Genomic DNA, 109,020 nt, shown 5'->3' on the forward strand with positions numbered 1-109,020 from the left:
CTAGACCAAAAATACATTTTACTAACAAGCATTAATATATTTTACATAAATATAATGAATGGGGCAAGCTTGGCATCTGCTGGTATGGGAAAGGGAAGGCAGTCCAAGGAATTGCCTGGTTCCCTCTGCGCAAGCTGCTTTTCATGCTCCCTTTAGTGACAAGTATCCCAGAAGTGTCCAAGGCAGAGAAAGAGGACATAAGATATAGCTGTTTTGCTTCTACATGGAGACATTTTAGCAGGACCGAACACACAGACATTTGCTGGTGTTGTGACAGGTCGTCCCCTCACAGCTGAAGATTAATTCCCTATTTATGTGAAAGCTCTAGTCCAAGTATAAATGCGATTGCCACCCAAAACAATGGATCTTAACAGCCCAAAAGTTGACAGTCTGCAGCATAAAGTAATAAATAGCCAGTGGTTGTCTCCTCTCACACAGCTGTTAAGGCCATTTCTAATTGAAGTGTTGTTGCACACATTTCAGCGAGACATTTGGAATCACTCGCCGGGATTTATTTGCTCTTGAGGTTCCTGAGGTTCCTGAGGTTAGCAGTTCCCACCCCTACCTGACATTTGGGTTTGAGTCAAGTCAGCGGAAAAATGAGAGTGTCAAAAAGAGACTCTGATCTGAGAGAGGGCAAAAGAAACCCTTAGATGCCTGTGAGGAAGCTCAGCACCGAGTCTGCAATTTGCTTAGGAGATTTTCTGAGTCTTTCCTCTGTAAGAGAAAATGTGAGCAATTATATACTGCAGAACAGAATACATTAAGGCTAAATTTGAATAATCAGCCATTCTTGTTCGAAAGACTGTGTTAGAATGCTGGGAAAAGACCAATGACGATTTTTTCCATGTTCCTCTGCAATTCAACACTTGGTTAAAAATAGACTGCTCACAACATGAAGGTGAACTGGAAATAAATAATCCACTTTCAGAAAGTGATATATGAAATTGCATAACAAAGAATGAATTTCTAGAGCATGCAAAAGTAAAGAGTCATCACATGCTCTAATAGTAAAGTTCCAGTAAATGAAAACAACAAAAACGAACAAGCATATGGTATTTGTGAGAGAAGAGGTCTAAACACCAGTTACAGATTTGAAATAAATGTAAATCAAATTATTTTCAGTATATAGTAAAGACACTTTAAAAATTATTCCTCCAAGCCTCTTCCCTTAGTTTGTCACACTGACTAAAAAGAGGCATGAGAAAAGTATCAAATTTAAAGCTCTCTTCATTAGTCTCTTGGATTTTGAAATATATGTTTTGCTTTTTCAAACTTACCTCCAAAATTGTGAGGGCTAGAAAAGCTGTTCCCAGCAAAGGCTGAGTCTGGTGCAGTAACCCAGCTGCAGAGTCTTAGATTTAAGAAAGCGTCAGGACCTACAGCCTAATCACTGCATTATCTTTTGTTTCAAGAAACAATCTCTAAAATGCAGAAATAACAATTCATAGTTTTTATATTGATTTACGTTTTCTTGTGATTCTTTTTAGAAGTGTCTCGCTTTGAGGAGTGTTCACTGTTTCTTCTAGACTCAGAAGTTACATGCAAGTTTTTAGCGAGGAATGAAGTTTTCTGTCCAGCCACCACACTCGAGAGCTGCGCCCTGGAAATGAGGACCAAACCGGCTCCAAAGACAAGACTAGCAAGTACAGATTTGAGCAGAGGAATAGATGTGGTCATTTTGGGGGATTTCGGAAAGCACAGACTTTGCTTGAGAAAGCTACCCAAACCCCCTCGCACAAAGCAGAGCAGATGCCATGCCCTCTGCTACGGCAATGTCGCTTTGACAAGAGCAAGACAATGGCTGTGCTGAGTGCCTTTATCTCCTGAACTTTTCCTCAAATGCCACAAATGCTTCTCGGAAGTCGTTCAGACTCATGTTGTAGGGCACCAGGGATAACTCGGAAGACATGGAGTGACTTTCAAAATACTGCACTGGGTCTACAGAAGGGGCTGGTTTTGCCTTGTGTCCTCCATTGAGTCACTAATTCTCAGAAGCATCAAGACGGTTCATTTTATTGCAGATGCAGCCCTTTATTATCCCACCAGCATGAAGGTTATTTTTTCCCAAATACTGTGATCTCACAGTGTGTTGCAAACAGATTTTCATTTAGCCAACAGAGGTACAAAATGCAACAGCAAAAGGTCATTGTGACTTTTTCTGATAAGCTGGAATAATGATTAAACTACAATGCAGAGGATCCGTAAGAGAGATTTATCTGAAGTGTAGAAGTTTCACTAATCAGCAGGCTATCTGTCTAAGGGGCATGTTTTTGTCCTGGATGTACATTCTACCGTTCAGTCTTTATTGTTTATGCCAAACATGTTTGCTTTTTCATGTCTCTGGTACACAGCGTCTTAATAGGGCAGGCAACCTTGTCTTTAAAGGGCGCCACAGCTTCTTAGAAATGGAAACAAATACAAAAGCCTGCTGAGGCCCATAAGAATATTTTCTTAAAAATCAGAACACATTTTAGGGTAATTGCTGTGAAATCCAGAAATAGCACACGTTCCTTATGGTAGTCCTCTGAAAGGGTGTACTGTGTTACAGTATTAAAAAGGTGGCTACTCTCTGAAGCTTGTTCCCTGCAAACTGACTCTTATTGCTGGCATGCTATACATACGGTACATCCTACATTTTGTAGCTAGAGTATTTTCAATGTCGCTCCTCCGCAGCGATAGTAGTAGAGCTCTGTGTTGTCAGATTTGGCCGGAAATCATGAGGCCACCTTAACTGTTTAATACTGCCTTTTTCTCAATCTTCTGTTTGTTCTGCCTGTTATTTTTCCAAGTATATGTGGCTCTTGGCAATCATGTATTTTGAGTATGTAGTGCCTAACTCTTGGAAACCAGCTGCAGGGTGTTTGAAGAAAATATCCTTCCAGAACTATGGTAAGTGTGGAAAATGACAGCATTGAGCTGCAGATATCAAAGGAGATAGCCACAGCTGGAAAGACTATTTCACTGTTAAACGCTCTGCCAACTCTGAAATCCAAAGATCTGGAGAGAGCAAAGGCGGAGACACAGGTGGGATAAGCCACAAGAAAGCTTGAAAGCAGCAGCAGCAGCTCCGGAGGTCAAAGTCTGCAAAGATGTCTATGCACTGACAGCGTCTCCTCGAAAAGAGGTGCTCACGCCCTGAGCAGCATGGGTCTGGCAGAAAGGAACAGGAGAACAGTCTCCGTGGCACAGTTGCATCTAAATAGTCGTAACTAAAAGTGCGAATCTTGATGTAATTAAATCCAGGGCAGCTTCTTGCCAGGTAAGTATGGAGGTGGGAATTGCGGTAGCACAGGCAGAAGGCGGCAGGAGAACAGCCTTGGCAGGTTATGCTAGTGAATGTATTAAACTGGGATTCAGATAAGAAGCAAAACATAATCTAATGAAAAAGGCCCTGCACAGTTAAGAGAGCCAGGTGCTATAGTAAACACAGTTAAATTAGGAACATAAATACTAGAGCAGCTAAAGATAGCAGTTTGCCAAGTATTTGTGTTAAACCTTTAAGATATGTACTGGGTGGCAAGTTACATTGATAAATTATGTATTTGGCACCTTGCAAAGTCAATCCATATAAGTGCCTCTCATGTGGAAAGTTAGTCAAGTCTTGACAGATAATTTAAACAACAATTAGATTACATCTGACATTTCCGCTTAAAGTTTAATTAAAGCTAAACATTTAAGTTTAAAAATTCAGTCTTCGGTGATGTTTACTTTCTTTAGCCAATCCCCACAGGTGGTACCAGCTGCACAGACAGCATAACCATAGCAAAAGGTGAGCGATGGGGGCATCTGGGAAACTATGTGGGGCAAAATTTGAGAACATCTATAGCGTGCAGGAAGAGGACTGGTTTTCTGAGTGAGCAGAGGGGGCGGAAGGGGAGGGAGCGAGACTGTGTGTGAGCAAGAGAGGGAGACCTGTACTCTAACTCATGATGTCTGTAATCCCCATCACCAAACACTCATTTGGTTATCAGAAACATTTCAGAGCCCTTGAGATTAATGGCTGGTGCCATGTAAACAGAGCCTTATATTGGGAAGAAGGAGGCACCAGCAGACCAGTGCACAACAGGAGACAGCCAGGGAGGGCCCCCTGTCCCTTGCAGCCCCAGGGATTTCTGAACAAAGAAACTTCCAGGATGGGCAATAGTCTGAAGGCGATTGTTGCTTTTGTGCCTTCCAACAAGTGCCAGAAGTACCTCCTGGAAGACCTAAAAGAGATGCCCGTGGATAAAATGGTGGATCTGAGCGGCAGGCAGCTGAGAAGGCTACCTCTGCACATTTGCTCTTTTAGAGAACTGGTCAAGCTATACCTGAGTGACAACAACCTGAACCATTTGCCCCCCGAGCTGGAGCAGTTGCAAAACCTACAGATCCTGGCGCTGGACTTCAACAACTTCAAAGCGCTGCCCCTGGTTGTGTGCACGCTGAAGCAGCTGTGCATCCTCTACTTGGGCAACAACAAGCTCTGCAACCTGCCCTTCGAGCTCCGGCTCTTGCAGAACCTCAAGACCCTCTGGATCGAGTCCAACTGCCTGCAGTACCTGCCTGAGGTGGTGTGCGAGCTCAGCCTCCTCAAGACCCTCCATGCCGGCTCCAACGCGCTGCGCGCGCTCCCCAGCCAGCTGCGGTGCCTGCAGGAGCTGCGCACCATCTGGCTCTCGGGCAACCTGCTGTCCGAGTTCCCCCCCGTGCTCCTGCACATGCCTTTTCTGGAGGTGATCGACGTGGACCGCAACACCATCCGGTACTTCCCCAGCCTGGCTCACCTCCCCAGCCTGAAGCTGGTGATCTATGACCACAACCCCTGTCGGAACGCACCCAAAGTGGCCAAAGGGGTGCGCAGGGTGGGGAGGTGGTCAGAAGAGAGCCCTGAGCCTCGCAAGCGGTCTGGGGCATTGGTAGACATCACGCCCGAAGACATGCCGCTGCCGCCTCCCACCAACAAGCCCGAGCTGGAGGCAGAGCCTTGCTAACGCTGTTGGCAAAGGGGGCAACGCACCCACAACGCCGCCCAAACTACTGCTCCCTCGCTTGCTTGTATCTAGAGAGCAATATGCCACCTGGCTAGTCTTCAGGGTAGGTGCAACGGTTTAGAGCTAGGTAACAGCAAAACTCTCTTTTACAGACACCCCCTTATGGCACAGCACCCAGCACTCTTTCTCTAGAGCCAAGACTTACTCCCTTTGCCCCCTTCTGCCATGTGGGGACCACTAAGAGCTTGCAGTAGAGATGAAGACCCCATTTCGATACTTCCCAGTGTTTTGGATGGACTGTACAGACCCCATCCAGACTTGCTTTTCTTCACCAGAAGTAGCCCATGGACTCGCTCTTCCTCCTCCACCTTGCTGAGGTGCCCAAGCCCAGCTGGAAGCCACTGTCGAAGGCGATTACAAGGCGCAGAACTCACTGCTGAGGCGCAGCTTTAACCCACAGCATGCATCTCAAGTGACTTCAATTTGAAAAGCAGCAGCAGAAATAACTGCATGAAAGTTTCCCTTCCTATGGCGTGGGAAATGCTTGTGGAGCCCTGGCTGCACTATCCAGAGAACAGCACGTACCAGCAAGCTCTCTTCTTACAGCTGCTATCTTCTTTCTGGAAAACGTGTGATCGGTATCGTTTCATTATCACCAAGTAATATTTAAAATGATTATGAGGAAAGCTAGAGGCTTTTTTGCTAGTATTTTTATAACCACTAACACTGCCTGTAAAGACAGCTATACATGCCAAACTTTCATACAGTAGCAAAGAAGAAAATCAAAAGCTGACTAAAATGGAAAAACTGCAAGAGCTGCAAAGGTAAACTTGCATGAATAACACCTAAGACTGGGAGCCTGCTCTTACAAACTTGCATGGAAGAGGAAGTTCAGCCAATCTTTACTGAGTTGACTTCAGCAGGGCATTTCTCTAGCTTACAAAACTGAGATGTGTTTGGATTTCCTTGGAGATGCACAGAGCATGTTTATACCCTTTAAAAAAAAAAAAAAAAAGGCTATATTGGAGTAATACAGAATAGTAATCTAGCTCAAAATGACTTGACATTTTTAGGTTTTCATTCCATAGCACTGAGCATTCAGCTTAGTAAAAGACAGCTTTTTTAAAAAGGGTAGGTAGCCCTGAGTGGAGCAGAACAGCCACTTTTCCCTTTCCCTCATTTGGCAGGGCGAACTTTCTTACCACCACAGCATGCAAAAGTGACAGCTGACTTCCCATAAAAGGTTTGATTCAGTGCGTTTGTGACTGCTTAATGTCATTTACATTCTTTGAAAAATTATCTTGAAATACATAAACTCTGTTAGCACTTGTCTTGTTAAGTGAAATCTGAATTTGGATCTGGCTGGCACCCATGTGATGTACTTACTATTCATTAAATTAAGTAAATTGTACTAGTCTTGCTGAGTTTAACCATCTTTCTTTGGGATTTACCAATTTACCTCTTTTCAGATTCTTTACCTAATCCTGTTCCAACAAACTATTTCTTTCAACAAAGGAAAATTATTCAACAGGATAAGAGTTTTGCTTTTTTGTTTGTTTTTTAAACATCAAAATTCAATGTTTCATTTCCTAAAGGACATGGTACTCTTACTTATCTTGGAGGTGAGGAAAGAATGTGCTTTCACCTGCTTTTTAATAATTTATATTTAATGCAGTACTCTTAAAGACAGTATTGTCATTTTTGGTAGTTTGAAGAGAGCCTATTTTGAGAGTTCGGAAGCTGATTCTCTTCATTTCAGGAAGCCTAAGGGAAAAAATTTTTACAAAGATACTTTCTTGATGTGAAATTAATCTTCCTGCTTTGGCGGCCTTCCCGCTATTCATCAAGGTGCTGCTTTACACTTGGAACAGCCAGACGGGTCATATTGCCCAGTTAGCCCCTCTCTACATGTTACCATACAGACAGGGGCACCTCCACTTGTTGCTGCTTACAACTATCATTGAGAATCTAAATGAAAACTGCAGCAGAAATCATGGGCCTCCTGATGATCCGAGTATAAAGAAATTAGTCCAGTTAAAAGACATGTTGCCTTTGCAGCAGCTACTGGAATGAGAATATAAAGACAGGTCACAACAGACACGGAAAACCATCAATACCAGGATATGTTTGATGAGAGACAAAAAAAAAAAAAAAAAGAAAAGAGGGATGGGGGAGATGCAGTGCAGCCTAGTACAATTTCCACTAACTGCCATTCTATCATAATAATAGATTTTTGTAAAGACAGCTAGTCTGAGTGCAATATCTAGTAGACTGCACTGAAAACAAACACGTGGACTCCTTAGTTCAACCCAGGACACTGGTATTTTTCCCCAAGCTGTATCTTCCTCTCAAAACTCCCCAGCAGAACTCTTGTCTCCTTAAACATACTAATTCATGATGCAGAAAGCTTTAAAATCACTTGAGTTGTAGTTCTGGACATTGACTAATGTCCGTCTTTAGCTTTTTATCTTCCTTTCATCATCAAAAAAGGAGTAATACTTCAGTATCACCACAAAGGATAACATATAACTTACTAGAGCCTATTTCTAGGATCCCAGCTCAAAACCCATACAGTCAGGACTGGAACATGTTGCAGATACAAAATGAACCAAGTTAACATAAAATAGGCAACTACAAAAGCATGTACTTTAACTTGAGAAGACATCATTTGCACTGACTTGCCTGATCACAGTTTGAAATATCTCAAGACTGAGGATATGCACTGTCACTTCTCCAATGAAATTACACTTTTACACAAAGACAAAGACGACTGATGAATCTGTTGTTTTTTTTTTAATTTCAGTTCATTTTAAGTGGAACCCAGAAAGGAACAGAAGAAACAGGGTGGTATAAACCCATGTTTTATTTGAAAGTGAATCCTCCCCACAACACAAACTGAAATAATTTAAAATCAACAGAAAACTGTCACTTCATGCTACTGATGGAGATGCTCATCTTAAGCTTCTGTTCCATAGCCTCACAAGAACTAGATCATTTTAAAAAAATTACTAGGCGAGATCTGGTCCACACATCATCAGGCATTGAAGAAAATTTAACATGGGCGATGGTCTGGCACACGTTTTCTAGGGAGAAAAAGAAAAATCAGAATGTTTTCCTCCCACTGATGTCCACCTGTCATTCTCTCCCACTAATTTTTTTTTTTTTAGTTCATATTTTACATTCAATGCTAGGTTTATTTCACATCACAAAAGGCAGTATTCTCTCAAAGCTATACACCAGCTCTGACCACGTTAAAAAAAAAAAAAAGATTTAAACAGTGAAAACTATCTCGTAGCAGGCACACATGGAGCACACATAACCTGCTCACAAGTGGAATTTCTTCACAAACCTAATTTATAACAAATGGATTTTTGTTTTAGCCACAGATTCACTTCAGAAGCAGCTGGGCATTTAACTACCACCACCCCCCACTTTAAAAAGAAAAAAAAGGACCAAAAAAAAAAAAAAAAAAAAAAAAGCGCCACCTTACATTTTGCTCAGCCAGAATTCACTTTGGCAGATACTTGGGTACTACCTATGGCACATGAGTAGCTGGTGACTGAAGATTAACTAGGCATGGCTTGGGCATGCTAATTTAAACATGCTACTGGCTCTGAAAGTCTGTTCATACTGTTAATGCATAACGCAAAACAATTATAAAATGAATGTTAGCATGTTAGAGATGAGTATTCATTTCAAATAAAGTATTTTTAAACAAGACTTTTCTGCACAGTTACTTTTTCACAGAAGGTCATTCTAATAGAATTATAATTGACTAATATAGATACTCTAGTAATACCTGGGTGCTGCTTTAATAATGTCATCTACGCGAAGAATCATTTCTGCTGCTTCAGCTGCGCTCAGCAAAACTTGTCTCTTGACTTGGAAACTTTCTGTTACTCCCAAGACTGCCATGTCTCCAATGACACCCTCTTTCATATCTTTAAAGAGAGAGAGACATTATGGGGTTTTTGTGTGTGTTTGTTTTTAAGAAAATTTAAAAAACTTGACAGTATGATAGCTTTCCTGCTCAAATGAACCATATTGATAGTAGGGGGAAAATTAAACAAGGTCTAAATACCTTTCACCTGAAGGTTAATGATTTAAGCTTATCTTGTTGCAATTGCATACAAAGATTTAATGTCAAAAACTTCATAACCCTGGGAAGAAGAGAGAAGATCCCAACAGGACTCTCAGCACTGTTTCTTTAGGTATAGCCACTCCCCCCAACTTTTTCCTGAAGGTTATTTTTCAATCAATGCCTTTCTTTTTGAACTCCATATAACTAGACTCAAAGTAATTAAAGCAATTGGTTTCACAGGTGGAAATCTTCCTCTTCAAAAACGATAAAGGAATATAACAGTTTGGATGGTTACATTCTATGCAAAGCAAACAGAACTAACATAAATGTCTGCATCACCACATTGTTACACAAGCAAGCAAAAGTGACTGAATACAACCTGAAACTTCTGTTCAATATGAAACACATCTACCACTTAAGCTCTTTAGGCCTCATGTAATATATGAACTTGAGGTAGTAAATTCTTTACCATAACAGTTCCTTTCAAGCATTTATTGCTATTTCAAGCAATAAATTACAAAGTTATTGACTACAGCAACAGAAATTTCCAGTTTATACAAATAGTTCATCTTCTTTTTACCATCACTTTCTGACATTATTTGATCTTGTTCACCAGAGTAGTAATTGAATCACAGCACTGACATAAGGCCAAAATTGTTTCAAGGAAGAAATTTAACTTATATGCAAAGATTTCTATTTCCCAGAAAACAAAATGAATTAAAGAAAAAAAAAAAGACTCAGAGTAATGGGAGTGCCACTGGATAATATAGACTTTAAAAGAACACAGAAGAAAGTCTGCACTGCAGCATTAATGTATTCAGTTCTTCCAGCTGAATGCATCAATGAAACAGATGTGACAAAGTTTAAGGAGCCTAATCCACACCAAATACCAATCCAATCCAAGTAATATCAAGCTACTTACCAAGTCCGTAAGTCATTTTCCCTTCACTGTGAGCAGCTCTGAGCTGAGCAACCAGATCTGCACTGTCATAGCCAGCATTATCAGCTATGATTGTCGGGATCTAAGGGGATAAATACATTTATTAATTACTATGCCTTACTACTTACTATCCCTGCATGAAACATGAAATATATACTTTGCTATTACTAGTTTACTATTCACTTTTAAGAACAGTAAGTTTCAAAAACATGGCAGATGATCTGTTACAGTGATCAGAAGTTAGAAAAACCTATCAAACTGCCTTTCTAAGCATGTTATTCCCTTTTGTTTAAGGCATAGTTACACTGTAGCTGAGGACAAAAGCACATGAGCAGATTTGTCACTCAGTTTTACATGGGCAGAAAGAAAAGTGTCTCTTCATTTATCATTTCAGACTAGAAATGAAGAACTTGTTTCATTTTAAGAACATTACCTTGCTGGCAAGTATTAACCACCAGATCATTCTGCTCACTGTCTAGGCGACACCTGTGCAAACTGCATATGCAAATTGCACACACTGACTGAAGAGGTAATAATTCCCTATGAAATTTTCCTATGCACTTTCATTTCCTAAGAAAGGTTTTCTCTAATTTAAACAGGAAAACTGAATGGCAATTTTTCTTCAAATTGGCAGTCTGTTAGCACACTATAAGCATTTTTTTTTCTTGCAATACTTTATTTCCAACTAAGATGCAATCATCAATTCAAGTCTAGAAACTTCTAGATAGTATTAGAGCATGAATACAATCAAATAGTACTAGAGTATCAATACAAGAACATGAGTAAAAATCAAAGGGTTGCTCTTTTCTCCCTAAGTCAGTAGTCAAATACATCAGCAGTCAAGTAAATCAGCTGAGATTTGTATGTGCTATTTCTGCTGCTCTTTTGACTGTGCACACAGAGAAGTAGAAGAGGGCTAACAAGTAAACATTGAGAATTCTATAATATACTTAATTATTAAAATACCACTCTTTTTCTTTAAAAAGAGGCAATTTTTTCCCATTCCTCACCCAAGATATATTGCTAAATTTTACTTACTAGAAAACCAGAAGTTTGAAAGCGAAGCAACTATTTGATGCCAGAAGTTAGTAAATAATCAGCTCTTGAAACTTTATGTCTGTTCTTTCAGCAGTTTGATTAAAACAAACTTACCATTCTCAAAGCCTTTGCAAAAGACTCCATTGCAACAGATTCTTTGCCAGGTGTTCTGATGGCAAGTTCTGCAACAGCATTAGCCATCAGCATCTCAGAACAACCTATTCATTGAAGACACACCAGTGTTTTATATCTGACTTGAACAGTAATACAAAACATATAACATGTACAAAGTATAAAGTATGTTAATATTCACCTCCACCATAAACAGTTCTAGTGTCCTTCACGGTCTGGGCAAGAACACAGAGAGCATCATGCAAAGATCTCTCTGCTTCATCTAGAATCTGTTGTGTTGCTCCACGCAGAACTATGGTGCAAGCTTCACCTAAAAAAGTCCAGTGCAAAAAGATTTTTAAAAATTACTTCAACAAAGACGGACCAAGAGTTTGACGAGACACAGAAAGAGGCTATCGCAAAGCATTTGTTTTACTATCACTGCAGTCAAGTTTTATGTAGACAGATAAATCTGGGGAAAAAAAAGCATGATGACATTTCGCAGGGAGAAAGAAACAACTTACACTACACTACTGTTTATATCAATGAACTGCTGCAGAATACCTTCTTTAATAGAAAATGAAAATGTTATCTCAAAGCAAACCCCTGGAAACTTACAGTATTGTCACATACCAGAACAACAAGCTATGAAATTCTTAAGTATGACAGGTTGCTACTTTTCCTGCCAATTTAATCTAACAAGACAAACGTGAAGAACAGAAATTTTGGATACTATCCTTACAAATGTTTATGCATAAGTATAATGTTATGTAAATGAAAAAAATTAACTAAGAACATACATCTTTGCAGGATTAATGTTTTATTACAGAGTAAGGCTTTAATAAGAATGATTATATGAATCATTACAAATTTCTTAAGTCAACTTGGTAACTGAACAGTGTAAATGTAGGGTAACACAAATGTTGCAATGTGCCATTAATGGTAAGACACTTACCCATAGCCACTCCAGAGAAATGAATGAGTTTATCTTCTCCAATCATGACTTCTTCAATAAGCTTGCAACTTCCTAGTTTTACTAGCTCAGGATGATCAAAGGTGGATGCGATTTCACCACCTACAAATGTAACATCATACTATAGTCAATAAGCTCAAGATGAAAGCATCCACTGAGGCAGGGACTAACCAAAAAACCAAAATCTAATGAAAATAAAATCATCTGCGTAATTGCCTAAAAATAAATTTAAAGGTAACGATACTGATAAGCCAAGTTTTTCCAATGTCAGCATAAGACACTAGTAACATACTGTTGTTTACAAGTCCTTAAAATGTCAGTGTTTTGTTTTATGTCATAAAAACTACAAAAGCTATAATGCTGTTGAGGTCTCTCTGGATAAGAGATTGTGTTGATATTTACCAATACTGAAATGTAAATGAACAAGATCTGTTTAAACTTTTAACAGTATATACAGTTGAAGTACTTATAAAATACTAAATTAAACTTGCATGTTTTTAAACTTAGGTTTGTGCCAGCATTCATTTTGTTTGCTCGACTATGTGGCTGAAAAAGACTGTCCTGAATCAAGAGTCCGGTGGCATGTTATAGCAGCCCCACTGCATGCTATTCATAAATTGATCAACTCCCATATTGTAAACAAAGAGGATATTAGAAAGAGCAAACTGTCTCTGAATGGAATATTGTTCTAATACTTCACTCTCCCCATTAGAAGACCACTTACATGAATTAATTCCCAGTCTACATACATTCATTCCACATTAGCTTGCAGTATTCCTGTAGTTGTAGTGGTCTAAGGCAAGACAATATTTGCAGGTAGAGAGAGAATTTGTGCTTAAAAGCTTGTCCGATTTTTTTCAACTATACTACGCGATCCAATACAGTCCACCTGCTCTGCCTATAAAATGTTTTGAACTGTTTGAGCATAAGCAATGTTCCTCTCACTGAAGCATTTCCCTGTGTCAATTTGCCTACAGACAGTTACACAAAACCGCAACTTTAATTTTGCTAAGCTAAGCTAGCCAGTATCTTTTTCTTTCTCCCTACAAAGCAAATTCTCTATTCTTGTGATTACAGTAGTAATCAGGTTTTGATTATGTTCCAGTTAACTACTGCAAAGTAACTTAGGCAACTAGAATCACTTGCAGCCTTCCAGAAGACATTTCATTTTCACTAGCTACTAGAGTCACATTAACACTGACCACTACTAAAAATATCCTACAATCACCCATGTTATTTGAAGTCTACCTCAAACTTTTAACACAGGATGACTCTTTAGTCTTCTCTATTGTTACAATCCAACAACCTGCATTTATATCAAAATGGTATTAATGAACCTGTAGATGTGTTAACTTACATTTCCTAAGTTTCATCTTATCCCCTAGAAAGCAAACATTTTTGTAGTTTATCAAGCAGGGATTTATCTGAAAATAAGTATTTTCAAAATGAACATTTCAAATGTAAAGTATAATACTGAAGACAGAAAATGAGCTAACTGCTGCTGAAGTAGTACTGAAATTTATATAATAGCTGTTAAATCAACAAAATAATTTCAGTTACTCTCGGTCAGCTTCATAGGGTCTTCTATTTATGTCTGTACTTCAAAGTTCTGTAAAGTAAAGCTCATTCTAAGCCCTTTTCACATTCACAGATTTGCTTAACTGTTAAAAGAAAGTACAAACTAGTCAATCAAGCATTAATATTTACTAGAGATCAACAAATAACATGACTTCTCCAATTTTGTACTACAACATAGTCTCCATACCTGTAACAAGAGCCAGACGTTCTACACCAGCAAAGTCTGCATGTTCAATAGCCATAACGCCAGCAGCCCCAAAGAGCTGTTCAGGGTAGTTGTAAATCAGCTGTCTACAATTAAAACATAGGCACATGTTCACGTTACACAAAGAACAAACCTTTTAAAATACCACCGTAACAAAGGATATCTACCTAATTCTCAGAAACATATCCCTTGTCAGACTTCTAGAAGTGACAGAAGCAGTCAACATGCGAGGCACCTGCCACGCAGAAAAAGTCACTCTACACAGAAACAAACAGCAGTGACAGGAAAACATATTAAACTAAAAAACAGCTATTGTTCTTTGAAATACACTGCCCCTGAAGACACTCTGCCACTACACATGGACCCATATGCTTTAAAATCCAAGTCCTTTGATCATAAGTGCCTAGCGGGCACTTAGTTGCCTATTCTAACCAGGTGCACTACAATGTGAAAAGCAACATCTGTAATTCCTTCACCAATACGAAATCCAAACAGTACAGACTACAGGAACAACAAATTCCAGTCTTGGAATATATACAGACAGCAGATCATAGAGAGTGTGTGCTTCTCTATTTATATATCAAAATATATCTTTATTAATATGTATTGCACTCTCTCTAGCACAAAGTAGCCACCCAAAGCAGGGTCAATAGCCATTTAGAAGGAATATGCCAAATTATTTTTTCCTTTCCAAATTAGAGATTGAGAGTGTTGTGGAGACTCAGTGGGAGCTGAGAAATATCACCTCTCAAAAAAAAGATGCTTTCGATCTATCTTCAAAGGAGACAACTGGGATTGCTGGGTAAAAACAGTGAAGATTCTTCCTAATATGGATCCACAGGCTTGACTGCCATCAAGCATCTCATCAATGGTATTTAACTGGCTAACACTTACAGTATCAGATCCAGAGCTGGATCTAGAGTACGCCTAGAAGCAGAGGTCAATTTATCTGTAAACAAATGACTAAATCTGAAAGTCAGAGTCAACCTAATTGGACTGCTACCAGCCTCGCTACAATAACTGACTGCTACTCTATTTTCCTTAGGACAACCACCTGTATTGCAAGCACACTAGATGACAGGGAGGGAGCTACAATTTTTTTTGCCTGTCTCAAAGGATTCTTCCATCTGTTTAACTATAGGACTACTGACTCCTTTATATTTGCACCATGTCCACTGGATGGATACTGGTTTTACCTACACTTGAAGGAAACGTATGTGAAACATGACACGGAGGGATTATAAGATCCAGAAGTGAGTAGTAGTTCTCACAAATATTTAACACAGATTTTGAAGATGGGTTATAAGATACACTATGTCCTGAAAAAGTAAATCTTTGCTACTGTGGAAAACAATGCTATTCTTACAATTCCTATATCCTTTGGTATGGTGCTAGCTAATCAGCTTCCTAGTAGACTACACACTTGAACCACCAAGCGTCAAAGCTGCCCGTATGTATGGTAGTTTTCATTCAGATGCAAATTACTGAAAGGCAGAAGTATTTCTCACATCATTAAATAACCAAAGGCTTTTTTGCACTGTGATATTTTAATAGAGAAGTATACTGCTGATAAAAATAGACCACTTGGATTTTGACATTTCTTGTGAGCTGAAAGAATCCTTAAAATGGTTATCTTCCATACTTCCAAAGTAGTCTGGAGAAGGTTCATGGCAGGAAGCACAGAGGCCTCTGAAACCCTCTGGAATTTGGAGCAGTACTCCAGCACCAGCATTTTAATGCAGCATAAAACATAGCAGGATCAATCTGAACTAAGTGCATTCAGCAGCACAGACTCTTTCGGTATCAATTTCCCTCCTAAAAGGGAGGTGTGGGTAATGCTGCTGGTATTTATAACTGAATAAATAAGTTAGCATAAAAGCATGGTGACATTGCTTCCTTTACACTGAGCTTTCAGCTGGGTTAAGCACAGACCCCTAATTAACTAATACCATTAGAAAAAAAAGGGGGAAGTGGGGGTTATGGGAAGCACAGAAAGAAATACCGGCCTCACCGAAGTGAATCAATCATTACTCGTTACATAGGACACCATTTTAGAGATACAGGAATAAAAAATGTTCTTCACACTCACACAACATTAAAATCTTGCTACTTTGTAACTGCATTATAAACTCTACCCCCTTTCCAAGGAAATGCATACCTGTTAATAAAACAGTTTATTCCATGCTTAAGAATACGCTCTACCTTCTCCTTCATTTTTTCTTTTTCTGCCTGTTCTATTTCTGCTACCTTTGCTGTAGAGTCCACTCTAACCCGAGAGCCAAAAATCTAAATTGAAGAAAACAAAGAGTTTAGTCTAAAAATTAAATTCCTTTTACAAAAAGTTGTTTCAAAATAGTGATTCCATCACACACCTTAATCTTATCTGTATCCATACCAGTATTTGCAATAAGAATCTTTGCATTTTCAATTCTTTTTGGTTGATTTACACCAATCTTCTTGTCAAGTAAAAAGCCTGTAGTAGTAGAAAGATCTTATAAGACTTCAAATTAAAGAAGAATAGTTCATCTAAATTATTACAAAAACTCATATTGATTATTCAACTTAATAATAATGTAGCAACATTTCCTGAAAAAATTTGTATACAGATGTGTAACTGTTTCATTTTTAAAGTGCGCTATTAGCCAACATAAAAAGACTTACCTTCATCTAAGTAAGAATCAGCCAAACTTCCACCAAGTTTCTTGATAACATGGATAGCTTCCAAATTACCAGAACCTTTCAACCTAAGAACAGCTTCTACAGCTAGCTTGACAAAGTGATCTTTATGATGAGTAAGTAATTTTGAGGAAAGAGTAGTTCCTGCAATGTTCATCAAATCTTCACGGAATTTCACTTCATCATCACTAAAATAAAGTGAGAACAATTAAACTGGAAACTCTTAAAGCCTTAGCTACCATTAATCTATCACTGTGAAATCTCCCTCTGCTTTTTCTAAGCTACATCTATCTGTATCATAATCCACTTTGAGGAATGATATAGAGAATTCCCCCAGTGTCTCAGAACATAAGCTACTATTTGAGATATGAGTTCAATTAGAAGTTCCTTGTGAAAAGAGGTTTATTTCCTGCTAGTTAAAAGTCATATATAAGCATATGTATATAGTTAATGGATGACATTTTGACATCTGCATTTCTCATGCATATGAGTCAAAGTTATTTACACTGACTAGTTTAACATAATTTCAAACACTTTGCAAAAGTAACATCCATACTCATTTTGAAGCTGGAGAAGTCACAGATGGAATATTTTTTGAAATTTGTTTTATATTTTAACCTGTTTTTGTCAAAATAATATGTCATTAAAACAATGACAAGTAACAACAAATAGTAACAATTTAGTCTTGCAATGACTTTGGAAAATGTACCTGATTTTTGCCAGTTTGGTCAAATACCATGATAAATTCTATCATCAACTTGTATGTCAAGATGTCATCAACTTGTATGTCAAGATGTCATCAACTTGTATGTCAAGATGTCATCAACTTGTATGTCAAGATGTCATCAACTTGTATGTCAAGATGACTACGAAATGTGGTAGCACATTTAAATCTATTCTGCTCATGGATAGAACAAGAAATTGCACAGCTCACTAAGTCAAATATCAGGAACTGTTTCTTCCCAGGTTCTTGCGAATACATAACATAGTATAGAAGTACCACCAATTTCTAGCCAAGACTTCCAGAAAATCTCTCACTTCAAAGTACATTCTACCATTTGCATTGGACTACTGAATTGGTATCTGTGGTGGATAATTTTAATAAGAAAGTAGTTTTACTGTTTTAAGAATAAAACCTTTGCACTCAGCTTTAAAGAGCTTTCAAGGCATCTGCATAAAGAAAATAAGCACATTTAAAATCAGAGTATGAAATACAAATTAACAGCTCAGATTTTTATTCTGGGGAGCAAGTCATTGTTTGTATGTTTCTGTACATCAGAAGTAATTTTAAGTAATTTCATAACACTTCTGCAGTCCATCTAAGAAAAAAAGCCATTTTTTCTTTAACTTTTCTCATCATATATTCAGCCTTTATACTATTTAAAGCAACACCAGGAATTTCCCAATGTTATATAATTCTCTCCAGTGTTTTAATCTTGAACAGTTTACATAGAGAGCTATTGCAAATGTATATTACTAACCCATGATCCACAGCAGCTTTCAAAAGAGCCTCTCTTGAAGCTTTTGTAGCTGCTCTCCAACCTGCAATAATGGTCTGAGGATGAATCTTCTTCGAAATCAGTAATTCTGCCTCCTATTTAAATAAAATTTATAATTATTTTATTTCCATCATATACTTAGAGTAATTAGGAAAGACACTTCAGAGAAATCAGAAAATTCTGAATGTAAACAGAAGCCAGACAGCTATAACAATCCAATTAAAGTAAAAAGCTAAAAGGAAGGGGGAATATTCTAGTCACCGTATTGCCTGTTTTTCCAATCTAGGCAAATATGATCTGCCCTTGGAATATCTTCTAGAAATTTTGATTAAAAAAATCTTAACTGTCATATGAATAGCAACCAGACACGTATTTATAAACAGTTATCTTTCACTTCATGTTTAAGAGCAATTTCCTGTTCATTTATACCTGCAACTCAAGGGGCAGTTGGAAAAAGTCTTCAGACTCCCTTTCTGCAAGGAACTCATCAAGTTGAACAATCACTTCTTAGATGCTCTTGATCTCGATTCAGGAAGTGTGGCCACTAAATTTACTGTCAGAGCTATGTTAATAAGAATCCCTCACTTTCAAAGTCTCTTTCCTAGTATTTTCAAATTTAGAGTTCGGCAGTGTTCAGCATGCACTGTTTAAATAAACAACATGAATTCATGTCTCATGCACACAGGAGCAGCATTTAACACGCATTTTTTTCCTCCTTAACTTTGTGGAAAAGGATTTTAAATGACTGAACATCAAAACTAAGCAGTGCTGCATGCTGCTCAGTGCAAATTCAAGAAGTAAGCTGTGACAGAGTGATACTTTTGTATTTCACTTCCATAATGAAGAGAAAATAATTTTCAAAAAGGTACCAAGTTAAAATAAGTTGTGAAGTTATAAATAATAAAGCAAGGAATGTAGTTTAAAATACCAAAAAGATGAAAAAGGCAATATTTAAGGTTTTTTTTCCTCTCAATTTGAATGGCACTGTAAAAAGTCTTGCTATGTTCTTAGAACTTTCTTCATAAACTTCAATTAATGATATTGCCTCTTATTGATATCTCAGGACTACATTGCCAAACACAGAAATATCTGAAAAATTGTAATACATCACCCTCAGTAACTCAGCTGCCAACACAGTAACAGATGTAGTTCCATCACCAACCTCATCATCTTGAACTTTTGACATATCTTAAAAAAACAAAAAACAAAAAAACTCTATTCACGTTTTGATTCAAAATACCATGCTCAACAGTACCAGCTTTAAGTACAAATATTTTTATCTCGCATCAGCTTAGGAACAAGCTTCTTTTTTCTTCTCTATCTAGTTTAAAGAGGCTGTCAAGTTATAGCCACCCAACAACTAGAGATACAAAATCAAATTCAGCATCCTTCAAATTACTGCTCTTCATTTGCAACCTAGGCATCAGTTTTGGCCTGCCATCAATCAGAAGTTACTCTCTCCCCATTCCTAAGGAAGGTCATCCAAAGGAACTAAGGCCAGACAGAAGCTCTGAGGTATACAAACAGGATCACAGAATATGATAACCACATATGCCGCATAAACTGTTGACAAACAAGAACTCAGCAAACACAAAATCAGTAAGAAGCTTGAGAGTGAACTGCTCAGGGTGCTGCTCATCATTAGAACTGGACTGTTTGCACATTAAGACAGCTGATCACAAGGGTAAACTCTGTCCAGAGAACAGTGTAAATTAGGTAATAAGAAGAGATTTAAATTGGGGAGAACCAGAGAGAACCTCTGCACCTCAGTACATTTTTGCTCCTGTTTTCCTAGTGAAGGAAGCTGGGCATAAAGCTGCCTTTGTACCTTCTGACTCCTAAGACAAATGAGGGTTGAGGGAAAACAATGTCACTACGTCAGAATAGTTCTGCAAGAGCAGCATATACCTCAATTTTATTCTTGCAGAGTTCTGAAACTCTTGCAACATTTTGGTATCCTTACTTCAGGAATTCTTCTCCCCCTTCCTTCAATTTCTCACACTATTTGAAGAATCCTATTCTAAGGACAACTACCAAAAAAAAAAAAAAAAAAACAACAACCTGCCAATGGAGAAATCCAAAATACAGCAATGACAAGCAGTTAGAAACTCACCAACCAAGACCTTTGCAGCTGGGTTGTCAACTCCAATAGCTTTCAGGATGGTTGCACCATCATTGGTCACTGTTACTGTACTATCTCTTCCAGTGCTTAAAAGAATCTTGTCCTACAAGACGCAAGATTTAGATTAGTGCTTGAAAAACAACCTGTAACTATTAATACTATATTTACATATGACATCTGAGAACTTGCAACTATCTTACCATGCCTTTAGGCCCCAGAGTGCTCTTGACCAGGTCACCAATAGCAATAGCACCAACAAAGGATGACTGAAATGAAAACAAGTATACCTTAGAAAAAGATTTATTTCTACTTTAAGACAAGAAGTAAATGCCAGACTATCACTTTGAAGGGGATATCTTAAGCCAACCCTCCCACAGCCACACTCCTTTCAGCAGAGTATGGTTCCAAGTTTTTTAATCGCTACATTTTGATAACTAGACCAAACATAATTATCTTCACAGATATCATAAAAGCACATCTCATGACCCAAAGAAAAGCCTTCCAATGAATGTCAAGCTTCTGATCAAACCTATAGGTTACTTCATTTCTTAACCCTTACAAGTTTTCCTAATTGTCAGTATAAACAAAACATTCCTCCTACTTCTGCTATCTCCTGCTCAGAGGCATGTAGCAAGACCAACAGCAGACAGATGAAGTTCCACATCACCATAAATTGAAAACACTTAATAGTAGAAAACATCAAGCTTAATTACCCAAAGTTTTGCCAGCTTCTTAGAGAATTGAACTTACCAACCGAGCAGTCTCTGCCTTTTCTTCATCTGCACCTGCCTTGAAAATATTCACAGGAGCAAGAGAAATGGATGCCTAAAACAAAAGAGTTAACATCAGAATACTTTTCAGCTTTAATAAAACATTGCATTTTTAAAACACATCATAAGCACTAACAATCTAGAAAATATTTTCATTATTAAAATGATTTATTCCTGTATTCCTCCATTTGGTTTTGATAAAAAGTATACTCAATATAAATTGGCCTTGACTCTTTCTAAAAATCTATCTTGCAATCTCTTAAAGTAGAAAAGACAAAATCAGGATTGTGATAGCAACAGAGGATCTAAATAGATCTCCAATTCTGCTGAAGGACCTACAACACAATAAAGGACTTTCCTGCCAGCACTTGTCCTACATTGCTCAGGTAGCAAGTAATTGGCGAGATCTGACTACCTGAGAGCTCTCTTAAGTTTTCTGCTGCAGATGCTACGTGATGATAATATCTACAAGCCTCAAAGGCTTTTACCAGTATCTTACCTTATAGCAATCTCTGCATTGCTTATTCTGTGTGGCTCAACATCAGAGCCAGACAAAGCAAAGGTACTAAAAATCAGTGGAATTGAAGAAATCTGGTTACTGAGCACATGAGTGCATTAATATTTGTGTCAAAACCTGATTTTTTTTTATTTTTTCATCTCCATGCAAATTTTATTAAAGCAGTAACGAATATATGCCTCTAAAATAAAAACTAGTACTTATTTAGCACCTTGAGATCTTTCTAAGTTAGGAAACCCCAAAAGAGTGAACGCCCAGCCCCCTTAATACAGTTCAGGAGCCTTTTACTTTGCTGTGTGACCGGCACCCGATTTTCGCTACAGGCTTCACGTCTGTTACATCACCATCTTAACAAATTAATTAAATAAATAAATAACCGGCTATCAAGGGTGCGGTGGGAGACTCCGCACAGCGTGATGGCAGCTCTCAGCACATCAGAGGCCTTTAAGAGCACGCTTGGGCACACGGCGCTGCCTCTCCCGGTCTTCCTGGAGCAGCGGGGAGTAAAGAAACGGCCTCCCGCCCGCCTCCAAGTCAGCCATGCTGCGGACGCCCAGCACGGGCGGCCCGAGGGAGCCTCTCCTGCGGGCGGCCGCGGGCCCCGGGAGCCTCCCCGCGGTAGGTCCCCCCCCAACGGGCCCCCCAAGCCCGCCTGGCCCTGCCCGGCCGCGCCCTAACGGACGCTCCGCGCGCGCTCTAGAACCTTCCAGGCCTAACGGCCACCCCCGCGCGAGCGCCGCGACCGCCCCGAACAAAGCGCGGCCAGGGAGGGAGAGGGTCCGCGGAGCGGAGCTGCCCTGCCGCCCCGGGACTCACCATGGTGCCGCTGACGCCGCCGCCACCGCCGGGGCCCCGCCAACCGTCTCCCACCCGAGAAGCGCAGCGCGCGCCCGCAGCCCCAGAGCCCAGCCCACGAGCCGCTCCCGGAAGTTGCGACAGAGGAGCGGCCGCTTCCTCCCGCGGCGGCAGCGCGCGGCCTTCTGGGAGCCGTCGGCGGCCGTTGGGGAGGCCGTTAGCCCGCTCCGGCGCGGCAGGCAGACGCCCCCAGCCTCGATCCTTTCCAAGCTGGTCGGCAAGAAAAGTGTGAGCCGCCCCTCCGGGATCCCCGCGTCCCTGTTGCTGGGCCCTAGCGCTGCTCTTCCCTGGGCACGGCTTTCTTGCAGCGCTGGGCACGCAGCTGCCACACCTGTCTGGCGCAGAAACATTATTTTAATTAATTAGGGGTTTGCAGGCCCTTTACCTCCTTTCCCATTCTAGGTAGTGCCTTCATTTTTTTACAGCATCACCTCACTGACTTGCGTTCTCCCTGCAGTCCACCACAGCACGCCCCTCCTTCTCCAAAGAGCTGGGACCTGCCAACAATTCCCCAGCATATTTCCTAGAGAAATCTTCCTTCGACCTAAGCAAAGGAGCTTGCAGTTGCTTCAATTAATTTCTGCATTTTTTGGAGGTCAAAAACATTTTAAATCCTGCTCCTAGCCTCTAAGTGTACTTGACAGACAATTCCTGATTTTTGCTCTCTATTCTATCATCTAAAAATAGTGAACAAAATTAGATACAAATCTTTGTTTTGATATTAAAGCACTGATAACTGTTCTCGTTTTGCAGATGTGCAAGATCACATCAAGACACCGTATTCAATCACTGCTTTTTCCACACAAAAAGCTTGTTACCTGGTCATACAAAAAAATTGAATTGGTTTTATATGACTTTTTATTCAAAAATTTGCTCCATCTGTTATTCCTTTTCCCAGCTGCTTAAAAATACCCTGTATATGTATTTGTTCTAGAAATTGAAGTTGCACTACTTATAATTTCCTACTTACCCTTTTTAGGTTTGAAGACCAAACCCTTTAGCGAAGGCATGTCTACCAAGCATAAAAATCTCTTGAGAGGTATTGAAAACTGTTTGTTGTAGATTCAGATTGGCCAGATACAGATAACTATCCCCATGGAGACAGCAAAAGGACACGATTAAAACGCTGCCAAATTCACATCTATCTTTGGTCTTAAGTTTGTCAATACCAGGCTAGGATTTTTCTACCAAAGTTGCTTGGGCTTTTTGTTGTGTTTTCCTCACAGGGTTAGATACGCTTCCCCCTAATCTTGTTCTGAAAACTAGAGTACTAATTAAATTGTAGCATCTTCATTTTTCCTTGTAGTTATGGAGAAAAGTTTTAGCTAAGGCTGATAACCAGACTGAAGCTTCAGCTATTTTTGTCCAGAAATACAGCATTCATAAAGATTTGCACTGAATAAACAATTGGTTTTAATTCATGTTTTCTGCTACTATGGTGTAAGCTAGGGTGTAAATCATGGCCCTATGTTTTTCTGGGAAAAGATATCTTAAAGTGAGCTTGGACAATTAACCCAAGTTTTGTGCCTCAAATTGTCCTGTAAAATAACCAGAGATGAAACAACTAACAGCCTTTAACTAGGAAGATTATTTGCACTTAAGTATTAAAGCAATGGCAAATAATTCCAGCATCAAAGCTGTATGCACTATCTTAGCTCTGCCCATTGGACAGTTACAGCCTTTAGAAGATCAAATACTCAGAAAAACTCACTACACAGAATTTGCAAGTTTGGTTAATACTAAGCTATACGTAGTAAAATTATGATTCATGAAGTGTAAAGTAATGATACCATCACAGGAGGAGCTAAAGAAGCGGCATTAGCCAAAAGAGTTGCTACCTCTCACCTCCAGCTGCTCAGTGAACTTGCCTCAGTTATGCTGACAATTCACACTGTGAATAAACTGTGAATAAACAAAGTGACCCAAGGTATAAGTGCCCCATTTTAATATTTTCACAAAAGCAGGAACTCCTTAAACAGATGCTAATGCTCAACTCCTCATATTGTGGAATTGCTGCTTAACAGCAAAATATACTTTGTAAATTACCTCATCTCCTTCCAGCTGAAGTAACAGCATCTCAGTCCCAAAGACCATTGGACATACCCAACAGCTCAGGGGCGGTTGCTCAGAGAGGAATTCTGATTAAGAGCTCCATGTCCTCCGGACCTACTGATAGTGTGTAATAAAGATTCAGCCCTTATGCTTACTGTTGAGCTATTAACAATGTAGGAGTAACAGAACAGCACCGTTTCCTATTTTCTCCAGGACTAGTAATTCTGACACTGATCACAGAAACTAGTTTGAGGCTTATTTCAATCATTTCAGCCATTTAAACCTTTAGGCAGATAAAAATTTGTGGAAGGAAGAAAAATAGACACTCTCCACCAACTCCGATTCCCAACTGAAAATTTGCAGATATATTAACTGTGATTTATGTATAATGATTTTAACAGGGCAGCTTATATCATTATTGGAAATGCTAATACCGTACACATGCAGTTAGAAGGTTAAGCCTTGGATCCTTAATACCATCTACTCTGAGCAAACTTCAAAATTTTATTGCATAACAAAGCATCATTAGGTCAAGAATGTGAGGTATGTACCTATTTTAATTGAAATTACTGACTGTTTCAATTGCATGATGTTTTAGTTGCAATCATATTGCTAACATTTAATTTTGTAACTGCAAACACTTTACCTACTGTCACACCATAACTGTTACATTAAGCTTTTTGACCAAATGTTACTGGAAAGCTTTCCTGCCATTTGAAATGAAGATATAAAGAAGTAAAGTTCCTACTGAACTCTGAAATCTTGCTAGTATGGAAATAAGCGTGAAAGATTTAGACAGACTCTTAAGCAGCTATTCAGGTTTGGAAGCTGCAAGCTGTTGGCCAGATACAAAAAACTTCTTAAGAACTGAGTTTTCAGACTTCTAAGTTATCTAACCAACATTTTCCAAGAACCACAATGTTGTTTCTTAAGAGGTTCTGAAAACAAAGTATTTCCTGAAATTTCTAAGGTTTTGTTCATTTGTTGCCTAGAAACATCATCTTTATTGAAATTATGCTTTAAAACAGGGACTTAGGAGCGAGAGAGGAAAAAATACTGAATTTTGATAAATCACCACTGTATTCTATAGTCTCCAGAAGAAAATGAAAAGGACTTTTGGAGAGGGCTTCACCTTATTTTCTTACTGCTTTCTTTCTGAATTTATTAATATACTAAAAATTAGAGTTTTGTGAAATCTCTCTTAGTCATTTAATCAACTAAAAAAGGAGTACATTCAATATGACGGCATATAATTCACTAGCCAGTAATCAATAGCAACAGTACACAGAAAAAAAAAAATTCCAACAGTCTATGTACATGAGAAAGATAAGAACAGAACACTGGTAAAAACAAAACAAAAGCTGTGAGAAAGACTTCCAAACGCCAAGTCATCACATTCTATTTCCTTACCACTAATAAAACATCAGTGGCATACAAGGGGAAACAAACAAACAAAACGAAAAATCACACAGAGCTAGATACCCAGAAAAAATGATTTAAGAAAAGCAAAAGGTTTTTTACTAACAAAGTACAATACAGCAACATTGACAATGAACATCCTTCCCATTAGTAAACACTGAAGTAACCCACACGCTATTTTCAATGTAAAATCAATAGTTTATTGCCATGCTACAATTTTTTCTTTTTTTCAAATGAAGTTGGCACTGGTAAAGGGGACAATGTTGTCATAATACATAATACATTTTTTTTAAATGCACATTTGGTAAGCTTTCTCAATAATGAAAGTTTAAAACAAGTGAAATTAATTTTTTTAAGGTTGATTTGGAACAGCATAAAAATACACTCTCTGCATAGCACAGTATCACTTTTGTCATAAAAGAAACAAGGAATGTTTGTAAAAACAAATTAATTCAACAGGGCAAGTTAACTGAAACTTTATAAACAATTTGGCAATGGTACTCCCACTGTTTAGACTTTTTTTTTATATAAAAGAAATAAAAATCTAGAAAGCTACCTTTATACAAAGTTGCTATATTTATGCCTTTAAGTAGGAAAAAACATTTTATAATGCAAATTAGGACATACAATAATCTTACAATATCATACAATGTAATGACAAGAAAGGAACATACAACATAAGATTTTGGCCTTTGTAGAAATGTGTATTTCTGCATTTAATAAATGCATTTGTGGCACACTGGTGACTATTGTATTCTTACTACTATCAGTCAGCTTTCATGCTAGGACTGTATTCCGCTGTCCTGTAATGGCAGGTCTGCAGTTCAGTTAAAAACACAGACAAATGCTTCAGGAGACACAAGGTGATGCTGCAACGGAAGGAGATGTAACATGCAAAAAAGGCAACATGCCTGCTGGTTGAGACATTCTGCATTGTGGGATACCATACACCACTATTTTCTTTCATACTAGAGCACTTCTTATACATTCAGTCATTAAGTACCAAAGTCTTACAAGTGAGAACATCTGCGTTCGGGATTTGGCAAGTTTCCGTGAAAATACAAAGTTAGTACCAAATATATAATATATATAAAATGTGGGTGTATGATATACACATATTCTAATGCAAAAAACTGCATTAATATGGAGTTAAATTTGCCGAGATCCATTCCTAAATAACATAACCATTAAAAATACAGGTGTAATCCTGATCTTTCACACACTTCAGAATCACTTCCTCTTTCATACATAATAGTTAAAGCAATATATATGCAAGTATGACTAAGAAATCAAAATTCACATAGTAATCTGAACTCTGACCACAACAAATAGGATTTTTTCAGTACATGTAATTAAATATATTTATATTTTTACAGTATTTTTAGATCATTCCTGAAGAACTTGACCAACCAGGTCCTCAGGTGTAACAGAGCTGTTATGTCAGCAGAACTCCATCGTGTAGGAACACATCCAATGGCCACTGAAGTCAACGCATACAATTCATTTGGCTTCAAAGGATGCTGCATGAGGCCCAGACAAGCTCTGGAAGGATCGCCCTACTAACAAGAAAGATTCCCTAATGACAAAGCTCCTACCTCAGACTTCCTTTCCTACCACCCAAGGGAAGGATGGGAGCAAGGGACACGCTGGCTCAGGGCAATCTGGGATGTTTGCAGGTGGCGTTGGGAGCAGCTGTGTGCAGCACAGCCCTGGCAGCAGGGAGCGGCAAGGCGAGCTTCACGGCACCTTCATACTAAGGCTTCTCTTCGAAAGCAGAGGAACTGGCCCTCCAAATTCATCGCTCCATCATTCACTCACCACAGGTCTCAGACTGGGACCCCAAGGCATTAAGTACTTTGCAGACACAGAGGAAGACAGTCCCTGTTCTGAAGGGCTCAAGCCTATTTCTTAATCATATATTTTTTTTTACATAATCTCCTTTATATATACACATATTTGCTACATAAAATAGAATTACACCAAAGTAATGGATATATCAGAAGACATCGTCACAATATATGTATATTACCACACTAAATAATTACTAAAACTGCAAGAAAAATTTCAAATGCCCTTTGTAATATATAAAAATATAGACATGTCCAACACTTGTTTCATGAACTTTAAAGGTAACTTTTTATCTTATATTCTATTTCTATCTGTACACCTACATACTTCCAAACAAAATACTGCGTTAATCTGGAGTAAACACCACGTTAGGATAATATCCTAACAAAACATCTGACAGACTTAGTTATACCTTACAGCACAATATTAGAAGGAATAATGCATACATGGTCAGAGTTACAGCTGCTACGGTTTTTTTTTCCTTATTCACTTATCTTGTCCAAAAGAGGAATTGCTAAAGATTGTGAAAGCACCTTAACTCAAGACTTCCTGTCTTTTTAGTATTTATTATGTAAGAAGGACATCAGCAACCCTGACTCCAACTTAACGCAGTTTTTTGTGGTGGAGTTTCTTCTGGATTTTTTTTTTGAATGTATATGGATTTAAAATAAAGTTATCATAAATGAACTTACGTTATATTATGTAAATACTGTTGAATATAAATGCCTGAATTGCTACCTCTAGGGAAGGATGGCAAAGATCTTATAATTAAATTCCAGAAATACCTAGTTCTATCCATCAAACTGGATGACCAAGCTTATTTTGGGTTCTTGCAGGGGAGACTGGGAAACTTCAGATTTAAGTCCACTATTAGCTCCTAGTCAATCACTTTTATCTTATTTGCAGCCATAAATAAATTCTAGTACAGTGCAGAAATGCCATTTCATCACTGATTCCACCTTACATGAAGAAGAAAATACTGCTAAGAAATAAGAGATCCAAATCAGACCCAACATTATATGCTCAAAGTAGTAACTGAAATTAATCAGAACTTGCATTTTTTACTTCACCAACAGTGAATATAGACAATCTGCTCTTTCCTGATTCTGTCTCTTTGTGAACACAGTTACATATAAAACTAAGACAAGTATAGCCAGATTTCGAGCCAATACACACTGGCATAAATCCAACAAAATCAACTGTTGGTCTGTCACCTGCAAAAGAGTAGCCATGTTTTGGACTTTGTACAGCTCAGACCTTCCTGTGGACCTTGTTGCATCCAAATCCTAGTCAGAGGTTTAAACACACAAATATCTAGAAGAAAAAAATCTTAGAAAAAAAAAAAGCATTTTATGATATGAAACGTCTATTTAAACATGTAAGCTTTTCAACCAGGTTTTGTAGACTTAAATAGGACAGGAATAGGGTTTGAATGCACGCCATTACATTCAACACCTATCTTATGCAAAATGTACTGATCAATATACCTGTATAGTTGACATTTTAAAAAAATTACTTGAACAAGAGTGCTCTAAGGACAGTTAAAGTTTTCAGAATGGTCTTTTTTATATTGTTTTATGAAGTCACCGAGAAACACAACAAAATTAAAATTGTACCTCCTCGTGATATCAATTTGAGAAGGAAAATAACACTTTCCTGATATAACTAATGGATTACATTCTCGCCAACAGTATTTCCGATGCAGTTTTTATTATGTACTTTTGGCCACTGCTTCATCTTTATTATTTCTATAAATTGAAAATGAATTTTCTTGTTTAAATGATACTCTAATTTATGTTATATTTATTTTCACAAATCACTGCATTGAAGGAGTATCTACAGTTTAAGGCTTTCCCTCATCTTATGTGCTTGAAGAGTACCAGTCAATTGCATGTTATGGATGAAAAGTGGAACTGAAGGAGATGTTGCCATTTTTGCAGGACACAGTTTATGTAAAATTAACATGTCTCAATTATTAAAGAAAACTGTTACATATTTGTAGCTTTTCACTCTGTACACTTGTGAGCCCAAAATAAATATGATCTAAATACTGTGGAGAGATTTCAGCTGAAAACTGAACCCTAAATCTATAGACAGTAAATCTAACATCACAACCTTTAAAGAGACTGAACTGCAAAAATATTTACCAAGTCTCCAAGGGTAAAGTGCATTGCAACTACATCTACTTCAAGCGGCAGAAAATAAGGAAATGAAAATAACATTAAAGACAGGGAACAGGGACTATGCAGTATTTTTCCAGCTTACACAAAATGAGAAAGCATTATCCCACCTGTAGAATGAAAGAGGGTAAAAAGATATTCCTAGAAAATATGGTGTCAGACTGGTTAACATAATTAAGGCTATAGAAGGTTTTCCCTTAAATTCTGCCTGATGTATTTTCTATTTAGGATACTAACAAAATGCCAGGACTAAGCACTCGGAAATCACAGAAGTTGACATTTCAGTTAGTCCTCAATTCTAGGCACCAGAGTGAGGAAAACACCCCCCTATACACAAAGTATTGTGACTTGCAAACTTGCAACAACATAAAAAAATTACTCAGACCATCCTTTGTATCTGAGACTATTCAGTATAAATGCATAGGACAATGTACTAGAACTAAGGAGGAATATGTTTGTTTGCTGGAATTTCAGCAGGTCACTTACAATCTACCTAAAGTCTCTTCCTCTATTTGTCAATTAAGAATATTACTTCCTGCCTCACAGGTATGTTTTAAGGATCAAATTAACCAATATTTCTGAGACATCCATGCTATACAGATGAGGACCAAATATTTCTAGGCAGCTAGCTAGATCAAACAGTTTTGCCTCAAAACACGTGCTGAAGTGTTAGTATGGCTCACAAATTTAAGTGAGCTATAAACTAGGAACAAGAATCACACCAGTATCATTAATCCACTACATATTTCACAACACTTAGTAATCTCTCTTCAGTAGAGACCAAGACTGGTCTACAGCATAGGATGAGGCAATGGCAAAGATGTGAAGGAGCATTAACACCGCAGACCTGCAAAATGTCTAGCTGTAGCTAGTCTTTACCTTCTTGAGCACCAAGTTCTCCCCAGACGTCAACAAGCCTATCACAATACTATGCATAGGCCAACAGTGAAATCATTGATGAACAGGTTTTTTTATCTCTTAAATTTCTCATAATGGTCTCAATGACTCCCATCTTTTACTCCTGCAAATTGTTCTTTGTGCATCTGGTATTTCAGTACCGTATAGTCTGTAAAGAATAATGAAAAACTTTCAGAGTGAAAAGGTTGCCTGATATTATCCCTTAAAGATGTGACAAGGAACATGTATTTCAGGTGCTGTCACTGTTGCCACTACTAAACTGAGAGAAGACCAAAAAAAAAGTTAACAAGGGAACAGGAATACACTCCAATTTCAAAGACTGGAAATAGTTTTGTTTTTAATAAAACTTCAATTCAAATATTGCATGAAGACCCTTAATTCTTTTTCAGATCCTCCAATGGCTTTTCTTGCACATGTTTTCCTTACACACAGTTCAAGTTTTCTTTTTCTTTCTTTTTTTTTTTTTTTTTTAAATCACACCAGTTCATACAAGTGTCAGTTCCTTTGCAATCACTGGCTCAAGAGTAATCTCTGCTGCTGCTAATAGCCAGGTGCACTGGAAATACTGCCAGAATTCTAAAATTATTCAGAATTTAAAAAAACACAAACAAAAAAAACAACAGCTAAGGGTGCATCTGGCATATTCAACAAATGCATGATACCTGGATGTACCTGTAACACTGAGCAGCTATTATTGTAACCAACTTCACCAACTGCAAAAGGAAAAGAAGTATGCTCATAGCTAATACTACCTTCAGATAATTTACTACATATTCTTCCTAAATTAAAGTATACTATCAACTATGAATGCACATTGTTAGAATGTACGATTTGCTATAAAGAACTATCAAGTCCAGTACCCTGCCTCCCGTGTAATCTGTGTCTGATGCTTCAGAGGAAGACAACAAATGCATAATTAATCCTTCCAGTTGTGCAATACTGCGTGCTGCTGGAGAGCTGGGATATTTCTGTCAGGCATAAAAAAGCAGACCACTGGACAAAGACAACCATTTGACCTTCAAGAGTCTTTCTTTGTCAAATGCAGAGAATAAGACAAACACACAAACAACCCTGAACAATAATTAAAGCTATGTACAAAATTTGACGCTTAAAACAAGACATTATAGGACAGGTAAAAAGAAACATACAACTGCAAAGAAAAGGCAGCACACCAAACTAAGAAACGACGAAAGAGCCTTAATTCATACAGCCAACCTGTGAATTCCTTCACAAAAGACTAATGAGATCAACATTTTGTCAGATTTCACAGGGAACTTGATACACCACTTGAAACTCTCTTCTAGCAAAAGCGACTTAAGGCTGGTTTCAGATGCATTTACAGTTCTGATCAAGCAAGCTTTGATATGACCTCTCAGATATCACACAAGCTAAGAAAACTATTGGGAATTTGAGGCCTTCTTGCCCATGTGGTCTTAAAAAAAACCCCAACAACAACAACAACAACGTGTGGTGTTTACATCCCTTGAGATGAACCAAGATATCTTGTGTAAGTCAAACTGAGTGAATTAATGAATTACATACATTTCATTCTGGAGGAGCCATTTGAATGAAGACTGAATGTAAAGATATGTACCTTGAAAGATTAGGTTTACCTGCTAATAATGCACATATCAAGAGGCTTTTAAAAGTGTTATAAATGCCATTAATGACTACAGGCACCAGACCAGAATATTTATAAATTCAAAACTGGCATGTCACTCAGACTCTAATCAATTTAAAGAGGCACTGTGAAAGGTGGCGATGCTGCTATGCAGTAATTACTACTACCGTAGAATGAAATAGTGTTATTTAAATGAATACTTGCTCTACATTAATTCCCTTTAGTTAGACAAGTACATGAAGTATGCAGAAAAAGTTCTATCAGTCTATAAAAGGCGTTAGTGTTAAGAAATGCAAAGTACTTGCATCTTCAATTTTATAAACTTCACAAAAGGTGCAAATGATTTAATGCTTTCCGGGCTCACATAGGCAGGTCAGTACTGTTATGTCTAGTTTTCCTAGAAGTACCATCATCTCGGGGCAGTGCTTTTTGCAAGCTTGACATAGCAGCAGTTCTTTCAATGTCTATCACAGCATACAGCTCTGTGCGCCTGGTTGGAGTTTGTGGAAGTGGAGTGGTGGGGGTTTTTGGAGTCTGAGGGTTGTCAGAGTCACTACCACCTTCCAAGTCAACCTGTATATAGTTGAGCTGCCTGTGTTCTAAACTTGGACGCCTAATGTCAAAGTTGAAGACCGTTGGGGTACAGTCCCGACGTCGTGTGAATTCTACTTTATGAGCACTTGCTGGTACTGTTACATTCTCTGTATTGACATAATTATGCATGGGATCTAGGTTATTGTGGTAGCCATTCAGAGATGGGGTCTTTGGTCCTAAACTGTCATCTTCATCTCTACTCAGCTTGCGGGCTTCCCAAACAGGAGGCAATGATGGCAAGTTCTCATAGTTCAACAACGCAGTTCTCCTTTGAGCAGAGTTGTTAATGTTCTGGGTATCTGAGGTACTGGTTGATGTCAAACGACCTCTCCTGACCCCTGAGGCACTAGGGATTGATAACCTATTTACATTTTCATATACCAGTTTATTACCAGACAGTGTTTCTCTACGTTCATCACTGTCGTACCCAGTGTCCCATTCAGTGTTGTTTGTGCTGCTGCCGCTAACTTGGTCTCTCCCAAGTTGCTCCAGTTTCTCTCTTTCCATTAACTGCCTTTGAACAGGTGTTGGTCCTAAAACAAACTTGACTCCTTCAGGCTCTAGGAGAACCTGAGCATCTCTGTCATCAGTACACATCTGATCTTCTTTCACTTTATTTGTTTCAGCGTTTGAAAGCTTTGATTCCAGTGGCACATGCACACTTGATCGATTTTTTCTTTCCTCTTGTACCCCAGTAGTGTTGACATAAGTGTGCACCTGAAAGAAGAGGAAAAGAAAAAAAAGGAAATTCAGATGCTAGTTGCATTTCCTTTTTTCTTTTTTTTTAAATTTCATTCCTTCTTACCCCCCCCCCCTTTTTTTTTAAAGGCAGCTAAGAGGCAATTCAATTGCTGTTTTTGACTACTTAATAGATGGTTAAAGAGAAGACAGAACTAGACCCTTTTGAATTTGTCCAGCAAAAGGATAAGGGGCAATGGACGCAAGTTGGAACAGGAAAAAATCTGACTACATATTAGGGAAAAAAGGTTTCCTAGACAAGAGTGGTCAAACACTGGAACACACATCCAGAGACATTACAAAATCTCCTTGCTTGGAGTATTCAGAGCTTGACTGGACAAGGCTCTGAGCAGCCTGCTCTAACTTCAAAATTGGACCCGAGTTTGGTTTTGCTTTGCCAAGGGGCTCTAGAGGTCCCTTCTGACCTAAATTATTCTATAAGTCTACTAATAGAAAGCTTATTTGCAAAGAAGCTTTTTGACTAGGATCTTTAATCATAAAATACAGTTTGTGTGTTTAAAATATAGTTACTGTAATAAAAAGCATTTACATAAATACATAAATATATATTTTATATATAATTTATTTTTATTTTATATGTAAAGAACTTAAAATAGTTACTCCTTCCCAGCAAATTATCCTACAAAGTATAATTTTAAAGTGGCAACGCAAACCCTTTTCTGAGGTAATTAACATACGGAAAAAATACATTACACCTGATACTGAAAAACACAAATGAAAACACAAGCACACAGAACCAGCATAAAAATCTGAACCAATGCTGAACATAAATTACATGAAAGGAAAAAGAAAAATACCCACTTGTTCCTCTGCTACAAGTAAAGGATGCGTTGATTCTTCACCAACAGAGGGGAGGCGTGCACTTCCGACAGAAGGATGCCTGCTGGAAGGATGTGATGAAGCATCTCCAAAAGATGGATATCTGGGATAGCCGTTAGGTAGGCTTTGTGCATTGAACCCAGGAGCTGATTCAAAGAGAAAAGAAGCAAAACCATATTAAAATAGAAACATTTTACTGTATACGAGTAAGATGCTTTATATCATCATCCTCAATTTTCAAAAGAGAAATCAAAATATGTAAAACAGTATTAAATAGTCACAAGGTTCAACTTTGCTGGAGGGAAGGAAAGGCAAGAGCAAACTTCAGAGTAGCCATCCCAGTATTTACTGGGAAACATGTCTGAAGCAACCACTGAAATGTACACGTGTTACAAACCACAGTTTTCCCTATAAACTCCCCATCCGACTTCTTTTTCCACCATTAACGTTTCCCTAAAAAAACGGAACTTATTTACTGAAACTTCTATTTCTCTGAAGTCATCAGTGACCTGGAATTCCAATTGTCAGATATCAAGCCACATCCCTAGGATTACCTGAAATCCCCCAGGAGTTTTGAAGGATTTCATTCTACCTATCCATCTATGCATAGCAAAAGAAGGATGCCAAACCCACTGTAGATGTGGGATGACCATTACATTTTTCGTAACAAAAAGATTGGAGCACTGCCTAACATCATTTCTGAATATTACTAAAATAAAAGTATGGTGATATTTTATAAAGCAATTGAATAAGTATACACTTAAGCAGTGTTCATACGCAAAAACTAAGGTCCCAAAGCTTAGTTTTTAAAGCTGAAGAATTTGACTACAGCAGTTTTTCTCCCAAGATTTCAGATTCTGGAAAGAGAATCCTCAGAAAGTATCTCAAGAGAATGCATTACTGGCAGTAACCCCCCCAGCTGAAAATAGCATTTAATTTGTATTAATTAAGTAATTTAAAAAATCTAATTTAAAACTAACTACCACATTACATTCAGGTATGCCATTTGACAGTAAAACCATACTTACTGGTAGGTGTTCGAGGGGTCCTTGGAGCTTCCAACTCAGTTTGATGATTATTCCTTTCTACTACTGGTTCTTCTACCACATTTATGCTATTATTCTGCATTATCTCTTGCAACATATTAAATAGCTCTTCTGCACGGGCACATTTAAAGGCAAAGATTCCTATAAATACACCAGGAAAAAAAAAATCAAAATCCTTTTAAGAAGAAAAGTGCCTCACAATGTAACTAATTTTTAAAGAACAGAACCGGAATCCACATAATGAATACCTGTTAAAGAAGGAAAACATTAACAAATTTTTTTTGCACCAAAATGCACAAAAATATAGTGAGACCCTTTTAAGTGTTTAGCTGATAGAAGAATAAACTTCCCATGCACCAGAGGTTAAGTTGGAACAGAAAAATTGATTCAGTTATAAAGCAAGCCTTAAATTTGAGTGCTAAATGAGGGGGTAAAAGAAAAAAAGGCAAGATTTTTTTTTTTAAGAGTTGATAAAAAGGAGGCCTGTTAAATTAAAAAAAAAAAAAAACACTAAACAAAACAACTTTGGTGCTACAAGATCATATTCTTAAATCAGATTTCTATTAGATTACCATAAAAGTAAGATACCTGCACATCAGGAAAGAAGGATTTAAACACTGGGTAAGAGCTTAGTTTCTGTAAGAAGATTAAAATGAAAAGCTAGTAAGACAAACTGTGTGAAACAGACAGTAACAAACCAATTGTTTTAGGCTACAGGATAGACACAGAACACAAAGTTAGCAGCAATACCGTGTATTTTGCTTGCGTATTGTGCCACTTTGCCTTGAACAGCAGAGAGCGCCCCAACTTACCCTCACCAGCAAAGTCGCAGCTTTGGATTATTCTTCCATTGAAAGCATTAAGTTAAAGTTGACATGCTTGTTAAACACGGGTGCAGGTGCTCGTTTTTTAAAATGCATATTACAATCTTAAAATACTCTTTAATAAAAACTACCTACCTCTATAACTATTTCTGTAAGTTAATTTGTTAATAGACAGTGACGGCCAGCAATTTTTTTTTAAGGACGCAGAACAGTGAGAGATCAGAACTACCAGAAATGCTCCACACGGCAAAATTTCACAAAAACCAAGCTGGGAACACACCAAGCGGGCAAGAAAGAGGGTTGATGCCCAGCCATGAACATTCATCTGGGACAGTGATTAAGCTTTGCACTCGCAGTGTGGCAGCTGCAGAGCTTTTACTCCTTTCCTCCAACCCACGATCCAGCTGAGTGCAGTAATACTCCAGTTCTAATTCTGCCTGGGTCCAGAATTCACACTGGATATTTAAACTTTAAGGGACAAAATAACTGCACCACCACCAACAAAAACATCCAGGTTTACTAGTTTTAAAAAGCTCCCAATTTGCTTCTGAGAAGTTCAGCTGGCTTTGCACCCTTTGTTAAAAATAAATAAATACATTTAAGAAAGAGCTGTGCTGCCAGATTGCTAATTCCTTAAAATATGAGGTTAATTGAATTAGCAGTGAGAGTGTAAGCAAAAATACCTTGATGAAATCTTGACTTTTTCTTAATTACACTCACATTAAAATCAATACGATCTGTGACTTAGAAAATATGGCAACACAGAGAACCTGGAGGAGTTGCTATGTTGAATTATGTTATCTGTGCTCCCAAAACATGTCCTTAAGGATTTCAAAACCTAGCACAACATTAATATTGTGCCATCAGTGCATTTTGTATCATATGTATTTGAGAGAAAACATGCAACACAAACAAGAATATTGACTAAAGTAAATCAGTAAAAGCTGCTGGGTGACACTCAGTGTATTCTTGAATGAAAAACTGCTCAGTCGTCTCACCAACTAAAGATGAAGCTTTGCGACTGTGGCCACAAGACCTAGCACAGGTCTCGGGAGCAATGCTCCCTTGCAAAACGCAGCAGAGACAACATTTTCTGCCACATTTCTTTTCCCTTTTCTCAATATTCACAGTACTTAATATTACGTAAGGAAAGTGAGAAACAGAAGAGGGAGGAAAGGGTTGCTGCTCACACAGCCTGCTTAATCTTCTCTATTAAAAAAAAAAAAGGCGAGGCAGAGAAGTCAATCAGATTCAATGGAAAATTCTGCATGCTTGCTAATAGGCCAAGAGCAAGAACCTTCAAAATAGTATTTTCAGTTGAATTTCAATAGTTTCTATTTTACACATCTAAAAGAAACATGAATTAAACTTGAAAAATCAATTAAAGTACATTTTCTTTAAAACAGAGTTCATGATTTTCTCTCTAAAAATCCAAAAATTTAATTAGGTATGGAGTATACTGCAAAATTTGAACAGATCTCTCTTTCTCATTGCAGCCATCCCACTAAAATGTGGGGAACACTACGGATGCAGGAGCTGAACCAAGAATGCCTTTCAGACTCTTACTGCCTGCCCTCCCCTCAGCTTGGACAAGGAAGATGACCAAGGTGTGTTTACGGCCAAGTTCTTTCGTGCTTGTGGAGGGTCATGACAGGGTTAAACTGGTGGAAGTTGCAAGTAGCAAGCAACAGGAGCCTCAGACAAACACACCCAAGGACACGGGTGCAGCTGGGAATGACACATCCTGAGAAAGTACAGATAAACCATCAGAAGCCAGTGGGAACCAAGGTTAAGAACAAGACAGCTTTTCTCCACCTAGGAAGCAAACAGCAAAGTACAAGGCACGATCGCTGCGTGCGTGATCAGTGTAATGACTGGCTACCTGTGACATAATCTGCATGATGACTGACTTAGCAAAGTGTATCTGTAAAACCGCTGAGGCAGCTAACTTTTTAGTATAAATATGCTCAGAAATAAACAATAAATGTCTCAGGATGCAAAACCTCCTGAGTCCGTGCATTCATCCGCTACACATGCTCTCGATTTTTTACAGTGAAGTTAAAATACACTGTTAGCATTTACTAGTATTTTTATCAGTAACAAACATTTCGCAGTTGATAAATGTTAACAAACTAAAAATACAGCTTAATTTCACAAAGCATCACTACCTAAGAACTCCTGCTAGACACCACAGCCGCACTGTGACAGGAAGACACAGACTGAGGGCAGCAAGTTACTTTGCTCACACCTCAACCAATACCGCTGTTTCCTCACCGACTGTCGCAGTGAAGAGGGATTAAGAACAACTACATCTTTTCACTAGGAACCAGCCTTGGCCAAGACCAGCCATGATCTGGGAACTGGAAAGGCAACCATCTTTTTCTGATTAACACCACACAGAAAATAACTGAGCATAGCTGGAGCCTGAACATTTCATGCAAAATATGTCAAAATTTAAGTATGATGTTGCCAACATAAGTGAAAATAGTGCTTCTTGCAGGAAAAGGACGACACACAGATGTTACTGAAGACAGTAACAGGGTAGGAATATCGAGGCCATAACAGGGCTCCAGGCTCTCCGGATTCCAAGAATTCTCTATTCTTAGTTTTCTGAGAAGATTCCTCCACACTCCCACGGCTCCATCCAACTCCCCGGTTACACTGTCCCTTCCACCACCCTTCCCCGAAAGCCCAGGAGACTTTTCCTGTCAAAACCACCTTCAAAGTTGACCAGAAGTATTACTATATACAAGCATGAAGTGCTCCAGACCTACAGTGCCAGAAACAGTAAGTCATTCAAATCCTCATTTTATCATAAGAGCAATCCGCTCTTGGACCCTACTCCTAACGCCAGCCGCTCACCAGGACACCATCTGCCCCTCATGGGCTAACTTACTTTTTTCCAAAAACTACACTTATATGAAACTACATCCTTTAAACCCTTGCCAAAGGAAAGGTGAATATTCTCTTTTTTAACTTGTCCTCCAACATCAGGACACTTTTTAAAATGCTTTCTATACAGAAATTCTACATACCTTGTCCAGTTTGACACCTTCGACCACTTTCAAAAGAGAAAAGGTTTGAGTCGTAACCATAGCGACGGAGACAGAGGTAGTGCCATTTTACAGAATCCCTTTTACGGGTGTACAAAATTAGTTCTGTATCCGTAAGTTCCATTATGCCAGAACCCAGTTCATTACCATCATCATCCACGTTAATAACCTATAAAACAGACGTTAAATAGCATTAGATAAGCATTCTTTTGAGCACCAGTACTGCTAATATGATATAGCAGATGGAGTGCATCAATGAAACATTAAGATTATATGAGTTACAATTCATGGGGTAAAAGCTTAAAAAAAAACTCACCAAACCTTCTCCTCCGCTCCTCCCAACCCAGAACTAAAATAATATATATTAAAAGCAGTATGAATAAGACTACAAAATACTATTGCAAAATCTGAGGTGAAATTCAAAGTAAAAAGGATTCATAAATTTAATAAGTATTTTTTAAATAGACTTTATGTACGTATTCTAGCATTTCTGCATGGATGACATACACCTCAAATTATATATTCTTTCAGAGACCTGTTTCTTAAAAATTATTTGCTTTGTCATATAACCCCACTTACAGTTGGGTAAACAAATGAAAAAGGAGAAGGGGCTCCAAGATAAAACTTCCCTCACATACCTGCATAGCCTTGCACTGTGCTGAATTCACCAGACCGTTTTAGATTTTTTTCTGCCTTTTTAACGTCAACAAATAATTCAAATACCTCATGGTTATTTTGTGCAAAATGCATGATGTGTATGAAGTTTAAACTCTTTGTCCTTTTGCTCTTCCACCAGTTGGAGGTCTTCTGCATCCTTTATGGAATTTGGACAATATATATTTTCCCCCATATGTATTTTATCTCACAATCCTGCTTTTAGTGGGTTTCTTCCTTACTCAAAAGAAAGGCTACAAAAATCTTCCTTATGGTATTAATTAATTTTACTCCTTAAAGAGACATTTTCAACTTGAAATCTAGTCAATTAAAAAGAATTAGGAATAGTTTAATCTGCCACTGAAGCCTATGCCAGTTCTCCTCATTTTACAAATTACATGCTTTCATCTTCTCCCCCCTGCTGCTAAATCAGAGACCTGCACAAACAATAGAGAAATTCTACAAGAAGAAAAGTAGGAATTAGCTGCAAGAAGTGATGTCAAATGCATAAAAAACAAGAAAATAGAAAATTATTTTATCCGTCAGCTTTTTATACTGATAGTATTAAACATTTTGAGAAATTCCCATGGTTGGTTTTAAAGCTTAATTGAGCATTCACCCAAGGCAAGGCACGAGTCATTTTTCACTATGGAAGCATTACATTCCTTTGCCAATTCACGGAGACAGTTTGGAGCACAGAAGCAAATCTGATTTGTGTGACTATGCAAAGGTATGTTTCCTTAAAGTCACTAACTTCAGCAGCTCCATGTTAAGCACATGAACAAGTGTTCACAAGCTTGTAAATTTCAAGGATAGATTGTACAGAAGCACATTCATGCACAAAACTCTTTCAAGTAAAGAAATAAGTCCTCAAAATGCTATTATCAATAGTGATCTTCAGGTAAAATCAGCACTTCAAATTTTTCCACTGATGACCCCACTTCCAGGTTCGCTGTCACACTTCTGCAATGGCTTTTCCACCATGCTTGTGACTCCCCTTGTGAGTTCCACCACCTCTCAGAGGTGACGACACGTAATTGGGCCCTAGCAATTGAAATGGAGTTAGCCTGAAAACACAGGGCTTTTTTTTCCCTCCCTGAAGATCAAAATGGCCATAACAAATGTAACTTGTCTAAAGAACACCTGTCACTGATAGTATGAAAAGCTTCTTGAAGGGGCAAGAGAAGCCTATAATACAGACATCTGTAAGTCTCCAACTTTTTAACTGTTAGGTAATTCTAACACTACTTTCATTTAAATTTTTTCAATCACCGACTTACTCTGCAAACAAGCAACAAAATTTACAGCATACAAAGTCAGTCACTTACCTTAAACTTGTTTCGATGGTTATCTGGGACAGTTTCTTTATCTGGACAGCTACAACAGCTACCCATGACTTCTTTAGAAGACCATGTGATCTCTAGAGGCAAAAACAAACAAAAAGAGCGATCATTTAGTTGGAGAAAAAAAAAAAAAAGGGAGTATCATCAAATGAACAGCCCAACACAAATTACTCTTTGAAATTACAATAATTACAATTCTTCATGACAAATTTGTAGAATCATAACTATTACAAACATTTTTTTTTAATTTAAGTTAGATTTGGCTTTGAGGAGTGGCTATACTAAGCTGTTAAAAGTCCTACCAATAATTAAACTTGAGATTACTACCAAACTGATCCACTTGATTTGTCACCTTAATTCCCATGGTAACACTTGAGAAAAAACAATTCTCGGGTGCAATTCTCATTCCCTAAACCAGGGCCCGTACACAAGACACCTACCTGCGTTCCAGTTCCAGCCAGATGAGCACTCCCCAGCTTAGACACTGCTGAAGACAACCGTGGTGACTCCCATAAAAGCCCTCCATGGCAGGAGGTTACTAGGCACAGGCAGCACAAAGGGCCCACGTGGCAATCCTGAAGAGCTGCCTGGGGCTTAGACAGCTCCGGGGCTAACTTACAGTAGAGGGTGGAGGCACTGCAGGCCTGCAGGCAGCCCCTATGCTGGCCGTAGTGGAATGAAGTTTTGCACTTCCACTTTTAAATACTTCCCATATAGCAATGTACACAAAACAATTATTTTAAAACTTTTTTTTTTTTAATTTTCTATTAAGTTCTCTTTGGATTAAATTGTGCTATACAGTCTACTCCATTTACTATAAAACAATAAAATATTTGATAACACAGAACAGCATGGCCAAACTAAGGAAACCAAAAATAAGTATTTGATATTCTTGATATTTAAAGATTTGTGTATGTATGGTAAAACTTTCATAGAACAAAGACTCACAGTTCAATGCACCTCCCTCTATCATCCCACTATAGATCAGTCTTAAATATAAGAAAGCCATAAAAAGAAAATCCATTTACATTAACTTTATATTGGAAGAGAACTAAAATTTTCACTAAACAAATGAAAAGTGGGGCAAAATCTTGGAAGAGAGCTAATAAGTCAACAAGAGATATAACACTGAGGGCGAGGAAGAATCAAGACAAAACTAGTCATTTCCTTTTTCCTGACTTAAGGGGAAAATCAGATGCCACCTTAAGAAAACCAGGCCTTGCTTTCTACCCAGGCATTTGTATTAGCAGGTAACAATAGTATCTGAGTAACATTTCAGCCTGCTGAAAAACAAGGTGCAAGGAAAAGGATGAAGTGCAGCTAACTCAAAATAGATACAGCTACCCCAGAGACTGTATAAACCTCTCAGTGGCCACCAAAACCTTGCCAGAGGTCAAATGGAGAACTTACCAGAAAGGCTAACAACAACACTTTGGATTAGGCTAGTAACAAAGAGGCAACCAGGCATGTAGTCAAAATCATGGCATTTCTCTGATGTCACTAGTGACCATAACATGAAAACATGCATTAACTCAGAGTCCATTTCTTGACCCAGAATGGAACTGGGGGGTTTGCTTGCTTGCTTCTACTGCTGTAGAGAGAAGCTATCCTACACACAACTGTTTTTCGCATGGTGAAGAGAAGCCCTGGATTTTCTTAAACGGGGCAATCAATCTCTCAAGTACAGGCTACCTTCAACAGTCTTCACACATATATCCCATTGTTATTTTAATGACTCAATTTTTTGCTGAATGTTTCTGTCTGTTTTGTTTAGAAAAGGAAATATAGTTAAGAACATCTTCTATGATTAACTTGCTGCCTTGGCACCCCATAATGCCTCATCACAGCAAGGTTCAGATGTTGGTCTTGCTAGCCAAGACCATTCGTGCTAGCCATTCGTGCTACCTTATTTATTCTGGAAATACACTGCTAAAAAGAGCAACGTGTGAAAACAGCTTCAGTGCAGATTAACAATGAATATAATATAAACTTGTACCAAAGGTTTTCAAGCTGTGATCCATAGAGCACACAGTTGCAAAACAGATGCTTCTAACAGTTTTCAAGCAAAGCTGCTTATACTTAATAAAGCCCAGTCTTAGGCCACCAGAAACCTTTTGACAAACTGGAAATAGAACTAGACTGCAGCATACTGTGATACTATCATGACTTCTTTTCATTCCTTATAAAGATAACAGCGATCAAAACTGTCGGAGGGAGGTGCCAGCAAACTCAAAGGACCATAAAAAAACCCAAAAAACTGCAAAGTAATTTAAAATATTGCTAGAATTGCAAATGAAATGATGTAGTATACAAAGATGTATGAAGTCTAGCCACCACATCTCAAGAGACAAAGAAAGGGGATGCAATCAATAATATGAACTTGTCATTTTGTTTCCAAAATACTGTAATATTAATACTTCAGAAAATCAAGAACTGTAAGGCTGCTTCAAAGGAGAGATGTGAACCAAGGCTATGAGGAAAGAAAGCCGCACATCTGAAACAGCTAGGGAACTGGTAGAGCTAAAATCACTCACCTAGATTTGGCCATTAATATTCCCAGCCTCTGCTGCCGCATCAGGACTTCTGTCATACTTCAAAGTGTCATGCTGTCTTGTCACAGAAGTAATCATTTGATCTAAAACTACAAAAGTACATAAAAATGTAATTTATCTTAAAACTCCAATTACTAAACTAAAAGACATACAACTTTTTATTTTGGAGGCATTATGTCTAGTGAAGTCTTCATGGCTAGGCCGTGTCTTCCAGAGGTGTCTCACACAGAGACTAATCTCTTAGAGCTTCCCCAGCATTCTAGTGCCCATCTGATCTTGGAAGAAAATAATCTGGTATCCCCTTCTGCAGAGCAGCCTGTCATATGGGCAACTCCACTCGTTCTCCACTCACTGCTTAACCAACTGAGCCCAGAAAAGGGACAGATGCACAGCTTCCGTTATCCTCAGCACATACCGAACCAAACCAGGGCAGACAGAGGAACACGTGTAACTCCGCTTAAGTCCCTCTTGCTTATCCTATTGAACATACAAATGCTGACTTGTACGGCTAACACATCACCTTCTCTTTGCATCCCTCTCATGATTCTCACTCCACGACACTAATCATAAAAGTTTTTTATAAATTTTTCCTTAATTATTCTCATATTCCATCTTCTCACGTTTAACACTGAAAGGTCAACTCCTGCTTCCAGCAGGCTAACAGTTGGCAGCCTCCATTATCTGCTTGTAAAATTGCCAAACAAGCCTTTCATGTTTTCTTTGACACTGCTTCTCAAAATCAAAAGAAAGGCTAAATACTTAAAAAACTGTTATTAGCCTCTTTCTTATCAGCCTTTCAGGATGTCTATGCAAACCTGAGACCAATGCAATCCTGTTCATCAGGAAGACTCCCACAATCCTCTGTATTCATCTGCTGTCCTTTGCCTTATACCTGGATTAAAGCATTTTTGGAACCCAAAGCACTCTTGCTTTTTGCACAGCGTCAAGTGTAACGTAGTCCCAAGCTTATCATGGGTCCTAGGCATCATGGTAGCAGTTGCAGAAGGCTCTTGCTACGGAGTGACTCAAGCAACAGGACAGCAGAAATTCAATACTGATAAATGCAATGCAATGCATGTAGCAGAGGAGCTCTACTTATTAGGAAAGACCAGTCATGACCATAGTTCAATGAAAACATTAGCTCAATAGCTATCAAAAAGCAAATGAAACAGCATTGTTTGGAAAGAACTGAAGAGCCAAAATAAAAACACCATTCTATTGTATAAATCCACAGTGCACCTAAATATTAAGTAACATATGCAATCATGACTCCCCATCTCAAAAAGGATATAGTTAAAGAGATGCTAAGAGTAACATGGATAATCAAAGGCATGGAATTGCTTCTGTACAAGGATTGTGACCAGGATTCCTCAGCCTGGAAAAAGGGGCAGCACAGGGGAAGTGATATGGAGAGAATTAATTAAGCACAACTATGTTCTAAATGCAAGCGCTAGGGAGCAGCAGATGACATTACCAATTGGCAGGTTCCAAAAACAAATAACCAGGAAGAGCTTTTAAACTCAAGGATGACACTTCTAGCTCAAAAAGGCCCTGGGCTGCAGATATTTAGAAGGGTATTAGAGAAAGATCACAGAATGTTCCCCCTTCTTATTCCTTTCCCTATATATTTACTATTGGCTATTGTCAGAAGCAGGACACAGGACCAACTGAAACTTCAGCCTGACCCAATAAAGCCACTCCTATTTAACATAAAAGGATGATATGGACTGAGCACAGATTTTTTTGAATGCATTGTCTTAAAACATCAAATTACACAATTAACCACCTGTATTTAACTTGAAAGTAAAACTGGATTTCACATAGGTACAGATGGACAACCTTATAGAACTGTTCTACGGATATGTAGATTTGCACACATACACAGTGAAAGGAAAACACCCGTCACAGTTAACACAAAGATCCTCTCCTGTCCCCAAGCAATATTTAGTATCAGGAACTTGCAACAAGTCACCTACCCTTAATATAATTTATTTGCCCTTTAGCCATAAGCTTTCTGGATCTTAGACAAACGTGTACCCAGCTGTATTCAAGACCTATCCCTCTACAACACACAGGCTCTGGTTCCATTACAGCCCAACCCAATCTAACTATTAAAATATTCCTTTTTTTTTTTTTCCTTTGTCTGGGGTCAGATTAGCTTTTTGCTGGCTTAGTACACACCAAACCAGCTCAGCACAGAGTCCAGTAAGCGCCAGACTCACAGCCTCCGTCACCTCTGCCCAGTTTTCAGCAAATCTAGCCCCTTTGATAGGCACCAGGCTTTACCGACCTTCAGACTCCCTGCCGTGGCCTTCAGCAAGGGAGCAGGGACGGAGGCAGCAGAAAGCTTCACCCACCCTCTCTGCACAACATGTTCAGCTGCAGCATCTTACCAGTGATCATTACAAAAAAAAAATTTCCACATATGAACTACTCTAAAGCAGGTGTTTGCACTGGTATTTACCCTGATATTTTCCCTAGCAAAGTTTTAAGGCCTTCACACCGTTTGCCTACCTAATGTACGCTAGCCTGTTTCAGTTACCTAAGAATATTCCTTAAATGATTTAAGCACACCTTTAACAGATAAAAAAAAAAGCATCTAATTCCTATTTCTTTTATCTGTGAAGCAGTAACAATTCTCCAACAAGTTGTTTTCAATTACAAGTTCAAGGGTGGTTTTTTTGTTTGTTAAGAGCTATTTACTCTGTTTGGAATTTTCTTATGTTTTCCCAGATTGCAAAATATTTACACAAACTTAAACATGCATGGAGAAGTAGACATTTTCATAGATACAACCCTAAAAGTTAGTCTTTTCAGTTATGTCCACAATGACAAATTTAGGAGTGGTAATTTCCCGTTCATGAAGCATCAGCAGTGGTTAGGTACAGGTCACACAAGGAGGCGAAGGGACAGGAGAGTATTTTCTGCTTCTCCCTAACACGTTAATGCATTGCAAGGTAAAAAATCCCAGAAAAGACAAAAAAAGACCAGCACTTATCTTAACAGAAGTAAAAATTAGGAGCTGCCATAACTTCAGTAAGATTACTTAGACCAAAAAAAGTGGTTTTTTTGTGACCACAGCCTCTCAGCTGGTACTACCAGTGCATTTGCACTGGCAACAAGTTATGCTCATCTCTCAAAAGTCAAGGAAGACAAAGGCGCTAGTGCAAACACAGTAGATAATTTTTTAAATCATACTATCATCAAAAAATTAAAAAAAAAAATTTAATTACATTTGCAATTCTGCGATCTGCCCTGGGTTGGGAATGGGCTGAACAGCATGTGTATTCCCCTCATGAAGGACAGGCCACATGGACAAACTGCAATCTTACTCTTCCTTCTGCTCAAGGTATCTGGTAGCCCCATTTCAGCCTGACCACAGTTGCACAGCTGATCTAAAAACTGGCAATAACCGAATCCTGCATGCTTTGGTTGCAGGCTCAAGCATTAACTTTCAGAGATATTTTCCATACGCAATCATTGCTAGTGTATATCTTTTAAAAAATCAGGGAAGAAAAAAAAACAAAACAAACCACAGCACATTTGTGAAGAGGCAGGGAGAAGCAAAAGTGCCTTGTCAGTAAACCCATCTTTCACACACACTTTCTTCAAAAGGAAGAGTCACCACACCACCCCTCAAACCCAGCATTGCCGGATCCTTTACGTCTTGCTCCCCGACCTCAAAGTAGAGAGTAGCTAGTGTAACTAACGTGCCATCGCTTTACCGTGAACATACTTTTAAGTTTTTTATACCACAGAACTGGGAGGTGGGAGGAAAGGGAGGGGAGAGAGATGGAAAAAGATGACAAAGACTGGGCTTCTTCCTTCTCCAAAATTTTAATATCTAGAAAGTCCAATGGAGTAGCTGGAGAAAGCGGCCTGTGGTGGATTGATAGCACTCAGGCATGCACTTGATAATACTGTGATTGCAGCTGTTATATATACTTACACTATCATTTTTGCCTACAACATTCTAAATCCCACAATTTGGAAGACCACACCACTTTTCAAACCTTAAAATTAAAGTTTCAGCATCCATCATTTTCAAAGACTAGTTTTTGCTTCACCTACACTATTTAAAACAAAATTTTTAAAAAGGACTTAACTCCAAACACTAGAACACAGAATTCCTTTGTGCTTTTATTTCCTAATCTTATTTAAGATATTTGTTTAAAAAGATAGACTAAAAAAAAAAAAAGAATTATCAAAAGCTCTATATTAACATCATTTTCTCTGGAGCTAATCTGGTTATGACAAAAACAAACCAAGAAAAATGCTGTAAGTTTTGGAGGTATTTTAAAATTGCAAACTCATTGACAGATGGGTGAATCAAAACCAGAGGAGTATTTCACCTATTTTATTCACTTCTTTAAACAATCCCATCTAGCATACTGAAGAGAATAATATTTTCCAAATCATTAATTAGTTTTAAAATTTGAAGCCTCACATAAATTGATGCTAGCATGTTTAGCACTTTATATTTCTTTTGTTGGCAATAACAATTGAAACCCTTATAGCTTCAACTTTGCCAGTCCCTAAAATACATTTTTCAAAATATGTTCCATAACCACTGTAAAGAGTTAGTCATGGTTTACCTAAACTTGAAACAAGTCAGCCAATAATGAATACAATGCTTTGTACCAACACTGAGATAAAGTATTTACAATGCAGAAAGCTGAAAAGTTCTGTCCTACAGTTAAGACATTTTTCAGCTGTACCAGTACTATAATACTTGAAAGTTTGAAAACTACAAAACTGGGTTCTCACAGCTCTTTACTATCAAAGATGGAACAAAAAGACTATATTCAAATTGAACGCGCTCTTCATATACAAGATAAATGAATGGTTTCAACACCTGCTTCTTTCTCAACTTCGTAATTGATGCTCTGATCAACCAAGTAAACAAAAAAAAAAGGAAATTAGTTGTACCTGACAGCTTCACAAGAAACCCTTATGTTTCTGAAAAAGAAAAATTCAATACTTGGGAAGGGAGAGGAGAGAACACACAGTGTAATGGTCATCATCTGTCCTGAGCCTAGGAAGGTTTCAATTTCCTAGCTGCCTTCTGTGAAGTAAATTCAAGTTATTGCCGGGGGACAGCCAGAACAAACTGATTAAAAAATATATATATATATATATTTTGAAGGGAATTTTGAATTCTCTTTGACTTTTAAAAGTTAAATTTATTGGGAAACATCAGATATATGTATGAAATGAAGGCAGTAACTTAACAAGAATTTTGCTGAAAACAGTGTTGCAGGAGGAAGAAAATTTAAAACAATGGCCATCACTCTTTCTTCCTAAGTTCTTAAAATGCGGAGAGAATGCTCTATAAGCTATTTCAAACTCATATTGTGCCATGTTTCAATTTACATGTGCCATGCAAAAGACACTTTACCACAAAAGGAAAAATTTAACTTACATGTGACTTTCCATCCTAGGGTCATCAACATCAGACACTTTGCACCATGAAGCATTTTCATCTCGAGAGCAACTGGCAACAGACCACACAACAGAAATACAGAAATCTACTTGAAGTCCCATGGAAATGGTGTCTTTCACAGATACAGTGACCTTGTAGATAAGTAACTTGTGTAAAGCAGAAAATGCTTGGTGGCTCCCTGAGCCACCCCAACGTAGTGGCTGAAAGCCAAAATTCTTCTTTCTGGTTGATGTGAGGAACAGCGGTAGGGAACCAGACCTTCCACAAAATTGAGAAGGCTCCTGTGAAGCTTTCCTGAAGCCTCCTCAATTGTCTTGTTGTGGACTTAAGCCGCATGCCAGAGTGGAGCCGAATTTTCCTGCAGCACAGCTGAATTTCTCCACAAACTGTACCATGGGCAAGCTATGAGCAGGGATCCTTCTTGCCACCTGCTGAGTCAGCCGATCGGAAATGGGAGAGGTGAAGGGTGACCCTTCTAGTCTCCCCTCATTCTAAAGGGGAAAAAAAAAAAAAAAAAAAACTAAAGCAGCAAACGGGAGACAGCTAATCCATTTCTTTCTGAAAACCCATGAAGCGCCCACTAGGAGAGGTAAGAAATCTGTTGTATCTGCAGCTTAAAGGTAGAATTAGCTCCTCATGAAGGGTCACCCCAGGCCCATAAAAGGCTCACTCTCCTGATACAAGTGTTCATATCTGTGTAAAAATATGCACAAACTACTAAGAAAATTCCCCCCTTCTCGCCTGCTCCAAGCATATTAGTATAGCACCTCTTATAAAACTCCTTAAAAATAAACACTGTTCTCAGAACTATCAAAGACGCTTAACACAAAATACTTTCTGCAGGAAGAAACACATTATATTTCTAACTTTTGCCTCTAACACACCTGTTTAAGGATTTACCTCACACAGCTGAGAAAAACAACTTCTTTACCTCAGGTAAAAAAGCACAGAAAAAAAATCTAGGGAGTGTGGAGGAAAGGATACTTCTCCCTTCTTTTCTATATGTGTATGACAGGATTCATCCTGTATTTTAGGTAGCTAACCTGAATGCTGTTAATAGATGCCATCAGCACAGACAGGCTGACCTTATTCCTTTTAGTGGGTAAAAGAGTCCAGATTTTGGTCATCCAAATTGCATCTACACTAGATGCTAGGAGCAGACATCACAAATATTTTGCTAGACAACTAAACACATCGAAATGGGAAAATTAACTTCAATAATCTCCTCTTAAAGTTCAAAATTTGCAGTCCCCACGTGTTTGGATGTTTACATTTAACCAGTGATTTATGTAAGAAGCATCTCCAGTTCAGAGTGGGTATTACAGCCACCATCAATACACCTGCCCGGCACATACTGCCAGTCTGGGGCTTAGACAACAGAGCACTTGGTGAGAGAGGTAACCTGTTTAAAACAAGAAATCTAATTTCATCACACTTGGATGACTAGCTTCCTACAGGAAATGTATAGATGTCTCAACATCGATTTCTTTTTCAAAAGAAGTTAAATTGTTTTAAATTTTTGTCATAACCTTTAGTATAGGGAAACAAAATCATTGCCAAACATTTACAGATACAAACCACTACTAGCTCTGCTCTGTAACTTACTTTTTGTCTCTTTTCCTGCCCCCCACTTCTTTTTTACTTTAATGATGTATTACATACAACATTTTTCTTTTAAAAACTCTTTACAGAATGTTACTAAATATATATTGATTTATTTCAGATTTAACATCCTTCCTGCTTTATCATTTCCATCCTTGCATATCATGTTAAAGATTGCTTGATATTTAATTACATCTGGTGTATTTAGGTTTGTTTAACAGTGAATTCTCACACTGCAAAAATATAACCAGCAAGGATGGAATGCAATTCTTAAAGTTATCTTATTTTTCTAGAACCTTTATAAAAAATACTGAGTTCTGGATTAGGACAAAGAGGGAAAACATGTTTTAAGAGTACTTCATGAGCTGTGGACTAAATCCTTTAAAACATTCACACCAAACAGTGGCAAAATTTGCCATTTTATTTGCCCAAAATCTTCTTAGGACAGAATTGGAAGCTGACATACTCAGTTCCTTTGAAAGCCAACAACTCCTCTGAACTTCTATTTTCAGTAAAATAGAAGTTTTCCCTAGGATGAGCTATACAGCATAGATCCTGCCCCTCCCTAAAGCTCATTCCAGTACATCTTTCCCTCCTTTCAAACTCTCACAGCTGGAACTATTTGAAGAAAACACAGCCAAATGTCTACAGGTGCATCATGATAAGGAATTTTCTCAGCTCAGACTAAGAGTCTTTGTACAGTGTTGACACTGAAGGTTATTCTACAGCATGGAGCAATCCCACCAGGATACTGTCGCCTCAAAGACCATGTACAAACAGTACAAACCTGAGTATCTCAGGTAATACGTATACAGTTTATAAGTAAACCAAGGCATCTGCTGATCATTAACTGGAGATGTCACTACAGCAAAGCTTAAGCTTTTCTGCACAAAACACATTTTTGATCAAAGTGAAGGCCCTACAGACATCTGAGACAGCAAACAAGCTAACGAACAGAGAAATCAACTTAACACGTAGGGAAAATGCTATTGGAGTAAGATAACAAATATTTTATTGCCATTTTATTCCTCCCAGAAGATAGGCAAAGAAGCCTGAAATGGTACTACAGTCATTCCTCCGAGTTTTGCTGATGACTACTTACTTGCTGATATCCGGAGACTGCCCATCTTACAACCAGTCAATACATGAAATTAAATGGATAACAGGTTTTATCTGATGTGGCAATCCTGGGTCTTCAGAGTCTTGATGTAATCCACGGTGGCAAATTCTATATGATTTAAGAATCCTGGTATCCTACTTAAGACTTAAAATAGCCCATACTTTGACCTTCTGTTTATTTTGGCTAGGATATGTTCGCTACTATGAAGCCAAGTTCTTTCAATAGGAAAACAAAACTCAGGTTTCTGGAACACGGGACTCCCACGTACCAGACTTCACATGCATATGAGAGATGTTGCATCAAAATAAAGCATTTGCTCTAAACTAGTAACTACTGATTGTGGTCAGTTCCAAGAGACTTGTTCCCTCAATGGTCGCAGAATGGACCTCTTCACTTTATAATTATTTGGGGGGGGGGGGTAGATTTCTGCAAAGACTGACTAATTCACTTTAATGTCTGGAGACAGAACAGAGGAAAGAGGTGCCAGAGCTGGAATGTTCTCCCATGGAAACATAGCTGTTTAAAGGGATACGGGAGGATTCAGCAGAACAGGGAAAAAAGCTCCAAGAAATACTGCAAAAGCAGCATGAAACACTCCCCTTGCCTCCCCCCACATGCTGCCATCCTGCAAATTAAGTGTTTTTCTTTCAAATGTCCTGCCAGGTCCTTGCCTTGCATAGTCTTACAAAAAAATGCCATAACAACAATCGACCCCCAAACTGGGGACATATTTCAGAGAGATGGACATATCTGAGTAACGCAAGCTGAACTATGGCCAGACATAATTCTTGCCCTTCATCCATTTGGCAATGATAATTACAAAATTAATATTGAAGGTATGTAAGTACTACAAGGATGAAAAGGTAACAGCACTAGAAGTACTGGAAGGATGAAAAGGTAGCAGTGCTAACAAACCATAATAGAGTTAAAACTACAACGAAGGAGATCCAAGAAGAAACTAAACATGCTGAGAAATAGTTTAGTGCCACTGGCTGCAATTATGAAAAAGCAAACTATGAATGGTAGAGGTGAAGCTGCAGAATCTCGTTTATAACTTCATTTATGCTAACAGGTGGAGTTTTACCTCATGATTTTCATTAAATGAGCATGCTGTCAGACTTATGATTGAAATATAGCATTAAATGTATGCTCCTTTTCTCCCTTTAGCCCTTTCCAAAATAAAAACCTGGCAAAAATCAAGCTGAACGGTAAGCCTTCTGGCTCCTACAAAAACAAAATTACTGCAGCTGCACACAAGCTTCGGCACACAAGCGGGTAGCTGGCGCACACTGCCCTCAGAGCCTCTTTGAACGTGTGCTTAGGAGGGCTGATGCACGATGGCACCAAATCCCTCCGCGCTGTTCACACATCCAGAACTTGCCCTCTCAGCAGCAGCATCCCTCCCCGCCAAGAGCCCATGACCGGAGCGACCCGCCGCTCCAGATGGGCCCGCTGGCCAGCTGGAGGGCAGCCCCGGAGCTGGCACCTGCCTGTTCCTCAAACGCAGGAGTGGGCTTCCCTGCCCCCCCCCCTTTTTAATTCCCAATTTTCTGTATAGGTGGATTTCAACTCTTCAAAACGCAATCAATACTTTTGCTCTGCAGCACAGCTTTGTGTAGTTTTTTCAGTACAGTTGAGTTCAAACCGATCAGCAGATTTTTATTTCTCTTCCTCCCCCCCCCCCATGACTAGTTGGTCCTATATAAAACAATGACGAAGCATTTAAAAACCTGAAAAAACATGAAAGGAAAACAAATTAGGAGTCATGTATTTGTGTTTTTTAAATTAAGGAAATGTTTCTAAATATTTTTGCCATGAAAGCAAACTGCTAGTTGCTCTTGAAGAGTCACTGTATAAATTTTTAAATTGCATATTAATTTTTTTTAGAAATCCTTTCAGTTCTTCTTAAAAGTGATTATTTTAGCAAAATGCTCAAATTTACGTAAGTTACTTCAATATTTGTTGGAACACTATTCATCAATGATCTCTTATAGATACATACTCATTCCGACAGAAAAGCTCTTGTATTCACCCCAATTACAGTAAAAAATCAAGATTAAAAGACCAACTCCAATAGTTACATTAGGACTGCAGCAGCTAACAGTCCCATGTTAATCTTTAAATACTTTGTGATATTTAAGACTATGACTTATGCACCACTGATCATACTGCATGGTAAGTCCCTTCCTAAGAGCTCTCTCACATGTTCACCTCCAGACCTCTCCGCTTAGTTCTAGTATGACGTTTTAAGACCCACCCTCCCTTATCCTGAGATATGGCACCCCATATTCTGGCCTATCCTGATGTGATATAGAAGGTAACAACACACTTTGTCTAGGTTGGTATCAACTATTCTATTCAATAGCTACATAGAAATACACTACATTAAATGGAGTTTCTAATCTTCACCTTAGCACGTTTCAAGAACGCTGTTCAAGATGCACCCCATATTCATCAAAGGCCAAGGAGCACGCAAGCCATCTACTCCAGCAGCCCCATTAATCCTCTTGTGGATGCGGGACAACATTCCTTGTTACCTTCTTTAATTGCTCTCAGAAAAATGATCCTCTTACTCTAAACTTCCAGAGAAACAGATTTAAGTTTTACTTGGTATCATTTTTAAAATGACTTATACACATGCAAACACTTTTGCCAGAACATCAAACTCCAAACCACATTAGGTTAAGCAAGCAGGCACTGCTAAGTTATTTTATTCTTGGAAATTCTAAACCCCTTACAAAACATCCTCTGATGAACAGCATATGCAAAAAACATGTTTTTTATGAAACAACAAAACAGCAGAACAGGAATTCAAGTTGTGAGCATCACTGCTACAGAGAAGCTTTTTGGGTACAGGATCAAGGAGAAGGGCAAGGAGAAGGGAAAATAAAGTAGAAGGCTACAGCAAATAAGTCAAGCGATGGGGCCTAAGAAGAGAGAATCAAGCTTAATTCTTGAAAAGGATGCCTGGCTTGAAACTGTTTAAATAGTGAGTCAGCCCTCCAATATTTAACCACAAATGCCTTCTAAAACTTGAGGCCCACAGCTCCTGCCAATTCTTCAAAGCCAGCTAAGTGCCAAAACTAGTAATTAAGTAAGTGGCACTGAGTTTATTTTTTGTAGTATTTTAATCTCTGAAATTTTGTTCATTCAAGCATTTTAGGAAAGGTTAAGTTTTGCCTTAATATTTTGATACATTCTGCACACAGTCTTGTAATACATTAACAGAAATAACATTAAAAAACCTGCAAACTTTTTTTACTAGAAGGTTAAGCAGATGTAATAAGATTTATCAAAACTCAGGCCATGCCACTATGTTTTATAGAAAACTACAGTATCAGTTTATATTCTCAACATATGCCTTTCTCGTTCATCCATCCACTGATTCTTATTTCTCCATCAGCCAGTTCCTCCCAGCACTTGGATACAAGTAAACTGGCCTTACCTAAACATCTAGCTTTTGTAGCTGTTGTTGTTGGTTTTTTTTTTTTTTTTTTGGGGGGGGGGTTGCCCCTTGATACTAAAACGGAAATTCCATTCTCACAAGATACTATTAAATCTGGGTTCTTTTTGAAATAATTTGTCTTCTGTATTTACCACTTCTCACATTTCTGCATAGAACTCCTTCACATTTAAAAGACTTGATTTTCTTAGCTCTGTTTGCTCTACATGACTCTTCTTGTGCTTCTTGTACATTTTTTCTCCCTCTTTAAGGATCAGTTCTAACAATTACTTAACTTCATCTACCCTACCACCCCAATTTGTTGTATAAAAGGGGAAGATTAACAATAGCCATCTACATCTGCCCTCTAAACAAGGTCTGTATAGACTCTTCACTGGTAGCTGATGAGAAGTAAAATCCATGATCTTAGGACACCTTTTGTCACCACTGAACCACATCTGTTGAAAAGGAGACAGGTTAAATTTTTTTCTTTGCATTTGCAATAAATAAGAGCACATACATATACATTTAGTTAACGTGGTGATTTGTTAAGTCATGGAAACTTGACTGTGTAGATGCCTGTCCATGCTTTGGGCTGTAGCAAGTGATTAAAATTCTGATTATGAGGGTCTTCCCAGCAGATTTAAGTAAAATCCAACTGTAATCATAATTTTGCTCCCAAGCAACCATTTTCCTTTGTTCACCGCTGAATCTTAGTGTTAACTTATATGCACTTAAATAATTCGTCACTCCCTGATATATCTTCATCAATATTGAATACTGTTTTGTTAGGGTTTTAACATGCTCCCAATTAATCCAGTTGATCCATGCCCTAAAAGATTCTTCTCCTATTTGAGATGGAAGTTATCAAAAACTGTAATCTTCTCTCCACTATACAGGTAGATCAAAGTCCCATTAAACTAAAAATCTTTATTTCTTAGTGTCTTATAAGTAATACAGGTAAGTGGTCCATTTCTTTAATATTATATTTTCAGTTTTTAAATAAGCTCCACTTTGGGTCTTAAAAAAATGTTTCCTTCATGAGCCCTGCTGAACATTGAACAGAAATGTCTATAGACCTGAATCTCTCAGTGCAGAGCCCTATAAATCTTCATTTTATTATATGACTACTATACTACATTTGACAACTGCTGCCCAATGTTAACATCATGCAGCATTTTCATTCAGCAGAAAATAAACATACCCTCTTACAGAATCCATAATGACTTAACTCTCCTCTAAATATTATAAAAATTTGTAAAAGTAATATTAGACTGGTATGACATGGAATGTTGTGAGTGAGTGTGTAAGTGTAAAAAATGGAAGAAACAGCAAAACAAGGGTTAAAAGAATAAAAGCTGATAAGTCTTAAAGGATATAACAAATCGGTCAAAAACTATTTTGTTACCACCAAACAAGAGGAACCACAGAGGTGTCATGAGGACTGGATTGGCCCTTTTCACTAGTCCTGTGCTGCTGAAAAGGCATCCTGGCCAGACCACCTGGCCACACATTCTGGTGCTTGTGGAATATGTGAGTGTGAGAGTGCAAGTGAATGAAATTTTTCAGAGAATGAGTGTCAACTTATTTAGAGATTAGATGAATAAATATCACCTCCCCCTTCTTTAGGATCTTGCACTGAATTTTGTCCAACAATTCTCCTTAGAATATAACCAAATTTTTCTTTAATTATTATTTTAATATAACATATCATATCTACTGGTTTTATTATAAAATTAATTTGAGTAACCATTTGCTCTCTTCTACTCTCCAAAATAACATTCCAACGTAAGAATGCATGCTTTTCTCACAAATTCAGGAATTTTAAAATTCCTCAATGCCACTGGTCGTAGACCTCATGATTTGCTATTATTTGCATCTTATTTTTATTGTTTTTCTTTTTCCCCAGCGTCACCTTTCTAAATCTCAATCAACAACCTATCATTACTACCTGAAAAAGCATATCTGGGGTGAGATGATCAGAAGTGGAGAAAAATGAAAAAGCCTGATTTTATTCTTTGTGTAAGAATTAATTCTCCCTAAGACATTAGTGAAAGCTATTCCTCAGGCACTCCATTTTCCCAGGTTTGTAGATTTAAAAACTGCTTGTATAGCAAAGGTGCTGCCTTTGAAGAATGGGCGTCAAAAAAGTCAAATATGCTTTTATTTAAAGAAATCTTTCCATAAGAACCCTTTCATCAACAAGTTTGACCAGGTATCTTCTAGAAAATCATTTCTGTAGAAGTTTTTCGGGTTTAAACTGTCAGAGTGCATGACACAGAACTTTTATATTCTGGTATCTTCTACTGGACAGAAAATTCATAATTCTTTAAATTAAGAATAAAAGTCATATTCAGTTTTGGGTACAGGAATTATCATCTTTATCTCAAGTGGAAAATAATCTTTCAGGAAAAGAATGAACCTTTCTGAATTCTGGTCTCCATAGCACATGCATGTTTTCTAAGAACTACAATGCCTGAATGTGTGCAGCACATGGATTTCTAACACAGTAGTCATTCCTCTTCCTTTAGTGTCGCACAAAGACATTTTACAACCAGCTCCCATCTGCCTGTTGCTTCTCCAGCCCTCTTTGGTGCATCATTTAGAGCAAGATCAGCATTCATAAGTGCATCTGAAGATTCAGCTATCTCTTTGAATGAGCAAAGTGAGTGATGCAGCTCAGTAAAAAAAAAAAAGATTTAGGAAGTGAAAGGTGCAAGAAGTGCATTGAACTCTCCTGGTGATGGGACAGGAGCCTTAAGTTTCAGAAGTCTCAACCAAACCACACGTACCTCCATCCCCCCGGGCTATGGGGAATTCTTCAAGTACTGTACACAGTGTCAAATGTTACCCTCAAAGTCTTATTATTTCTTTCTCCACCAACAGCATTCAGTGCTTTATGTGCAAGTTCACACTGACTTTGTGATTCTGTATTATTTTATGAAAAAATCTTACGTGCTGTAAACTTCTGCAACTTCTAGATATTAAGAATGAGGTCAATGGAATTTAAAGTACCACACTAAACTTCAAACACTCTCATATACGGAAAACAAGCTGATTTGGTTTACAGCTAGCATGAACAGGCTTGTCCTTGCCCATTCATTTGGCTAATATCTGATACCTATACTGAGTGCCTATTTTCATTTGTAAAGGATTAATTCTAGAGACTGCTGAAGATGCCAAGTCTTTACTACCATTACCACGCACGACTAGGTCAAAGCAGCACACTTTGAACATGGTAGCAATTCCACAACACAATCTTGTCTTTACTTGGCACTAAAGCCCCAAAACGTACCCTCATTGGAAAACGCATGCATTAAAGTTAAAAAAGAGGGAGGAAGAGAGAGAGAGAAGGAAAAATCCAGCATGTGTGCTCCTCTAATACACTGCATTAAGTCTTCAAGTATTATACTCTTTAGTTAATAATACTACCCAAATAGATCACTGTTCTGTGCCAGCTGTGCTATTTATGTGATATTGAAGTAGCACCACTTGGTAGAGTACATTAGCTTAAAAGGTACAAACAGTAGCTCTTCTGTTATACTTCTCATTATTAAACTTCAGAAATGCCTTCAAGCACGAAACTGAAATAAATGTACTACTACGAAAGCCCTGCAGAACTCCACAGAAGTCAGTGATTCTGAAGTATTATTTGAAGTTAACTTCTCCAGGGGCTAAAGCAGACAAGTTGTCTCCATTAAGAAGAGAGTCCCTATTCATACTCCACCCACCAAATCTATTAAAGCAGCATTCCTCAAACAGAAGTTCCCAAGCTCGGGGCTCGTCTAACTTTCCAATTGCAATGGAGAATTGCAAGGGTGCTGCTGGAGAAGAGGGGAGAGGTGATGGCTGAAAGCAGGCAGGAGTAATGCAGTGGTAGTGCAGAGGGACTGCAGGCGGTGCACAGAGCAGGAGTATGAGGACTCCCAGGCCGCTGGGAAACACACAGCCACCTTTCAGAACATCAAGCGCCTGGCCTCAGGAGGCCTCACAGCAACCCAAGTCAGAGGAAGAGTGATGTGAACAGCAGTGTGCTCCCCTGCCCACTCCCAGCCACAGGTGAGCACTAGCTCTCATCAGTCTCCATGGTGAGCTGCTCCATGGAGCATGGCCAGCAGAAAATATATTTTTGGAAGGTTATGTTTCAGCCAGTTGAGCTTCCTGAACTGCCTCCCCACTGGCCTAGTGACAGAGCTGGCAAAACAGAGAGAGAAGGCAGGAACATGCAGTGCAGGTGGTGAGAGCAAGGCTACCTCTCCCAGCTGCAGCTGCTTCCTGCTTAGCTCAGCTGCAGCTTCAAGCCATACCCAAAACACCATCACAGCTCCATCTGCACAACTTGACCCGAGATAAATCGACTTTTATGTCCCTCCTCCAGCTAATATGTACAATATCTCAGCCTACATATAAGTAGAACATCACTTACTGCCGCTGAGAAATAAAATACAAAGAACTGATAAAAACCCATATCCACCTGCATTTCAGCTGTCTCAGGCTGCACTTTCTAGAAATGCTTTTTTAGTTACCCATCCCTCCCATGCACCAATACTTCATTCATAACTGATTTGGATTGAAAATAATCATTATTTTCCTTGGTGGGTTATTTTTAATCTGGACCAGCTTCCTAATCAGGTTCACCACACAAGCACACAAACCCAAGGAAGGGGGTGGGCACTGTTTACAACCAACAGCAGCGCAAAGAGAAACGCCTGTGAAACTACACCCACACGCACCCCTCTGTAGTTACTCTGTTCTGTGCTGCAATTAAATAATCAGTCATACCTTCATGTCAACGAAAACGCACACAAAACTTGAAAGAACGGAAAGAACAGATGAACACAGATTTAAGCAACAAGAGCATTAAAAAAGTTCAGAGTCTGACCCATCTGCGGGACTTTGGGGAATGAATGCACCAGATAAAACATCTGTTCTATTATTAAACTCCAATTTTCTGATAAAGCCTGGAAGAATCTGAATAATGGGGCAGGCAAAACGTTAGAAAATACAGCAAAGTACAAACTGGTCAGAAAAAAATACTTGGAATGTTCATACTTAATTCAAAGAACAACAAATTATATTGCTTTTAAGTGGTCGCAAATGAATACACATACCAAAATTGTAGTTAAGTATATTCAAACATGATTTCAACAGTAAGACCAAAGAATCCTCCAGTAGTCTCATGCTTAAGAAAATCATGTTTATTAGCTCATCTTGATAAGATTTATAATCAGAAAGAGTTACGTATTTATTAGTGTTAAACTCTCCTTATGAAAGCTGACAATTCATTAATTTGCTTCTTCGAATCTTATCTTGTGCTTCAGATTCAAGATTCTCACTTTCATTATGCCAATCCCGAAAGACTGAAGAAATTCAGATCTAGTCCCCTGGGGAAAAAAAAAAATCTGAAACTATTTCAATTTACTGTTTGGTTTTAGACCTTTTAATCAAGAAAGCTTTTAAGTTTCTCTTCAGGCTGGAAGACTAGAAGTTTTCCTTATAAGCATAAACTAAACAATCTCATGCAATTACTCAATTCCAGAAGCTGGAGTTTCAAGAAAACACCAAGTATTTTTAGAAATCACATCTCAATACTTCACTTTCAAATCTTTGAGCACCCATTCTTCCTCCTTCGATAGCCAGGTACCTTGTAACGATGTAAGGCTGCTGCCACCAAGACTATCACACATAAAGTACAACTCAAATACACTTCACCTTTTACAGAGCCCTTTCATTTTTAGAGCTTTAAGCTAACCGCAACAAGCACCCATCCAACAGTTTTCTAGAAGATGACAAGTGACTTCTTGCTGTTTCAATTATGCAACCCATTTGCTCTTTCAGGGATAAGTTGAAGTCTGTCCAAAGTATGATGCAAAAAACAATCGTTCACAAATTCTACAACTATAGCAATGTGATTTTGTGGCTGAAAACTCAAGAGGTCTTTAAAGAAAGACATACAGCATGGTTTGTTTAAAAACACAGGATGTAACATGTTTTGGCATAAAAACCTTTAAATAACAATCCCATAAAGCTTGATGGCACTTTGACAACGATGGAAGGAAAACACTGTCAACAAAAATCTATTCCAATTCACTCAATTCTGAGAACTATATTTGTATTTTAAATTTAATACTAGATTTGCTCGACTCAATATCTTAAAATAGACTTCATCTACAGACCAATGCAAACAAAAATAATTCCAATTCAAACAGATATTTCAGTTGACTTACTAACTTCCTTCTGGATTTACTATTCCATGTGAAAACTCAAAGCAGTAAAAACACCTGTATGAAGCACTAGCTTCCCTTGTTATTTTTTTCTACTCCAGGTCATTAGCATCTCTGCAGTAAAACTATACATTTTAACAAATTTTATTTCAACTAAGAGAAATTACTTGTTAACATTTAAAAAAAATATATATATACAGGATCTTCTCACTCCCCACAACACATTTCAGCTGCTCAGGAAAGCTCACAGACTGAAATGCAAACAAATGGGGGTTGGGGGGAAAGACTTTTCTTTGGTGCACTTTGTTGGCTTTCTGTAAGCAAGGTACAGGGGAAAAGATTGCATCTGGAGTCAGAAACGAAACACACTGCTGTGCTAGTTAGAGTACAGAAATGCATCTTTTAAAAAAAATCCTTTTCTCTTAAGAAAGGTCCACAGAGTGACAACTCTGGAGGCAAATCCAGACCCACAGTCTACCCAGAAGAGGGCTAAGTATCCTCAAAGACCAACTTTCAAAGACAATGTACTAAACTTTGCAACGGATTAATAATGTAACTATATAGAACAGAACTAGCTGATTTAGTTATAAATGCAGAACTGGGCTAGACAGACTGAAAGTCTCTGAACTGCAGATCAGAGCAGCTTAGAAGCGATATACAAATCGTATACTAACAATTTCCATCTACAACTGACAGACACATAAATCAGGTGCTCCACATGCTAGGAAAAAAAAATTTTTTTTTTTAATACTTTTTCAGCACACTAGAATTCAAAAGTTCTAAGCCAGCTACATTGAAACAGCACTGTCCACAACAGAGGGTATTTTTTATTAGTTATCATAATTAAATACTGTAATTTAATAAAATACATGTTCCTCAGGATTTACTATTAGCTGAACACTGACACCTGCACCCCGTGTGTTGTTTTCTTCCATGAAGAAATGAATTAATGACTTTTGATGTGTTGAAGAGAGATGTGGGATTTTGCCAGATACCTGAGCTGTTCTGTCCTGAACAAATAAGCTCTTTAAAAATGGATTATGATGAGATTTCTGGCTTTAGAAGTTCCAGTTTAATAAATACTTGCACTCAAAAAGCATTGGTCCAATGGAGGAAAAAAAAAAACAAAACTGTTTACACTTCAGGATGAGCTAACCTGATAGAATCTTTGAGAATAAAAAAAATCTGTTTTTAAAGACTATTATTAAGTATAAAAAACACCAAATAATTAAGTATACAATAGAGACATGATAATTAATGTCTGTAATAAACTGACAAGAAAACTGGTGAAGCATTGATTTCTTGAATGGCTCTGAAATCAAGGTCAGATACCTTCTGGGAATACATTTAGGTAGAAAGTTAACTGGTCTCAATTCAACAGTAAATGGGTGAGATGTAGTATCTTATCACAACAAAAAGGAGTCAGTAAGTTATTCCAACTCTAGCCTTAAGCAACTTAAGGCTAAGAAACAATGTTGACATTAAAAAAAACCCTCCAATATTTAAAAAAATTTTAAAGCAGTTTTAGAATAAAAACTACATTTGAACTTGGTGTTATAATATATTCCTTCCATAGAGCACATTTTAGTATATCATGCTATTACATATTAGACTGATCAAATTACAGAACTGATTACTGAGTATCTTAAAACATGGAACAGTGGAAATAGCATCTATGAATGCATACGGTTTGAAAACGTGTGCATCTTCGGATAGAAAAAAATCAAAATATTTGCTATGCAACAAAGCTATGAAGTTTGAAGTGTAAACTCTAAGGTTTCATTAACATAACTGGTATTTTCGTTCTAGTATCTTTGATAATGAGTATCACCTGCACAATAAAGAAATAAAAAAATCACTATACTTGCTTATAAGAGGAAGTTTTCCAGAGCAGACAGTCCAGATGATAATATCCTATGCCTATCCTAAGGCATGATTACAGAGAGCGATCTTTCTTCCTCTTCTGCCTATTTTAAGTTCATTTTTCTTCTGACTTTCCTATACCATCCTGTCTCCTGACACAGGGACTTCTAACGGGCAATACCCTGAAAACAGCACCTGGCCCTTCTGTAGCAAATTTGGGGTTTAGTGAATCAGTGTGGTGATCAGTATCATCATCCACTGCAGTGAAGAAAGCCAGAAAGTCAGACGAAGCCTGACAACCGCTCCAGATAACAGGACCAGAGGCAGCCACAGCAAGGACTTGTGGGTTCCAGGACTTTTGGAAACTCTCTGTACACCACACTGGACTTTCTTTCCTACACTGACTTGACCTCTCCTTTCTCTTACAGTCTTCATTTCACCTCCTCTCACCACACTACATCTCCATTATCTACTTCCCATTCCATTTTCTTTGTTTAGCTTTTCCCCATCTACAAACCGATCTAGCAACCTGTTAGGAATGCTTGTTCCCACCACTTCAGTCAGCCTGCTTATGTAATACATGCATTTTTTCTTATTTTGTGTCCATCTTATCCATTTAGACTGTAAACTCTAAAAAATAAAATAGTAGGCAACCCCTGTCCTGCAGATATTTATTCTGCAGCTAACACAAGAGAGACTTAATTTCAGTTGACCATTACACACACTAACAAACATGAAAACTTTATGCCCAGTCAAAATTCCTTGGTAGTAACTTCTCTATCAATCCGAAATGGCACCCCCACCTTTTACGACACAGCTATCTTGTTGGTTTTGTCTGTCCCCAGTCCAGTGAAGACGTGCTCTGTCCAAGAACTGGCAATGAACAGACTCATTTCAACTATTTTAAAACAGTGTTACGCTTACTGTACAATTTAAGTTACTTGCAGTTCACCCTTAATTTGAGTATAAGCAGTTATGAGTTTTTACATGTAACTCTGTACTTCAACAGAGGTATTAAGTGATATTGTACTACATACAACCATTCAAAACCGCAACTGTAAAGACATCAAACATATAGCTGATGGGTACAGACTTGGGGAGGGAAAAGACTGTACAACTACAGTCAGAAAACTTGACTTAGACAAAGCTTCCTAGGGAACTGCAACTATATCTTACTTACAGCCAATACACAGTGATTAGAAGGGGTTTGGGGGTTTTTTGTTTGTTTTGTTTTTTAAAAAACCTTTAACATAAATGAACTGCAAGAATACAAGGGACAATGGAAGAAAAGGTAATAGCTTTTGACCTTGAAATAAAGACAATCAAGACATACAGTGCCAAAAGTAGCTTACTTGTCCTATAACAACTATATTCTTAGAGACAATACAACTAGCAAGTCCAAAGGTCCATCTACTAGTCTCAATTATGTGAGATTAAAATCTTTTCCATAACTGTTTTTAGAGTCGCGCTAACATAGTAAGGTAAAAAGGGCATCTTGTCTACAAGCCTCCCGCAGTCCCCTCACCATATGAAGTCTATATTAGGGAAAGTTTCTGCAGCAAGAAGAGAAAACAGATCAGGAGAGCATGCACCCAACAAACATTTCAAGAAACAGTTATTGCACAGTAAACAAAGTTGAGCATACGTCAGCATGGATTGCACTGTAAATGACCAGCAAGAACTTCAATGAATGGTCATCAGGATGGTGCAACTCATTTCTATCAAATACACAAAAATTATCACATCAGTCTTCCCTAGTGGCCCAACAGGCTTGTCATCTTGTAAATTGGGCATGTTTGGAAACAGATTAAAGAGCATGCTTGACTGGTTAAGCGAACTTTGGTCATCAGTTGTATTGAAACATTAATTAGCTGGTCCTAGAATGCACAGAATTACCCTATTTAAGTTTAATGAAGGAAAAAAAAAAAAAGAAAAGGTGAATCTTTACCAAAGTTGCACACAATAAACAGACAGAAGGACATGATCTTTTGTACCCATCAGTATGGTAATGCAGACACTGACACTTCTAGAGCATGCCATTTTTCCTTTCCAAAGCTCTCCTGCACACAGAAAGAAGCCAGGTAATACAACTGATTTAAAGCAGAATGAATTTTACATGTGGTCTCATCACATACAAATATACTATTGATCCGCTAACTCTGAAATAGGCTTCTAGCCTTCATTTCATAAAAAGAAATAATCTCTTTGAGCTTTCTAAAAACCTTAAGGCACCAACTTCCAGCCTGTGCCTCTGTCTCTTCACTGCTATTGCTAGATGTGCAAGCAAGACAAACAAATATTATGTTAGTAATAAACACAGGTTCTCAAAAAAAAAAAAAAAAAAAAATCCATATGATCTCTCCTCCTTTCTGCCATGGTGGAGGAGGCTTGCAAGAGGGCTCAAGTACCAGTCGCAACACATCTGTGAGGAATATCATGATGAAGATTATCTTTTCATGTGAGTTTAGACAAAAAAAAATTAACAAACATGGTCAAACAATTTAACAATAGCACAGGCATGTATACCATAGTCTGTGCAAGCTTTTCCATACAAATTGACCTAAATATATTAAGGCTATTTATTAAAATGTCAAACAGTATCAAAATAAATATAAACCATTAAAGTTTGACATTTAATGGCAACTAATATAAATCTTAATGTAATTCAGATTTATATGCATTTTCCAAGTCATTCCTTAAAAGCCACATCTTCAGTTATAAGAAACTGATGTTTTCAAATTAAAAATATTTATCTTTAGTTTTTCTTGCTTATTTATTCGATCAATGAAAAAGACAGCAATAGGAATAGCAAAAACAGATGTTATAATATGTGACTGATATCACAAGCTTGCTGCTGGCTCAGTGCAAAGTGTGGGTTCTCAGTTGTCTTCAAGCAGCAGGGACAGACAGGACTTTTCTGGAGAAAACAAAAAAATTCCTGTGAACGGTTGTGTCCAAGATCATCCCTTACAGTTAGTAAAGCTACAAGTTAGTATTAAGAATTTAAGTTTTGTGTAATAAACATTCCATCACTCCAAACTTTACAGTGAGGAGAGATTTCAAATAATTTGGCATCTTAATTTAGTCTGCATATCAAAACAACATTACTAATCCAGGCAGACAGAACAAGGGCAGGCTGCACACAACCAAAAGCACACTTATTTTTATCAGTAGTAACAAGTATTCATACCGAAAAAAGAAACATTAAGGTTAAAGAAAAATGGTGCTCTTTCTTTTCTTACAAACACACACCCGTGTTAATAAGGTGCTCACACATTTTATGCCCTTCAGAAAAAAAATTAACATTACAGGCAGACATCTTTCAAAACAGTTGGAATTAGGAAAGTTCTTTTTACCATATATTCAAAATTACAGACAAGCTTTTAAAAGGTTTTTCTTAATATTCGATTTCACAATTAACAAAGCTGCACGACCTTAATCACATCCCAGTAGCCACTCATAAGCATGTGTGGTGTTTGAATGACTTGAGGGGTGGGGACGGAAAGGAAAGGAGATGATGAAAAAATCCAGTTTACAAAGGATATTCAGTTGTGTGTATATATATCTATACACACATATATATCTCAATTCCATTGTGATTAGTAGCTATGCACTTTAACCAGAGCAGTTGACATTTACTCCATAAGAGGAACAAGTAAGATCTCTGCACAATACCATTTGTTTAAACAAGCCAAAACAGAATGAATATCCAGAATCACTGAAGACCATTCTAAATACTGCAGATTAAAGATTGGGCTATCGCATAAAGTTTTACACTGCCAATCCCTGCTTGCATCCCTGAAAAAATTTTAAATAATTTCTCTTATAACTGTTGTGAAATGACAAAGAAATCCAAATGACTCAATACTAACATTTACACATCTACATCACAGGCACCTCGCTGCTTTTCTTTATGTTGACACTGAAGTCAAAAAAATGCCAAAAGAATAAATCATTGTTAAAAAAAAAAAGTAATTCTCTAATAAAACTGAGAAGAGGCAAGAGTTAACAGAAATACCCCTATCAAAAGCAAGCCTATGTTTTTGAGGTAACAAAGGCTTAATTTATAATAGGTCTACAGCTTATGTCCGTGCCATGTGAAGAAAATAGGCTCAGAAAATGACAAATCAAGTAGCATTAAAATATCTTAAAAAAAAAAATTATCAAAATATAGAATAAGATAGAATAGATATTATCATAAAATAGATGTTATCATAAGATAGAATATTTCAAATTAACTGCCTTGTTCTTCTTTCTCAGATGCTATTCTATACTTCTTTAAGCTGATCTAAAAGGTGTCTACCATTGAAAGACATGGTTTTTAATCCTCTGGCTAATCTTCTGTTTAGCCAGAATAACTTTAATCCAGACCAATGTGCTGATCTATCTGATCAAAAGGCCACACTATTACTAGGGCCAGCAAAAGGGAGGACAATGTACCATGCAGCCTAAGAAGAGGCAACACTTTTTTTGGCAACAAGTCATACTTAGACCATATTAAAATGAAAACACAGCTTCATTATAAGGTGCAGAGATACTACATGGATCTGCTAAAATACATTTGCCTGTATACCACTTTTTCAGAAACCTATATAATATCTAAGGGAAAAGAAAAGAGCCTTTAGCCTCTGAAGCTGCTCTCTTTCAACTTATTCATCATTATAATTTACTCAAGTTATAACTTATTAATATTTCAGTTTCAACATGAAAAACTGATTTGATAAGACTTTCCATATCTGGACATATACAAGCAGCATATTTAACTTCTATTTACACTGCAGTAAAAGTACCAAATATTCTGCGCAAGTATAGCTTCAAAGTTCCCAAGGATTAGGAACAGGAATGTAGACCATTTAACCAACATGGATTTTTTTTTTTTTTTAAACATTCTACTTACTCCTATATCTTCCTGAAAGTAAGGAGATAAAACTACACTTGAATGTACAAGTTCAGATCAAGCTCCTGATGTTTCATTTTCAGTTTCATTTTGACTGACAGAAGTCATTCCCATCATTTTTCAAAAAGCCAACTATGGATGTCCAGCATCCTTATAAACCTTCAGCTCAAATATTTACCCAACTCAGCATTAAATTATATTTTACATAAAGACATAGCATTAAGTCTTTGGAAGTTTGTGATTTGCTAAAGCCTAATTACTAAAATGTTCAGCAACCATAGCTGCAAACAGCAAGATTCCCCCTGCCCGCAAAAGATGTACAGCATAAAGATTAATTTAGAGTAAAAACATAAACTTTAAGCCATCATATTAAGTAGCAGATTTCACCCTAGCAGTCAAGTCCATCTGATTTCTAATGGCAGTGGAAGATAAATGACTTACTTTCACCTTAAAATTAATATTCAGTAAACTAGAAGGACAGTATTTTTAAAAGGTTATTCCATTACGTAATATTTCAAGTTAAAAGGAAATCTTTGAAATGATAACTAAGTATTGTTTGCAAATATTTTGGCACTGGCACAGATTCTGCAAAGAACAGCCCAAGCTTTAACTTAATTATCCTTTTTACAAGAATTGTGGTTTGAGAAAATACAACAACTTCATAAACATAATAATCACTAAGAGTAATAAGCCTTTGGCAATAATGTTCCAAAGCAAGTTTGGATAATCCAAGATAAACCACGACTCTCTTCCTCTCTCTGTACTTTTGCAGTTAATATAGAAAATTCAAAAGCAAATGAAAATAGTGCATCTCAGACTGTACAAGCAAACAAAATGCAAACTTCTGTCAAACCAAAACATTACATCTAACAATAACTGAATTAATCAGCAAGAACATGCTACACAAACTGCATTCCAACAAAAAAAATCTGCAACAGCTACATTATTTTCTAGAACAGAAATAGAAAGGAACTGAAGAGTAGATACAGTTAAAGGAAACAGTGTGAAATAGTCATCATTACGCTGCTCTCGGTGCACTTTAATCCCAGATAGCCTATCCGTTTATTTTAAATCCTTTGTCTGCACTGGAGTACAATCGACCCCAAAGCAGAGCACAGAAGCTACTTATCTGTTCATAACAATATTGCAGAAATTTTGAAAATAATTTAGAACTAAGAAATATGATAACTAGCCACAGCTAAAACACGGAAACACTGTAACGCAAGTTTTATATGTAAAAGGTGATATTATACAGGAAAAAAATAAATCAAGCACCCAAAGTTCAGAATATTCTTCCTACTGGTTCCCAGTCCCCCTGCTTTATCAGTCCTTATTCAATTCCCTATGCTTTTCTACTGCCTTATCTTTACCCAGCTCCTAGACCTCTGTTTAATCTCACCAGCCTTTAGGCTTCTCACCTACATGAAACACTCCAGGTTTTCACGGGTCAAACTCTACGTCTGAAACAAATGGATTCTCTATAGTACCCAACCACTATCACACATTCAGGATTTTCTTATTCTAAAGATTTTACGCATTTTGGTACTGTTGCTATTACTCCAAATAAATTATTTAACCCTTAATATTTCACAGATGAAAAATGATCCTAACATCTGTAGCCTCCTTCAAAAACTCCAACCCATTTATCTTGACTATCTGAAGACGCAGGTCGATTCTTGTATGTTACTCCATAAACTACAATGGGAGACAACACAGTTTTTCACTTAGAAGCAAATACTGCTTAACAAGTGTTCTGTAAAATAACTAGGGAAGCAAGAACATTATGCAAAAGCACACACACTCATGGTACTTTCTTTGGGAAGGAGGGAAAGGACTTTCAGTTTAAATTATTTCAGTCACTCTACATACAGGCCAAACAGCACAAGTGAGAGGGCAGCAAACTGTAGTGCAGAAGAGAAAACAAGTAGCTGGCAAACTTTTAAATAATACATTACAGAGCCACAGCCAGAATATATTCATCCCTCACTTCTGCACTGCCAGCAACTGAAAACCTGTGGCATGCGGCAGGAAAGGCCGTTCTCAAATTCCGACACCTGCCCACTGCTGTGGATTGATGCAAACTCTTCTACTGCAGCAGCGACGGGGACTTAGCTTCCCAGAGACAGTAGCACTCCCCAAGATTTTAGTTTATTTACAAAATAGGAAAGCAGAAGCCTGAGAACTTCAGTTCATAGGAAGGAATGAGAAGTATTAATACCCTCAGCGAAACAGCCTGCTAGATATTAGCATGCAGCTTGTTAGAAGCAACTATGTCCTTGCTGTATCACATGGCAAAGTTACACTTTATGGAAAAAAAAAAAAGGTACAAAACCTTTGTTAAACAATTTGCTTTACTGTGAGTAGCAAAAATTTGAAGTTTATGAATAGCTTGTAAATTTTATACTCAAACCCAAAATTTACAAATGGAATAAGCTTGATCTTCGGTATGCAATTCATCATCAAGGCACACCAGAATATGGTTTTCCAAGTATCATTTATTCAGGTCAAAAGTTTTATTTATTTCAAACATCTCAACAGAAGAGCAGAACCTGATCAAGCCACTTTATTACCACCAAAAGTATATTAACTGCTATAAATCATAGCAAGTTTCTAGACACGTCTTTCAGGCCAGATGAATCATCTGAAATCTGGAACTCTGCAGAAGGAAAACACATTATGTTATCTGCAATCAGGAAAATAAAGCAAAAATACAAAATGTTCACTTCAGAAATTTAACATTATAAAATAGCAATGAAAAGTAGATTGGCAACCTTTACAAATTATATTTTGATTTAAATCATGATTTGTATGTCTACCCCTTTTGCTCTATCACACTAGCTCTGATTTTTTCCAGATAATTCCTCCTCTTCTCTGAAATTTCCTACCCCATCTTCTTTCTCCACACTCACCAGGCATATATTATAGTCTGGCCTGCATTAGTCCACCTTCTCCCCTATACAGACCTCCTTTTATCTCTTCCCCCTTCTTTACCCCCTCCCCACAAAGAGCCTAAACCTTCATTCTCTAAGCTCTAGCATAATTTGCCCTGTCCAGCCTATCCTCTCCACAGATCCTCACCACTCCATACCCATACAAAGCGCTGCATCCAGTCTCTTCCTCTGGAGACTCTCCATAGAGTTCACTGCTTTCTTCTGCACTTTCCCCCACACTAAGCTCCTGAGTAGCCTCACTGCTCAGTTCGGCAAGCAGCAGGGCAGGAAAGATGTTTCTGAGCAAGAGTCCAAAGGGAACGCTTGGGTGCACAGCATACATCTCTGCCTTCCCCAGGAGACCCACCCTTCTCTTTCCAGTCCCCTGTTCCAATACCTCTTCACACCAAAACACGCTGCTGAATTACATTTGACACTGTACACATGCTTTGGACCAAAAGAGTTATTAATTTGCATGTATCACCTCCATGATTCTGTTCAATAGTCATGACGGTTCATAGTCCCTGTAGAGCAGTACTGGTAAATGGTACCTTCAGCTTGTCCAAAAGTCTTGTAATGGTAGAAAGTACTGCAAGGGAGAGCATTAGTAATTTAACAGTATTCACACAGCCATTAACCATGGACTTGTATAGAAGCTCGCTCACAGTGAACTACAGTAAATTAGGGTGTAAATTTACACAAACATACTCACTGCTCAGTGTCAATTTTTGCTGTGAAGATTCTTGGAGCTAGGCTATAAATTTATACGCTAGCTTACTGCCCACTCACTTCTCACTGTAGACAAACCCCAGGTGTGCTTTAGATACAGTACAGAAACTCTGAACAGAAGCATCTGAGCTACAAGTTTATCTGCTCCCACCAAAGTTGTTACTGAACAGTTCTTAACAGATCCTAGAAACTCATCCATAATGATTAATTACTTTGTCATGAGCTTGATCAAATGTAATGAAGTTACACTGAACTGTATCAGCTGAACGACTGGTTCCACACATACGCCCAGCACCTCCCGCAGAAGTTTGCCAGCAGTCATACCACACTAGTCTGCCTCGAATAAAGGGAATAAGAACGTTAACTTCCCCCATTCCAATCGCCCTGCAGAGCAGAAATGGGGATTGGTTAGCCCCAGTGCTGTAATTTTTACATTATTCAATCTAAAATGCATTAATTCTCGGCTGCTGAGATGATTCATTTTGTCAAATTATTATACTCACTGAGCAAGGGCCAAACTGGATGAAACAAATTTGTGAAGGTATGTTAGTTTTCCAAACTTTTAGAACTCATTTATGTACTAAGACGAGACCTGATTTCTTCAATCTCTAGCACATCTAGACTTTCCTGCTGGCCACCAGAGAGTCTAGGGAACAAGAAGCAATCACAAGATTCTCAGAACTCAGCCTACCATTAACGTGGCACTGTACAACACTCATTTAAGACTTTCCCTAGAGAATCACCTATCGTTGCCACTTTGACCAGTTCTGTTACATTTGCAATTGTTTAAAAGCTCTGTCAAGTCACTACCATAGACTTACGCCATTAATTGTGGCAGATAACCCAAGATGATGCATATATTTTTTTTAGACCAATAGCAGAAGTTTAGTTATTAAAAGACACCCCAAAATTGTGGCAAACTACATGTATAACTAACACAAAAAAACTGTATGAAAAATGCCAGGGCTAATGTCAGGCAGATAGCACTACATAACCCATTGGTACACTTCTTCAGTGTAGATGAATCCTTACTGATATGTCATCACACAATTCATAGGGAAGATTACAGTTTTCTTGGAGCTAAAATTAAATTCTGGGAAGTAGATACTAGCACCACCAAGGAGCCAACAGATGAATTACTTACGCTCACAAGGTACCACCCCCGCCATGCACCCTCCCTACCTCAAGCAGGACATAAATACTGAGCCACTCACAGATCAGCTGCTAAATTGCCGCAGTTCATAGTGTGGCTTTTAAAGCAAATCAAAAGAAAAAAAAAAAAGACTATTAAGGCATACTGTAAACTGAATCACAAACAGCTTAATCAGCCATGTGCAAGATGGCTGTGCAAAGCAGACAGAAGAAAAAATGCACTCGCTGTCCCAAGCTACGCCGTCACTACTTTTGGATCAAAATAAAAACTATTGACACCCAATTCAACTGCTATACTTCACCAAACTGCACAGCAGCTGGAACAAACTGCACCATTCAAACAACTTAAAAATATATTTAGGGAAAGTGGGAATGAACTAGTCATTTTGTACCTGCACCAACAGAAAAATTTCAAATCTTAGTACTGACATGAGTTTCTATACTAAAAGCACAAGTCCTTAGTCCCAAATTACACTCTCTTAATAAAATATTTTTCTCACGGAATTTTTTTCTTCACCATTTCTCTGTTTTGAAATAAAATATGACGAGATTTTAGCACAGAGCAGAAGAAACTCACCTTTCAAGATGAAAATTAAGAGCAAAGGTTTCTGACATTTTTACCAAGTTTCTGTTCAACAGTACCTTTACTCTCACCTGTTGTGCAAAAGCAATATATTCTCAAGGATAGATTTGAAAACCCAAAGAAAGTCTATTTAAAGTTTCTTATTAGGGTTAGCCTACGAGGAACTTGGCAAGAGTTTACCTTTTAATACACACAATTTAACATCAAACATTTTGGTGACAGTTTTAGTTACATTTTATTTATGATTATATAAGCTTACATGCCAAACAAGACACGCACTTATTCTTCCTACTTTTACAGTCTTCTTAATTACTTCTATGTCTAATATCCCTTAAGTTATAAAATTTCACACGACTACCCATCTTAAAATAGCCTATTCATAATGAAAGGTAATCAGTGATCTAGCATCATTAAGCCTGTGTTCGGTATTGGAATTAATTCATATAGAGCATTTACAATGAAGGTAAACTAAGTTCACTCCCAAATCACTCCAACAGCCAGCCCAGAATATTTACTGTTCAAGGTAATATATAAAAATACTTCTGCTGTTCACCATACATTGCTAGGCTTTATTATATATCACCTTTTCAAAGCATTCTTCTGTGATATTTCCTTGTTTGCTCTTGAAGTCAAGAATACAAAGGGCTTTCTGAAACTACATTTCCTTGGTATAGCATACTTGAGAAATAACGTTTCATACACAAATCTAACTACTTAAAAACCTCATTAATACAGTATTTCACTTATTTCTCCCTAGCTAACAGGGAAGTTCTATATATTTCATTATACAAAAGTTTACATTCTTTTCAGCTCCTGAATTACGTCCAATTTTTGACAATTTGAATGCTAGCATTTCTACACACTAATGATGGAGCCAAACATACTGAAATGATGGAGAGCGCTGAAGATTTGTTTACCTTAGAAGAATGAACACTAGTCATCCCTTCCCCATCCTAACACCCATGCCCAACAATTTTAGCTATTAATCAACAATAAAAGCTATGTTAATTTGCATAACTCCTTCAGGAAAAAAAAAAAAAGACACACATTTAGGTCACAAACTTTTATATAACGCATTAGAAAACAACAAGGAAAAATGTCATCTGCCTATCCTAGACATTCTGACATCTGACAGCAGGAGTAGAAGGTAGGTTTTATTTCAAATATATTTATTTACTTGAAAAATTTCTAGAACTTTATGTAATCAAGCACTACGGCAATTCATAAAGACTCTGTTTCAAAAAAAAAAAGCTAAGTATGCAGTATGTGGAGAAAAATACTTAAAATTTTATTTTTTGGTGCAAAAGTCTACAAGTACTTACTTCATGTATTGCATTTCATTCACTACAGTTTTAGTAACTTATGCTAGAACATTTCACAGGAATCTAACACAGAATCCTTAATGCACTGTTCACTCTGTGAATCAGCACTAGAGCTGATCCATCTACAGTATCACTGCAACCAGTTGTATTATATAATAAACATGAGAGCAGTTTGACATATCACAAAACAAACTGGTTAATGGCACTCTACTTTCTAGCACAAATTATCTTATGGTAGTCAATATTTAATCATTTTATTAAAAGCTTTCCCTAGAGTACACTACTTATCACAAAGTACCTCAGTCTGTCCTCAGAGTCTCAGATGCGCAGGTTTGCTCCTCCTCAGACATCTTCCCACTGCGAAGTAAAAAGAAATCATCTATAATCTAGCTCTTTCCTGCCATTAGAAGAACTTATAATCAGGAAATTCCAAACTGACTGGCATATGCCTAAGTTGCACGTTATTTTCTCTATATACCTTCCTAAATTTTGTCAACTATAGTTCAACAAAACATCAATATATTAAGCAAATCAGGATCTAAATAAAAAAGCCACTTAAAATTGTGCTCTGCTCTACATATCAACAGAGTGCAGGAAGCTATCAGAGGTGGGATGTGAACATTAAAGTTTTAAAACTTCATGTAACTGTTTGCCAATTAATTTTTACATGCTTGTACTTGTGAGCCCTCAAACTTCTCAAACGTTTAAACCAGGACACAAATATTGAGGGCTTGCCTCAGGATGAGCCCCAGGATAAATCAGAGGTGTTTATGCCCTTGGAGGGGAAGACAGAATAGGGGACAGACTTCATTATAATAGGTGTTATTTATTTATTTTAACATCAGCAATGAAGAATTCACAGAAAAAGCTAAAAGAATGTGCTGCCAGCACAATCAAAGCTTCAGAGAAGTTTTTTTTTTTATTTTACACTACTGACATTAATATTAAACTATTTTTTACTTTATTATTAAACTATTTTAAAAAATACTACTTAAAATTAGTCAGTTAACTCCATTTAACACACTGTTACGTATTTATATTATGCCAGGTAATTTTACAGCTGACATAAGAAATAGAAACTCTTCAAGAGAAGTGAATTTAAATCGGACAGACATACATGAAGTTGTGCTCTATGGGACCAATTTACAGGGATTTAAGCGAACAAGGAACTCTGAAGCAGGAAGAAATAAATATTTATTAAGCAAACACACTGACACTTAGGGACTAAAGTCACAGTAAAAGAAAACACATTTGTGAAGCTCAGATGCTCCACATTCACTATAGGCACAGAAAAACCAAGGCAAATAACTTAAACCTTAGTATTTACAGGCACTTTGTTGCCCTTTACTACTAGAAATATTTCAAGATACTAAGTGGCCATAAGTATCTTAAAACAGCAATCATAATATGCACTTAAACTCAAAGACTGTTACCAAAACTAGAAACTATCTAGATCTAAGTCCACGGTATATGTTGCGCCTGTAAGAAAAAAAAATGTCACTCTGGAATCAAAGAGGCAGAAGACCATAATCAGAAAGCATGCGCTCTTCCATCGCTTCTCGAGGAAGCCAGGGAATGCAGCAGGGAATGCCAGCACCGGCTGAGAGAGGCTCACCCAGCTACCTGGCGAGCAGAACAAAGGGGAAAGGGAAAAAATAAATAAAAATACAACCTGACTATGTAGCACATTCCCTTTTTCCTTCCTGTACACATTCTTTTCTAGTCCAGCAATTTTTAAGAATAGAGCTTTCTCTAGAGTTGCAGGACTGACTGATCGGCGTGTATTACTCAGAATTTCTTTAAGTTATAGTATTACTATAATATTATTGTTAGGCCTAAATAAATACCATAAAGTTCAATTTTAGAGAACAATTTATTGGATAAAATTTTATTGAATATTAGCTTGTTCATTATGCTTTAAAATCTAAAATCCTAACCAAATTCCTTTTAATAATGAATCTTAATGTTTAATATAATGATTAATGTATCTTTCCCAGAAAACTGTACATGCACAGAAAGTTCATTTAGCAGCTTAATACCATAGTCTAGAATATATGCAATAAATGAAGAAAGAGAGAGACGGCCTGCCAGAAAGACAAGAATATTGAAATTAACATTCACACGGTCTCCATACACATTTGCCAATAAAATGCTTTTAAGAATCCTAAAGTAGGGGCCAAATAGAAATTATTTAAGTATTTAAAAATATCTCCAGTTTAGCAACCCAAATACTGCATGGATTGATATGAAACATCCAGGTTACTTCTGTATTAGCACTTGTAAACCTAAAAAATTAACACTAAAACTACTAGTGTCCTAGTTCTTCCTCATTTACTGTAACTAGACATACAAACTGATGAACAACTTGCATACTGCACCCTCAATTTCAAGGCATGAAAATCTGCTCCGTAAATTTTAAGAGAATGAAACACAAGGCAGCCACTATGGCCCAGCAGAGATTCATGACAATATAATTCTAATATCCTGCAACATTATTAAGACAGGTATAGCAAGCTATATATTAAAATGGATTATTATAATTGCTTCACTTTTTCATTGTATTATCAGCTGAAAACATTCAAATGATGAAGAGTTTAAGAAGTTTCACCTTTCCTCAAAAAAAGAAAAAACTTGGATTTTCACAAGTCACTACTCAAAAAACTCGTGACCCAAGTATCACGAGACATAAAAAAAACAAAACAAAACAAAAAACCCCCAATCACTTGGCTTCCCTTTTCAAAAAAAAAAAAAAAAAGTATCATCTTTGGTAATGTTACCTTTAGTTTTGCAGTAAGACAAGTATAAGACATGGCATTTAATACTACTTTTATTGCCAGTTTCATTAGATTTTTATATCATTTAAATAAAGAATGCAGATTACATCTGATTTTTCTCAAAGAAACTTACTAAGTGCAGCAAAAATTTTCGCTAACTGAAATTACATATGGCTATAGAGAGTCCACTAAATCTGACATTATACCCACACAACAGATTTTAAAGCATGTCACCAGTGCTCTTTTCTCATTCCAAAGTAGAGTGCAGTCATCAGACAAATGAACAGATTTGGAAGACGTAGCAACATAAATTTCATAGGTCTCTAAAAAGGATGAAAAGCTAATGTGCATCCCTATAAGCTTGGGAGGACACCAAGATAATTCATCTGTACAATCAGAGAGACAGAAGGATAGTCTAATACTGTGGAGAAAAATCAGAGGTGTAATCATTTCCTTATATAGAGACATTAACATAAATAACACACAGCATATTCAGAAGTTTCCTAAAAGAAAGTGGAGAACACTACTAAAACTACGTAGTGAAAACAGGCCCTATTTTGATATATGAAATGAAACTTAAGTGAAGAGAGACAAAAAAAAAAAAAAGTGATAGATTTGAGTGTCAAGTTGAGGGGAAAAGAGGATTTTGATGTTGAAATATGACATGCAGATCTTTCAAGGACTATAAGCTTTAATGAGGGAAACTAGCAGTCAGGTAGACTACAGAAAATCTTACTAGCTGTATTTTAAACAGATTGCAGAGATATGAATATCAGGAGAGAAGGGAGGAGGTACTTGAAGTACTCCAGATGACAGCTACAGGCCTAAACTTTATTTGTAAAGACAGAAAACGAAAATGTGCTCTTGGAAACGTTGTTTGGACAAGGAAGAAGGATATGAATAAAACATGACTGTGGATCCAAGCAGAAGAGAAAGGGGGGGGGGGGGGGAAAGAGGGCTACTCCCAAATGACTGCCTTGGGCAACAAAGGATTATGGTGCTGTCAGCCGCATTGCAAATGGGGAGCAAATGAGTTAAGTTTGAGAGAGATGATAATGAGCTCCGAGACATTCGCAGTGTTTATGATAATATGAAACACTGCAAGGAAAAGCAAGACTGAGTGAAGGCACAGAGCTGTGAACCTCTACATAGAGATGCAGTAACCTAAATAAAAGAGATAACATGCAAATTTTCTATAAACACTGCACACCTTGGGATTAGCGGAAAGAGGGTACAAACGGAAGATGGCTACAGCAAGTAGCACCAGATGCCAAAAATGGACAAAGCCATGAGAGCCAGGCAAGTTTCCCAGGTTACATCTTCCCTTATTCCCACAGAACTAAGGTGGCTCTTAGTTACACACTTTAAAAAAAGCACAATTACACTTAAAAAATGTAAATAGAAATTTGACTGGATTGTTGTACTAGTTGATAGATGTATTATAACTACTTTCAATTACAGTTATTGCTGTCATTTAAAAACAAGAGCACATTTTATTTAAACTAAAATTTGTAATCTAATTACATGCTTCAATCAATATTTGTATTACTGGAAAATACAGACCGACACAAAGAAAAACCTGAAAGGAGTATTATAGTCTTTACTTCCAATGGGTGGCTGAAAAAGCCAAATCTCTTGAGTGGCATGAGGCAAAAAAAAAGTCCCCTTGAGTTCCAAAAAGATTCTTTTAAGCATATTTTCCTTAAAACAAAACAAAGCTTTACCGGAGTTATTCAAAGTTACATTTATTTAAAAAAAAAAAAGTAATAAACTGTCTCTAAGATGTCGGAAGAATCTTAACATACTTCCCTGAAGTAGGAGCCCTCCCTGTGTTTGCTTGGTATCTTAATTTGCCTTTGGTTTCAAAACTCCAGGCTTGCCAAGAGCTATTCCTTTCAAAACCTCAGGAATTCCATTACTAGTTTTAAGCTAAATTAAAGGAAAATAGAAGCATTCAACGCATGGCAAAAGTATGCACAAAGTGTTTGTTGATACTCATAAACAGACTGAAAAATTTAGACACATCTGAAGGATAACTGCTGTACAGTCGGCTCTGTTTTGCTCTGCTATGCAACTAAGCAAAAAGCTACTGCTGGCATTTCAGAAAAGTGCAGCATAAGATACATTACTACCAAAATGGAATACACTTAACACTAGATCATTCATTTTGCATTTGAATAAGTTTATATATATAAATATAAGCCACATATAAACCAAAGTTTGCATTTCTGCAAAGAATAGCAGGAGTTTCCCCTTTAAAACTGGTGCTTCAACATCTCTATGTGAAGGAAAGATGTCACCACCTCCTAAGTCATGGCAAAACTAGCCAACCCTCCTTTCCTGTCAGACATCTCAGAAATCATGAAATAAAGGTATTCCATCTCAGAAATACTAACAAGATTAATTTTATGTGAAAATTCACATGCAATAGTTTTCATAGTAATACATAGTAAAGCAGATATTAATATAAACTTTGTATTTTCATCTATTATTATCTTTCCAGTATTCACATACTAAATAATTTAAATAGTATTACTAAGGTCATTTTTACTGACTAAATTGTGGTAAGGAAAAAAAAAATGTCTCCATCTGCATGCTGTGCCAGGAGCTAGACTAATGCACAAGAAGGTACAGCCCCTGTCCCAAAGTATTTAAGATAAGTTTTCTTGAAAGATGATTGCTTGATTTGCATCCAGATGTGTAATCCCAGCAAATAAGAACTACTATGCAGTGGAACTTTTTTTGGCGGCAGCCACAGTAAATGAGTAGAATTACCAACACAACAATTTATTGCAGCTCTGGTGATAGATCTGTATCTTCCATTAGAAGCTATAAGAATTCAGGTACCAGCACATTGGACAGAGGGTCTATTATAGCCTTGAAAAGGCAAGAAACCACAGCAACTTTTCACTGTTGAGCCAGCACACAGTAACGGATCAGTGATTTATGCTAACCATCACCACTGTATGGATGACAGCAGTAGCATCTCAGCCCTGCCAGGATCAAAATCACTTTGAAGAAAAGCCAAAGGAAGGAGAAGGCCTTCTCTTTCGACTAAAAAAGCAGCGATGCACTCCCTCCTGAATTTGGAGCACAGTCCAGGAAAACTACCGCTATTTCAGACATACCAACTGCCCTATAGCTCTCAGCTTTTATCACAAGCATAGACATTTCATACAGTATTTCAGAAGCAAATTTTCCTGAACAGAAGAGTAACAGACAGATGTACAAGAAAAAAGCTGAATAACAACAAATACATAGAGTACCTCCGATTTATGGATATCTTAAGTAAATGTCCTCAAAAAAAAAAAAAAAAAAGGGAAGGGAAGGATAAACTAAAATGTACACTTGGGACATTTGTTTAAATCTCTGTTCAAAAATTTACCAATGTAGAGCTATTTCTACCAGCAGCCAATACCTTATCAGAATCTTTATACCAAAAAAATTCAAAGTCCTGTAAGAAGAAGTGGCAGGTCTAGCAATTGTGGCAAATTCTGAAGAAGCTGAAGTAATGTCAGTCATCTATAAAAAGTAGCAATGATAGCAACAACATGCAACATCATCATTTTACATTCGTAGTAATCCAGAGGAATACATTCTGTACCACAGATATTAGTCTTACTTTGTCAGCTGAGATTCAAGCAAAAAGTTCAGGGATTTTTCTGGGCCACCTAAGAAGTCAGTGTCAGATGAAGCAGAGCTCAGGTGACAAGAAGCTTCTCACCTCACTACACCACAAATGGAAGTGAAAGCATTTTAGGTAAAAAGAAAATAACATATAAAATTAACATATTCAAAGGCAAGAGAAGGAAACAGTCAGTAGTCACAACACCATGTCCACTAATTAGAAAAGAATGCATATAGTCAATCCCAAACATGCAATAATCATGAAACTATTGCATAAACATCAGAAATAAGTTATTAGTTCTTTTTATTAAAGCCAAGGGATAATTCCTTCTGTTCTCATTTCAAGCTTGAGGGAAAGATATTAATATTCTGGAGAATCACATAGCTCCAGGAAGATAGGCCTTTAAAAAAAAAAGAGAGAGAGAGAGAGAGAGAGAGAGAGAGAGAGAGAGAGAGAACGAACAACTACTCAACATACAGCTCTAAACTGGTTGTCATGGTTGTTGCCACCCAGTCAGCAGCAGTGAAAACAAAAAAAACCCCACTATACTTGGAGAATACACTACACATATATATAGCTAAATACACACATATGAGAAGGCACCGCATACCAGTTTATCACCAGTTTAAGTTTGAAAAGAAAGTTTACACATACCACTGATTCCACAAAAGGGCCAACAAAAAGGTAGTATTTTTGAGTAGAAAATTTCAAGGCTGCTGTATTATGACTGCTATCTTATAACTTCCACAAAACTAAAATATCAGCTCCATAACTCCATATGTAAAATGAAACTGCACAACTGACATGAGTTTTCAGTCAGTATCTCCTCAAACAGCTTCGATAAAGAATGATGATGTTATCAGTAGCACACAAAAATAAAACCATTAAATTCATTTCAGAAAACGTGACTGAAAAGCTGCAGATAGATATCTTCTTCCAAAGGTGGCTGTGGCAGCTAATGCTACAGCCCACAGTTACTCATCACTGCCCAGCAAAGCGAGGTTGCCACCCATACAGACTGGCAACAGAAGGAATCATACGAGAGCTCACCAAACCGCTCCAGGCAAAATCAATCAAGGTAACTGGCCAATGAAGGTAGCTTGAACTAACGCTGGCCATTTAACTGCTGATTTTGCCTAAAGCAGATAACACTTACAGCTACTTTGATGGAAAAGATCATACTGCAGAGCGGCAGGGACAAACAGCTGGGGGACACAATACCTAAAATTCTCGCAGATTTTGGGGGGAAAAAAATGCCTATCCATATCCTGAAACAGTAAGTAAAACTTCTGTAATAGCCTGAAAACTTTAAGACAGATTTTGATAAACACTAACCATTAATTAGTAGATTAAGCAGAAGAGTCACACACTGCCTCCTCGGAAACTGTCTGAAGTCAACAAAGTCTCAGGTCAGCCTCATAATTTTCACAGGCTTGGATTTTTTTAAATCTACTCCCTATTACTACAAAATATCTTGCAGTTTTCTTAGTAGAAGCTCTGACTGCCATCTTTTCTGATTTTAGTACTTTAAATTTGAAAGCTCAATATACATGCTGAACAAAGTCATTGTTTCAAGAATTTATTTCTGATGAATGAACAGCAGCTATAAATAGGAGCATATTTTCCCCATTAAATCCCGCTAAATGAAACAATAGGTACCAAATAAAAATAACAACAACAACAAAAAGGAATTACTACACAAAAGGCCAGATTCTTCCCTCAAAATCCCTTCAAAGTGCATAATGAAATCAGAGACACGCTGCCATGGATTAAGGGGTCTTAGACTTAAAATGTGCCCATGAACCATAACTGAACAATGTATTCAAAACCTCAGTGCTGTATGAGTTTAACCCCACTGAATTAGGCCAGTATCAAATATATGTTAAATTGGCATAATGTGTCACTGTCACCAAAAGAAACAGACACACCCCGCTCCCCTTACTGCTTGCTTCCACCCCCATCTTTGCGCCAGCCCAAATGTTTGTGCAGCAAACTGATCCAGCTTAAACCTAACCCTCCCCTCCCTTCCCCTCCCCCAGCGAGCTCCAACCTCAGCCCAATCCACCACATAACCATACAAGTATTTGCCTGCACAAAGGAGGAAGCGGCAGGTAGGGGTGGAAACAAACAGGGCCATGTTTTTCAGTGGCAGAGCTGGTAGACGCCAGCTATAAGTTTATGCAAAGCTGCGGGTTCCCGGCTGAAGCTCCCTAACATCCGTCACACCAGCTCGGGCTACAGACCCCCCATATCTCTTGGATCCCGCCTCTTTACTCACACGGGCACCGACAGATATGCAACTGCATGGCAAGTTGATTCGGGGAGCTGAGTCAAGTAAAAACCAACCCTTCCCCCCCCCAAAAAAAAGTTACTAGTTTTCAGCCAGTTCAGCTTCCTGAACCAGCTCACTAAGCAATCACTACTAGCACAAGGAGGGAGGGAGGGAGGGAGGAAAGAAAGAAAGAAAGAAGCAAGCCCGGGAAGGCAGAAAGTCCAATTTAGATCAGCTTATGATGTTATGGAAACACACTCATATATCACCATACTTTTAATTAAAACTTGCCAATGCAGCTAAGCATGATGATTTTAATAAATTGGTTTTAAGTTTACATGTTGTCCGAATTCTTTTTGGAAACCTAAGCAGCTACAGTCCACTTGGGCACAAGCAGCAGGAAGTGAGACCAGTTAACTAAATTAGCCAATTTCACCCAGCTTCATTCTTCAAGTTTAATAAAATGAAGATAGAGTATTAGTTACTTTAACTTAATAATGATACTTTCCCCAGATATGCTTTCAAAGATGGCTAATTAAATCATCCCAGTTTTTTGCACAGAAAGAACATAATAAAAGCAATACACTCATTTAGGTACTATTTTAACCATCATTTACTATTTATAATGAATTCAAACAATGTTTTCAGGTAATAAAAGTGGTCTTATACATCTCTCTGCTCAGGAGTGAACTTCTACTATTTGGACAAAAAAGTTACATTGCTTAAACAAGGCCCAGAGGTCACAGGAATGAGTAAAATTGATTTCAGTGAGCTCTGGACCAGACACCCAGTGAACATGGATATAGCTACATTCAAGCTATTTTTTTGAACAGTAAAATATCTTAGGTAGGAGTACAGATAGATTGTTGCAAATAATCTTGCTAGCTTTCAAACAATGGAATTCATTAATGGATGGTTAAATTTAACAGGGAATAATTTCCATAGTAAACAAATAATTTTTTTATGTTCATTCAGTTAACAGAGAAAAGAAACATATCAATTCAATAGACAAAACATACCAATCTTACAATTCAAGAACCATACAACTGAAATGCAGAATTAGATTCACATATCTGCAGACTAGCCTTCAAAAATGCCATATACTCTTTATTTTTCAGTTCATGAAACTTTACTTTCGTTTCAAAGATAGACCTTAGATGAACTACTGCCTTCCTGTTGCAATAATTTAAGACAATGCTTTATATCTGCAAATCTTCTTTTTAACAGAGATTTCTACTTGACAAAAAAGTGTTCCAAATCACTCTACCTGTAAGAATTATATAGAAATGAGAACTGTTTATTTGGACTACAGCTAACCCTCAAAATTTAAGACAAGACACTGAACTGGAAAGCGAGCAAAACCCTGGAAAGCCATTTAAGCAGATATAAATATAACTGCTGGAATGTTGTTTCAACAAGCATTTTCAAAGCATTCCTGTCACAGAGGCAAATAAACTTGGGGATTCTCAGTCAAGGAACAACATTCTTCATTTGGAATGGTGTAAGCAGTTATTGAATTTGAACTAGTGATTTATACTGATACCAATACATGTTTGTTTTTAAGCAGAAACAGTATGCTTTTTGAGTGCACTTGTTAACTGAGGAAAACAGACAATGAACTTCCCTGACAGTTCTGCTGACTTTAACAAGAAGACAGAATGCTTGTTGGATCTGAATCCATACTTCTTAACACCAAATTGCTTTTAACACGACAATAAATCTTACGAAAATAGTTTTTCATTTCCTTAAATAAGAATATGTTGTAGAACTAGCAGAGCAGATTTAATGACAGATTCATAACATAAAATTATTGTTAACACTAATACCATTAAAGCAAGATTATTCAGAAAAAACGTTTGCCCTTTACCCTAGATGTTGCTATACCACTAGCGCTTTAACAAAAAAGTTTGGAAAAAAAAATCAAGACTATACAAAGAAGTTATGAGGAAAACAAAACAAAAACTTTTAAAAAAATTATGAATACCAAGCTGCAGTTGGCAACTTTTCCAACACTTATTAGAAATCGACCCTGATTTCCACTATACATACAACACAGTATTCTTTTCAGCTCATTGTCCAACAACATTCCCGGTGATTTCTAATCACGATTATCACTTCTCATGCATTAGTGTTGAGCAAGATGCAGTGACCAGGAAGCTGACAAAGTGTGTTTTTATTTACCAGAAAATAATGTTTAGAAGCAAAACTGAGTCACACTAACATCTGAGACACCTTTTGACCTTGGCAATTCTTCAGATCTATCATCACTATATCCCCAAGCAGGCATATGTCAAAGAAAGGGGAGTTTAAAACGAGGAGCAAGTAAGCCAGGTATCGCTTTTCATTTGTACGCAGAACACCACTTCGAAAAACCTAGAAGACGCCCTTCCCCTCAAGAGGCTCTGCCTGCTGGCACTACCCCGTCGCCTGGATCGAGCTCTCAGCTACTCTTAGTCTCAGGGCCCGCACCTCGAAAGCTCCTGGACTTGCTCGGCGACACGAACCCGAAAGTGCTCTAGTCTTAAGAAGCATGTGACAGAAGCAGCTGACCTAGAGGAAGGTGCAAGTGCTTGACAGGTCACGCAGGATGAGACGGAGCTATCAAACGAACCAAGCACCGAACAGGCGGGCAGGCAGCCGGGGCTGCGCCCCGTGCAAGCCCTGCCTCCAGCCAACCTACAGCCGAGACAACTTTGATGGCTCGTCTTTTGTTTTTACGCTCGCACTCCGCTCGTCCACCCCTGTCCCCTCCCTCCCTCCCCCCCCCCCAGCGGGACCAGCCTCTAACCCCGCCGCAGCCTCCTCCGCCCCGAAACAACCCCCCACCGCAGCCCCCGCCCGCCCGTGGCGGCCCCCACCAGGGGGGCCCCGCCGCCCCCAGGCCCCTCCGTCCCCGTAGAGCCCCCGCAGCCCGGGCGGGGGAGGAGGAAGAGGGGGAGGCAGGTCCTGCCCCGGAGCCCCCGCCGGGCGCGACCCAGCCCGGTTGCCGCAGGAGGGGACGAGCCAAGGGGCGGCCGCCGCCCGAGGCCGGGCCCGGCCCGGCCCCGGCAGCCGGCCCCGCCGCCCCCCCGCGCCGAGCCGGCCCGGCACCCCCGCCGCAAGGAGCCGGGGGCAGACGGACCAGCACTCACCTCCGCCATGAGCCCCGCGCTGGCTGGCTGGCTGGCTGGCTGGCCGGCGAGCCGAGCCGAGCCGAGCCGAGCCGAGCCGAGCCGCGCCGCGCCGCCTGTGAGGGGCGAGTCGGCGGCCCCGAGCCGCGCCGCTGGTTACGGCTGCGCCTCCCGATAGCGGCAGCAACAGGGCCTCGCTCTGGGCCGGACTCTGCCCGCGACAACTTCCGGGGCACGGCGCGGACTGCTTCCGGGGGGCACGCGGGGAGGGCGGGAGAGCTGGGGCTGGGTGCCTGGGCGCTAGCGCGCGCCCTGCCCGCGCCGCGGGGGAGCCGTTGGGGGCGCGGTTTCCCCACACACACACCCGAGAGGCCGTTGCGCGCCCTTGTGCCCTGTCAGCGGCCCCGCGCCCCTAACGGCCCTGCAGCGGAGGGGGGGCTGCTCCCCGCAGCTGCCGTGTGCCCCGGGCCGCTGCCGGGAAGCGAGTCCTACTGGTTTCTCAGGTTAAAAATAAATAAATAAGTAAATAAATAAAGCTGTAATTGAGTGCACGGCTTTGGAAAGGATGGGCTTAGTGGGGTTGGTTCTCTTTTAATTTCTTGCGAGGCAGCCTCGGTAAGTTGTGTTATGCACAGTATCACTGCGTTCGTTACCTTAGACACTGCCATGGTAACTCATTTGCAGCCATTAAATTTGTTCTGTTTTCAAAATGTCAGTTGCATACAACTGAAAGCAAAGGTAGAGAGCGTATCTATGGAAAAAGAGCAAAAAGAAATGCGAGAAACAAAAACAATGAGAGAAAGCATCACATCTGCATGTTGTGGTGCAGTTTTGTGAAGACATGTAAACACTTCTGTTAGCCAGTGCAAAAAAACACCGTTTTTACTGTCATTATCCATCTATCATCTCGGCTTTTGCCAGTTTACAGACCAGTACGTACATCAGGTCTTGGGCCAGAAGACCTTGCAATCCACTATTAATCTTGAATGTCTGTGCAATTAATGTCTAAACACACACACAGAAAGTCAAACACTTTGCTCACAGTTCAGTGCAGCCAGAAACCTGCACAAAAACACTCTCATCTCTGTCTCACGTCACTCTACAGATGTTTCTCTGCTGTTGTTTCTGGCTTCTTTGGTCACGCTGTAACTTCTAACGTGTCTCCACCAAACAATGCCTAGCATGTAGTTAGTTCACAACACTGATTTGTCCATATATCTTTGTTAATATTTATACAGCCCATGTTTTGACTGTGTTTCAGCTATCTAAAGTCTTTGCAGGCAGCATGGTGAGCCTTGCTATGACAGCTGGAAATATTCCCGTCCCCACCTGCCTGCCCTTCTCTTGACTGTTACCACTCTGTAGCAGATGTGGCAGAAGCAAAAGGATGGCAACACTACACGACCCCAATATTCATTTAACCCTTAGGCTGTCTGGGAACTGGAGCAGCTGAAGCCCCTGCCGAGGTTTTCTTCAGCTGTGTGTGCTAGGAGGTGATAACATCTGGCAGAAGGGAAGGGGGAGAGGGAAGACAACTGTGGTTTAATGTTTATACCATTGCAGCTGTTGGCTTCTGAGTCTGTGAGTCAGTGCTCTGGGAGCTGGAGAGACCAAGAAGAGGGAGTGAGATTTTCCTATAGCTGGATCACATAATACGTTAGGTCACATAGCAAACTCTGCCATCTAGCATACTGTATATACTTACATCCTATAAAGGTAGCATGCCTAGGGGGCTACAAAAAACTGAGCTGCTCTTAAGACAAACATCCGCAGGACTGCTTGTGTCCTTCACGTCCTCTGTTATGCAGGCTTGACTTAAAGTCTGCTTGACCTTGTTTGTTGATCTTGACCTGTGCGTCCACATCCAACTAAGTATCTGTTCATTGCAATTTTTCTGTAGCCTTTTCTCAACAGCATCTGGATAAGCAAAGAACAAAGTCTCCACAGGTCTCTTCTGTTGGGTCTTTTTTTAATCCACTCCCTCTAGCTCTCATCATGCTTTCATCAGCTCATGTGAATGGCTGCATTTAAACTATGTATCAGGATTTGTATTAGATCTGGATAGCATAGCTTCTCTTCCAGGGTTAAGTTCTCTGTCTTCATCAAAAGTGAAGCACTAAAATTGTTCCCCTGTCAAACTGATCATCTTCACAGTTTACCCAAGGTTTGCTTACCCAGCTCACCCAGATTTACTGACAGACCGATTCTGTATTTATGTACAGGAATTTCACTGTGGGCTGTGGCTGTTCTCTACCTTTCTCCAGTTTTTATTTCAGTTTCTTAAGACCTTGCAGTGTCTCATTCCTGTTGGGAAGTTCTAAGTCCCATCTCTTCTCACTTCATAGATCTTTTGATCCATGACATTTTGTTTACTGGTCACACCTACAGTCATTTTTGTCATCCTAAACTGAGATAGTTGGAGCCCCATCCAGATGCTTCACAGATTGCTATTGTTTCAAAGATTTAATAGCTGCTTGTAGACTTCTGCAAAGTATGAACTTACATTGCTTTAAATCCTTTGATGGCATCTTCAACCCTGTTTTAGATCTTCCTAAACTTTTTTTGACCAAATTTGAGATTATAGAACCCTTCTCTTCTTTCACTATCAACTCATAATCCCTCTTTTTAAAAATTAGATGCTGATGATGATACCACCTTTACAGCTTTTCCTGAAAGGACTGGCCCAAAACTAGAATTTGGAAAATTATTATATTTTTGGTAACTAAACACTTAAATGTGTTTACATGGGCATTTCTTAAATGGTCTTATAATACACAGTGGCCACTGGGTGTGCTGAAGACATGGCTTTTCCAAGGCAAGAAGAGTAATCATACATTTCATCATTCTCTGGTTCATGACTGACTTACCCAACTACATGTTGCATTTGTGTTAGTTTTTAATAATATTGAGAATTAACTCTTTCATTAATAATGAAATTTTCATGCCAAATGAAAACTTTCAACTTAATATGTCTTTTTGATTCAAAAATCAGAAAGTCACAAATATTTTGAAAAGTTTCTTGGTCTTTGAAGTGGAAATAATATTAAGCTGATTCAGATACACTATAGCTTGGTATTTCCCAAATTCTCATTTCACTCTCCTAATGTAGTTCAGTCCTGCCTCTCAGGCCCTTCTTGTTCCACTTCCTGGACTCTTAGAAGGGACCACCGCTGTTTGGCGGGTTTTATCATGAAAATTGGACTCAGCAGACCAAGTGCTTTTGACTGTGGCCCATGTCAGTTTAGGCAGTATTCAGTTCTGCAGGCAAGAGAGCAGTCCAATCACGTGCAAGATTTTAACAGCAGATTTATCTGATTAAGAAAGTGCTCCCTTAATCGTCTCGTATTCTTTCTTAACGCCTGGGCCTGACAAAGCAGAGACTCTTGGGGAATGGAAAGCTGGTCTCTGCATTGTGTTTCCACAGTTTCCTTTGGTATATTGTTTACAGATTCATGGCAGCAAACTTCTTAAGGGGATGAGGAGAAGGAGCTGTATTTCTTCTTCCTGAGAACTTTGGAACACATCCCATTTCATTTATAGTTTGTCTTCTCATTCGGGAAGTCTTTTCTGATCAGCATGCAATATGTATACCACAGCATGAATACTTATGTTTAAAGCCTGGATATATTTTTGGAGAAGGACACTGATTCAGATCTTTCTTTAAAGTTTCAACCATAAATTTTAGTCTTGAAGTAAACATAGGACAGTAAACAGTTTCTCTTAAAAATAAAACCATAGCAACAGCCCTATGACAAATCATCGAACTTTGCAGTCACTTTGCTTTGTAATAAAGAAGGCTTTTGATATTGCTATAGGCACCACCTAACCCAGCTATAGGTGAGGGCTCTATTATAAACACTGTCTTTCAGCATTTATGACTCAGCAGCCAAAGCATGTTCCTGGCTGAAATGTGGTACAGAAGCTCGCTCTCTTTCTCTACTGTAAGTATACCTAGAGTGTAATTTTACTCTGTCCCCCCCCCTTTCCAAAACCCATTTGACAGTGTAACAAAAACTTCTTTTTAAAAAAGGCACACATTCAGTTCATAGGAAACATTTCAGGAGCTGGAAAACAGATTTATAAAGAGAGTTAGACTTAGTGAGCTAGCTAAGCAGACAAACGCCAGTCACATTCTGCCTCCCTTCATGTGAGGTTTGCTTGGTAGAATGACCTTTTGTATGTCAAATCAAGAAGTTTTTGTTTTCGCAGTCAAACAAAGCCGTCGCATACAGTAAGGGAAATGTAGCAGCCACTTGAACAGTGGCCTGATCCTGAACTTTTTAATCAAGAAAAAACCCACCCCCTAATATAGCTAATAGTCATTTTCTTTCAGAAAGTAGTACAAGAATGGGCCCATTTAAACCATTAGTTCATTGAATATTGCCATCATTAATTAGGCTGCCAACATTTCTGTTAAAAATAAATTTTTAAAAAAGTTTAATGGTAAATGAAGGTGTCTTGCAGTTTAATTGCAGTTTAATTCATATAGTGAAATGTTTCATGAAGTGACTGCTGGAACATGACAAAGCTTCTGCTCTTATATCTGTGACATCCAGAGAAAAGTGGAGCAGAACTGGTCATTCAGGAATTCCTCAGGTGGCTGTTTGTGTTATAATTTGTTTTTCCTCAGATGCATAAATTGTCTTGTACGCATATACTACTGATGTGGTTAAAAGATCCATGAATTCTAAGTAATGTACTGTGAAAGAGAGGATACTTCTCACTTTGGCAGTTGGTCTATAGACATTTAAACATACTACAATGAGCTGTAAAAACATAATTTTAAGCTTAGAGTTTTCTCTGACCTCATTTTCTTTCTGATCTCATTTTAGGGCTGAGCTTGCTGGCTGAGATATTATGTATTTACTACTTGAGATAGATATTTGGTCCCTTATCCATGTGCATACTGAAAACCTGAAAACATTGTTACAAATGAAGCTGCCTTTTGGGCCTCCCGCATATATAAACAAATTCATTTTGCCTCACAGATGAACTTCGTGCTTAACCAAATTCAACTATTTTCATTCCCATAACAAAGGCTGCCATATGCAGTTCCTGTAACTTCTTGCTGGCTGTTTTCCAGGAGCAGCAACAACGTGCTGACTGCAGATTGTACACACTTCTGTTACCAACTAGCCTGTGATAACTAAGGGGGGTGTAAATCTATTTAAATGCAAAAAAGCTACAATATGTTGCAATAAGATTCAAGATCTGACTTCAGCTGACAAAAGCAAGGAAATTCCAAGTGAAGATTGCTGCTATGTCCTTAATTCACCCCCTTGTATTTCAGAGTTTCAGAGTCTCAGAACTGTGCATGCTTAAAAACATAGTATGTGCAAAGCAGTGTTCAAAGGCATTGTCATGGTGTGAAACTTTTTAAAATTAGGCCGCTTGTGCAACAGTAATTTGATTCTCTTGTAAGCACAGAATATGATAGAATTAAGTGCAGCATCATACACCATTTTTCTATTTTCTGGCCCCATCGTTATTCAGGACACAGAATAGATGGTTCTCACAGGAGAAGATAGGTGGTTATTTTAGGCCTCTGCATGCAATGAGTACCCTTTGCCTTATTTATTTATTCATTCAGTGAATAAATATTTAGGTATTCTTACGACATTTATCAGTGTATTAGTTGATGCTTCATTAGCATTAGTGGGATCATTTGTATGTCTCCTTTTCAAGAGAAGGATAATATCTTCATTTTACAGACAAGGGAGTAGGTTAGGTCTACAGAGGGTCTTGGTATTGCAGTGCTCAGTGTTGCAGCAGTCTACATTAAAGAATCCTGCTGCTTGGTGCAGTCAGCAGCACTTACTGCTCTGTCCAGGTTTCCTATACAGTACCTGGGGGACATAAGTGGAGGGTGGGACCATTCACTGTGAAATGCCAATGACACTTATGTGACTGAAGCCACAGTGTTTGGGGCTTAGTGTCGAAGAATCTTGTAAGATGCTGGGCTTGTGTCTGTTCTGTCCCACTAGCAGGTACTAGCTACTACTGCAAAATTTGCAGATGGATGGTGTGCCTTAACCACTACAGTGCGAATTCAAGAGTGCTAGGTTAGGACCACACTGCAACTTCCTAAGCAGGACTCTCACAAACACTCCATTTTGCCAACTCTGCTACACAGGAGGTGTTTCAATGCCAAGGCAGAGCAGGCAGGCAAGTATGACTGCAACATTTGCTAGCGCATCTTTCCACATCCTCAAAAATAAAACTGGGTTGCAGGGAGCTGCTTCCTCTGCTGGGAGTTAATATCAGTAGACTCGTGGTGTTAGAAGGCCTTCATACAAGACATGAACACTGAAGGGCCAGGAGAAACCCTCCTGTCCTTTTCCTGTAGTTCAGGGATTAGAAACACCAAAACTCCTGCTTGTGGGAGACCTGGTTTGGTTCCAATCCTCCATCTGTGAAAATATGAATTCATATTTTCATTCTTTTGGGGGATGCTACAACCACCACAAGGTTATTACAGTTTCCTTAATTCTAGCCCCTGAAATCATTCAGTTTTGATACTCAAGGCTGTCCAGACTGGACACTTAGGAGCAGAATTAGATTGCTGGGAATCATACACTAGAGCAGACATAGAGATGTTTTGGGAACCCCACTGAAATAAGAGTTTAGGAAATGTAAGCAGCTCTATAGCTGGAAAGTAACTGGGTGAGTATTTTGAAGACAGTTATTTTGAATCTAAGAATTATAAGTGTCCATTTTCAGCACCTGAGTCCTGTTATTGATGTAGTCACCAAGACTTGTCTCAGGCCATGCAGCAAATGTGTGATGGAAAGTGGGTTGAGAATTCAGCAGACAGACAGATATGATAGACTGTAGAAAAATCAACATGTCTTTTTGTTGATTGAAAAGCTTTGTCATAATTATGAAGTTCTTTAACAACATCAACAAACTAATAAACCAGGGTGATACAGTCAATGTGGTGATTTCAGAAGAGCTTTTGACACCATCCCTCACCAATGCTGCTAAAGAAGCTGAGCTGTCATAGGTTCAGAAGAAAGGCTGTCTTCTGAAGCAGTAACTAGTTGAAAGAGAAGAGTTAATGAAATAGCAATAAATAGTCGTTTTTTTATACTTCAGGGAAGTTACGATTGGACTCCCACCAGGATTCATGCTGGGACCTGCACTAGTCAGCGTACTCAGAAATGGTCTTGGAAAGAGAGTGAGTAAGGAAGTGGCACAGTTTGCTGCTGGTTCAAAATCATTTACAGTAGTGGAAGTGAAGCTGACAGTAAAGAGTTACAGAAGGATCTCATCCTGTGGAGTATAGGTTAAACTAGAAGATGAAGTTCAGTCCCAGTGAGTGTAAAGTAATGCATACAGGCAAAAAATGATCCTAACTATATGCATAATGGTAAGTTCTACATGAGCTATTATTGCTGAGGAAAGAGATCTTACAGTCTCTATGGGTAGTTCTTTTGAAACTTCATTTCCATTGCCAAGTCAAAAATATCAGAAATTATTAGAAAAGGAAGATAGAACAGAGCAGAAAACATTGTGACACCTTTGTATAAATCAGTAGCATGTGCACATCTTGAGAACAGCATGAAGCTTTGGTTATCTCATGTCAGAAAGAAAGTAAAGGTAAAAAAGAATAATCAAACATAGAAATGGTTTATGTTTAAAATGTCACTGCCAATACTAGGACTTTTCTGTTTGAAAAAGACAAAACTGACAATGCCTGGGAGGCTGATGGAAGATGACTGAAGAATATAAAATAATAGGTGGTGGAGAGAAGGCGGGGAACTATCATTCACTTTTTTTTTGTAAGTAAGTGGGCACACAGGGGAAATATTGGACAGGGAAAACAACTAAAAGGAATTTTTTTTTTTTCAGAAGCTGCACAGGTATGGAGCTCACTGCTTCCAGAAGTTGTGGAAGCTAAAACTATCATTTCTTTCAAAAAGAGATTAAACAAGTTTATGGGAAACAATGCCATTGGCAGCTAATAAATGCAATGAGATGCATGTAGCCTTTGGTTCAGGATGTCCCTAACTAATGCTTTACTAAAAACTCTTGAGTATATACCAAGAAGGATTGTTGTACTGTACTTGACCTGTTCTTTATACTGTCCTCCTAACTGTTCAGTCCTGGTCATTAAGATCAGAAAAGAATTTGACAGACCCATAGTCTGATGCAGTACGGCCATTACAGAGAGTACAGCAAAGAGACATCACGATGGTCAGGAGACTGGAAAAAGTGGTGTATGATGAAAGACTGAGAGAACTGAGTTTGTTCAACCTTAAGAAGAAGGCTAAAGGAAGATCTTATTGCTGTTGCATGTAGGGGAGGCCAAGGCAGATTCTTCTTAGAGGTGCACAGTGGTAGGCTGAGAGGCAATGGACACAAGTTGAAACATGGGGAATTCTGATTAGAGGTTTGTTTATTTTTTAACCACCAAGGTGGTCAAATATTGGAGCAAGTTGCCCATTGAGGTTGTGGAATCTGCTTCCTGGGAGAGATTCAGAGCTTCGCTGGGCACAGTCCTGAGCAACCTGCTCTAACTGGCTCGGCTTTGAGTAGGAGGTTGCACTAGGGGCCTCCAGTGGCCCCTTCTAACCTTTTGTCGTAAGACCGAGTCTTACCTTGTGTTTATGCCCTAAGCCCATATTATTCTATGCAGCATGTTCACTGACAGAAGTGGAAAATTTTTGGTCTGGGTTAACTAATATATGTTAAAACTCAGTGTAAGAATGCAGTGGGGACAAGGCACCTTGGATTTACTATAAAGAAAGCAAGAGTCAGCTATGGTACTTTTGGGGCTAATGATTTGACAGTCCTCCTTAAAATACTTCGTAAAAATGAGATTGTGTCGTGGAGGAAGAGTTGTTTGCGAGGGAACAGCCATGACAGGAGTCAGTAAATCCATTTTTGCAGTTTTTGCTTTCAACTGTGCACTGTCTTCTTTAAATAAATGGTACATAGTTAGTTTGCCAGATATGCAGTGATGGGGGAGAGCTTGGCTAAGGGAGTTGCACCTTGCACCACGTGTCCTCCTATATTACAGGATGTGATAGTGTAAGTGCACTTTCTCCCCACCTTGATCAAGCTGGTCTCCAACAAGGAAGCAGGGAGAGAGATGTTCCTCTTCACCTTGATTTCTCTAACTAGGGTCAATGCTTTCTGGTATTTGGGTTAAGATTTCTGAAAGATAAGATAGCTATGCGCGTGCTCTTTGTGACTGACTGCTTATGTTCCACAACTGGCATGCATGGCATGAACAAAGTTTACACTCCAAAATGCCCCGAACTACCCATCACTGTTTTCTCACATAACAAGAACTTTATTTGCAAGATGCAGACCCTGTGACTGGTTAGTAGCCAAATGACAGTGTGTTCACAAACAGTACTTATAGAATAAGCTGAGTCCTATAGTTTTTAATAAGAACAAATGCTCTTCAACTTAATTGCAGTCAGGCCTGAAGAAAAATTAAAGTGTTTGCATGTCTGCTAGTCTATATGTGGGTAGAAAGCCAGTGAGGTTAAGATAATAGGCTCGAAATGTATTCTCAGAAAACATTTAAAACCACAGTAGGGTGTGATTGTATGCAAATAAGTATTTTTGCAATAGCAGATTAAACACCTTATGGAATTTGTATGGAAAACTGCATGCTTGTACATGATGCAAAGTGTGATTAAGCACCAGTGCGTGGAGTTTTTGCCTTTGGTAAGAAATTAAGGCAGATTTAAATCAATCAATGGTTTTCTCAGTCTTTTCACAGTATATGTTGAAAGTTATGAATGGTGACTACTAGAGAGAGAATGTTAGAAATAACATTACTTTTTCCTAGAGCCTGCATCCTTACAAGAATATGTTCTTCTAGGGTTTCCAGTCAGGAAAAATGTTGTGCTAGCAGAAAGTTTCTGGCCATAGGATCTGAGACAATGAAAAAAGATAAATGACAAATCAATGTAATCTTTTACTAGAATAGTTATTGGTATGTATATTGCCATCAGCTATGTACAGAATGTATTTTGTAAAACCTCCCAAGCATCTTGTTGATGCTTTTCATGAATGGATGCATTTGTCATTCCAGATTCTAGGACTCCCTTTAAATAAACTTTTTTTCATGCTCAGAGATTCTTAAAATGGCTCTGAGGGGACCAAATGCCTATAGGGGTGGCAAGTATCTTCACAAAAATGCATAGTTAGCAGTGGTGGAAAAAGGAGCATCGGCACGGGCAGATAACCACTGCCCTGCTTGGCCATTTGCATACCTAAGGCACATTGCAGTCGGCAGAATGACTGAATTGTCTTCGGGAAATGGTCTTTAATGTCACATCCTAATCTGCATTACATACCAGAGTTTTGTGTCTACTTTTCTCTAAAATACAAGCTACTGTGGCCTCTGCAATCAGAGAGAGATGGCCTGGATTTTTCAAAAATTGCCTTTTAGTGAGCTGAGCAAGAACATTTAAAGTTGCGGCCTGCATTTCCCCCCCTAGTTGTTATAGATCTGAGTCAGCAAAATCAGATATAATTCTGTGTTTGTTTTCATCCAGCGTTTTTCCTATCTAGGGAAGAAAAGATAAAACATATTAGATCAAGTTAGGCTTGATGCAACTATTGAAGTGAATTGGCCCCACACTCCCCTTCTGAAGTTTCCCTGGGGTGGATATATTACTTTGTGAAAGAAAGAAAAGCTTCTCTGAAGAAGTCAAATTGTCAGGTTGAAAAAAAGTGCAAACACATTCGCTTTCTCTCTTCCAAAACAGCTCTGCCTGCTCAGCAACAAATCTGCAGAGGAAACCCATGCTGACACTTGCAGGGTTATGCTTCTTTCCTGCCTCTTAATCATAATTTGTTAGTGAAAGCCATGGTCAGGGAAAGCGCAAGATCAACAGTTCTGAGCAGCAGCACAGCCGGCTTCCCCTGCCTTCCTCCTTGCGCCCTTGTCCGCAGGCCCCGAAGCACATCTCCAAGCGAGCGGATAACCGAGGACTGAGATTCATGCAGACAGATGAAAATCAGGGGCCTGCGAAGGAGATTGCCCACCCTGGTCTTGAGGAGTCCCACCCCTGCTTGGGGGTGAGCTACTGATCACAGCCTGGTGTTTCAAGAGAAGAAAAAGATTAATGACAGTTTTCCTTATTTCTCCACACTGTAAGCGCTGGTGGTTAAGGGACTCCTTCTTACCATGGGGGCAGAAAACGCTAAGTGAGGGTAACAGAGCGAGCTGTCCAAGGTGCAGAACCGCTCCCGCCCTCGAAAAATAACTTTTAAAGTTAGAGCTGAGACAGCCAACATAAAAGCCTGTGAGATAACTTTGGGCATGTTCCCTCAGAAGAGACACAGAACAAGAACAGATGAAGTATGGCAAAGCAGAGTTAGTGGTAGTGGAATATAAAGGTGCTTTTACAGTGCTTCATTTTTCAGTCAGTATATTATTCTTACCTTTAGCACTGCTTAAATTCACACATAAAACATGGTATAAGCAAACTACATAATTGCTTGAAGCAAGGGAAATAAAAGCAGACTTGCTAATTTAATGATATTTTAAGCAATAATTATTTTAAGCAGAAATGTTTATATTTCCCTCTGTTACTTATAACAGCATAGCTTTTAAGCTCAGTCAGGGACACAATCAAAATACATACCAACATTACTTTCTCACACAGAAACAAGTACAGGGAAGAGTCCGAAGGCTGGAGACCAAGGAGGTCCTGCTCATGGAATTTTTTCCAAAACAGTCTGACTCAGGGAGCTTAGATAACTGTCCTAAAGGCTGGTATTTGTCCCATCCCAGCTGTCATTCCTTACTGCCCCTTAACAGGAGGAAAGATGGAAAGATGGCATAAGCAGAAGAATTTTTGCTTTAATGAGTCAATAAGAAAAAGTCTTGCATTTATATTAAAGAAGAAAAACTGAACTGATAACTGGACCTAGACAATCTTTGGTGCTTTTTTTTCTTCTCTGCCTGTCATCCCCTTGGCCCTCCCTGAACTGGTTCACATAGCCGCCCTTCTTGTTAGAGGTCAAGGCAGGTTGCATATCCCAATCTTAATAAAGACACAGGTTCTAGTGCAAACCTCTCTAAAACAGCCTGAAGTATTTGTTTTTTAATTCTGCATTCACAATTGGCTGATAGAGGCTTATTTTGTCGAAGTAACAAAGCAAGGTATTTAGAGATCGTGCTTTCTCCTCAGGTTTTCTTCCCAGGGCTACTTATTTCTGCACCAAACTTCTGCGGGCCCATTCTGACCCCATGATTCAAAGCTTTTTTGATGCTAATAGGAGATTTTCAGAGAATTTTGGCTCAAGCTTTGTTTCTCTTTCTCCCTTTTTCAAAGCCCATAAAACAATTTTCATCTAAGTGACTTCCAAAGCACTTTCTACAGGAATATTAAATTTTTTAAAAGAAGCCAATTTTGTTAAATGTGGCAAAATCCATGAAAGAACAGTCATGTCACTAATCCACCATAGTCAGACTGAATTGTGTTGCCACAGCAGGATGAGAACTGTCCTGAATGCTTATTCAGTTCCAAGTGGTTGGAGGCTATAATTTAGAGCTGAAAGACATTCTTGAAGTCCAAGTAGAGATCTGCAATTTATTATTCCACCCATCCCATATAGTCCATTTAGACTGAAGGTCTTCAGGTCTGGAACCCTGTCTGCACACCTGCATGTGCAGCATATAGTATTCTCAGGATACTATATAAATAATAATATATCAGCAGTGGAGAGAATAGCTCAGTGGAGCAATCTACAACTAAGTGAACCTCTCAGATATTATGGAACAAGGCCAGCATTACTTCAAAAACATTTTTTTTTAAGACAAAGTCAGTCAAATGCCTAAATTAAAATCCCACTCAACTGCTTTGATCTTATCAGATGCAATATCTGTATGTTCATTTAATAAGGCTCTCATGTATTTTATCTTTATGCCTAGTTTAAATATGAGAAGCAAACACATTTTATACAGTTTTTATTCTCCAATTACTACAAAAGCTTCTTAGAATCTTTGATCATGAGAATGTTATTTCAAATCCAGGTCTGCTTCACAATTACAAAATGTGTTCACTGAAGTTTATTTGGATGCAATTTTAGTCCAAGTGGAGTAAAATACAAATCAGTCCTTGGCAAATAGGTTGGACTATGGAACAGTAAAGAGATAAGAATGAATCAAAATAACTAAGGTGTTTTTTTGTTGATCGTTGGTTTAGGCAGACATTCCAACCAAAACTGTAATGATAACAAACAAGTGTCTTTAATGCTTTGCCTCAACGTTTTAGCATTAAATGCAGTTTACAAAATGTTACTATTATTAAAACCACTGTAGATCACTTCAGTGCTAAATATCTAATTAAATTTTGTAACAGGGACACTACAATAGTTGAGGTTCAGCCTCAGAATTTTGTGGGTTTTTTTTCCCCCTAACAGGACCACTCAGAGCTGACACTCAGGTGTAACTACTGCTAACCAAGTTCAACATGCTTGTGTGTGGACAATGGTCAGATGATTACAAGAATGTAAAGTTGTCATACAAACTACCTGTGGATTCAGGGAAGCTTCTGAAGCTGGCAGTCTACGGCATCAGCCCAGGAGTGACAGGGTGTCAAATAAAGCTCTGGAATTCAACAGCAGCAGCTAAACCAAGTTCTACTTTGCTTTTGTCTTACAGATCGTGTCTCTTTACTGTAATTTGTCAGGAGTAGTGAAGAAGTGGTAGCATAGAACTGAGAGGGGAAATTGAATTTATACAGGGCAAACTTCTGGGCAAACGTACAAAATGCACTACAAGAATAGAATTATACTGCAAAGTCAGTGAAAAAGCATACAGTAGCAATGCTAGGTGACAAATCAAAAAAAATAGTTTGTTTATATTTATACTAAGATTTCTACCAGACTTCTGAAAGCCTTAGCTTAATGCTTGTAAAGGAATTATGTAAAGTCTAACTATCACGAAATACAAAGCATTACTGAAGTGGCCCTTTTCTCAAGTAGCCATTCCACAATGAAAGTGTGGCTTCTTCATTTATTGATTTATCACCTTTGACTTACTGACAGAGGTCTGATTGAAGCCCACTGACTTCACAAGGACTGAAGATCAGGTTTATTTAGTGAAGTGCTAAGCATTCCCAGCTCCAAATGCAAAGGCAAGAAATGTGAGAGCATTTCGTACCACGCAGGATCAGATTAGACTATAAACAAGCTTCAAATTTAATTAAATTTCACTTTTCAGACAGTGAAACATTGAAAGGTTTTACTGCTTTTCTATTTTAAAATACAAATATTGTGCCAACCTGTTCCACGAAAGCAACACTGAAAGTGGTACAAATTAAATTCATCATCCTTACAGTGACAACTCTGTTTCTGTCTTTTATCCTTAAAGAGAAAAAAAACACTAGAAAGAATTCACAGCCTTAGAAATGTATCTTCTTATTAACAGCAAATGCACAAGTACTTATTGCCAGTTTATTAATGAAAAGTAAGCAAAACTCAAAACAGTTTATTTTAAATACAGCTAGATCACATTAGCCATTTGAAATTGCAAACAGGTTCATGACCATTAAATACCATAGACTGAAACATTTCAGATCTTGCCCTACGGCTACAATACATAGATTTTGTGGGTTTTTTTCTTTATGTTTTTATTGACAAATCCTTAAAAAAAAAACCCAGATTTATACTTTATGAACATGAATTGCGTATTAGATGGCCTTAGATGGTACACAAATGATGGCTCACATTGGTTTAAGAATTAATAAATCCTGACTGTATGACAACTACTCGCTAAACTCTCTTAATTCTGAAAGTGATTATTAAATACTCCAAAAGGTAATGTGGATATTAGGTAAATCAGTCATTAGGTATAAAGAGAATGAACAGATCAGTGTTGCCCAGCTTATATTAGGCTGCATCTGAGTGGAGTAAGCAGATCTGTTGCACCAAGCCCAGGACTAGCAGACGGACCAGCAATAAGATGCTTAAAGAATAAACTACTATCCCAGGAGCAGACACACACTGACTTGCAGGCCTAGCATTTACCATATACCAGATGGGTTTTGCACTCTACTGACATTCCCCATGTTCTCTCAGAGGTCCAGAGCAATGCCAATATTCATCTAACACTGCAGTTCACCAGCTGCTGCTGCTAAGAAGGACAACAAAAGGAAGATGCAAAGCTTTGCAAAGCAGCAGACGGTTGTCTATTTTCACCCCATCTTGTACCTATGATCATTTCCAAACACTACATATGAAGGTGGCAGAGTCCAGTCTTCTAATTTAAGGGCCTAGCATACCTCCTGTGTCACCATGCAATAATGCCTAACCTGTGGCAGGTAGAAAATCATTTCCAGTTTGACTAATATACACATTTCTTCTACAGCCAATAAAAAGTTGTAGAATTTCTGAAGGTAAAGGGAAATTGATTCCATCTGATCTAGACATGTTCGTTCATCCAGGATCTAACCCTCTTCTGAGGAAACACACCCAATAGAGATAGTGGCTTTACTCAGCTTGAAGAAATCTGAAATCATAAAGTTCACAAGCCAACAGATGCTAGAGTAACCCAGGAATGAGAGATGTGTTGTGTCACCCCTGCTGACTTTTTTTTTTTTAATTCTTCTTCATCTAGTAGTCTTCTAAGGTAGAATTCATATAGCAAAGTCCAAAAAACTGCTCAGCTTGTCTTGTCCAATGCCATAATCAGTAAATTAGACTATGAGTTTCCTTTGCCTGTTCACTGCCCAGTTCTAAAACTATTGCAGATCTGGCTGTCTATGGCTCATCCTAAAGAGCAGTGAGGGAGAGCGCTCTCACAACTTCATGGTTAATAACTTCCAGGAAGTGGGAGATGCAGATTCAAACCTTGTCAGGAATAGTTACAGATTATGTTTTAACTACTGGATTTCCATGCAGAAACCAGGAAATACCAAAAAGTTAACCACAATCCCTTCAAAACTAACTTTTCAATGTTATCCCTGTTACCTATGCAGACTTGAGGTAGCTCTGAACAGAGCTCTAGGTGAGACATAGTCATCACTCTAATCAGGACAAGCATTTCTGAGCACATGGACCCGACTAAAGCTGCAGGCCTAGAGAATTTTCAGTTTTAAGTAGAGAGCTGTGTATGCCTGGAAAGCAAGTGAAATGAGTTACTGTCTGAAACCTAGGCAGCCATTAGGCATCTAAATCACAGGCTCTGTGAGGGACTTAGAAGACTAAATCTCATCATGAAAATGAAGTTTATGTTTCATTGATGGTGCATATGTATCACACTGTTTTGTTTTCTTTGAAGTGGACTTGTTTTTAAGTGAATTTTGAATTCCAGCTGAATTTATGTACATTTACACAAAGAACTATAACTTTTCAAACAGTGAATATATGCATGAATGATTCATTTACAAAGCCTTGGACTGTGCACCCCCTCCTTCACTTGTGCAAAGACAGACCTTTCACAATGAGCATTCAAAAATACAACATGGAGGTTATCTAGAAGTTCAAAGTCTTTCAATAATAAAACACCACATTACAGATCTTGTTTGTTTTTAAAACAAAAATGACTTGGTGCAATTCTTGCCTTAATAAACACACACAAGAAAAGGGAGCCGCAGAATACTTCAGCACTATCCGTTCTCAAAATTTTAAATCCCAAAGCTGTCACTTTTGTTACCTGCCTAAAGACATAAACCTTGGTTCTTTTTCTCCAGCTCTTAATATTTATATTTACCCAGAGAAGTAATCAGTCACTATGCTACTGCTTAAAGATGCAAGCTTAGAAACTATAATTTAATTGTGAAATGCTTTTGAATCCTTTAGGGTTTGGAGTTGTTAAACTGATGTGCAGTTTTGTCTGATCAGGTCTCCATTTTACTGATCATCAGCTGAAAAACACTTTTCTTAGCATATTTCATTTAACCTCTAACCTTGAACATGTTATTAACATGTATGTGCAAGTTTCTCAGTGAACCATCCTGATATCTTTATTCATAGGGTCAAGAAATGAGGCATAAGGCTACTTGAAATAAAGTTGAATTATAGAGTATGAAAAAAAAGTGAGATCTGCCAAATACTGCATAATTAGAAATTGAGGGCAAAAAAACTAATGACCACTTCAGGTGAAAATATTCTCAAAGCAGCAGCCAGCACATCAGATGAAATTTGTGTCTGTCCCAAAGTACAGTATTCTTCACAACTGTGGGAATAAGAAGTGCCAACAGCTTATTTAACATGAGCACCTTAAAAAAATATATAGTTTTTAGGGGAGGAAGGATAGCAAATACTACATATTCTGATGCTATTGAGTTCCTTTCATAGCCTAGCCCCTGGGCATTCAAGAGGTTTTTCCTCTGAAAGTTGAAATGTAAATTTTAAGTTTGGACATGTATTAGCTACTTGCATGGGAAAAGAGATGTTTCACTAGAAGCCTACATGATTTCATGTTCTAGCTGAAACCATTTAAAAACTGAAATAGTACAAATGTATCATAAACAACTTAAAAATTAAATTTCAACTAATTTTATCCAGTAGTCTAAAGAGAAACAAGATGCATACATAACAGTAATTTCTCATTGTTGCTATTCTTTGTTTTTATCATCCTAGTTGACCTCTTGCTGCATTTAAATTAAGCTGTTGCTTCCTACTGTATTTTGGAATATTGAAAGTTTCACCAACGTACTTAGAAGCTAAAGACATTCAGAATATTCATTAAGCACTAGCTAGTGATAGAAGTTTAACAACTCAAAATTAAAATTAAGTAAAAAAATAGGTGTACTTATGAGAAAAATCATGCAATTTTGCACCTGCAATTGAGTGCAAGCAAAGTATGGAATTTAGTCAAGTACCCAAGTCGCATTTTCTTCATTCATACTGCAACACAGTTTCACCCTGAAAAAGTAAAGAAACATCAGAGAATGAATTTTAAAAACTAGTTCACTTGCCAAATAAACAAAAGTTGCAAACTTTTTTTTTTTTTTTTCTTCCTGTCACAGCACATTGTAGGTCCTTAGAGCCTTGAAGTCAGGGAGGTAACTAGTTAAGTTTCTCACAAAGCTGTCAGATGGTTTTGTAACGTGCAGAAGATTATTTGGTTATCTCTACAGAAACAAAATTCTCTAACCAGATGAACAAGTCTCAAGGCAAGTGATGCAGCTCCGTTATCAGCTCTCAAAACAAGGTAGAATCAGCAGTGATGTGTTCATGAACTTCAGGATATGGTTTTGCTTAAAAGAGGCATGTACCGCACATAAATATTGAGTGATCCAGAGGGAAGAAGCAAAATGATAGGCTAAATGCAAAAACAGTATTTTAGTTTGTAAAACACTGAGGTTAATGGGTTTTATTTTGAATAATAATAATAATAATAATAATAATAATAAAACAGTTGTGCTGCTTTTGTAGCCATTGGCCTCTCAACTCAGTCAGTACTATTTACCCTTCTTAAATTGGTTGAAGAACACTGAAATGGAAAAAAACCACTTTCCGGTAGCAAACCTAAGTTCACAAAACTGTCAAAAAAACATTAATTAAAATGCTGTTGAGACTGGAGAACATTTTGCACATATCTGCCACCTGGTGCTTAGAAAACAACCTGATATCTGGAAGAAAAAAAAATTGAAATACTATTAAAATTGTGTTCCCATTAACAATGGGAATTAACAGTGATGAATTTAATATGGATTGCCTTAATCAATACATAAGCAGCAAAAGTGTCTTTGGGTTGGTGTTATTACCAGCATCTATCTAGGAAGAAAAAAAAAAAAGAAAAAAAAAGAACAGGGATACTTAATGGTCCTTCTAGCCCTCTCTCTAATAACCACAAAAATTCTCAAGTAAATCTTTGTCGTAAATGTATATACGAGTTTCCTGCCAGGTAATGGCATTTTGAAGAGAAATCTCCCAGGCACAGCCTTATACAGCTTCACATTCTAACTGTAAACTGTAGTGTGCCAGGTGCAAAGGTGAAGGGAAGAGGTGTAAGCTATACAAGAGAAGGAACTAGGCACAAAAAAAAGTGATAAATAATACTGAGTAGTAAATGGATAAGCAATGGGTGTCCAGAGAACTGTGATAACCATTAAAATGTGTTAGCTAAAACTATTAAAAAACCCCTCTGAGTACTAGTAATTACAAGCCTTGTATGTTTGATGCATGAAGGAAAAAAATTGCCACTGGTAAAATCAATAACATTCAGGATATTAAAGGAGATCAACCATGTTTCATCTTCGCTCACTGAGAGGGTAGTTTAAAATGGAGCACAAAACTTCAGTGTAGGCAATTAGACAAAATTGTTATACAAGTCAGTAACATCAAGCTGTACCTATAGCACAATGAGGGATTTCTTCCTCCTCTGCAGAAGGAATTTAAATACAGCTGTTACACAATTATAATTCAAGATGAAACCATGGTCTAAAGCCAGTCTCAGCAGTATAAATAGCTACCATTTAAGTTAGCACGCCTGGTAAGCACAAACCATAACTACTTGTCTGGAATAACATTTTCTTAAGGCAGCCAAAAATATAGCTCAATGCAGTGTTTCGTGGTTTCCCCCTTCCCTTCCCCTCCAAGGAAGCAGAAATCAAATGCAACTGTGTCCCCGAGTACCCTGCTCCGTTTCACCTCTAGTAACTTTGACAGTGGTACTCACTAGAGAGTCCACACTATATTGTGCTTTTACTGTGTACACATGCCATCTCAGGTACTTGCATGAACTCCTTTAATGGCAGAATATATAGCCACAGGTCCAAACATATTCCATCTATTACTTGTGAACCATGCAGTTCCATGTGGAGAACGTAGCTACAGGTATACTTATTTGTTAAATAGGAGGAGGTGCTGTTTTCATATTTATTATCAAGCAAACCCCTTTTCATTCTGATGAACTTTTTCCAGATAATTTTTGCATTTTTTTCCATAATTTAACTATTTCCTAATAAAGCTCAGTGTAAGCTTTTCCTCAATATCTGAAGAAAGTATTTCTAATGAAAATACAGAACATAAATATGGAATTTTGTAAAATGCAAAATATTCTTGCTGTTTTCTATCAGTAGTAACTGCTCAGCACAGTTAAGACTTTAGTTTCTTGCCTTAGTATTGACAGAGGAAACCAGCAAGTATTGTATGACCTTCTCCTTCAGGGAGAGCACAAATGAAAAAAGCTACAAAAAAGTTGAAAGTAAAATTCACAAAAAAAACTCACTCACCACTAAGCAAAACCAAAATTACATCACTGGTCTCGTATGTTGATGGCTACTACAGAAGTAGTGATCCTGGCTACACTGTTAAAGTTGAACACTAAACTGATTATTAGATGTTACTAAAAACATAAGCAAGAGAAACACTTTAGGCTCCTACACAAAAACCCTGAATTCAAAAAGGTTATCCCCCTCCCCGTTCCTTGTACCATCTATTCAAGACTGGTTGCAGGACTCCAGAGATTCAACTCTGTTTTTGTTAGTTAAAGCTCTAAGAGAAAATACTTTATATTCCATTTGAGTTACTCTGGATCAATATGGATTATTTTAATTGACAAATGAAGAGATAATAATGTTGCATACAACCAGAACAGTGCTTTCCAGTCCCATTTTTGTTTCAACATGCACAGATGGGTCTTAAAAAACACCTTGGGAAATGAAATAAGTCTGCCAGAAGCAAGGAGAATATAGTTGGAAGGAATCATTCATGCTGGTCCTATTATACTCTTTTCCCTACAAATCTACTACTTACCATTGTTAGAGACAAGAAAGCAGCCAAAGCGGCCTTTGGTCTGCTCTGCTGTGGTAATAATCAGGCTACATTCTTAAGAAATGTCCTTCAGTGCCCTTAATGCCTATAATTTATAAAAACCTTTAAATTCTAAGAATACCTCATGAAACCAAACCAATAAAAAAATCTCTGCAGATCTTTAACCATCAAAAGCAGCCACCTACCCTTTTGTCAGTTCAATGACCAGTTTCCAATCCATCTCTTTTTATGATCTCTGATGAGCATCTGACTACTTAAAATTGTCAAGACAGTCACTTGATCTTTGGAAGCTATCAAATTAAAATAAACATCTTGAATAACATAAAGTGTCCCAAAAGAAAATGTTAAGTTTTTCAGTGAAAAGTGTTAACTTTGATCCTTAAAATGTGTAAATACACTGTGGCCTACATAAGTCTTATTTTCAGTTTACATAGCTCTGAAAATGGCACCTTCTACTACTGAAGTTGCCTAGCACATTCTTTCAGCTACTGCTCACAAAGAAATTGGTTATTGAATCAATAAACCAAACCTTAAAATAAAATTGACTTTGTTAACAAGTTTTGGTTCTGTGAAAGAGTACCCTTGGACAGTAATAACTCAGCTGCTAACTTCTCTATTTGTCAAAGTAAGTTCTATTTTCAGATTTTTAAGTTAGAAAACAAAGAGCAGACGGGAAGGAAAAAAATCCTCCCAACCCAAGCAAAACAAACTTGTCTTTCATTTATGTTTTAACTGAATATAATGACTCACAAGTGGTCTGGAATCTCTCTGTATTTACACTTACCTACAATGCTTGGAAAATGGTACAAGAAAAATCTCTAGAAGTTGATAAAAATAGTTGTTTAGTGTGTCAGTCAGCAACAGCGGTTAGATCACAAGAAAAATTTGGCTAGTCTATAGTGCTAGGAGGGATCTGTAAGGATAACACTTACACAAGAAGTCCCATCTTCCTCAACCTATATATACACACGTATAATATCAGAAACTGAGTAAGTTCTGGTATGTCAAAAGTTTTAACAGTTGCTTTTTCGTATTGAGGAAACTGTCTCCATATTGAGTTCAGACTGTTTAAACTGTTTCAGTTCTGAACCTTTAACAAACCATGATAAATATCATCACTAGTCTCAAGTATAAAGAAACCAGTACTTTGTTCTCAAAGCACCAATAACATCAATTTCTATGGCAGTGGTGGGGATTTGATTCTCTGCA

General features: G+C 38.1%; 3 protein-coding genes and 2 long non-coding RNA genes across 6 annotated transcripts; 2 read left to right on the top strand and 3 right to left on the bottom strand.

The window, feature by feature from the left end:
- The first annotated feature begins 4,136 nt into the window (after positions 1-4,136).
- LRRC10 (leucine rich repeat containing 10) lies at positions 4,137-4,973 on the top strand. Its single transcript, XM_013947403.2, has one exon. It carries the CDS (start codon positions 4,137-4,139, stop codon positions 4,971-4,973), a length of 837 nt encoding a protein of 278 aa, XP_013802857.2.
- Positions 4,974-7,818: 2,845 nt separating this feature from the next.
- On the bottom strand, positions 7,819-22,404 carry CCT2 (chaperonin containing TCP1 subunit 2). The gene is made up of 16 exons (XM_067313493.1): positions 22,300-22,404; positions 20,947-21,021; positions 20,397-20,462; positions 20,188-20,299; positions 19,186-19,262; positions 18,057-18,169; positions 16,561-16,763; positions 16,272-16,372; positions 16,058-16,185; positions 13,882-13,985; positions 12,099-12,218; positions 11,346-11,474; positions 11,147-11,250; positions 9,977-10,076; positions 8,773-8,914; positions 7,819-8,056 (listed from the first exon to the last, which is right to left on the bottom strand). Exons 1-16 carry the CDS (start codon positions 22,300-22,302, stop codon positions 8,026-8,028), a joined length of 1,608 nt encoding a protein of 535 aa, XP_067169594.1. The 5' UTR covers positions 22,303-22,404; the 3' UTR covers positions 7,819-8,025.
- Positions 22,405-22,471: 67 nt separating this feature from the next.
- On the top strand, positions 22,472-28,353 carry LOC106488557 (uncharacterized). The gene is made up of 4 exons (XR_001293225.2): positions 22,472-22,566; positions 23,318-23,377; positions 24,792-24,933; positions 27,186-28,353. It is a non-coding gene; the product is annotated as an uncharacterized lncRNA (long non-coding RNA).
- Positions 25,987-87,287, bottom strand: FRS2 (fibroblast growth factor receptor substrate 2). Of its 2 annotated transcripts, XM_067313503.1 has the most exons (8): positions 87,133-87,287; positions 75,626-75,684; positions 44,003-44,109; positions 41,454-41,545; positions 39,454-39,640; positions 35,577-35,735; positions 34,531-34,694; positions 25,987-33,687 (listed from the first exon to the last, which is right to left on the bottom strand). In XM_067313503.1, exons 4-8 carry the CDS (start codon positions 41,517-41,519, stop codon positions 32,737-32,739), a joined length of 1,527 nt encoding a protein of 508 aa, XP_067169604.1. In that variant the 5' UTR covers positions 41,520-41,545; positions 44,003-44,109; positions 75,626-75,684; positions 87,133-87,287; the 3' UTR covers positions 25,987-32,736. The 2 variants fall into 2 exon arrangements, with proteins under 2 accessions (XP_067169604.1, XP_013802873.1); XM_013947419.2 differs by lacking the exons at positions 75,626-75,684; positions 87,133-87,287 and adding an exon at positions 49,443-49,497.
- A 6,746-nt stretch (positions 87,288-94,033) lies between these two features.
- LOC106488538 (uncharacterized) lies at positions 94,034-100,691 on the bottom strand. Its single transcript, XR_001293217.1, has 3 exons — positions 100,618-100,691; positions 98,724-98,891; positions 94,034-94,147 (listed from the first exon to the last, which is right to left on the bottom strand). It is a non-coding gene; the product is annotated as an uncharacterized lncRNA (long non-coding RNA).
- Between the last annotated feature and the right edge of the window lie 8,329 nt (positions 100,692-109,020).

This window comes from Apteryx mantelli, chromosome 1, assembly GCF_036417845.1.
Source record: "Apteryx mantelli isolate bAptMan1 chromosome 1, bAptMan1.hap1, whole genome shotgun sequence".
In the NCBI taxonomy this organism is placed as follows: domain Eukaryota; kingdom Metazoa; phylum Chordata; class Aves; order Apterygiformes; family Apterygidae; genus Apteryx; species Apteryx mantelli.

Excerpts from the sequence above, each read along its gene's own strand:
- LRRC10 (XM_013947403.2), top strand. The coding sequence starts at position 4,137 with ATGGGCAATAGTCTGAAGGCGATTGTTGCTTTTGTGCCTTCCAACAAG.
- CCT2 (XM_067313493.1), bottom strand. Across the intron at positions 16,764-18,056 it reads AAAGCTGCTGTGGATCATGG|TGATGATGAAGTGAAATTCC; the intron begins GTTAGTAATATA and ends ACTTTATTTTAG. Across the intron at positions 11,475-12,098 it reads TTTCTCTGGAGTGGCTATGG|GTGAAGCTTGCACCATAGTT; the intron begins GTAAGTGTCTTA and ends GGACTTTTTTAG.
- FRS2 (XM_067313503.1), bottom strand. The coding sequence starts at position 41,519 with ATGGGTAGCTGTTGTAGCTGTCCAGATAAAGAAACTGTCCCAGATAAC. Across the intron at positions 39,641-41,453 it reads ACCATCGAAACAAGTTTAAG|GTTATTAACGTGGATGATGA; the intron begins GTAAGTGACTGA and ends TCTGTTTTATAG. Across the intron at positions 34,695-35,576 it reads GACCCCTCGAACACCTACCA|CTCCTGGGTTCAATGCACAA; the intron begins GTAAGTATGGTT and ends TCTTTGAATCAG.